Source organism: Pan paniscus, chromosome 3 (genome assembly GCF_029289425.2).
Source record: "Pan paniscus chromosome 3, NHGRI_mPanPan1-v2.0_pri, whole genome shotgun sequence".
Lineage (NCBI taxonomy): Eukaryota > Metazoa > Chordata > Mammalia > Primates > Hominidae > Pan > Pan paniscus.
In genome coordinates this window covers 171659257-171803435 of record NC_073252.2, presented here as the reverse complement: position 1 = coordinate 171803435, position 144179 = coordinate 171659257, and the positions used below count along the sequence as shown (strand labels likewise).

General features: G+C 36.0%; 1 long non-coding RNA gene across 2 annotated transcripts; it reads left to right on the top strand.

Moving 5' to 3' along the window:
- The first annotated feature begins 58903 nt into the window (after positions 1 to 58903).
- On the top strand, positions 58904 to 117979 carry LOC134730215 (uncharacterized). Of its 2 annotated transcripts, none has more exons than XR_010111880.1 (4): positions 58904 to 59163; positions 104790 to 104911; positions 112845 to 112917; positions 116330 to 117979. It is a non-coding gene; the product is annotated as an uncharacterized LOC134730215 (long non-coding RNA). The 2 variants fall into 2 exon arrangements; XR_010111881.1 differs by lacking the exon at positions 112845 to 112917 and adding an exon at positions 66836 to 66939.
- Positions 117980 to 144179: the final 26200 nt, after the last annotated feature.

Here is a 144179-nt window from a genome sequence, read left to right as displayed (position 1 = left end):
GGGCTAATATCTAGAATCTACAAAGAACTTAAACAAATTTACAAGAAAAAAAACAAAAACCCCATCCAAAAATGGGCAAAGGATATGAAGAGACACTTCTCAAAAGAAGACATTTATGCAGCCAACAAACATATGAAAAAAAACTCATCATCTCTGGTCATTAGAGAAATGCAAATCAAAACCACAATGAGATACCATCTCACACCAGTTGGAATGGTGATCATTAAAAAGTCAGGAAACAACAGATGCTGGAGAGGATGTGGAGAAATAAGAATGCTTTTAGACTGTTGGTGGGAGTGTAAACTAGTTCAACCATTATGGAAGACTGTGTGGCGATTCCTCAAGGATCTACAACCAGGAATACCATTTGACCAGGCAATCCCATTACTGGATATATACCCCCAAAATTATAAATCATTCTACTATAAAGACACACCCACTCATATGTTTATTGCAGCAGTATTCACAATAGCGAAGAAATAAATGAAATTGAAAATAGGAAATCAATAGAGAAAAATCAATGAAACCAAAAGTTGTTTTTTTAAAAGATCAATAAAATTGATAGGCCTCTAGCCAGCCTAACCGAGAAAAAAGAATACAAATCATTCATAGCTGAAATGAAGGATAGGGTATCATTACAGGTTCTATAGTGATTAACAAAATAATACAGTAATATTATGGATAACTCTATGCCTACAAATTTTATAACATAAATAATATAGACTAATTTGTTGAAACACACAACCTGCCAAAACTCACCCTAGGAGAAATAGACAATCTGAGTGGGCCTATATCTGTTAAATAAATTGAACTTAATTAATAATTAATACTGAATAATTTTCCAAAACAGAAAGCACCAGGCCAGATGGGCTCACTGGTGAATTCTACCAATGATTTTAGGAGGAATTGCACTAATTCTATATAATTTCTTTCAAGAGATAGAAGTAGAGGAAATATTTCCTAACTTAACCTATAGGCCAGCATTATACTAATACACAAAGTAGGCAAAAATATTATTAGAAAACTACAGACCAATTTCTCTCATGAACATAATGCAAAAATCCTTAATAAAATATTAGCAAATTGAATCCAACAATGTATAAAAAGGATTATATACCACAACTGAGTGGGATTTATCCCAAGTATGCAAGGCTGGTTTAATATTCAAAAATCAATTAATATAATCTACCACATCAATAGGATAAAGAAGAAAATCACATGACCATATTAGTAGATGCAGCAAAATCATTTGGCAAAATCCAGCACCTATTAATGATAAAAACTCTCAGTAAACAAAGAACGGGGGGATCTTTCTCAACTTAATACAAAATATCTACAAAATACCTACAACTAACATCATATTTAATAGTGAGAAACTTGAAGATTTTTCACTAAGATCAGAAACAAGGCAAGAACATCTCACCACTGCTTTTCAACATCATATTAGAAGTCCTAGTTAATAATCCTAGTCAATAAAACAAGAAAAAGAAAATGTAATCAAATGCGGTCCAAAAATATATATTGAGGGAGAGAGAGAGCACACATTCATATAATTTTTATTACACTATATTGTTATAATTGTTCTTTTATTACTAGTTATTGTTAACCTCTTACTGTGCCTAATTCATAAGTTAAACTTTATCATAGGTATGTACATACAGATAAAACATATTACCTGTAGGGTTAGGTATATCCAGGCTTTCAGGCATCCACTACCGTACATGGGACACCTCTGTACTTTTCACCCAATTTTGCTTTGAACCTAGAACTGCTCTGAAAAACTAAAATCTATTTTTAAAAAAGTCATGTTACCCACTTTTGAAAAGTTTCAAATTGCTGAAATAAATATACCTTTTCCACTTATTGGCTTCAAGGTGCTTTTTGTTATTTTTGTTGTTTAAATCATTTATGTCTTATTTTGTCAATTTGTGGGTATAATAAAAACTCTCACTGTAACTATGAACTTGTCAGTTTCTCCTTGCAATTCTGACAATTTTTCTTTAAGTAGAAATCTATTTTGCATGATAACATTGTGATTTATTTTTCTTTTTAAAATAATGGAATGCCACTATTGTAGTAATAATTTTTTCATTTTAAGCTTATTTTGTCTGATATTAACATCACTGTATCAAACTCATCTAATATCTGCATAATATATTTTTCATCACTATATTTGCAAATTTTCTGCGCAGTTTTGTTTTAGTTGCAATTGTGTGTGTATGTACATGTATTCAAGTGTGTGTGTTTCGTAAACATCATGCAGTGGATTTAAAAAATCCATCTGCTAATCTCTTATAGTATGCCAGATTAATTTACTTGAATTGCTTATATATTTGGACTTCATTGCATCAACTTACATAAACTTCATTATATCAACATCATTATGAATTTATTATATTGACTTCATTATATCATTTAATATATCAACTTGTATCTGTTTATCAATCATTTGCTGCTTCTCTCCCCTCCTTTCCTGCTGTATTAGTTTGCTAGTGTTACCATAATAAAATAACACAGGCTGTGTAGCTTAAACAACCCAAATTTATTTTCTCACAGTTATGGAGGGTAGAAGCCCAAAAGTAAGATGTTAGCAGGTTTGATTTCCTCTGAGGCGTATCTCTGTGGTTTGCAGATGGCCACCTTCTCCCTGTGTCCTCACATGATCTTTCTTCTGTGTGTGTGCATTTCTGATATCTCTCTTGCTTGTCCAAGTTTTCTCTTTTTATAAGGGCACCAGTCACATTGCATTAGGACCCCGCTCCCATGATCTCATTTTAACTTAATTAGGGCCCCACCCACACGACCTTATTTTAACTTAATCAGCTCTTCAAAGGCTTTATCTGCAAATACAGTCACATTCTGAGGTACTGTGGCTTAGGTCTTCCGCATATGAATTTTGGGAATCAAAATTTATCTGATAATACCTGACTTATGTTTGCTTGACAGTGTTATACTCAGTTATTTTTTCTGTGTTTGGAAGTTATTGATTGTATTTAATGGGCACACACAAGATTATAAACTTTTCTAACAAGTTAAACAATGCAAAATGTCTCTTATTTGTTCCTTCCTTCAAGATTTACTTTTCATTTTGCTGTTTTGTTCTTTTAAGAAAAAGCGTGTGGTAGATACTTTCCTTTATCCTATTTCAGAAAATATATTGATGTACCTTTAATCTCCAAAGACAGATAACCAAGATAACAGTTTTTAATTCAAGAACTCTATTTTCTTACATCCTTAAACATATTATTGTGTTGTCTTCTGGCATCTATTGATACTGGTGCAATTTGTTTTCCTCCTAACATAGTATTTTTTTTTCTATGTGATGGCTTTTAGGATTTTTCTTTTTACCTTTTTGCTTCTACATTTTTACTATAATATGTTTTAATGTACTTATTTTTATTTATCTTGCTTATAGTTCGAGTACATTTGCAGTCATAGAATTTATTATTTTATCTATTTCCTTCACTTGGAAAATTTTCAGAGACTGTAAATTATAATGTTGTTTCATACAATTCACTCCATTATACTTTCAAAAACATATAATAGGCACCTATTGCAGCTCTCCATATCACTTAACTTTTCTATTAAATGTATGTTTATGTATTTTCACCTTTTCTATCTCTCTGAACTAAGTTCTGTGCTTTCACTGAAGTACCATCTAATTCTTTTACTGTGTCCAGTCTAATATTTATCTATACTATTGAGTCATTTCAATTATAATCTTTTATTTCTGTTATTTTGAATTTTATATGTGACTTTTTATTTTTTCCTCATTTCTTTTCTTCTTTTTCTGATTTTTTCTTTCACAAATTTTCCTGTGGTTTCTTTTTTTTTTTGAAAATTGCATTTTATTTTATTTTTTATTTTTATTTATTTTTTATTATACTTTAAGTTTTAGGGTACATGTGCACAACGTGCATGTTTGTTACATATGTATACATGTGCCATGTTGGTTTGCTGCACCCATTAAGTCATCATTTACATTAGGTATTTCTCCTAATGCTATCCCTCCCCCATCCCCACACCTCACGACAGGCCCCATTGTGTGATGTTCCCCGCCCTGTCTCCAAGTGTTCTCATTGTTCAATTCCCACCTATGAGTGGGAACATGTGATGTTTGGTTTTCTGTCCTTGTGATAGTTTGCTCAGAATGATGGCTTCCAGCTTCATCCATGTCACTAAGAAGGACATAAACTCATCCTTTACATGTACCCTAAAACTTAAAGTATAATAAAAAAAAATTTTTTTAAAACCCCACTCATCCTTTTTTATGGCTGCATAGTATTCCACGGTGTATATGTGCCACATTTTCTTAATCCAGTCTATCATTGATGGTCATCTTGTGGTTTATTTTCTTGTATGTATTTGGAAAGCTTAAATGTACTTAAATCATCTTTTTATGTGATACTATTTTAATTTTTTGTAAAATGAATTTATATTGTTTGTCAACTGTCTTCCCAATCAAAGGATTTCTTTGTGTGTTTTGGAGTTGAAAAACGAAGGAAAATTTGCAGTGTACTCTTTTTCTTTTTCTCCCTGTCTTTTCCTCCCTTTCTAGAGTTAGGTGGCTGCCTCCATATGGTATAGCATCCTGCTTTATATCATTAGGTTAGCATCCCTAGTCATTAGTGATACCAGGGATATATATGTCAAATCGCCAAGGTCAAAGGTGAATGGTCTTGGTTCTTGTCCTGTCCTGACAACATCTGTATTCTCAAGGTCCTCCTACATCTTCTAGTCTCGTATCTTCCAATCAGTCTTGATTCCTAAGTGGCTTACTGGGGCTTTTATTCACTTATAGCAAAGCTACACCAAAACCTAATTTTCAGTACATTTTAGACTCTGTTCCCTTCCAGCTGCTACTAGCTGCTGCTAGCCCAGGCCTCAGCCTGACCCACAGCTTTGTGCTTTGGCTATGATTTTAATCAATTTCTGCAATAGTCTGAATGTTGGTGTTCCCTTCAAATTCATACATTGAAACTTAATGCTCAATATGATGGTATTAAGGAATGTGACCTTTTGGGAAGTTATTGTTATAAGGGCTCTGCCCTCATGAATGAGATTAGTTCTGTAAAAGGGGCTTGAGAAAGCCTGTTTGCTCCTTTCACCATGTGAAGACACATAGAAGCCATCATCTATGGGGAATGAGTCCTCACCAGACACTGAATCTGCTGGCACCTTGGTCTTGGATTTTTCAGCCTCCAGACTGTGTGATCAAAAAAATTATATTTGTAATGGACGCAGTCTAACGTATTTTTTTATGGCAACCAAAATTATGGATGATTGTCTTGCTTTTGATTCCTTCTTTAACCTTCTAGGAGAGGGTCTTAGTTTTTATATTTTCTATTATTTCTATGTGTCTAGTGAGCCGGATATGATTCACAACTTACCCTGTGGTCTTGACTGGAAGCCTTTCTTGATCTTCTTAAGGAAACTGCTTGTATTTGACCTTCAGCTCCTTAACTAGGAAAATAACTCCTTATTTTTAAAGATATTTGCAAGGCTTATTTTACTTACCCATGTAAATGTATATATATTTGCTATAAATATATTCAAAAATTGGAATTAGGACATGTTGGTTTTTATTTTATATGCATAGCAAAACATTATTAAATTAAATTGATAATATGCTATCTGCAAGCATGGTACCAGGAAGTTTTATTACTGGGTGGGATCATTCCATTTAATATAGGTCTTGGGAAAATTTAGATGTAAATATAGTTGCTGGGAGAGAGATATAGAAACTTCTCTGAATCAATTTTTATGGATAATGTTCTAGTAGAATGAGAATGCTGTATTATATGACTTTCCATTTGGATTGGTAAAGAGGACCAAATCAAGGAAGAACATTTAAGTTTACATATATTCATTACTGAGAACACACAGGGAAATTCCTATATCTGTGTGCATAAATTTTCTTTAGACCAATGCATACTAAATTTAATCTAAATGATTAAAAATATGAAATTTATCAGTAGTATTCACTATAATTAAAGTAAGAACTTGAACTAATACCTAACCACACCAAATATTTTATAGTACAAATTATTTTGAAGATAGTAGTAGATTATTTTCCACTCTGCTGTCTGTACCCCTTCTTCCAAAGGTCAGCATGTTGAAATATACATAAATGAAATCCACTTTTGAATAAATTGGTAATAGTTGTATTTTATTGAGCAGTTACTATGTGCAAGCCTCCATTTAATTCCTTAAGTGTATTTTCTTATTAAAACCTCACATCCATGTTAAGGAACAGGTGTTATGATTATTCCTTTGTAACTGATGAAGATACTGGGTAACAGGAAAGTGAAGTTGTTTGAGTATGCAAAACTAATAATTAAAGTTGGGCTAGGGATGCAGTGCGAGCACATCTGACTCTAGCACCTACCTTCTGAAACACTGACCTCCAATATCAACACTGAGGTTTTCCTAGGAGAAAAAGGTACATGAATTTTTCAAGACGTGTTTTTCAACAGTTTTTTGAATAAACAAAAGATAATTAAGGGCATAGCATAGAATTGTCATTATATATATTAAAGACTTTGTCCTTTGAGACAAAGGCAAGACAGATGTGAGAATAAGAAGAATTTACCAAATGGAAATTTAGAAAGCCAAAGTATGAAAACTGCAGTAATAAACAATTGGTAAACAGAGAGATTTGGGGCATGTCATGTTAATAAGGAAAGACTTCTTGATGGAAGTAGGAGTTCGAGATGAAAGGGCAAGAATTACAATGTGTAGAATGGAATGGAAGAGGCTATGACATGTGTAAGTTGAAATCTAGGGAATGCTCAGAAGGAGTTCTGCCAAGCCCTTAGAGACCAACAAATTGGGCCATGATCGGAGAAAAAGTCACACCCTAAATTGTTTCAGGGAAGACTTAAATGTTATATTAGAATGAGGACTGAATGAAGTGGCTTATACAGCCCATTTTGGGGAGATATGAGCCTGAAAGCCATTGAAAAGAGTTTCAGAATGGAGATGATGTGGTATGAGTGATGAACACGGGGTAATTATGTTGGTGGCACTTTGGGGAACATTACTGAGAGATGAAGCTGTTTAGTGGACCTCTAAGGGAGTGGGAAATGTGAGAAACATTTTATACATAGAAATGTATTGCCTTTCTGTAAATGATATATATTTTTAAAAAAAAAAAAAGAAGGAGGTCCAGAGACTCAAGAGAATGTTTGTCACTGGCACTGTTGGAGAAGTAAGGCAGCGTAAAATAAAGCACTGAACCGAGTTGTCAAAGTAGACTTCCGGAGTCATGGGATACATCTAGATGGAAATTTTACATATACAATAGCAGATTCTAGAGTACCCTAATGGTCTTAAGTACAGGTTAAGAAAGACCTAGATGCAACCTGCATGACAATCGAAACAGGTCAGTTACAGTGATCCAGGGAGGACAGAGGAAGAAGAAAACTAACTACTAGATATCCACAAGAGAACTGTCAGTGAGAGAAGGGATTGGGGAAAATTAGAAGAGGGTAATTCCTCCGAATTTTACCTCCTTCTGTTATTAGGTTATATGTCAAATTTTTAAGTTTGTATTAAAATAAATATTTTAATTTCAGCAGATATCCACTAGAAACTGATAAAATATACATTTTTTTCTGATTTTATACTACCTGAAAAAATGAATCATAAACTTTTCAATGTAGCAATTTATCTAAGAGATAACAGATAAAGTACCTCAACAAAAGTTGAAATTAAAAGTTTTTATCTAATATTTTATTTCTTAAGGTGTAATTGAGTTAGGTTTTAAACGACTGTGTTAAAATATATTAAAATAATGAGGAAATGATTTTACAAAGATTGAATAAGAGCTAATACCTTCATTATGTTTCAATGAATTTGATACATTAGGGAAACGAGGATACTTGTTTCTTTTCAGTTCCTCCTCCATCCTCTTCCCCCAGAAGTGTTTATAGGTTAGGAAGAAGCACCACAGCTAGGGATACTTAGTTTGGTCTTTGGGATCAGTTCCCAGATAATAACACTGTGCCCCAGAGACCTGAGAAAAGAACAGTACATATGAAACTCTGAGTTCTAATTGAAGCCCCATCATTCACTCCCATTCTGATTCCTTGAGCAAATTACTTAACCCATCTCTGGGTCTCTGCATAGCACATGAGGAATGATGCCTGCTTTAAACAATGTGGTAAGTATTAGCAATTTAACGATGGCATAATGCCTCGAAAATACAAAGCTAGACTATATAAATTAAGGTTAAGTAAGAACGTAGAAAACAAAGAAAGAAACAAGCTTAGGAGTACGTGAAGAATAATTCCCAGAAAATCCCCTCGAGAGGCCAGGACTCCCTGCAGGGCCTTGTTTTGCACAGCAGCTAAGTCAATAGACCACCCTTCATAGGTAAAAGAGGCGGAGGGACCCTGTGAACTTCTCACTGGATAAGCACAAATTAATTTGGTACAGGTGTTTCTTTTATATGCTGAGGGAGAACATTCACAATGTCCTGTAGCCTTCCTACTCCTGAGGTGGTCTGCGCTGAGGAAACACTAGGATGTCATCTAAAACCTGTCAACACACCAGATGGATGTAAGTGCTTAGAGCCCTGTGTGCTGACTTATTTTTGGTATCCTGAATACACAGAGAAGACGTAAAATACTCAAGAAAAATTTCAGAAGGATGGGAAACTATACAGGTCGATGGCTCTCTACTCAAAAATATCCAGGACCCATGGTTTTCAGAATTTTGGTTTCTTTCGAAAGTAGAAGGTGTGCATATGTATATATACACCTACATATGTATCTACACACACACACACACACACACGTACATTATGTAACCTCACAAGGTGATACTGAAGCATCACCTTGTAATCCAACACATCGTTATTTCTGCTATAAAACATAAGCAGCACAAATAAACATTGTAAATAATCTCACATTAGTGCAGGTCAAATTTTGTTGGTAAATGAGTATTAAAATATATTTTTAGCATTAAGAATTTGGCTCTTGAATGTCAAAATTGTAGAAAGGAGATTGTCAAACTGTTGAAAAAAAGTACAACTCTGTGGTTGAAACTAGAAATTTAACCTTATAGGGCAGATTGCCTTATGGCCTGGACTATATAATTTTGGGGGTAGAAATTGTTTATTTAGGTGAGTATTATAATTATGATTTAAGGACCACAGTTCATTTAGCTCACTGTAAAATAGCTTCTGTGATTTTTTTTTCACCTGAAATCCATGGGCCCATGGGTAGGCTCCAGGGGGAACGTGATCCCAATTAACTCCTGAAATAGTGTGCACATTTCTGTATAAATGTGAATTTTTCCAAGGAAGATGGGTTCATGGCCTCCCCCCACAAATGTCCAAGCATTCTGAGAATCAGAAAAGTTCACAAACTTGTGTTTTATGTCATTAAAACAGAGGTTAATGGCAATAGTCTGAAAGGTCGTTTGACATTAATATTTTAGTAACACATTGCATGCTCTTTCCCATAGCTAAGAAGCCACACAGAGCCCAAACCCCTCCCGTCTACACTCCTTTTGCCTCTCATTCCCGTTCCCCTTCATTGGCTTTATCCCCACTGGCCTTCTTTATGTTTCTTATGCTCAGCCAACTCATCTCTGCCTCAAAGTTTTGCTGCTAGTTATTTGCTCTATCTGGTGTACCTGCCCAAGGCCTTCCCATAGCTAGATGATTTTTGTCATTTAAATCTCAACTCAAATGCACCTCCTCCTAGGAGCCTTCTCTGACTATTAATCTAAAATCACTTTGCATTTCCTCTCTATTGCATCATTCTGCTATATTGCCTTCATAACACTCACAGTCACGGGTTGCAAAGCTAGACATGGCAACCCTCATAGCACTTACCTTCTAACTGAAATAATCTTATGTATTTATATATTTACTTATTTTCTTACCCCCCAACCTAGAATGTAACTTCATTGTTTCCTCTATGTCCAGAATAGTCATTGGCATATAGCAGGCCTTCAGTGAATATTTGTTGAATGAATAAATAAAGGAACTCATTAAATTCATTGCAGTAATAATGCAGAGTATTGTGGAAAATTGGAATTGGTAAATAATGGTCAGTTTAAAGCCACTGTGTAAACCAGTGAAGTTACTTCTCTTTTGGCCCATTTTTCTCATTAGTACAGCTTACCCTCCGTGTAAATTTATTGTGAAATTTAAATCAGTGCATTTAAGACACATGGCATACAGGTGGCATAAATGTAGTCTAATACATTTGTTAAATATTATTGTTGTTATTATTGTCCTTTTGGAAAATATTTAAAAATTACTTAAATGATGCAAAAGACATAATCAAGAAATGAAAATAGATATCCTCTCAAATTTGTGATCTAAGATTTCAGATAAAATTATTTAAAGATATATATATATACGCATATCATATATATGACCACCATGTTAATATAAATTTCATTTCTTGACTAGGTATTGAAATGGATACACTCTAACTTCTGAATAGGTATGTGGATTTGAAAACAGAACATGAAAGTGTTTTAGTACCTTAAGCACGATTTTGGATTCCAATGTTTGAGAGTTAATACAAGTTTGAAACTAACTACATGCTTTAATTTTTTTATTTTATACTAACACAATACATAAACAGAATACCAAGTAGTCATCATCATATCTAAAACTCTCCAGAATTCAACACCCCCTTATTAGTCATTCTCTAAAAAATGGGGTACTTGAATATTCATTTGTCTTTACAAAAGGAACACTCAGAATATATTGGTTAACTAGATAAATGGAGAATGTGATTTGGGGGATGCGTTCCCAGAAACTAATTTTATTTTGGAGAATTTTGCTAATACCCTGTACCAGTAGCGTTAACAGGGTATTTTTCTATTTAATTCTAACTAAAAAATTATTTCCAATTCATTGAAGTACTTTACTGTTAACATTTTTGTTGATTAGTTTTCTATATCATTTTGCTGAAAACTGTAATAATTCAACTTCCTAAAACCATTGGATGTGTCCTAATTCCATTTATTAAATATCACACCCTAAACACTTCTTTTCTTCTGTTTTCTTTCAAGCAATGCATGCACCAGCCTTGTTTTCATCAACTGAAGGAACTATTGCATAGCTTTATAATATTTTAGAACTGAAAGAGTCCTTAGAGATCATTTAGTACCATTCTCATCATTTAAAAATGAGGAAACTGCAGTCCGGAAAGGAAAATGTGTCCAAGATCATCCAGTGAATTAACAGATCAGGGGCTAGAACTAATTTCTGATTTCCTTCCTTCAGATATCTAAACGCTAATTCCCAAGCAGCAGTCACCCGCTAACAGGCTCAGCACAGGCTGTGGGCCAAGTCACTTCTTAGTTTAAAAAGTCATAATCGCAAAAAAGGTTGTCAGCTTTTTTAATGGAGAGGGATTGCCCTAGAAAAGGGAGAGAACCATGAAGGGAGAAATGTTTTCATTTGGAGATAAATTTTCCAAGGTCACTCCCTTCCACCTTTGTTCTCGTGATAATTCTTTGCTGTATTTTTTGTAATTTTTGAGTTCTGGGTTAGATCAATACTAGTGATTCCGTTTCCTTTCCTTAATGTTATTTCTTCTTCTTCGCTCTATGAGATATTTTGTCATCTTTGGATAGAATCTATCAAAGCAGTTAAAAGGCTTAGCAAATACATCCAGTTAAGCAGACTTCCTTTATATAAAATTAAAATTTAAAAATATAGGCAATTATTAGGATAAGAAATGCAAAGAAAATAGCAAAATTTTTTCTCCTAAAGTAGCCAGAAAATTAAACTAAGAAGCATTGTGCAGAAAACCAGTCAGTGGTTTAATTCATTTTACCCACCCAGACATACTCTGTTGTTTGCCTCTTTCTTTCTCTCTCTCTCTCTTTCTTTCTTTCTTTCTTTCTTTCTTTCTTTCTTTCTTTCTTTCTTTCTTTCTTTTTTAATGGACCTTTCAACATGTATCTTTAGAGGTCCTAAAAAAATGCTGCGAGAGAAGAGTAGTGAAATACACTCTTGCCATTGTGTAAATTTTCCGTGTTTGTTCTCAGAATTTATGCCATATTTTAAGCCAGGAATTGTAATCTTAGTTTGCTCACTCTGAAGGCAAGATAAGATTCCAAGCATTTCTTAAATAGTTGGTATAATTTATTGTCATTGCAGTGCAGTCAGATTTAAACCCTTGTGGACCCTGATGCCACAAAACAGTTATTCAGAGTTCAAAGGGGTAGGCCTACACATGCGATTAAGTTATCACTAATGGAGCTACACTAACCCTTGCTGTGCCCTGGCTGATCCTGGTGTTCCAAAGATTATGTGATTCTCAAAAGCCTTCACATACCTATTGTGCATATTTTGTTGCATAAATCATAGCTGTCAGAGTCAAATACATATTCAATGAATTACTTCCCACCAATAACCCCCAAATAATTTCAAAATCAAAAATCATGTTTCCTCATGAATACAAACTTTTCTTGACAAACCTCCAGTGCCAAATGTGGTTTCCATTTGCTGTTTTTGGATTTATTTGACTGTGCCAAAGTTCAGGTGTGCCAGCTCTTTGTAATAAGCCATTTGGATGAAAGCTTGGCCAGCTCAAAGGATCCTGATGTATTTTATTGCTGCCTTTTAAGATTATTGTTCAGAAATACCAAGTCTAATTTTGAAATCAATTAGCCATTCGGTCTGATGAGGTGTTGGCCCAGCTCGGGTTCACACCCGCTGTCCACAGATTATTGTTCACTTGAGTCAAGTCCTTAGTATGGCGCTGTTGCCCAGCATCTGGTAGACACATGTTTGATGTTCTTGCAGAATGAGCTGATGGTTTAAATAGCAAACCCTAACGAAGAAAGCTTTGTACCTTCGCTGCTGTTAGCCAGCAAAACAAACTTTTTTATGATGCTCTTTAAAAAAAAAAAAAAGAGAGAGAGAGAGAGAAAGTAAAAGAGGAGGAACTTCATTGCTTTCATATTTTATTTTATTTTTTTAGGATCTGTGTCTAGGAAACTTAACTCTTCAAAATAAATGTTAGATTGAATGGATGTAATGAGAAAGGAATTAAATTATCCACTACCTACTAGTACCAGACACATAGTCCTATTTTCTTGGGCCCTCCCCACAACCAGGCTGGAGGTGTAATATCTTTCCCAGAAAGCTGCTTCCAGAAGGGGTCTATATCTTTCCCTCACAGTCAATCAGCACTTGTGAAGGTGCAAATTCTGCTTGGCAGGGGCAGTGCTTCTGGGAACAGTGCCAGAGGCCCCAAGCACCACCCATGCTGTTCAAAAGAAGTGGCAGATAGTAAAATATAAAGCTAAACTACCCCTTTCTCAGGTTTCCAACTCGCTGGCCACCTAACTTCTTCGTATAGAAGGGAGATCTAACTTGTCCTTCCACACGACGCCACTGATACCCCAACAGAACTCATTGTGGAGGTCTCATGAGAAGCCAAATGATAACAGGGTAGATACTGGCTGGGCATTTTCCATGATTTTTCTTATCTTTTATAGATAAGAACATTTTCTTATTATTTTCTCAACTCTGTAACAAAGCCATTTATAAATGAAAAATGAATGGATTTAATACATTATTTATATGAATAATGATAATAAGGATTCAGTGGGCTAATGGGAGACCAAATGACATGGAAGACTGCATAGCCCTCATAGCTCCCATTCCCTCCCACTGAGCTGTTAGTGAGTCATTAAGACCAGTGGCATTGGTTGTATACATTCATCACGTGCATCACTCACTTTCCCTCAAAGCCGGGTCATTTGTTTTTATTCATTGAATCAACAAATATTTATTGAATGCCTGCTTGTGTTTTAGGCACTGGGAAAGCTACAGGGAGCAAAACAGAACTGGTCTCTAATCTCATGAAGCTTATAGTCTGTGCATAAAGAGAGATGTTAAAGAAGTAAAAAAAAAATCACTGAATTTCAGCCTACAAATAAGAAAAATGAGGAAACAAAGTACTAGTTACATATTTAAATTGTTACTTCCATCTTGAACATTCAGACAAGTTTTATTAAAAATTGTCTCATGTTCTGGATGTTTTCGATAAGAAGGGTACAAATTTTCAATGTATAAGAAGTATATCCTGTTAAATAATTTCTATTGTATTTTAACTGTGTATTTAAAAACCTATTTCCTGCCAGGTGCAGTGGCTTATGCTGTAATCCCAGCACTTTGGAAGGCTAACATGGGAGGATTGCTCGAGACCAGCCTGGGCAACACAGTGAGAGCCTGTTTCTACAAAACATACAAAAATTAGCTAGGCGTGGGGGTGCATGACTGTAGTCCCAGCTACTAGGGAGGCAGAGATGTGAGGATTGCTTGAGTCCAGAAGGTGGAGGCTGCAATGAGGTGGGATCATGCCACTGCACTCCAGCCTGGGAGACAGAGTTTTGTTTGAGACCTTGTCTCAAAACAAAATAAAACAAACCACTCCTACTTACTGAACATACATTATATATGTGTCACTCAATCATACTTTATCACATTTAATATCTGCCCCCATTTTTTAAAAGTAGCTATTTACTGATAAAGACACTGAGGATCACAGTGGCTGTAAATTAGAGCTGAGATGAAATTAAGGTGATATTTAGTTCCAAGCTCCTTGCTATTTCCAACATTACTGATCACCTCTCAACTGCCAAACTCTTAATAAGTGAAAAAAGCTACTTTCATTATCATTGAAGTTGCCAGTTAAGCGCTCAACAAATAAGTAGCTCTGAACCTGCAATACCAAGTCTCTTCAGGTGTTTCCAGATATAAATGATGGACACACAAGTCTCTACCACCTTTACAGATAACAAAAGGCATAGATATGCAGAACAAGTAGGTTTAGCAGCCTATGGGTAAACCCTGAGAGGAAAATTTGTTTTCCTTTACTAAAAGAGAGGGAGAAGGCAGTTGAGAGAAGACCTTCTGAATAGGAGGAGCTGTATGATTATCCTTCTGTTGTTTCGTTGTGAAAATATGTTGGTACTCCGATCACTTCGGTCACTTCCTAGGGGAGCTTTTTCTTAGTTTTCAAAGAAACATGAAAAAACATATTGATTTAAAGGGGAGAAGGTTATTATATGGAACCACAGAGTGTGACATTTATTCCTGTTCCTGCAAATTTCTTTATCAAAGAAATACAGTTTGAGATAAATGTTATAATAATAAGTCCTAGCTTTCTTAATATTTCTAAAAACAAAGATGACCAACTTACACCAAAGTACCAAAGTAGAATTAAGGTTATAACTACCACAGTAAGTTACTGCCATTAAAAAGTACTGCTGTTCTAAGTTTCTGGCTGGATAACAGGCTATCATAAAGGATCATAAAGATGAAATGGCTTATATTTTCTTCTAACATGGAAAATATTTCAGCTGATTTTTATTATAAATAGAATATGACAAGAAGTTCAACAAAGAGGTAGGTTTTAAGCATTCCTAAACCCTCTGTAACATCTAAGCTTGGTGAATCCTTAACAGTCCAGAAGCTTAGTTTCTATATTGCCATGCCTAAAAATGTAAATATCAGTAATTTCTTTGTCTTTGATTTTTTTATATCCATTAGTAGACCCTTTGACCTCAAGTGTAAGAGGATTCTTGGTAGATTAAAAACATAACTACTGATATTAATAGTTTTCTTCAGATATTAAAAAACACATTGAAACAGATTAACAAAGGGATATCTTTTATAATTTTCAGCATGACTCCATATTGTCAAGGTGACTGAAATTCAGTAGTGTACAATAACGTTGCTTATTGTTATTGTTATTGATATTATTGTTCCGGTGAAGTGCAGTCGTGGATCTTCTGATGCACAGTGATTGTACCTTGCTCTATTTCCATATATCACATTTATCCAATTCACCCAGTCATCTGTCTTACTCTTTTCTTATCACCAACATAACAATTTTAGCCTTCATAATGGCTGGAAATTGGCAAACAGCAATGAGGGACTACCACATATCAAAACCTATCACAACCACCTTTGGTGTTGTGACTGAGAAACAGAAACAATCACGATCCAATGTTTCAGAAATAATGCACTAATATGAGCAGTGGGCAGAAATCTATTTTCACTTTTTTCTGATACATTTTTCCTCATATTTCATAGTTAGAAAGAAATCAAGAACATTACAAAAAGATGTTTTTGCTTTCACAGTGACACCTTAAATTTTTTTTCAGTTTGGTTTTAGTCTATTAATTGATGGTGGATGTAAACATTTTGCCATCAGCAACTGTAGTATGAAAATGCAATTAAATATACCTTCCAAGAAAATTCTATTGAATATAAAATTTGAACCATTTTTAATATATTTTTTCTAATTTTCAAGAAGACATTGGAGATTAATAATATATGCCCTCTTATTTTTATAAAGCAATTAAAACAAATTTAAATATGGGTAAACCTTTATTTATTTATTTTCTGAAACAGTTAAACACATTACATATCTAGCTCTGAAAAGTATAGCTGGGTTATTGGGTGTTTTTGTAAATGAAGACAAAAAGAGGAAGGAAGATTTGAATCAAGTGTATATAGCATTTTATATCCTGATTTTCTTATAAATATTTTGCATGGTCACTAAATATTCTTTGAAGATGTAATTTATAATGGTTACAGGGCATTGCATTTACTGTATGTGTTGTAATTTATTCAGTTCATCTTTTATTATTGAGTTTTGTTATTTTTTCTATTATAAATAAAGCTGTGATGACTATTCTTATACATAAACCTTAGTGTGTATCTCCAAATTCATTCCATATGATTACTCTCCAGACATGGAATTACTAGACCAAGGTACGTAGACATTTTTAAGGATCTTGATTCATATTGGCAATGTATCCTTTCAAAATGCTCTAATTTACATTCTTGTCTGCAGCATTTGAGAGCATCTGCTTTACCCAAACAACACTAGATATTACTATCATTTGTTTCTAATATTTTTAAAAGGGGAAATAATATTTCATTTTAATTTCTTAGATTGAAAGTGAAATTCAACCTTATTGGATATATTGAATGACTATTTATATATTTTTTGTGCGTTGTCCCTTCCTGTCTTTATATGTAATCTTAGTGATGTGTTTGTATATTTTTGTAGGAGTTTTTTGTTAGTTAGGATTTTGTCCACTAATCTGCAATGAGTGTTATAATGCTTTTCTAATTTGTAATTTTCTTTTAATGTTCTTTTTGTTTCAAATGTTTCATTTTTATGTTGTTAAAATATTCTGCTTTTGCCTTAATGGTCTGCCTTCACTTTGATGCCTAAGTTCTTCATCTCGAGATCAAGTCATATTCATCTATACTTTCTTCTTGGTCTGTTATGGTTTCTTTTTTCTTTCTTAAATATTAAGATTGTTCAACTATTTAATTGTTTAGATGGCTAAACCATGCTGTTGCTTGTTAGAAGTAAGGGTATAACTTCATTTTCCCTCCAAAAGTTAAATATATTATTTAATGGCTACATTCTTTTCCAAATGCCTTTATGTGCCATCCTTATTATATGCTATATTCTTATTTTTTTGTAGTGTTTTCTGTTTCTTGGAACTCCAGGTGGTTTTATTTTTGTGTCAATATCACCATTCTTTATTAACTGTAGTGGCTTTAAACACATTTTCAGATCTTGTTGAAAGTCTCCTCCTACAACTCTTTTTTTCCTACTTGTCTTGAACTTTGACATTATACACAAGAAAAATTTAGTTAAAAACATACTTTTGAGATTTTGATTCAAATCCTAGACTTTGGTTTCTTTATCCATCATTCTATCTTAGACTGTACTTGCCTGAAGTTTTTAAAATTTGTATCCTTATACAGTATTTTCAAATTCTCACACTTCCTTTGCTCCATCAGGTCAGTAAGTCAGAGTAAAAGGAAGACTAAAATCAGAATCAATGTGAGATAGAGACCTGAGAGAATATGCATAACATCTTTCTTCCCTTGCCCCCACCCATAGCATTTATGACATTCAACATAGAGTTCCCAGACCCACCCTCCACTCCCAACTCAAATTAGAACAAAATTCATTTGGTCCAAGTTGTGTAGATACAGAAAAGATGCATGTAAACAGATATATCAAAATTTCAAGTGGACAAGGGGATTTATTTTCAGTTTTTTATATCTATAGATCTCTTTGCAAGTTTCAGAGGCTGTATAAAGCTGTAATACAGCCACCTTTCTGAGCAAACTTGTGTGTAAATACAGTTTATTTCACTTGAAGCCTGTCCCAGTGACTGATGGAAATTGTAGTAAAACTTCCACCTGGGTTGTCAACTACGGGAAACTTTCTTATTTATTTTTATTTGTCACAGCAGGTTAAGCTCACAAAGTCCAGGTGTTACATGGCTTTAAATCTCGACACAGGCACGGGAATAGTCTGTTGAAGGTAGTTTATTTAGGATTCTTAAACATGAAGGGACTTAAAAAAAATGGATTTTATCCAACTTTGCGGGTCGGGGTGTAAATTCAATGTACAATGACCAGAAATAGAACACAAAAGTAGTATCAATAGAACAAAATTCTGTGGCGTGTTATATAATAATTCAATATATTTTTTTCTGAACATGATAGGAAAGAAGGGAGACAGAGAAGCAGCAGGTTTTCTGGTAATTTACCTAATTTTTTACAACATAGCTAGAAGCGGTTATTCCTCTCAGCAATGTTTCTGGTTTTGTGTGAAGTAACATGTTACCAACAGATAAGGTTTTATTTTCTAAATGTTTAAATAGAACCTTTTACATTTCTTAATCTTTTAGTATTTTATCTTTCTTTCACTTTATTTTTTAAACCTCATTCCCAAGGTTCTAATATATGTATTTACTTAGAAAACACACTGCTTTCACAATTATTTTATTTCATTTTTAAAACTGTTGTTTTCTTTTCAAATGACTTTGCCCAAACTAACCTGGTGATTCTTTGATTAACATGATAATTCACTGTACAGCAGTTGAAATTATATAATTTATGTAATTAGCCTGTCATACTGGCTATATTTTCTTTGTTTCCTTCCTAAAGCAGCTGAAAATAAAATTATCTTCCTGCCTTTGCTTACACATCTAGCAGATGTCCATATCATCCATCCAAATGCTTCTACTAGTGAGTATACAACTAATTTGGATCCAATTAATGCACAAGTAATTAAAGTTGATTTTTGTATGTTATTATAATTTTCCTCACACTGTGCTTGTGTTTCCATACTTTGGTATTTCATAAGCTGTCAGCTCATGAAACATTCCAGTTATAAGAGACTTTAGTTGACTCTCATAGGATGTATATAAGTGCATGTATCAAATTGACCCATCTGGATAGCACAAAATTCCCAGACAAGCCCGTTTGAACTGAGCCACTTGCGTGGTCTGCTGTAATAGTTTACTCTGTCCTGTTTTACATTTGTATTTGACATTTGCTTTCTACTTCCTGTACATCAATACAAGAATTCAGGAATCTTTTTCCGAGTTACCCCTTAGGCTAGGTCTACACTTACCAATCCATACTCTCTCTATCCAAAATTGCAAGGGTTAAAAAAGCAGAGTTAAAATTCCTACTTGATTCCACAGCAAAGATAATTAATTGTAATGCAGTTATTACTTTTCTCAAAAGTATTTTGGCCCAATAGCATATTATTTTATTTCAAATAAGCCATTTGATATTGAGATTAGAATTGGCAGAAAAATCCTATATAAGGGAGCTTTGAAATTCAAGATGTAATTCTGTTTTGTAGTTCTCATCCCAAAAATCTTCAGAAAATTTTAAATAGGGAAAAGCAAGGAGGAATTCAACAACTCTCTAAAAGGCAGAGAGGCAAAAGTCATGAGATAATATCAATTTTATCTCACTAGTTACCACTATAAAAATTCTATAATTGACTACCTGTTTTTTAAAACTATATTTTATTTTTCATCTTAACCTAGTTACCAGTCCATAACAAAATATGAGACAAATAAATATATGAAATTATGTTTCAAATGAATGAATAAATGAATGAATATTACATCGTATTCTGCAAAATATTTTTTCTCATCTATACTTTCCTCACCTCTATCTTATAATTAGCAAATTATATTGGAAAATTGGAATAATTAAGGATATCTGATTTCTTCTGTCACTGCTATTTATTACCTGTATAGCCTTGAATATATCACTTACTCTTTCTGGTTTTCAGTTTTCTTTTTCTCATAATAGTAATACTTACCTCTCATATCTCACAAGATTGTGTCATAATATAGATACGATGAAAGCAATTTATACCTGGAAACCACAATATGGCTATAAGATAAATGTCACTTACCCTTGAGTTAATTTTGTTGTTGTTTTGTTCTTGATATATTTTTAATTTTCAATGTATACTTTGTAGAATTCCTGAATTCTTGTATTGATGACCAATGTAACTTAATCACATAAGGGAGTTTCGGTTAGTTTCTGATTGGCAGATATCTAATTTTGTATTTCATGGCCTTTTGGGCTTTGTACCTTTCTTAAAGTGCTTTGTATTATACATAATTTAAAATAATTGAATTGAAAGCCTTTAAGTTTGAAAATGTTTTGGATGTTTTACAATACCTTCTTAGTTGGGAAATGTGACTAATCTGAGTATTTCATAAAAGCCATGGTTTGGAATTCATGCTCCAGACTTTTTCTATCCTTCCCCAAGCCCTACCTCACCCCTACCCCCAACACGTCTCTGGATGGAACAGAAAGTCGCATTGGTCACTCACTTTGTTAAATCATCTGTCATTTCCTTGGCAAGTTAATTTGGCCAATGCGTACAACGAATTGAAGCGAAGGCAGTTTCTTGTCTTTGAAGCCGCAGGCATTTTGTTTCCAAATAAACTAACTGAATTAGTGAGTCCCCATGTAATTTATGATTTTTCATTTACTTGACTTATTTCCATGATGATTGGAGATTAGTCCATTTTAAAGAAGACAAGAGAAATTGGGTTTAAGAAACATTAAAACTGACCAAAAAAGCATACCAAGATCAAGTGGTTCAAAGTTATGGTGACAGATGGTCCTTAATTCATTTCTCACTCCAGAAAGAGAAAAATACATTTTGTTTTGTTTGTTTTTGTTAAAGCCTGTGCCTGAAGAGTTTTTATTTTTATTTTATGCTTATAGGGATTAAAATCTGAGTTTTATATAAATTCTAAACTCACTACAAAACCCTTGGTTATATGGAGTTTATAGTTTAAATGTGAAAATCTCTGTTTATAGTTGGAGTTGTGCCTGCTGGGGGATTAAGGTCTGAAGGCCATAGTGATGTCACTGGATTAGAGTTAGGAAGATACATTTTGGTAGGACTAAAACCAATGCCAAATTCATGACTCCAAAATTTATGATTGAACTCTAGACTGCCTACAACTTCATGACTCCCAAATTTACGATTGAACTCACGACTTTCCAGCTTACAGATTTAAGTGCATGCACGAATAAATAAAGATTCTTGAACCTCAAAGTAAGTTCAGGGAAAATCAATGTGCAGTTAGTACTTAAAATAGTGATCTAGGAATAGCCAATGCGATAATTGTGTCTTGACTGTGTGTGGGTGAGGAGACTATACCAATTTAGATACCATTTAATATGTTAATGTTTATAAAATTATACAAGAGTAGGCACATTTTATGCTATTGGTCTTCCGATCTTTTTGACATTTTGTTAGAATTTATTTTCTTAACTTTGGTCTCTTTTTGTCTGTCTCAAGGGATAGTGGTAAGACTACTCCCCTTGGAACAAAAATTCCAAAATCAAATTAAGATATTCCTTGACCTTTACACAAGAATTATGTTTTTTTGATTTTTTTTTAAAAATTAAAATTCCAAGTCAAATCCTGGGATAACACCAAATACCTGGGTGAAGAGATCAGCCATCCAAATAGCTGTAGACTGGCCTTCAAGGCTCTTTGCCACCTTCACCCAGCTTACACGTTTCTTCGTACTCCCAATAATAATCGTATAGCTCAGCAGATCTGAAAGGTTTATTCTCTGTCTCCTGATTCCTTAGTTCTATTTCCTTTGCACCAGACTACCTTCATTTATTGCTGACACCAACACAGATGACTTCTTCCCTCATTCTCTGACCTGATGTATAACATTCCTGAGGTATATGTTACACGCCTCCTTCCATAATGACAGCGTGTTTATCATAGACCTTTCCCAGAGAGCACGAGCCACTGTGCCTTCTGAAATCTTATATTACTCCTTATATTTAGCATGTAGAATATATTCCATAAATATTTATAAAAATATTACATGTAACAAATGATCCACAAAATGCTGGATGATTGGCCTGTTGTTTTATCTGTTTATTTCTTCTGGGAATAAACAATTTCAGGTCTTATACATTCCGTTTTTAGTGTATCCTTAAAATATTAACAAGCAAATTCATATCTATATTTAAAGTATGCAATATAAACAAATACTATACTTGGCAAATTTAAAAATTGAGGTGTCAATAGAAAAAGAGTTCAAAGTTTTTAATTTAATAAAGTTGAAGAGAATTATTATTGTGTTATCACTACAATTTTATAAATGTCTTAGTCTGTTGTGGCTGCTATAACAAAATGCCATAAACTGGCTGGTTTACAAACAACAAAAATTCATTTTTCAAATAAATAACAAAGATATTTAGTTCTGGAGGCTGGGAAGTCCAAAATGAAGAGGGTTGCAGATTCAGTGTCTGTTGAGGGCCCACTTTATGGTTCATAGAGAGTGTCTTCTTGCTGTGTTCTCACATAGTGGAAAGGGTGAGGGCTCTCTCTAGGGTCCCTTTTATAAGGGCACTAATATCATTCCAGGTGATCTAATTACCTCCCAAAGGCTCTACTTTCTAATACCATCACGTTGGGGGTTGGGATTTCAATATATGAATTTTGAGGGAACCCAAACACTCAAGACTATCACAATAAGCCAGGGAACAAGTTACAAATTTGTAAAATGAGAAAGAAAATGGTTGCTACATCCTTTAGTCACTTCCAAAGTCATCATCACTAAAAAATGTAGAGATGATCAAAGAAACTGTGTGTGCCACTACTGCATAAAAGTGCAGTATGAATGTATATATTTTAGGATGGGCTTTGTGTGTTTAAAAATTTTATTTCTAATTCACGTTAGAATATTTTTTACATTTTCTCAGCTGAACCTAATTTGTTTTAATCCATAAATATTATGTCCCAAAATGGATCATCTATCTTCTAAAAACCTATTTTCCACTTTCAATACTCCTTCTCCCTCTGTTGCAGCACCTGGCCAAAAGCAGGATGTGTTGTACCTTACCCAACTGATTAGAGGTGACACTACAACAAACTCCACACAACAAGGAGCCTTCCACTTATTCTGTACATGACATCTCTCATCTCTAGGCAAGCCTATTTCCCCTCTGAGGGTCTTTGTCCCCTGAGGACTTTCTCAAGCTGAACATTTCAGTTTAATTTTATTTAATAGAGAGATCACGACTGTCTCATTTTCTGAGTCATGTGTGTGCATCACCAGTTAGTCGTTTTGCCTGGGAGTGGAGAGGGACTATAGACTTAAAAATATTTATTTCTTTTAGCTGCATGTCCTTGGGCAAGTTATTTAATCTCTTGGTAGCTCAGCTTTCTTGCTCTCATTTGTCATAAGTGGTGAATAGTACAATTGTCATGAGAATTAAATAAATGAATATGTGTAAGGTGATTCGAATTCTGCTGAGTGTTTGACAAGGGCTTAATTAGCTTTAGCAATTCTTAAAAATGATTAGCTTGATCAAAGATATCTTGGTGAGATGTAGCCCTTTGTTGTAATCATCTTCACAGGCCAAATAAGAATCCAAGGTCCACACTTAAGAAGTAAATGGGGAACAAGAAAAAAACATTAACGATCAGCCAAGATTTACATCTTTTCTTTATTTTTGAGTCAACAAATCTGCTAAATCTCATACTCTGTTTTGGAATGAAAATTGATGCTCATTTCATAATTTAAAATTTTAATATAAAACCATGGTTTGATAGTTATTTTTCCAGAGTGAGGCTATTTTTCCAGAGTTGGGAGCGCAGTAAGCTAAATATAGTGAGGGATGTTTCATTATGTTCTTCTACAGGTAATAAAGCATGGAAACTTCTAAGGCATATTTTATTAAATTTTCTTTTATCTAAATTATTTGTGTAATAGTAGTTTAAATATTGTGTCTATCTCTCTGCATTGTAAGATGAATCCTCATACTTTCAACCATAGTGTGTTTATTATAGACAAAGCTCCAGTTTGCAGGACTATGCCCCTTGGAGCATTTACCTCACAGTTTCCATTGCATCCATTCATAGATTCCAGTGACTGTCACACACCAGCCATTTTGATGGAACATTGGAAGCCAATGTGTCCTTTGTAATGTCTACCTTTGGTGATTTATCTTTGAGTGATTTGGTTCAAGAGCCTCTTGCAAAGGATACTTTGCCTACAGTTTTATTTTTTTCAGGTGCATCCACTTAAATTTTTAATAAAGCCACTGCTGATCTTACCACTTTATTTTCAGATTCACATTCCATGATAACTAATGGCAGGTCATCACTTAAGTCCCTTGGAGAGAGACAAATCTAATTCTTTAATGTATAATTACTGGCACTCCATCTCCTCCTTCCCACCTTTAATTTAACTTAATCTTTCCCTTTCTCTTCCTTTTTCACCATCTTCCTCCTCCTCTGCCCCTTATTTTTTTTGTAACTGTATCTTTGTTTTTATTTGTGGTTTGTTTAAACATCTATGTTCCTAACACAATGCAGCATATTTTAGTTTTACTTTCTTATTTAATTCTTATATTTTAATCCTACTTTTTGGCCATGCTATCTTTCCAGGTGCCACTTGCAAAAGATCTGATTATATATTATTAATGTCATAGAGAGCTATGTTTTAGACACCATCTCTTTTTTATAGATTTAAAAGCAATAATATTTTCAGCAAATATGTTCTCTGGTAAATCATTACTTGCTAATTACTTCAGTTTGTAACTGTCTTGGAGTTCATTCTCACCATATTATTGCAGATGACACTTTGGGATCATAAAGTTGTATAGCATATTATGTTTGGGTAGGACTTGAGAGAGAGCCATTATTTTTCCAACAGAACATTTATTCTAGGTTCTTAGTTGAATTTTAGGTTTAGCCATTTTAAGGGCTACTATATATATCCCAAGGAAATTGATTAGGTTCAATTGATTATTCTTGTATTCCTACATTTAAAGTTACTAAATGTATAGGACATCAATTGGAGAGCGAATCTAGAGTCTTCCATTCCAAGTTCACCTTTTGCAATATGTTACTGGGGATTATCATGTTATTTGAAGATACTCAGGTTGCCAGCATCAACTCATTTACCATGAGTTAGTGTTTCTCAATTTGTGGAGGTACCGCCCTTAGGAAACATTCCTTAAAATTACTAGGAGCTTGACTGACATTTAAAGGATAAGAATGTAGGATACTAAAAGTCCTGTAATACATGGGCCAATCACACAAATGATGAATTATTTGGAACGAAATGCCAATAGAATCTTCATTAAATACTGAGGGGGCTTGATCCAATGTTGCCGGGATATAGATGTACAAACGTCCTGAAAAAGGACTGTGTGTATTTGTTACTGGTTCATTGAATATATAGGTTTTGTGAGAAACAACCAGAAACCAATTTTATTTTTTTTCTTCCACTGCTCATTCAAATCAGTTCCACAACTTATTTTCCCCATACCTGAGATGACACTCAGGCTTGATTCCTTAACTTCTAGATACTTTCTGAAAATAAAAACACTGGCCCAGTTAAGGGAAATATCAAAATCCCAAATTCTTACCCAATTTAAATTTCTCCTTTCCAGCACCTAGGTTTGACTCAGCTGGGAAGACTTCAGTGAAAGGAGACGTGATTGAGTTCTCTTCTTTTTCATCCACTTGCTAGCTGCTTTGTGCAGATGTGAACAGGCATGGGTGCCCTGTGCTGGTAGAGAATATCCAGAACTGGTATTCCCTCTGGGAATCTGACTGTGGCTCTCCTTATGCTTAACATCTCTTCTCTGGCCAGCTATTTAAGAGACTCCATTCTGCCTCTTGGTTTCCTGTGACTCATCCACTTATTAGATCATATTGGTCTTCCAAAGTGATTTTATTGGGTAGCATAACTCTTAATGCATGTCACATTAGTTTATTGCTACAGGATCCACACCTAGTCCATAAATATCCATGGTCCACTGCAGTTTGAAAGCCATTACCCCCCAGTGCGATCCTTTTCTGGTGCTGCCAACTTCAGCCAGGCTCTCACCTATGCAATTCTCTTCTCCTACTCTAGCGAAGACCAGAGTGATTGTCTCAAAGCCCTCTCTCTCACCTGACTTCCCTTCTGGGAAGCTTACAACATTGACACTCTTCTTCAAGCACCCTGTGGTCAATGCCAACTTTAGAGATGGTTATGTGGCGAAACAGTAGTGGCATTTAATTATAGGATAGAGTATGTATGATCCGGCTTTAGGGCTCCTAGCCCAGAGTTGAAGGGCAAGTTTCATTCCCAGGGAAAATATATAAAAAAGGAAAAAGTGCTGTCTTTGACACACGGTTCTCTCTCTCTCTCTCTCTCCCTTTTTTTGAGATGGAGTCTTGATCTCTCGCCCAGGCTGGAGTGCAATGGTGCAATCTCTGCTCACTGAAACCTCCACCTCCCGGGTTCAAGTGGTTCTCGTGCCTCAGCCTCTCGAGTAGCTGAGATTATACGTGCCCACCACCACCCCCCAGGCTAATTTTTTGAATTTTTAGACAGGGTTTCATCGTGTTGGCTGGGCTGGTCTCGAACTCCTGACCTCAGGTGATCCACCCATCTCGGCCTCCCAAAGTGTTGGGATTACAGGTATGAGCCATCACACCCGGCCTGGTGCTCTCTTTTTATAGATCAGATAGATGGCTAAGGGTCGGAGGCTCTAGGTTGAGTCAAAAGAGCCACTTCCCAATGTTTGTGCTATTTTCTGTCTTGTTCGGCCAGCAGAATTGCACTCAAGACTCTCATTTGAGTTTAACTCTAGGATCTAGGTGCAAGAGACCAGATACAAATGTCAGCACAAGCCATGAGATACAGGATTTCTTTGTCAATAATAAACAGAATGGAACACCAGGCGCGCATGCTGTTTCTTCATGAAACAAATAGGCAAATAGGCAGTTGCTAGTAGGGATTCCCAATATTCATAAACCTCAAAAGGTAAAACTGTGGTACTTCTGCATGAAAATATAAAACATAATAGAAAGTCCATAAAGAAAAATATATACAGGAATCTAGCATACAATAAAGATGTCATCACAAGTAAGTGAGAAAAATGAAGCTTTTAATTTTTATATGGTTAAAATGATCAGTGTTAATTTTTTCATGACTACTGGATTTTGTATGATAGTTAGAAAAGTCTTTCCCAATCTGAAGTTATAAAAAAACTAACCCAGGGTTTCTGTCTCATGTTCATTAAAAAAAATAAACTTATTACTGGTGTTAGAACAATTAGCTAGCATCTGGAGTAAGTTAGCATTGCACATCTTACACCAGAATAAATCCCAAATTGATTAAAGGTTGAATTTAAAAAATAAGACCATGTAAGTACAAGAAAATATCATTGAATTCTTTTATGTCCTTGGAATGAGGAAGACCTTTCTTAATAAAATACAAAATCTAGAAGTCACTAAAGATGAAAAGGATAATTTTAACTACATAAAAATCAAGAAATTCTGCATGGAAAAAATACTACAAGCAAACTCAAAAGATAAACACAAAATTGGTGGTGGCGGTAGAGGGTTGATTGTAATTCATGTCACCAACAAAGGCTAATTCCCAAATACATAAATAACTTTTAGTAATTGAGATAAACTAACAACCTCCCCCAAAACAGTTAAGATCATCCACAGATAAACAACCCACAAACATAGCAAAAGAAGCAACACCTTAACAGTAATGTGAGAAATGCAAATGTTACCTAAACAGAGGTATGATATTTTACATATTTTATTAGCAAAAATCCAGAGGTTGACATATTCTTCTGGCAAAACTGTGGGGAAACCAGTATCCTCATGCATTGTTTTTAGGATTTCAAAATGGAACAACTCCAAAGGAAGGAAATTTGATACTATTTACCTAAATGCATTTAACTTTTCTTAGTAATCCCACCACTGGAACATCATCCTACAGATGCACGTGGGTATTTAAGAAGTAACGTATATTAAATATTATTAATTGCACGATTGTTTACAGCACTAAGAAGTTGGAAACTGCTTAAGTATCCAACAATAGGCACTGGTCCCAGGGATTCTGGTGTATCCACACTACACAGGCTTAGGCAGCAATAAAAAAAAAGATCTTTTGGTACTAAAATAGTCAGGTCTCTAACATTTTTTATTAAGTAATTAAAGAAAGCAATAGTACAATATTTATAGTAAGCTATCTTTTGTATAAGAAGGGAGAAGATTATATATATACATTTGCTTATATATTTATAAAGTATTAAAAGAATACACAAAAAAACTAGTAAATCTGCTTATATACAAGGGAGTGGATGGGGACAGATGTAGAGGTCTTCTCTCTGTATGTATTTATGTTGTTCTGATTTTTGAGCCATGTGAGCACACCTCTTCAAAAATAAAATAACATACATGTGTATATGTATATACAAAGTATACATAATTTTAAAATTCTAGATTCAGAATGTCTTTCTGGAACTCTGAATACATTTATGAATAAATTCCTCTATTTTCTTCTAAAATCCGGTTGGTAAAAGTCTAATGCAGTCTGATTCTTGATTCTTATTTCTTAGTAGGCAATTCTTTTTCTCATTCTCCATCTCTCCCTCTCTCTTTTCCCTTTCCATTCTCTCTCTTTTTGGAGGCTTGTCTAATTTTTTCCTTTTTTTAATTACTAAATTTCATCAGGATGAATGTACTCAGCATTTTGAGTTTTCTCTCAATCTAAATATGAGTGAATGTTTTTTAAGTTTGGAGTGTTTTTTTTTACTCCTAATTATTTGATTTTTTTTTCTCTTTACATTCTGGAAGATTCCCATGCCTTTATCACCTACTTCACCAAAACATAATTCTTATATGTAAATACAGCTTAAGTATGTGAATGATTCCCAAACAGACTGTACATTGCTGGGAGAAAAAATTAAGAGATCTAAACAAAAGAGGTTGTATTCACATTATGGAATTTATAGCCAAGATATATGTTCTTTTAAACTTCACACTCCCTACTATTTATCATCTCCTCCCCAAAAACCCAAAGATCTCTTTCATTAAAAGGCAATAAAAATGTAGGGAAAGCACCTAAAAATAGCTCTCATGTTTCTTTTGACTGGCTTTCCCAAAGATGTATAAACTAAGAACATATAAGACAAATGTTTTCTACTAAAACTTCACATACAAAAATCCTGCACATTTATCACAAATACGGGAAAAATCTCTAAGTAGGAATGGATATAAGCAAAGTCAGTTAAGAATTATCTACCATACAACTCCTTTTCTAGCATTTTGGAGGAAATATAGGAAATGTTTTATCTAATATTCCATATAATTATAATAAAATTTTGGAATGTTCCAACGTATTCAAAAAATTAACATAATTGATTTCATATTTGAAGCCAGAAGAAAAGTGGGCAAATGGCAGTGATTTGGCAGTTCCTACTCTTAACACTGAACTGCCTTTGTGCTAGTTTCGGTTAAGTCTATTAAGCTTATTAAACTTAATGCTTATTGTTTTCTTTTAACAGTTTTTACTACAATAGTATCTTCCTTTTAACTTTGGGGTTATATTAGTTTCTTTCAGGTTGACCTGATGCTCCGTAAGTGAACATGTCATGGAATAGCCGATCCGTTCATTTCATATATGTTATTATTTAATAGACTACACAATGCAGTACAGTGCACTGCCTTGACTAATGTATGTACTTTCTCCCTTCCTAGATTATGAAGAAGTTCACAGTCATGCATTTTCACTGAAGGGGAACTAACTTCAGATTTGTTTACTCTGGTTGGATGGAAGCTTTCTCAGTACGCAGTAGCACACATCTGTATTTATTAACTGCTTTCTTTATCAGAGTCTGTGAGGGAAAATGTATTTATTATATTCATTTATATATTATTTATTAGATTTGATTATATCTCTGAGGCTACTTTTTCATACTCATAATTGTTGAAACTTATTTTGTGCCTCGGAAAGTGAAGAAAGTTGTTGAATCAAAGATGTTCTTTCTCTTTTTTTAACCCTAGAGTTTACATTGTAACACTGTAGCATAATTTTTTCTCTCTGAATCACAAAGCTATTTTCTACCTGCTCTACCCCACCTGTCCTATCCAGATCCCTTCAACTTACTATGAGCAGACTGATGCCATACATTTTCTCACCATGTCCTCTGTCTAGAACTCTGTCTCTCTTCTCCATTCATCTGTCCTACCCGCCTACAAAGTGTAGTTCAATCTCCTTCTGAAGCTTCAAAGCCTCTCAATCTGCTCTTTGTCTTTCCTTATAATAATAATAATAATACTATGGCCATTTATTAAGTACTGGTATCATCAGAACTTGTAAAACTTTTCTACTAAGGTGTCCCTTTTATCAGAGAAGAATGGGTACTATTTCAAGGGTGAGTAGGAGTGAGGAGGTGTCTTACATGTTTCTTAAAAATTGCATATATGTTTTAAAGTAATGTTTCACATGTATTCCCATCAGAGTTAAATCCAGGGGTGGGTCGTTCAGGCACCTGTCTGGGAAACACAGCTATAAGGCATTTTAAGCATCCATAGAGGGAATCAGAAATATACTACTAGATACCTCAGGTTTTCACAGGTAACTCCTTCTATGAGTGAGATGTGAATTAGTACCACTTCTCCTGAAGAATGGGCCCTTGATTCAAAAAAGAAAAGAAAAAAAAAAGAAATGACAGAGGAACAAAGGAGAGAAGGAAGGAAGAAAGAAAGATGGGCTATTTTCACTGGCCCCAATCTCTAGCAAGGAGCATTTTCTGATACACAATTTCCCCAACGCAACTGCAGGGCTCTCATCAACCCTGAGATCTGACAACTGCCTGAAGTGGGCAGTCACAGGACGTTGAAATTAGGAAAATACGTAACACATAGAATAGCGCTTTTTTACCTGAAAAAAAAAGGTAATTTAAAAAATCTATATTTAATATCTCCCAACTATATACCACTCAAAAAAGTTAGTGTAGGAGATCACAAATGAAAGTGAAAAAAAAGAATCATAAAAAGGTAGAAAACGTTTTGCTAATACAAAGTGAGAAAAACATCTTATTTAAAACAATGCTTTGCAGCGGGGCATGGTGGCTCATGCCTATAATCCCAGTACTTTGGAAGGCCAAGGCAGGTGGATCACTTGAGGTCAAGAGTTCGAGAGCAGCCTGGCCAACATGATGAAACCTCATCTCTACTAAAAATACAAAAAGTTATCCGGGCATCATGGTGCATCCTTGTAATCTCAGCTACTCAGGAGGCTGAGGCAGAAGGCGCTTGAACTCAGAAGGCGAAGTTTCCAGTGAGCCACGATTGCGCCACTGCACTCAAGCCTGGGTAACAGAGTGAGACTGTCTCCAAAACAAACAAAAAACAATGTTTTGTGTCATAGTTGCATGATTTACCTCTAGGTATAGTTTTAACTCTGACAATATCCAATTATGAATAAAGAAAATAATGAACAGACTATTCCAAGTAAATTAGAATGTTATGATCAATGTAAGGGATACAGCCCTTCTTTGCAATTTAAAGAAGTATATGATTTTAGTAATATAAAATTAGTTTCTTTACTTTCTCCCTAAATTAATATTGAACAAAGATGTTAAACAAAAATGTTAAGAAAGGAATTTGTGGTGTCCAAATAACCCGGGTTTAGCTATATTCCCTGTAGAGTAACTCACGCAGTAGTTAGAGGTGCAAAGGCTTTATCAGGAAGGCACTAAAAATGTTACATACCAATTTCTCGTGTAACACTCGCAAGACTTCTGTAAAGGAAGTGTATTTAAACCCCTTCAATCAATTCTTCTCCTGCCTAGGTTAAAGTTTAAAATCTTTATTGTCGTTTATCAGGTCCTCTATAATCCAGTGTCTGTCAAAATCACCGGTCTCAGAAAGGTTTTACTTTTTGGTTTACTTTTCGTTTTCATTCCCATATCTCCCTTTCAGAATACTTATCCCAATTTGGATTCTTTGCTGTTTGTTGAATAAGGCCTGAGACCATAACTGTCATGATCACCGTTGTATCCCTAGAGCCTAGCCTGAAGAAATTCAATAATGTGCTGAAATGTATCTATTTTAAGGATGAGATACTTGGAGCTCATGGTATAAGTGACTTATTCAAGGTTGCACAGTTAATAAGTAGAGTCAGGACCCAGCTCTTTCTGACTCCATGGACTCAGGACTGAATCACCACACCATGTAGATTTAGGATTGCCATACCCTTATCGTCTGCTCAGCTTAGGGTCTATCTCACTTGCTGCCTTGTAGTAATTTCCACACAATTTCTGTCACACTATGCTATTAGGTATTTTTCTACGATCCTTTTTCCGTACAAGAATATTGACTCCTTTCCTTGAAGAGATAAGTCATGTTTGTAGTTATTGTTTTGTTTCTAGTCCATATATTGCTGAAATAGGTGTCTTGGACATTTTAGTTACTCAGCAAATATTTTACTGAATGCTGTATAGGAAGGAACAACTTACTGGGCAGGGAGGCAAGCCTATTAATTTAGAGGATGGAAATAATTCTTTTCATTAGTCACAAACCATAAGTATATATTAGGATTATGAAAAACTCTTTGCTATGCTTCATGAAAAAGGTCAAATAGCAATAGCAATAAGAGAGATTTAATCTATTTACTTGAAGAAAAAGGCCAAGGAAGTTTCTCCCCTTCGGGTGAGAAACGGAGAGCACTCACTACAAGCACTTTGAAAAACAGCGAAGTAGGAATTGTATCGGTTTCATCCTTTCGTTTTCCTTTTCAACACCTCTTTTCACTCGTCTCATTTATCCTGTAGAAATACCTATGTCTCATTTCCACAGAAATTCTGCAGTAAGAAGTGTTAGCTAGTAATAGTTTAAGAACACATCAAACTAGGCACAACACATGTTAGGATTGTGTGAATTTTCAAGGGAACTTCCAATTCCCAAAGGACTATAACCTTGTAATTAGGAAGATATATTTGTAAGGCCTCTAGGGCCAAAATTGTTTCTCATTCTTGATTTCCTGCACAGAACATAGCAGAAGACCTTGCATACAGGAAATGACCATTTCATGCTAAGCTGCAGAAGGCCTTCCACATTCATCCATCCTCTTCCTCTCACCTCCATCTCCTCTTCCCCTAGGATAATGAGGCCTGATTGGAGTCAAACACAAAGTGGACTTTTAGAAATATCAGTTGGGCAGCCATGACTTGCTTTAAATAGAAAAATAGAAGTAGAGATTAGAAATAATGCTAAATGAGAGTATTTTCTCTCACTTTCATTACTTTCTTCTCTTTTTTCTGCTCATGCTGTGACTGAAAAACAGAGCTGGGAGAGTGCTGTGCTAGGTGCCTACTAAGAAGGCCAAGAGGGAGACAAAAATGAAGCTGATGAAAAGGCTGGGCTAGTGGGAAAGGGAGGTTCTAGGGTCCAAGCATGCTCTAGGCCAATCAATGCCAAGGCGAGTGATCAGTAGCCAGTGTGGGTAAAGCCTTGGCTAGTGACTAAGGGTAGCTGCATACACACAGACAGGCATTCACAAAGCAACAACAATAACAACTGCAAACCAACCCTGGGCCCCCGCAGGAGTGGCTGTAGTTAGTATCAATCCTCGCTTGATGGGGATGGGTAGATCCTGGTCCCAGCCCTATTTTTTGAAATATGATTAACAATAAGATAAATCTATGTTCAAGTCTCCTCCTATTTTATTTCATATTTATCAAAGTCATGCAAGCACATAGTTTAAAAAATAAACTTTACATTGAAAAACTGATATCTCCTCTACTTTCTTCCTTACCTGTAGTCCTATCCTCCAAAGGTAACTACTTAAACATTGCTTTAAGCTGATTTTTCTGGCACTTATCTTTCCATTTCTAAATAATATGTTTCTGTTTTTTTAAAAAAACATATTTTCAATATCATCATTTGACATTCTGCTATGGTAGATGAAGATTTAACTATTTTCCACTTCCCACTTCCTTGTCCCATCCTTTCTCCTAATATAAGAGATCACATTTTTGTTGTTGTTGAATCAGTAATCAGCATTTCCACTAGTGTGATCATTAAATATTGTTCCTCGGAGTGGAAGTGTATTATATTTCCTTTTTTAAGTATAACTTTTTGTTTTTTCTTGAATCAATAAAACCCAATTTTCCATTTGTATTGTTTCTTATGTTCTTTTCCTTAGTTTTTGCTCCCAAATGCTCCATTAATTCTCCACATAGCTACAAGTTTTATTTTCCCCAAAGCCCTATCGCATCAGTGAATCTACCATTTCCCTACTTTTCCTGGAAAGGTTCTTCTGGAGTCACTTGCAGCTTTCTAGGCTGCTGAACAGCTGCCCTCCCAAACTGAACTCTCTTCTGTTTGAACATCAAGTCTTCCTTTTTCTTCATTACTCTTTCATTTAGTTGGAGAAGAATCTTAGAAAAAATGCATAGGAGGTGAGATTTTTGATCTTCCAAACTGATTGACAATTTGGTTGTTATTACTTTGAAAATAGATTTTCCTCAGAATTATTAAAGGAATTTCTCAACTGACTAACGGCAGATAGTATTTCTGGTTAAAAATAAAAAAGTCTAATGTTAATTTGCTTTTCATTTCTTTATAAATACCTGATTTTTTTCTGTGAAAGCTGTTATTTTTCTCTTTTTCCTCAATATTGCTAAATTTCACAATGATGTGTCTTACTGTGAGTCTTTACTCATTGAACAAAACACTAGGTAGGTCTTTCAACGTGGAGACTGGGTTTTTTCCAGTTTTGGGAGATGTTCTTATGATTGTCTTTGAACCTCCATTTTCTCTTTCTGGAACTCTCTTGTTTGTTATATGTTGGACTACTAGTTTTGACACTCTAAATCTCTCATCTTTTATCTTCTATTTTCTTCTCTTTATATTTTGTTCTTCTTTTGAGGAGATTTTCTTAAGATTATTGTTTAAACTTCCATTGAATTTTAACTTTGACTTTTTAATAGCAAAATTTTTAATTTTTGTTCTTTTAAAATAATAGCATTCAGGTCTAATTTATGAGCCATCTATCTTTTTTCTTAATCTCTCTGAGGGTTTTGGTATACATTTACAATGCTTTCTTCTCCCCCTCCCATTACAGCTCCATTTCCTTTGGATTTTTTTCATGTTTGATGTCTATTTCTTTCAGTCTTTCTCTTTCATGTTAGAGACTTTCCTCAAATACCTGCTAATCCTGACCTATGTCTAAAAATGAAGTATTAAAACTCATTTAAGCAATATTCGAAACATACTGAATGCCTACCACTCAGGCATTATTCTGGGTTCTTAAAATTCATCAGTGAAGAACTGATGGGGAATTCTGTTTGGCTGAAGAACAACTAAAAACCCCTGCATCCTTAAATGTCAATACATTTTCCTTCTGGAGCCAAGCAGCATCTTTAAATAACCCAACTATCTCCTTCCTTTTCAATAAGTAGACTTTCATCTAATCCCAGGCTTTACCTCCAACCCATACTACCTGTTGTTTCCAAATCCTAAAATCTTCCACTTCATTTTTCCAGACAAAAGATCTCCTATTTCCTGCCTCAGAGCAGGTAGTTCTTATCTGCATGGGTGGAGGAGGTAAGCTGAGGTCTGATTGCTCTCTGCATGTGTATCAAACCAATCTCCCAGTTCTCAGGACTTCCTTTTACCCCTCTACCTTCTCAGTACTTGAAACCTCCAAATCTAGGGCTTCTCAGGGAGGTCGAGTGGCTTACTTTACATTACTTCTCATTGATAAAGTATTTTGATGAATAACTTCCTCTGATTTGTCAAATCAATTAACAAAAACATTGTTGAAATATTTCTTCAGATATTTTCTTTCCCCCATCTCTTTATCCCTGTAGGGTTACTTATTTATTTTTTATTGACATTTTAGTGGGATTTCAGGAGGAAGAAGCAGGTTTACACATTTAGTTAAATCACCACCTTTAACTGGAAGGTTTGCTTCTTGAATTTAATATACTACTATATGTAATTATAGAGTGCTGCAGTAAAGACCTCAAATTTGTTCTCTCCTTCTTATATTCAAGTCTTTGTGTCATTCACCTCTACACTGACTCTCGGCATGACCGTGTGACTTGTTTGTCCAGTGGAGCAATTGTAAACAGGAGACAGAGATTTGAGACTTCTTGGAACACTCTACTTTGTGAATAAGTCCGGGCTAGTTGGTTCCAGTCATCACAGCTCTCTCCATTGGAGACCATTTCATAAAGCATCAATCCCTACTCACCCAACCCACCACTTGACTGTAGACCATGAGTGAGCTCAAACGAATTCAGCTTTGCTGGCCCAGATGAGAACTGAGCCAAGCACATACTTCCAGTTTGTAGAATCATGAATAGGGGGTGGTTTATTATGCAGCAAAAGCTAAGAAATACAACTCATAATTGCCATCTTCTTTTTCTTAACATTTACTGCATGTTAACAATATGTTAGGCACTGTTTTAAGCAACTGACATGTCTTAACTCATTTAATCCTAACAAAAAATTAATGAGGTTTATAGTATCCTCAATTTAAAGATGAGAAAATTGGAAACATAGGAAAACAGTATGATATCATAGAAAGAGTAATGTCCTAGGAGGCAGGAACCTAGTGTTCTACACAGGCTTTGCCATTTATTTAAAGTGCAAATATGGAATACAAGATACTAATCTGCCTTATATTCCCATTACATGCACATATTCTTGACCCAGTTAGGCCACATCCATATTGACTCCCAAATACCTTTTCTAGTTAACAGTTGAGTAAGTACTTATATAGCACTTACTTGTCCCAGACACAATTTTGAGTGTTTTACATGTAACAACTTTACATATATTAGCATATATGCTTTACACACATTAATTTATTAAAACCTCACAGCAGCACTAGGTACTACTATTTCTCCCATTATGCACTTGAGAAAATTTAGATAAAGCCAGTTTCTGTGATGCGGGGGCAGGGTTTGAACCCAGGAAAGCTGACGCCAGAGTCCTCATTTTTATTACTCTGCAGGAGTGACTCAGATATGTGTGCTCCAATATTTATGCATGTGTATGAGCCATATCCCTCTCAAGTCTCTGCCGTCCTTCCTACCAACCATGTCCTGCTCATTTTCTAAGACCTACTCTCTTCATAAACCCAAATATGAACATGTCTACTCACACTAATTTCCTTATTCCTCAAACATTTATAATCTGCAGCATACATTTTATTACTGGGTCATATAATTGTTTTGTTTTCTAGTTGTTGTGTTTTAAAAAATACATAAATCTGTCCTCCCTAATGAGAGTAAATCCCCAGAGATAAAAACTCCTCAGGAATCCTTATCAAAATGCTAAGTACATAGGAGTCACTTTATAAAAATCTGCTGACTTGAGTCTAACTCGAGCATTTACCGGATTAATATCATGGCTCAGTATTTGGAACATTCCAAACTCATAAGCTCTACTTGACAAAAGTGCCTTGTTACTTCAAACCCTGCTGTAACTGATTTGTCATTATCACACACTGTGCACAGACTGGAAGTAGCAGAGAAGAGTAAATGACTCTGAACACTGGTTTGAAATAAACAAGGGTGACCTAGATAAGCAAACATCACTTTATAAGCTAAGTCTTTCTGGGAAAAGAGAAGGTGATTCTCCATTGTTCCAATATGATCAGGTTATAGATAGTTGGATGGTTATTGGGGGGTTTTACAGCTTGACTTAACATTTTGTTAAACTCCTTCTGGACCAGTGTTATGTATGCTGTAAATATATATTCTTTATTATCATTAGCGGTAACAGAACACCTCCAAGTCATGCATAGAACTCTCTTTTTGAAATGTATTTAAAATATTTTTCAGCCAACCATTCAATGGAAACATTTATTAAATATTCACTTTGAATGTAGCAGTGTCGAAAAATCTGTGGTAAAATGATGCAAGGAATAATAGCATACTCTCCCTCTGAAAGACCATAAAGTTGAATTTATTTATATTTTATGTTTTTTAAAGTATGGTTTTGAGTCAAAACACTTTTTGAAAAGTTAATGCAAAACATCTTTGTTTCTTAAACAAAATACAAAAAGCTGGCCACTGTTCCTGTGCCTGATTTTATCTTTTACGTATGTATATATATGCGTATATGTGTGTGTGTGTCTGTCGGTCTTTCGGTCTATATGTGTAATGATATAGAATTATCTAACATCTGAAAATAAGTCACATGAATTTTCATAAAGCAGTTATACATATTTATGTCTTTTGAAATATTGCCTAACACATGTACCTGAAAACCAGAGAAGATTTGAGGCAGTCATTTTGGTTCCTTTGGTAAATATTTTTTCTGATTTACAGTTTTCCATGTATGGAAGGATTTGGGCTGGGAAATTATACGATGAGCAAACGATTGCTTTGAAACATCGGTGAAGAATCAGATAACATACTTTCAATTGGATAATTCAATGTGATAGTGCTGAAGGAACATCTTGCTTCTTAGGCTTACCTAAATCTATATGTAATAAATCTTATATTTTTAAATTTATTGCAAAGCATAAACTACTTTCCCATATATGATCTCATTTTGATTTTGGCCCCAATGCACAGAAATATATTTCTATTATGAATGTATTTCTCTTATAAATATACTAGAAATGTATGTCAACTCAAGATAAAGCAATATATTCATCTATCAACAATCTCATCTGGTAAGATATAACAAACAGAAGCATAGTATTTTAAAATTGTTTTTCACTTGGCATTAGAGGTTTGAGGTATCATAAGGCTTAATCATTCCCTGAGGTTTAGTGAATCTCCTTTACTTTTCAACTGAAGAGAATTATAATTTTTAAAGAAATATTTGGTTTTCTCTGTGGTCTAAAAAAGGCAGCCCTCCTCTCTTATCTAGAATGACACTGCCTGTACTAAATGCCACATCAACATCTGGGTTTGCTAATCACAATGGGACCCAGCAAAAACAGGTGGATCCCCGGTTACCCACAATCACATCTGGAAAACCCTTCTAGAGGACGTCTTCCCATGGGGGATAATCATCTGCGTATCTATCGCCATAGTCGTCAATAATCACGATCAGCTTAGTTTTCAGAAACCTTATGAGAAAAGCTGCAGCAGACCTCTAAGCTAAGTTCATAAAATTACACCGTAATTTGAAACATTCAAGCTCTAATATCAAACATGAAAGACATAAGCAATCAGTAATAAAAAATTAAAGAAAAGATTTCCTGACCTGGATCGGGGTATATACAAACTAAGATTTTAAAGTCAGGCACGATATATAGTAAAACTGCTTAGAAAGAAACAGGAAGTGCAAACAATTCCTAATTCTGAATCTGTCACATTGGTGAAGGAGACCTGGAATTTCATGCATTATAAAAACGTTTTTCAGCTTAGTTGTTGATACAGGTCTATAAGGCCAGACTTTTACCAACACTGTTTCTTTATAGCTTCCTGATATGCCATAATACAAATGTTCAAGCAAATTATAAATGGAAACAGACACAGTTACTCCAGTTACAAACTTATTTTTGGAAATTACAGATCATATTATGCTGCAGTCTCTGCATTCATTGATTTGGCACACAAATCTTTACAGATGAGTTCTTTTCCTTTGGGATTATGTACTTTATGAACTATAGTGAACATTTATAGTGAAGTGAACAAAATATTAGGGAGTTGAAAGTTGAGGTTTGTTTTCGTCTTGTCTGATGAGCCCTTTTTGTCATTATTTAAGGGATGCAAAGACCATTAGAGAAAGCTAATAGCCTTCACAGCCCTCAGATTATACTGATAACCACTGATGGGAGAGTTAAGCCAAATTGCATTCTCAAAATGGTTCTGGGAACATATCACTTCCAGTAATGGTCCTATCAACCAGACCTAAAAGCAGAAGGGCAAGATGCACTTAAAGGCAATTATCCATCAACATTGGAAAATATGGTTAGTAGATTAAGAGAGTTGAGTATATGCAATATATCTTGATTGCAGAAAAGCAGTTGATATAGCATTATTCAATTTACCAGCTAAATTAATTTAAATTGGTTTAGGCAGAAGTATAGTCAAATGAACTATCAGCTATCCAGAGGGCCATAAATAATAGATAACAATAAACACATTTGTTTTACATGTTGCTAATTTAGTTATTTCTACCCAGAACTCTCCTTCAGATCAGAATATGACAGTTATATATTATATGCCACCCTCTGGCTATCATTTCTTAAGATCTTTTTTGGAATTACATCTGTTCTATAAAGTTACAAAGACCAATTATGGACCATTAACAACTCCTATTTTTTCAGGGCTTACTTTATTTATCCATATTCAGTTTTCAGCTCCCTATTATATTCTGTTTGATTCTGGATTTTATCCTAATGTAAAATGTCATGAGCAGAAGCACAGGGCAGTGAAAGTAGCCTTTGCCTCCATACTCAAAAAGTTACTGACTTTGAATTCTCCTGGGTGCTGTGGTTAAGATGGCAGTGACCAGGAAGTCTGGTACAGGCAGAGTTTTCCTTCTCTCTTTGCAATGTCCATCTTAACCAGAGAGTGGCTTTTCTTGAACCTGGGATGACCTAACCGAAGGTAAGATGACCAGGTGGAGTTTCCACGTGGTAATTTAATCCTTGAAAATTCAGAATATGTTGTCCAACAATTATATGAAAAAGGACTTAACATCACTGATTATTAGAGAAATGCAAATCAAAACCACAATGAGATACTGTCTCACACTGGTCAGAATGACTATTACAAAAAGGTCAAAAAATAGCAGATGCTGGTGAGGTTGTAAGGAAAAAGGAATGCTTATACACTATTGGTGGGAGTGTAAATTAGTTCAACTATTCTAGAAGACAGTGTGGCTTTTTCTCAGAGACCTAAAGAAAAAAATACAATTCGACCCAGCAGTCCTGTTGCAGAGTGTATACCCAAAGAAATAGAAATCATTCTATTATAAAGACACATACATGTGTATGTTCACTGCAACACTATTCACAATACCAAAGACATGGAATCAATCTAAATTCCCAATAGTGAGAGACTGGATAAAGAAAATGTGGGACATATACACATGGAATATTATGCAGTCATTAAAAAAGAATGAGATCATGTCTTTTGCAGGGATATGGAAGGAGCTTGAGGCCATTATGCTTAGAAAACTAATGCATTAACAAAACCCCCAATACCACGTTTTCACTTATGAGCGGGAGCTAAAGGATGAGAACACATCGACATATACAAGGTAACAACACACACTGGGGCCTACTGGAGGGTGGCAGGTGGGACGAGAGAGAGGATTAGAAAAAATAACAACTCAGTACTAGGCTTAAAACCTGGATGATGAAATAGTCTCTACAACAAACCCCCATGACACAAGTTTACCTATGTAACAAACCTTCACATGTACCCCTGAATTAAAAGTTAAAAAAAAGAATTGAGTTTCTTTCCCTTAAAAAAAGAAAATTTGGAACATGCGATTAAGACATACATTTGGAGGTTACATAACCTTATTAAACAAAGGAGAAAATGTAAGAGTCAAGAAGCAATCTCTTCCCCCTCTCTTAAAGAGAAAACCCACTTTGTGGTCTACATGGTCTTTATGATATTTTCTAGGACCATGATTGTCAGCTTGGTGATGGTGGCTGTGATGATCCAGGGAAGAGCTGGGAAGAGAAAATACATGCATCTGAGAGAACTTTTCTGTACCTTAGGAGCACCCTTTGGGGTTGGTGCATTTTCTAAAAATATTGAATCAATGCTGATTATATCAGAAGGAAGAAAAATCTTTTTTCCCATAATGTAAACTATAGAAAGTAAAACTTGAAAAAATTGTTTTGGGTGTAAATATACAAAATGCAGTGGTTCTCAATATAGACATGTCTCCCATGGCAGAGTGGGAGAGTAGAGATGGAGGGGTTGTGAGAGAAACATAAGAATCCCTGGGCAGTGGGAGGCAGGGCAAGTGTGAGGCTGGGAAACACTGTTGCAGGTACTGCTGCCTCAATTTCCTCACCCGTGCTGAAGCGAGGGCATGCTCGATCTCTATCATATCCCTCCTTTTCTTTTTTATGCTTGTGTCACACAGTTGGTTGCCTTCGGAATGTAATACAATAACGCTCTTATATATGTTTTGGAATGTTGGAATATCCCCATTAGAGGTTTGAATATCAAATGTACTGTTCCCTTCACCATATGATTTGAAATGGATATGATACAAGATAGGAAAGACAACAAGAACAACAACAACAACAAGCAAGAGGCTACTTGATTCTTCTCTACTTGAGAGGAGAAGATATTTTTTAAAAATATGGCAGAAAGCTTGCGAAACAGAAACTATTGTGATTGAGTTTTCAATGTAGCCAAGAAAGAGTAAGCACAGCACAGAAGAAAAATTTGATTTTCTCATTAACTATTGATGTGGTTTTAGGCAAATTACTTAATACAACGCCAAGACCCTACTTTACGGAATTGTCATGAATATAAAGTAAAATAATTTATAGAAAATGCTTTATTTAATAACTGCATATAACAAGCATTCCAGCTTTATGATTATTATTTTTATTAGATCTAATTTCTTTGGAGCCAAGGCAAAAAATGAAACTAGGCTGTTACCTCATTTTTTTTCCAATTATAGTATGGCAGACAAATAAAAATATGTACTTTTAATTAGTACTGAACTTTAAGAAGAATTTATTGTACAGATCTTTTGAAAAAATATAATAATCTACATAATAAATAGTATTGAAAATAACAGCTTTTCAAAACATATATAAAAATTAACTTTATAAGAACATTTTGAAAATCAGCCTAGCAAGGAGTTGAATTAAAAGCGTTTGAATACATTGTTTTCTATTAATAATATATAATAGCAGGAAAGCCTAGAAAATCTTGAGGAAAGAATAATTTACATTTTAGTTAGTGTGTGTCTCTGATTATTCACTGGCTAACTGGGCTGTGTTTATGTGTGTTCCTTTAAAATTTTCCTTTTAGGTCATGAAAATAAGGCATATTTATTTTAAAAATCTGAAAATACATAAAGCATAAAAATGATAAAATTAATTCTAATATTCATAATTTTGTTACTTTTTCTGCGTATTATTGCCTTGACTTACAATGCTTTTATTTTTATTGTTGCATTTTAAATTTATCATGTATTTTTAACGTTTGGACTTCCTTGCTTTCACTTTCTAAAATAAGTTATTTTGTTCAGGATCTTACCTGATGAATGTTTTTCATGTTTAGTTAGAAGTTTGGTCCCCTAATTCTTGTTTTTAATCTATAATCTATTATACTACACTTTTTAAGTGTCTATTGAATATTTTAAATGTATTAACATTTTCTGTCACCTCCCTCAATACCTTAATGTTTTTATTTTTGTTTTCATTTTCTCGACTTAAACTCCCTTTTCTTCCGGTTGATTTTTCTCTGTTTGCCTCTCCAAATTTATTCTCTGATGTTTTCTGCCCCATTTTGTGCCCCAAGAGGCATTGGAAGGAAATTGAAGTGGGCAGTGAAAGAGGTCAAGGAGATGTCCCTCTCTGTCTGACCATGTGGTTTCTTTACCTTAGGTTGGAGTTCCATTTGGTAGCCCCTCTTCCATGGCTGTGGCCCTTGCCCGTTCTGGCAACACAGTTTGATAAGAGAGGATGACAGAAGTAGAGAAAGCCTACATCACGAACAGGAGGTTGAAGGACCTTTTCCTTGGTTCTCTCTATAACCTTCTATCCAATCTCCTCGATCAATCTACAGCCACTTTAAAAATTATTTCTCTAAAAAAACTAACTTTGGAATACTCAGGGACCCAGAGGTTAATGCTCTAGAGGCAACTTATTTTCTTTATGTAAGTTCTATACTTTCCTAACACTATGTATCTTCTGTACTGTCCAAATATCTTTATATTTGCCACTGCTTGTTTTAATAGCTGTGGTCTCTGATACAAGGAACCCGTGCTTTTTATAAGCTGTAGCAATGTGTTACAAACAAGCACACCCTGACATGAACTTTATCCTTAGAACTATAATCTCCAGTGATGCAGGAGGTAGACTGGACAGGGAGTGGCACTTGACATTCCAAGATAGGAACTCAGTTGCAGGAACAGCTGAGCCTGGGAGAGCTGAGAGCGGCTCATGTGGGGATTATGGATTGTGTGATTTGCTGATTCTGGCAAGAGAAGATGTGACGCTGTTTCAGAGTAACCAGAGTGAGCTCTACCACTCACAGTAAGATGACCAGGAGATTCCTACACAAGCCAGCTGAGTCACATGGTGAGAGGGCTATAAGCCTTCAGATAATTGATTACGGGATGCATACATCAAACAGCACTGAAGTAAAAGGAATCAAAGAGAATCCACCCACAACTGGAGAGATTTATTTTTCTTCAAGAATGCATTACAGCAAAATAGAAAAAGAAAGCTCCCTGGAGATTATTAAACATTTCTCTAATAGAACAGTGGAAAATACAGTACTCAAGGCAGAGAGGAATAGGACACACTTATAGGAAAGATTGACTAAAGGAAGCAGAACTAAATATTTAAAGAATCTGTGTTGTGTTCTCAACAGCCAGCGAAAAATAATTATTGGAAATATAAGACAACGTGTTGAGTAACAATTCTTTTTGTTCCAAGTAGCCAAAAACAGGGTTGACAGGCAGAAAGAATGTTGGATAGCTCGTTGACATAAGGTCTGTGATGGCTCTGAGCAGCCAGGATGACCTGGCTGAAAACAATGGAGGCTCTCCCTTCCCTCTGCTATCTGCTCCTCTGGGTGCACCTGTTCCACTCCACATTCTCATTACAGACTGGTCCATATGGCATTAAAGGGGCTACCAGAAGATTCAGGCTTAACATTTTACAAGTCCACATACCCAGGGAGAGCCTGACTGCTGACTCTTTCTCTTACTTTCAAGGTTAAAGGGGACTGTTTTTCTTCCACCTTGGATCTGGCACAACCCAACCAACAACTCATAACGCAATCCCACGAAGGAGTAGGCAATTCATGGAAAAGAGTGCTGGTCCCATGGTACAGTAGTGTCCACTGTAAGTCCTAGGAAAGGGCACTGAAGTGGGAGGCAGACTTGGTTGAAAAGATGGAAGGGTATCGGGAAAGAACATTAAAGAAATTGCAGCACTGAAATCAATTTTAGAAACAGTTCAGGACAGAATCAATACTTAGAAAAAAATAGTTATGATATAGATGTGAATTTACTCCGAGTGAATTAGAATAGAGAAAAAGAAATAAAATGTAAGAGCAAAACGCTTTAACAATTCGCAACCACTTTAAGATGGTTAAGTTACACATACTTTTGTTTTCCTAAGTTCTTCCTTGCTAGTTTCCCTTAGCTGTATGTATTAGAACTCCTTGAGTTAAATAATTAGCTGATTTATTTCATTCTTTCCTGTTTAATATTCAAAATATCTCAGGCTGTTAATTTGTTTATAATTATAGATTTAACCTCATACCATAAATTTTGATAAGCAATATTCTCATTTGTTTTTTTTCCTGATAATATGTAATTTCAGATGAGGACACATTTCAAATTTCGAAACTTCTATTTGAAAATACTTATTAGCTTCTTGGTATATTAAATTCTAGACAAAGACAGTGACTTGTACAAGATCCTACTTTTGAAATTTAATATTCATTACAGTCTTAATATATGAACTATACATATTAATTCCAAGCATATGCCATGTCTGTATGAGAAAAACATAGACATATTTTACCTTGTCTTATTATTTAAATTCTCTGAGCTTTATTTTTAATTTGCTTAGGTTTACAGAAAGTGTTGGCCTTTATTTGCTAAACTCATCAAAGGCTGAAAAGTTCTTTAAAACATATCTGTAATAATTCTAATTCTATTTTTCTCTATAGAACCTAATGCAGTTATTTGGCTCATAGAGGTTCATGACAGTTATTTTTCATGGTGAATATTATCTCAGAGTTATTATGAAGATTAAATAAGACAATACTTGCAAAGCACTTACTCAGTAATTGGCATACGGTAAATGTACTATAAATGTTAACTATTACTATTGTTTCCTAAATCAGTAATTTCTGCTTTTATCTTTATTGATTTCCAGCTCCTGCATTTTTCTTGTTTATTAAATAGAATGGATATTCCATTTGTTTTAAATCTTTCTTATTTAATAGTGAAATATTTTAAAGCTGTGAATTTTCATTAAGCCGTATCCTATAGGCTTTGATATAGAATATTCTTATTCGTATTGATCTTTAAATAGCTTAGAAATTTTCAGTTTTATTTTATTTTAGTCCTAGGATGTGGCCACAAAATATGCATTCTTGGAACCTAGTTACATTTTCTCTGTGATCAAATGTGTATAATTTTAAAAACGTATGCCTGGACATAAGGAAAAATGACTATTCTCAGTTTTTACTCTGTTCACAATTCCTATATCAATTTATGTTATTTATAGTCTATGTTTTCGTATTTTTTTCTACTTAATTACTCAATTTCTGTGAGGTAAGTTTTAAGTTCTCTCCCTCATCCCTGAATTATATCTTGGCTGCCTGTAAGATCCTTGGATCTTTTCCTCTTAGAAAACTATAAATGTTGTTTTACTCTGTTCCAGCTTCATGAGTTGCAGAGAGAAAATTTCTCCCTATTCTGGTCTGTTATTGGTAAGCTTTCCTCTCTATTTGGAAGCTTTCAAGGTTTGCTCTTTTATTTTGGAGGGCAGCAAATTTTCCAGGTTATATAGCATGTCTTTTGGAGGCCTGGCAATTAAGAGCGTTTAATCTGAAAACTCAGCTCAGAAATAGTCTCTTATTCTTTGATTGTTTCTCTTCTTCATATGTTTATCTGTTTCTGAAACTCTTATTACTGGAATATTTGATCTCCTGGCTCTATCTTCTATTATCCTTATCTTTGTTTTTCTCCTAACTACTGCTCTGTTATTTTTACAATTTTAGGATAATTTCCAGTTCATTTCCCACATGACTGATGAGGTTTTTATCAGCATCTAGTCTATTTTTACTACCTTTATTGAATGTTAAAATTAAACACATCATGGTACATACACACCATGGAATACTACACAGCTATAAAAAAGAATGAAACCATGTTCTTTGCAGCAACACAGGTGGAGCTGGAGGCCATTATCCGGCGTGAACTGATGCAGGAACAGAAAACCAAATGCTGCATGTTTTCAGTTATAAGTGAGAACTAAACATTGTGTAGTTGTGGACACAAAGATGACAACAATAGACACTGGTGACCACTGAGCAGGGAGGGAAGAGGGTAAGGGTTGAAAAACTATTGGGTACTATGCTCACTACCTGGGTGATGGGATCATTTGTATCCTAAACCTCAGCATCATGCAATATACCCATATAACAAACCTGCACGTGTATCCTCTGAATCTAAAATGAGTTGAAATTATTAAAAAGAATTAAGCACATTATAATTCTTACTAGCAAGAATGCTTTATTATCCCAAGATGGCTTCTCTGTTTTTGTAGGATTTTCCCCTTAGATCTCACTGAATTATTTTAGTTCTCTCACTGAATTATTTTAGTTCTTTTCTGTTGCTATCATTACATTTCACAATTGTTTTCCATTTCAATGGGATCTTTTCTGATGACTTCAACTTCATCTCCATCCTTAAAACTATGGATTTTTTTTTTTTTTTTTTTTTTTTAGATAGAGTTTCACTCTGTCCTCCAGGCTGGAGTGTAGTGGCACAATCTCAGCTCACTGCAACCTCCGCCACCTGGGTTCGAGCGATTCTCCAGTCTCAGCCTTCCATGCATCTGGGTTTACAGGCACGCACTACCATGCTCGGCTGATTTTTGTAGTTTTTATAGAGGTGGGGTTTGGCCATGTTGTCCAGGCTGATCTCAAACTCCTGGGCTCAAGTGATCCGCCCAACTCTGCCTCCCAAAGTGCTGGGATTACAGGCGTGAGCCACCGCACCTGGCCGAAACTACAGATCCATCTTGGTGGGGTGCTGTGTATCCTGCCTACAAGCCGAGCTCTTTGAGAGGCTGAGGCAGCAGATCACTTGCGGTTAGGAGTTCAAGACCAGCCTGGCCAACATGGTGGAAACCTGTTTCTACTAAAAATACAAAAATTAGCTGGGTGTGGTGGCATGAGCCTGTAATCCCAGCTACTCAGGAGGCTGAGGTGGGAGAATGGTTTGAACCAGGGAGGCAGAGGTTGCAGTGAGCCAAGGTAGTGTCACTGCACTCCAGCCTGGAAGACAGAGTGAGACTCTGTCTCACAAACAAAACAAAACAAAACAAAAACAAAACAAAACAAAACAAAAACAAACATATAGATCAATCATAAATGTTAGTAATTTTCACTTTCCATTTATCATTGGTACATAATAAATCTCTGAGGAACATCACAGTTACTTATTTCCCCTGAGCCCATTTAGCTTTGTCTGGTAGTGGAGGGTGAGTAGAGGGGGGAATGTAAGTAACAAATCTATTTCCTAATAGGAGGGCAGCATATAGAGAGCCAATGGGTTGAGGCAAGTCTCTGGAAATTTCAATTTTAGAGGGTGATTGTCTTCTTCCTGGTTTTTCAAGAGCGCAGCAGTCCAGTTCAGTATGAAAGAGTTATCCAAAAGCAATCAGCATCAGCAGCATGAGAAAGTTTCTCCCTTTGTATGGCAAGTGAGCAGGACACCAGGAGAAATAATTATTGATTATAATAAATATTATTATTTATTGACCATAATATATATTGGATTGCTCAACATAGCTTCAAGAGTCCATTGGTTTAGTTGTTTTCCCCAACAGGCTTTACCAAAAAGGCAGACTGAACCTCGCTTTGGACCTCTCTACAAACTGTGGTGTGCAGCAGGTGAGTCTGATGAACCCTTCCCTGCCTGTTCCACATCACAGAAACCACAACCTGCAGACTGCAGTATTAGGTCAAGCTTTGTCCTTTACATTAACCATCAGCCAGATGGGTGCATTACCTCAGTAGAAATCAAGAGCACTGTGTATTCCTGTTCCTCCCATCGCACATCATAAGACAATGAAGAACTGTAAGGATGATAGGGTTGCTTTATAATAAACTAAGACTAGCCTCAAAAGATAACTGGCCCCGCTAGCATATTTCTTTATGAAAGAAAACCTCTGGATCAACTCTTTCAAAACCAGAGTCATAATTTTTCTTCAATGGCCCCTAACATTTAACTGGCCTATTGCTAGCATCTCTAAGAAACTGTTTAGCACACAGTCTTGATGATGTTGGCAAGGCAAATGGCAAGGTGACCGAGACGCTGTTTTCAGGAAAAGGAAGATGTTCTCCTGGACTGTAGAATGGGGATCTGGAATTTGGAGGTTCTGTTATCTAGCAATACATTTTACAACCAATTTATTTTGAAGGATTTAATGGAAAGTTATATTTCAATAGGTGGTCTATGGGTCTTACGGAAAAAAAATCTTTACAGTCACAGTGAGCCCAAATGTTCATTAATACCTCATCTATGGCTTGCCACTGGAGTTTGGTTGCTTTCCTCAGGAGGCCAAAGCTCCCTTATAACAGCTAAGACTCACTGCAAAAACAAACAAAGAACAACTCTGAGATCTTTCACTTTACTTTCTGAAAAGATGTGAGGCTGGCCTGATAGACTCCAAAAGGAGTTGAGCCATAAGATGACCCAGCTGTTGCCAGTCTTCCTTGAATGTTATATATCGCCTCCCTCATACTCCACATGCACCACCAAAGTTCTAAGACCTGCCTGGCTTCTGCCCTTAGTGGTTATGAACTTTCCTCATTTTACAATGATTGTAAGTGCTTATCTATGTAACTGTTGTCTGTTGGCAGGTGGACACTTCTGCCCACCTAAGATGACTAGTACTAGTCTTTGCAATAGGGCAAATCCGTGGCACACAGATAGCTTGGTGGTGAGTTTCAGCCTTCCCCATGAAGGGGAGTTAACAACAACTATGGCACCACACGGATACCATCTTTAAACCTACTTCCCAGTACTCAATCCTTAGCCACCTCCCCAATTCCTCCTCATTAACAAGCAATGATGAGGAAGATACCATTTATTGCCAAGTTAACCATACAATTTGGTCAATATGTTCACTATGGATTCCCACGGACATCCTTCAATTCCTACTAATAAGCCTGAGAAACCTTCGTCTTCATTTTTTCTAGAAAGTCATGTCTGTCAGGTCATTCCTGTTGCCAAAGCTATCAAGAACTGTGAAGGATATGAGACTTGACTTGTAAGCTAACAAGTTTGCCTACCACAGTTTCATGGAAGCAGGAAAAATACAAAATTTTCTGGTGTTGGAAACCAAAGACTTCATTAGAGCTATAGCAGTAGTCAGAAAATGCTCTGGTTTCCTGAGCTCTGAGTCCCACAGTGTTACTTGAAGAGTGTCAGGTAATGACTATAACATGCAGGGTGTTTTGTTACAGGAGAGGAACACTTGCTCTAGAAAAGGACAGTATCTCTTCCTCTGTCTGTCACCCAAGTTGTTCACTATACAAACATCCTTAGAACAGATAACTGCAACACAAGCAGCATGTCCTTCTGCTTGTAAGGTGTACAGAAATGCAAAAGAATCACAGTAAATTTTCTCCCACAAAGGAATTGATCAAGAAGGATTGTAGGATTCAAAAGGACACTTTGTGGTCTTTTTAAACGTAAGTCGCTTATCTGCTCCAACAACTAGCTGTCACACTTAGAATAAAATCCAAATTCCTTACTGTGGCCCACGAGAACCACCATGACCTGGCCCTGGCTATCTCTTGGGCCTCATCTTTCTGAATTCCAGCACACTGGCTTCCTTGCAATTCTTGAACACCAAAGCACTTCTCCATCTTGACATCTGCTGTTATGGGGTACAGGACTTCCCCTTTCGTTCACTCAAGTCACAGCTCAAATGTGACTTCCTTGGAGTGGAATTACTTGAATACTCTCACATATGTACCAGTTGCTTAATCTCTCCTGCGTTATTTTTTTTTTTAGCACACTTACCACTTCCTGCCAAAGCTATGTCTATTTCTTTATTGTCATTTCTCCCTTTAGACTAAGTCCTCTCTGAAGCTAGAGAGACAGTCTAATATGTCCCCAGCCTTAGGTCAAAGCCTGCCTGTTACTTGTCAGTCTCTCAATTAGTATTTGTTGAATGAAATATGATGATGTCAGTTGCTTCTTTAGTTATTAAAGGGACTATTCATTTGCTTGCTATTCATAAACAAGCATGTAGTGAATCGGGCTCTGACATACCCCGAAATGAAGTTATTTACCAAGATTGATTCCTTATAAAAAATGATACTTTCAGTACTATACTATACTATAGTTTTTGTCTTGAAATCTGTTTATCTGATATAAGTATAGCTATTCTGGCTCTTTTTTGTTTTCCATTTGCATGGAATATCTTTATTCATCCCTTTATGTGTGTCTATGTGTGTTTTTAGTCTATGTCTTTATAGGTGAAGTGTGCCTCTTGTAGGCAACAGACAGTTGGTAGAAAGCCCTCTTGACCCTCTTATGTTTTAAAACTTTTAAAATAAAATTCAGCCCAGGAAATGTGTTATCCTTCACTTCCAAGGCTAAGGAAAGTGTCCTCTGTTGCTTTAATTTTTTGTTATAACAACAACAACAAAAATAACAGCAGAAGAAATATGTTTTCTTTAGTAGTGTTTTAGGGTGGATGGGCAAGCCTCATTTCATTGGGGCCATGAGTCTTGATGATATTATTTTTACATGTCCTCACCACTCTATTCCATTTATGCTTTGCTACATGTCTCATTGTTTAACTTTTATGCTTGTATTTAAAAATTTTGAGGTCATAAATGATCACACATTGTAATCCTACCTTATGTGTACTTCCCTTTTTATTCTGCGTCACCTAGAATTGCACTGATGAGATCTTCATGGCTTCTAAAATGTTTTAGACTCTCTTCCAGAAATTCATGTTTTGATATCAAGTCTATTTTCTTCTCTGAATTCTTTCGGAACTCTGCTTTCCTAAAACTTTGGATACCGTATGAGTCTGTTCTGGCTGTCGCAACAAAATATCACGACTAAGTGGCTTAAGGGTTAGAAATTTATTTCTTACAGTTCTGGAGGCTGGGACTTACAACATTAATGGATCTTGGCATCTGAAGAAGGCCTGTTTCTTTTTCCTAGATATGCCTTCTAGCTGCGTTCGCAAATGATGGAATGGGAGAGCTAGCTCTCTGGGGTCTCTTGTATATGGGCACTAATCTCAGCCATGAGGCTCTGCTCTCATGACCTAATCATCTCTCAAAGGCCCTACCTCTCAATACCATCATCTTGAGTGTCAGGATTTTAACGTATGAATTTTAGGGGAACTCAAACATTCAGACCATTGCAGACACCAAGTTTAACTACCTTCACATTTTCACTTACTGGCTATCGAAGACTCTAAGATAACCTTATTGTTTTTATTTTTCAGAGATTTTAACATTTCCTTTTTGATAACCAGGCAAGTTTTGTTGTTGGTAAGAATAAGTCCAAAATTTTATTTCTGTTGGTTTTGTGTTCTAATTTCCCAGATATATAATTGATATCAAGAGAAACTTAGCCTAGTTCACACATTTGCCTATATCCAAGGCTACACTGGATGTGGACTCCAGGTAGGCCAATATTTGGGTATCCCTCAGACTAACATTTGCTGAATATTTGTCCAATATTTGTTTAGTGGAAGGGGAAATAAACCAAGTTTTGTTAATTAAAATTTTCAGATGTTTATATTCAAAATAATGTATTTATATTTATTACACATACGGTCTATAGATGCTTTGTTTTCTAAAAACTTTTAATTTGGAAATAATTCAAACTTCAAGAAAAGTCGCAAGAGAAAGAATCATATACAGAATGCTTATTTAGTCTTTACCCAGATTTACTCATTCTTAACACTTAGCCTTATTTGCTTTTACTTTATCATTTGCTTACTACCTACCTACCTAAATATCTACCCACCTATCTAATCTATCTAATCTACCTATCTAATCCATCCATCTTTCTATTTACATATTTTTTCTGAACTATTTGAGAGTAAATTTCATACATTATGAGCCTTTACCCCTAATACTTCAGAGCATATTTTTTAAGAATAAAAATATCCTTTTAAGAATAGGGATATTTATTTACATAACCATGTATATTTATCAACTTCAATACATTTAACTTTAATCTCTCATCTATATTCCAATTCCATCAATTGATCTAATTATGTTCTATATAACATTATCTTTGTTCTAGTTTGGGATCCACTCTAGGATCTGGATGGCATGTAGTTGTCATATTCCTTTAACATCTTTAAACTGGAACATTTCCACATTTTTTTTTTGTCCTTTATGACATCGACAGTTTTGAAAACTAGTCCCTCAGTTTTATTTGTTTGTTTGTTTGTTTTTAATGGAGCTCTCTGGCCAGGTGTGGTGGCTCACACCTGTAATCCCAGCAATTTGGGAGGCTGAAGTGGGCAGATAGCTGGAGCTCAGCAGTTTGAGACCAGCCAGGGCAGCGTGGCAAGACCCTGTCTTTATAAAAAGAAAAACATACAAAAATTAGGTAGGCATGCTGGCGGCCATCTGTGGTCCCTACCACTAGGGAGGCTAAATGGGAGAATTGCTCAAACCTGTGAGGTCGAAGCTATAGTGAACCGAGATTGCGGCACTGCACTCCAGCCTGGGTGAGAGTGAGACTGTTTCAAAAGAAAGAAAGAAAGAAAAAGAAAGAAAGAAAGAAAGAAAGAAAGAAAGAAAGAAAGAAAGAAAGAAAGAGAGAGAGAGAGGGAGGGAGAGAGAGAAGGAAGGAAGGAAGGAAGGAAGGAAGGAAGGAAGAGAGAGAGAAAGAAAGAAAGAAAAGAAAAGAAAAAAGAAAGATTGAGAGTGAGACTGTCTCAAAAGAAAGAAAGGAAGGAAGAAAGAAAGAAAGAAAAGAAAGATTGAGAACTCCTCATTTTGTACCTGTCTAATGTTTCTTCACTATTTAACTGAAGTTAGAGAAGCCTCAGTCAGAATACTGCGTAGAAGCCATATTCCTCTCAGGGCATAATGTCCGTCTGCCTCCCATTGATACTGTTAACTTTTATCATCCGATCAGGGTGTTGCCTGCCCTCTCCATTGTATAGCTATTACTTTTTCTCCTTTCAAGAAGTAGAAATTTATAAGTCACACTTTCAAGTCCATGCAAATATCCTGCTCTTTATCAAATTTGCCCCTTTGATTTAGCTCCCATTGGTGATTTTTGCCCGACCTAGTCTTTACAATAATAATTTTCTCACCCTGCCTCAGTTCTGGAATCAAACATTTCTCAAGAGGCATTAGAGACAAAGTTTGCTCATTCCTTCTAGGAAAATTAGAGATTTGCATTTATTTACACATATACATACACAGGCATACCTATTCATATGTATTTACACACATATGTTTACACACGTAGGCATAGATATGTGTGCATTATGTGTGTATATGTGTATGTGTATATGTGTGTACATATATATATGCACATACACATAATAGCTATATGCATATGTAAATGTTTTAGAAATCATGAATCCTCACAAGGTTCTTGCCATCCCCTGTTTCTTGTTTGTATGTCCCTTCTTCCATTTGAGATCTCTGGCTCCCAACATAAACACATTTGCTTATTTGCTTAATTCTTTAACATATCTAATAGTTTCAGAGTTGCTTCTCTTATATCACTACAAATAACCAAAAATTTCTACTAAAAGGAACTCAGAATCTGTTCGTAGTTGTCTCTCCTACCTCGACTCTGCCCAAGACTGAGGGTATATAGTCAAATACCATTAATTACTTAGATTAGTTTTTCACACCCCCCTTAAAGTGAGTATGTCATTCATTTGAAATACATTCCAGTCCATTTGTTTCTATTTGCTTTGATACTAGGAATTTTCTTCTCACCCTTGCTGACTTAATTTTACTTTTTGATTTCCAAAAACATTAGCATGCTCCAAAAAATTCAAAATTATTTTTAAAATGTATACCCAAAGAATTATCACACCTTTCCTTTCTGTAGCCCCTTAATCTCATTTCTTCCCTGACCCTATAGATAATAAAACCTTTTGTTTGTTGGTTTACACTTTGTGTGTGTGTGTGTGTTGTTTTTAAAGATAAATGATATATGTATGTTACTTTCTCTTGTTTCTTCTACAAAAGGTAGCATACTACATACACTTGTTTGCACTTTTCACTTTGCACTTCACAATGTCTTCTAGTAATCACTACATATAAGTTCATGAAGATCTTTTTTGCTTTTCACAACTGCATAGTACTCCTTTGAGTGTTTGTAATATGGTTAATTAAACCAACTCCTAAGCTTGGAGGACATCTAGGTAATTTCCAGTGTTTCACAGTTACAATTGCTACAATAGATAACCATATATATATGCATATACATATGCATATACATATTTCATATAATTAGAGGTTTGTCTTTATGGTAAATTCCTAGAATGTTAAATGAATGAGTAATTTTGCAAATTCCACTTTATAAAGATTGAGCCATTTTGAGTCCCCACTGGCAATGTATGAGAACTTCAATTTCCCAATGTCATCATCAAAAAAGTATACAGTCAGGTTTTGACTTTTTGCCAAACTAACAGGTGAGAAATAGTGTTCCACTGAAGTTTAATATGAATTTTTCTAACATGAGTAAAGTTGAACATCTTTTCATATATTTAAGGGCTATTTTTATATCTCTTTCTGTGACTTCTATGTTCATGACAATTTGACCTTTTTTTCCACTATAGGATTTTTGTTGTTCTTTTCTTCAAATTTTGTAAGTTCTTTGAACATTATAGAAATTGGCCTTCTCTGTCATATATACTGTAGATACGTTTTCGTAGTTTGTTATTTGTCTTTTGAATTTGCTTATGATATTTGGCTTTCTTATTTTTTGCCACGAAATTTATAAATTTATATAGTACAACTTATCATAGTTTCCTTTGTTGAATCTGGATTTTCAATTATACTTAGAAAGTTTTTCTTCACCCAGAGAAGAATTTACTGATGCTCTCTCGTAGTGCCTGTTTACTTCCACATCTCTGATTTATTTGATGCAAAAGCTGAATCTAATTTTATTTTTTCCCAAGTGGCCATCTAGTTGTCCCAATAAATTTATTAAAAATGAGACAAAAAATTTTTTACCTCAGTCACTTGAAAAGCACCGTTACCATACACTAGATCTCCATATATAGCGGGACTATCTCTGGATTATTATTCTGTTGTGTTGGTCTTTTAGCTGTTCATGCAAAAGTATCAAACTGTTTTGATTAAAATGCTTTGTAGTATGTTCTCTTATTTTGTAGGCCTAGCCCCTGCTAATTAATTGCCTTTCTTCTCAGTGTTTTTCTAGCTAGTCATCTGTGTTTATTGTTTCACATGAATTTAAGTACCAAATTGCCTAGCTGTGTTAAAAAGAAAGTCACTGGTATTTTTATTGGGATTACAGTAAATGTATAAATTAATTAATGGAGAGCTGGCATCATCCTATTGAGACATCCAATGCTAGAATAGGGAATGTCTTTCCTGTTGTCATGAATACTTTTACTTCCAATAGTATAGTTTTCTTCTGTGAATATTTATTGTTAAATATATTCCTATGATTGCTTCTTGCCGTTGCTGCTGTAATCGGTTTTTGTTACTCCATTAAAAAGATATTTTAAGAGTTGGGAAGTTGTCTTTTATTTACACTTTTCCATCATTTGCTACAGCTTGCATAGGTGTAATTAGAGAGTTTAGTTCAAAATCATGTAAATGCTTGTTTTCTCCCGGCTTTCATGCCCGTTAAATAATTTCATTTATCTGCATTTATTTATTTTTCAATTTGCATTTGCAATGCTTTGGGATAAACACTTTTTTAAGGAGTATATCAAACAATTGAAATTTTAAATAATTATTTCAATAATTTAATAAATCACTTTTCCAGTAAAGCCTTGTATTGTTTCTGAATTTTAGTGAACTCTCCCTGGAACTCTATGCTCTCTTGTGAATCACAGCCAAAATTAAATACTCATCAAGAAATAGACTGCTGTGGACAAAGGCAAGAAATGTTTTTTATTTTCATTATGAGAGGGACCAAGTTACAGTTTATCAGTTATGTACAAAGTGTTCTGCAGAAAACCTAGTTTCCTGGCATCATATTTATTATTTATTCTAGTGATTTATGTAGCTCAGTGACCTGGACAGATTGCTTCATTTGCCTATTTTTTAATCTAGCTCTTCCCACAACTCTATTTGGCTATGTTTTAACCGTGAGATGATGTTCGTACGTGCCCACAAAGTGAGCCTACTTCCTTTGATCAACAGAACAACATCAAATGAACCTATTTTGGCTGACACGCAGGAAATATATTTTTCTCAGATGAACTATGAATTACAGTGCTATATAATATGCTATTCAAAGTAGGAATTCCAATCTTTATTATTAAACAAGTCTGTCATTATTGTTTAAAAGATATGTAAAACAGCTCTTCATTGCTGTATTCACTTCCTGTTAAGTATGAAATACGCATCTTTTTCCAGAAGGAGATTTTAAACATTATTTTTATTATTCTTAATTAATAACCATTGTGAACCTCAAAGTGTGAGACGTCTTGGCTGTAGCAACCCAGCAACTTTTCACACATAAGGAACCTCATGTTCTGCACAGACAAAACTAAGAGAATAATCAGCTTTTGCCAAAACACAGTGCCCTGTCACAGGAAAGAATCATCTCTGATCACTGTGTGATCTTATTTCAGAGCACCAGGCACTGCAGATTACCGGAGAGATAGTTTATGTTTTTCCCATTAGTCCCATTGCTAGAATTTGAAAACCCAAATTAAATTATTAGAACATCACAGCAAAATCCTGTTGTTGTATATTTTGAAAGGAAAAACAACAGAAATAGAAAAAGCAACCAGGAAGAGTGCTGTTAATTTCCTGAATATATATTAAATATTAATTTACTTAGATTCCCACTTTGAAAAACAAAGTAATGTTAGCCTACAGTTATAGCACTAAAATTATCTGTAAACATTTCAGAAAGTTTTTACTTTTGCCCCTTCAGCTTTGAGAAAACACATTATCGGCTATCTAAATGCAGACGATGTTGTATCACCAACATAAAAAGCAACACTGTGCCATTGGCATTTAGAGTTCTGACCTAGGTTATGTGCTTATAATACCATCTCCTTCCAGGAAGATTGGCTACATGCCACCAAGTATTTAGATACATATTACAAAAACAGGCTATCTGTACATCTCTCCCTGGAACTCTGCTCACTTGTGAACAACAGCCGTATCTGGAGATATGGCATAATGTCAACAAAATATGCAAATACATGAATAAATGATTCCTTCTTTATCTGGCTATTTGGTGTTATTTATCACAGGCCATTGTAGCATGAGAAACTCCAAGAAATTCTGTTTGGAATTTTAAAGTTTTCCTAGGTTCAGCTAAGGATGGTGTGGGATTCCCGCTTTGGTTCCATTTTAATGACATTTTTGTGTCTCAAAAGTACTGAAACAGGAAGGTTTTCTGGGAAGGAAAGTATTTGACTGAGAGAATTTGTCTTTTGCTGTCACAATCTTCAGCTACCATTCAGCTAAATGTTGTTTGGAATAATACGGCCTTAATGCCCCTATCTCCTGCTGAATTGCTCAGACGGGTAGGAGATTAGAGTGAAAAGAGGTGCCGGTATTATCTGTGCGAATGCGCCAGGGGTCACGCTACACTAACAGGGCCGCCCCAGTCAGGGTGACAGAACCCAGCTGCTGGCTCCAGGCTCCATCGTCAGAAGGTTCCACTTACTGCAGAACTCTGTCTCCAGAGAGCGTGGATTCTAACTAGTCTTTTTCCACCTCTAAACAAGTGGCTAGCTCATCATTATTGTCCTCATTTTTTAGGAAGGACCCACATGTGAAACCACTTACCTGTTTAACCCTATGAACTTGAAGAGAACATGTAATGCCACTTAAAATACCTAAGCTCGGGTTCTGCCTTCAGCGACTCCTGGTAGTAGCGCCCTTATGAGCCATTTATCAAGAAGGTAAGGTATTTGATTTTTTAAAAAATGTACACACATTCTCCACCATCAGATTTGATGTGACTGCATTCTACAAATTGTTTAGTCCTTTTTTATTTATCCTGGAAAAAAGTCACATTTTATGCACACGGATCATTGTGCACTTGCATTTTAACCTCCAAGAATCTTCTTGGTACTTTTTTTAATGTTTAAGGAAAATAGTTCCCATTTTTCCTCTGAGCACTGCTTATTCATGGTAATCCTTTTTCTTTGTAAGATGGGAAGAAAATTCCCAGTCTTGTCTGGCTTAGGGCTAATTGTGGAAGCAGCTCTCGTTTGTTTTCTTGTTTGTTTCTGGGGGTGACATTCTTTGGGTCAAGGGAACTCAGAATCTGGGATGCTGACTTTGCCAGTAGAGGGAGATAGAGCTATCTAACAGCTTTACAGGGCACAACCTAGGGCCAGACTAATTTTTTTGCATGAAGTTGTTTCTTAATGCTCTATCGATAATAAAAATTTTTTACATTGTTTTTCCTATAAAAGTGAAGAAGTAAATGAAACCATCCAGACCCTTTGAGGAGAACAAGTCAGGAGAAGCTTACTGGTTTACAAAGTAGTCTTGAAAAGTGAGTCCTTTTTGAAGGACAATTTTGGAAATTATGTTTATTAGACAACCATAATTTAAAAACATTATTAAAACAAAATTATGTTTACACAGGGCCAAAAAGAGTGGGGAAAAATTCATCCTGGAGCTAAAATCCCAAGGGAGCCCTCGGATTTGATTATTTATTACATGATTGGTATTTAAATGGTCTTGCTGTGTTACCGCATGGCATAGATTCTTCTCATCAGTGAATGCACTTGCACTGGGGAAGAAAAAGGCTATGAAAGCATTTTGGGTGACCTATTTTTTCATTTATCAGCATTTGTAATTATAGTTAAGTGCTTCCAAAACAGGGTTTCCATCTAAGAAAGGTCCTGCTTTTATGTGATGCTTTTAACTTTTCAAAGTATTTTTATATGTACTATCTCATTTTAAAGTAGATCTGACACAACCCCAATCTATTAAGGAAGTGACCCTTTAAACCTAAAACACTCTGGCATTTTCTGAGCTAGACTTATCTTAGCTACCATTATAAAACTTAATGAAAGTAACGGTGATACTAAAACTTCCATATTCAGAACAAAATTTATCTAGGTAGAAGATTTGCAAGGAGCCATTCAGTTATTCTTTTAACATCCAGGGGGCTTTTACATTTTTATTTCAATCAGTTGAAGTTATCTGTTGTTTGCGTTAAAAGTAATACTGTCAAGAATTTTATTATGGCCACCACTGTGGCCGATAAACTGAAAATTTTGTAGAAAAACGTTTTGTGAGTGTGTCCAGACTCATCCATAAAATAACAGGAAGTTTGAGTTGTCCATTTTTAAAGGTATTTTTTAGAATATGATACATTTTATCCTCTTGAAGAATTGCACCATGCCCTTTTTGAAGCACGTGCTCCCTCCATGGTATCTTAAGAAACACTGGATATTCCAACACTGTTTTTGATTGTCTAAATTTCTGTAGCTAGGAAACTGGGATGTCTAATCTGGTTCTTGTCCATCTTCTGGAATAACAAGGCCATTTTGTTACAGGCCAGCAGAGATATTGACTCTGTCAAAGTTGTTGATTCAATTCTGAATAACCATCCGAATGTGTATGGCTGAGTGGTTGTGCATTGAGTAGCGCTGAGAAATGAGGATGCTGGGTACAAGCAGTAAAAATCAATTGCTTCAGCTGGGCTAAAATTTCCTGGGGAAATGTTTTTCCCCAAGCTTGAGCCAAGTCTGAGATAAAAAAGCACTATTGTCATCTCCTGAAACTAAATTAGCAGAGAATCTGGGCTGGTTCCTTGATATTTCCAAACTCTGTCATTTTCTCTATGATTTGCTTCCTTTTTCTAAGTTCGTTGCGCTTATAAATTCTATACAAAAAATTATTAATGGGGCTATGTGTAGTTAACATGTACAGAAATACATGTTCTTTTTTTTTTCTAATTTAGGCAGGACACTGGAGCAGTTAATTTTGATTTAGTAATGTTTCCCATGCACTTTTATCATAGTGTAAGAGAGGGAATTATTTTGAAAGATATTGCTTTTTACTTTTAAAATTTATGACATTCTTTGTTGGTTGAACTTGAGGAAATAATAGATTAATGGAGAAAAGTTACCATGTAAGTAACCACTCATTTCAGGAAAAAATACTGATTTTATGTTTAAACAATTTTTTTAATTGTACCTTAGTGCCAACATTGAGGTATTTTTAAATTTCATTTTATTATAATTGTAATTAATAAAGCCTGCAACAATCATATGTTTCTGTAGGTCCTTATAGGGCTTTTATGAAGATTTAATGCAATAACTTATATGAAAACACTTAACTACATACAGAAAGTTTCTAGTTACTATTACTGTAATTATTTTACTAAACATATTCAAGGCATCTTTGAGGTTCAACACAACCTTAGGGTTAGAATCTGAAATATAAAACAGAAAAAGACTGTTTTATCCAAAGGACCCAGATGAACTTCTTGAAATTAGTAAATCCTATGATATTCCTATTTTAATAAATGTTGTAAACTTAAGAATAAATATATGCAACCACTTTCAGATATGGCGTTGTCTTTTTCACATCTTTCAGCTTCCAAATACCTCTGAAGTAAATATTTATGCTTTACTTAGCTGAGAAAACTGAGGCCGAAAGAGAGGAAGCTAATCGTTAAATTTCATAAATAGGTTAGTCTCAAAATGGCAATTAAATTTAAATCTTCCAATTTTAAGTCTGAGATTTCTTCCATAGCTCATTCATAGTTCCTGGTCTTATAGCTTCACATTAATTATTATTATCAGATTGTTTCCTTAATTTCCAGATATCTATACCAAGGTTATGCTTTAAGTGGAAAATCAGATGGCTGAGGTTTACTGACACATTTATTCTCTCTATAATTTCCTTAAATGTATTTATTGAGCAACTACTATGGGGTCAGACGCTATATAAGATGCTAAGAACAAAACAGGCAAAAACATCTACTATCTTGGAGTGAAACTTCTGGGGTTGGGGAGTAAAGTGGCGGTGGCAGGGGAGACGAAACAAGACAAATAAGTAAAATATACAGTATGACAGAAGGAGCTGAGGAGAAAAATAAAACAGGCAAAGGAGCTAAAGAGTCTCAAGTGATGGAAGAGCTGCAGTTTTAAATAGGGTGTCCAGGCAAGGCCTTGCCAGGAAGGAGCCATTTGAATCAGGACCTGAAGCTGAGGAGTGAGCCTGGGGGAGAGCTGGAAGAAGAGGATGTTAGATTGCATGGCTGCGAGTTCCAGGAGGAAGAAGCATACAGGACATGTTGGAACCAACAAGCAGCCCCTGGTATGAGTAGAAGTTCCGGTCAAGAAGTAGCAGAGGCTAGACCATGAGCTCTTACTCATAATGAGATGAGAAGTTATTGCAGGACTAAGGGCAGAAAAAATGTCTTGGTCAGATGTGTTTTAACATCATCACAGGCAGTTGTGAATACATTTAGGGAAGCAAGAACAGAAGCAGAAACGCCAGTTAAGAGGATATTACAATGGTGAACAATTGGGGCTTCTAGTAGTGTGATGATGGGGGTGATGAGGTGATAAGTAATTAGAGACTAGATATATTTTGGAAATACAAACCTGTGACAGAGATCATAGGCTGTCCTCCATAATCTGTTCACCCCTTCCTCTTGGTCATATGGGTACCCAGCTAGAGACTACATTTCCAAGCGTCCTTTGTAGCAAAGATTGTCCATATGACTAGGGTCTCACCAGTGAGATGTAAGTAGAAGAGATGTGTGCAGACTCCAAGCTATCTTCCTAATGATACTTGCCCTGCATTTGCTTCTCCTTTTTCCTTCTTTCTTTCTAGAAACCAGGGCACTTGGAATGTATTGAGGGAGGCAGATCTGTCCCCCTGTCATGGAGCACTGACTACCATCTTCCCTGAACTCTTACATGAGGAAGAACAAACCTCTAAGGTTGTTAGCCTCTATTTTGTGATCTCCTTATTAGAGCAACTGAGCCTATACCCTAACAAATAGACATTCATAAGATTTGCTGATGGATAAGATGCGGATGGGAGACAAAAAGAAGAGTTAAGGATGGTTCTAAGGCTTTTGGCCTGAGCAAAATGTGTCATTTACTAAGATGTAGAAGACTATGGGAAGAACATATTTGGCAAGAAGATCAAGAATACAATCTTGGGCATGGCACATTGGAGATGTCTAGTTGACATATCTTTTAAAAATAATTTTTCATTAGCCAAACTAGTACTTGCTTTAAAAAAAAAAAACCCACTAAGATCTCTAGGTGCACTAAGCATTGCACAAAACTAAAAGGAGATACTCTCCTATTTTCTAGGGGTTCACAATTTAATGTAAATCCTACAATGGGCTGAATGTCAGATCAAAATTATACCCCACATTTAGAAGTTTCTGTAGAGGAACCCATTCAAGTTTTAATTGAAATGCCATTATTACTTAAGCTACTTTATACAAATTATTCTGCTAGAATACCTTTATAATTGTAATGATCTCAAAATATAGGTATTTACTATATACAAATATTATAACCCATCTCTTCTTTATGCACAAGCCAATTTTATGTGAACGTACGATTGTACCTTTTAAAACTGAGCAGAGAGGGTTTTATTGAAAATCATTTTGCATAGCTTCAATCTAGTCCAAAGGAGTGATGTTGCTCTTAGCTACTTTTCCCATTGTTGTCTTCTCTATAATCCACTCTGCCCAATTAATAACAAGGTCAAGGCCAGAAATTAAGAGGCAATATAGGGAGAGTGAAGGAAAATGTTTCTGATCACTAGAGGATCACTTACTTTATGCATTTATCTATCTTCTTCATGTACATTCTTTGCATTCCATCTCTGCACAGAGTTCTCTTAAAGTCCAAGACTGACACCCAAGGCCTATACGTTCGTCCAGCAGATCTTGTTTGGGGCCTGTCTCGGGGACTTGTGAACGCCAACTTCTTTTTCTATCACTTTCTCAGACCACTTAGGTCACATGCTCCATCACCTCAATACCATCTTTTCTGTTACTTCCAACATTATACAATTTGAGAAACTATTCTCCAAACAGAAGAAGGCTAGAATACCAACCCTAGTCTCCTCCTGCACTTAGTCTGGACATTTTAATAGTGACATTGTACAGACTTCACAATATGGATCATTAGCAGTGAGTGCAGGAATTTCAGAGAAGAAGTTAATAACACATACTTTAGAAATCAATTGCTACTTTTGCACAAAAAAGATGACAATATAGCATACTGGTTAAGAGGGTTCTCTGGACTCAGAAAAACCTAGGTTTTGAACACTTCCCCTTACTACAGTGGGATATTGGCATGTTTCACTTAACTTCCTTAAGCTTCGGTTTCCTCATCTTTTAGACAGGAAAAATACTGAGATTTATGCACAATATGTAAGATTCAAAAGATTTTCTTGAGTATGGATGGCACAACATCTGCTAATCACTTAGCACACAGCCTTGTACGTAGCAAACAAAACTAGGCTCCAAATTAAGTTATATGATTAAAAATAAAAATCATTTTTACATGTGTTATTTCACCTTTTAATCTCACCATAAATTTTATGTATGAGAGAAGATATCATTTCCATTTTGCTGCTGAGGAAATAGACATCAGAGAATGTTGAGTGATTTGCATGAAGAAACCAGTGTTAAATGGAGATTTAAGCTAAATGGAGTTCAAGTTCATCCCATTTCATCAACACTAGCTGGTAGAGGGATGTTATTCTATGGTGTCCCCCAAAACACAGTTAGCAGATAGAAGCCAATTCATCTTATCCTTCAAGCAATCTTTTATCACATGAATTTTTTTCAGGTTATGTATTTTCTTGGTGGGATTGAAAACTTTTTAGGGACAAGGACCACATAATCTAGCTTTGCATTATTTTGTAATCTTTAAAGCGGGATTAGATATAGCCAATTCTTGGTAAATATATGTTGGCTGAATATTTGTCAAATGACTATTAAATCTGTAAATACTTTTCCTGAGCTGATGCCTAACTTCCGTTTTTTTAAAAAAATTTCTCCTAATGAGCTGAATGGGAAAAAAAGAAATACTTTATGAAATCAGTCAATACACAAAGTAACATATTTTTTTCCTATGTACACAGCATTTAGAGGAAAACCTAAAATAACTGCTAAAATAAAATTAAATGAGCTTGAGACTATGCTCAACCCAGTTAATGTTATTTACCCAGGGTGACTATTGGAAACTGAGAGCCCTACAGTGTATTCCAGCAACACCCAATTCACCTTTTGAACTATTTTAATGTTCAACTTTCCATTGGCATTATTCTTCCTTGGCTGGTGAATTTTTACAGAATGTAATCTCCATTGCATCGTGGGTACTTTTTTCCTGTGCCTTGATGCAGAGGGATGTTTAATTGTGTTATGGGCTGGGAACAAAATTGTTTTGGATTAGAAATCTGCATGGTCTGGAAGCATGGTACGATTAAACTCAAGTTTAGCCAGGCAGAAGGTTCTCCTTAGGAAGAATTTAATGGGCTCTGCATAATGGTTTTCAATGAAAAGAACACAGTGCCAGCATTCCACTCTGTTCTTTCCATAGCCCATTCAGCTGCCTCATAGGATTTGTTGTTGTTGTTGTTAACACAAGGAGATAAATTTATTTCCCACGGGGAGCTCTTGGTATGTTTCTCTTTCTCCAATCTAGCTTGTTGAACTCAGTGACACTGTCAGAAACATTTTATATCCATTTGTCTAACGACCTTAAAGATATAAAATGTTGCTATTTTCTGTGAACTGGCATTGCCATTTGGCCATACATATGCATTAACGAAAAAGTATATTATACTTAACAATTCTCTGGAAGCTCTTCCTTCCTTCCTTCCTTCTCTTTCTCTTTCCTTCTCTTTCTTTCTCTCTGTCTTTCTTTCTTTCTTTCTTTCTTTCTTTCTTCTTTCTTTCTTTCTTTCCTTCTTTCTTTCTTTCCTTTCTTTCTTCCTTTGATGGAGTTTGTCTCTTGAGCCACCACACCCAGCCTCTTTCTTTATTATTACTATACAGTTTACACAGGTTAGCAGAAATAGTGTATTCTGAGAGAGCAGGAAATACCAAATCTGAGCAAATTTTAAAAAATAAGCTTCACATTTTAGCAGATATTATACCAGAAGGAAAAATCTTGGTGTAAAATAACAGATTGTAAAACTATTATAATAAAATGAGAAACCAGAATTCAAAAGTGAGGTCTATAGACTGTTGAGTGGGGGAGAAAGATGTGGAATCCATAAAAGCAGCCATGATCCTTTTCTGCTGAATCCTCACATCCCCTGCTTCTCTCCCCTTCTGTTTGCTATCTTCTCTCCAATCCCTGGGTTCCACACCCGTCTTATGCCCAAAAATGATTTGCTAAATGTTGGGAATTGGTCTCACTCCTCTTCACCATTAACATTTCAGGGAATCTGGTTTAAATAGCCCAAACGTTTGACAAGTATAATATAAGTAAAGTAAATCATTCACATTCAGAATTGCTTTGGGTGGTGGGGAGGTATAGTTAACCCTTGAACAATGTGAATCTGAGCTGTCTATGTCCATTTATATGTGGATTTTCTTTTGCTTCTGCCACACTGAAGAAAGCAAGACCAGTCCCTTCTCTTCCTCCTCCACCTCAGCCTTCTCAATGTGAAGATGACAAGGATGAAGACCTTTCTGATGATTCACTTTCACTTAATGAATAGTAAATATATTTTCTCTTCCTTATGATTTTCTTAATAACATTTTCTTTTCTAGCTTATTTTACGGTAAGAATACAGTATATAATGCATGTAACATACAAAATATGTGTTAATCAACTGTTTATATTATCATTGAGGCTTCCAGTAAACAGTAGAGTCCATTTGTGTTGGTATGAATATGTGAGACTGGGTGATTTATACAGAAAAGAAATTTATCTGGCTCATGGTTTTGCAGGTTGTACAAGAAGCATGGTACTAGCACCTGCTTCTGGTGAGGCCTCAGGCTGCTATGAAGCAGAGTCAGCATGTGCAGAGATCGCTTGGCAAGAGAGGAAACAAGTAGGTGAGGAGAAGTGCCAGGCTCTTTGTAACAACCAGCTCCTGCGGGAACTGAAGAGTGAGAACACTCACCTCCACCCCACTGCGTTAATCTATTAATGAGGCATCCACCCCCATGACCCAAATTAGGCCCCACCTCTAACATTGGAAGTCAAATTTTAGCATGAGGTTTAGATGGGTCAAATGTCCAAACTATAGCAGAGAGTCAAAAGTTATATTCAAGTTTTCCTTGCATTGTGTGGGGCCTTGGCTCCCCTAACCCCCTTGTGTTCAAGGGTCAACAGTATTATTACTAAAATATTTGGGAACACGCTCGTGAAGAGCAGTTTCTTAATGTTTTTTTTGTCAATAAGATACTCAACACTACAATAGACCAAGCACAAGACTAGGCTGATGTGGGAAGACGTGCAAAATGTATATACAGCATACATGGATGTGTTTGCCTGCATGGATGCATATATATACATTTTCTAACTACAAGAAAAAATTTATACAATCCACTACCTGAAATCATGGTGTAGTCAAGATAAATCATGTGAATAGATCACTAAGAATGTATGCAAAAAAGGAAATATATGTCAACAAATATTTGATGTTTGTATTAAATTCTGAATGTGGTCTGAGGAAACAAAGTATTGAAGCTGGATGGAACTACTTAGAGGATGTTTTGAATTTTGCAAGTGGAAGTTAAGTTTGGAAGGGTCAGTTCCATATGAGGGAGCCCCAATTAGAAAATAATTAAGAGAGCTACGGATATATTTACATAAGATTTTGTAACTAGCTTATGCTTAGATAGTGTGGACTAGTGTTTTCAAATCTGATTGTACTTCAAAATTATCAGGAGAGGTTTTAAAAAATATATATGCTTAGTTTTTACCCCCCAAAAGTACTTAACTGGTGGGTCCAGGAAAGTACTAATTTCAATTTTTATAAAGATTTTCCTAGCTGTTTCCCATGTGTGGCCTGGCCTGGGAATCACTGGTCTGAGGATACTTTCAGAACTTATCTTTTTTATTGTTCTCCCAGCACTTTTTAAAAAAGTATTTTCACACTGTGCCTTGTGTAGATTATTTCTATAGTTTATCTCCTCACTTCTTGTATGTTCCCTAAGGATTGAGTGACTATTTGCAATTATTATATCCTTTAGAGTGCCTAGCAATTTTTACAATAGGTATTTTTAAAATAAGTGGAATTGAATTCCTACCACTATTAATTTTGGTGCATGTTGGTATTCCCTGCTCACTTATCACTCGATCTCGATCCCTGAATTCAGAAGAATATTCAGTTGTTGAAAAGAGACATCAAATCAAGATGAAGTTAAGAGTAAAGTGAGTTCTCCACACCACTACTTAGAGAACTGATACAGAAGAAACAACAAAGCCTCACTTGAAGATGTTTTAATATCATGATAATTGATTTATTTCCTTTTCTGAATAAAAACAACAAGGTTCAGTAAATTTGAATCTACCTATGCGAATGGAGTACTTGACAATGTGGGTCTTGGGAAGTGTTAGATATGCGGTTACCAAGCTCAAAGCACGTGAAGGCAAGTTCTTCTTTCTCTCATGTACACACGCATGCAGAGAGAAAGTCTAAGTCTCAACGATTTTCTGAAATATAATTAGTACAACCTTCCTTGAATAACAGTTAAAAATCTGTTACTATTTTATGACACAAACATTCTGTAGCCAAAAGCATTTTGATAATTTTTTATTATCTTCACAAGTCATCTAAATGTAGGAAAGTAATATTATAATTTCAAAATTATTGACAAAATGTTTTCATTTCAGAGCCTACTGAAGTGTAATTCTATCAATTTTTATGAGTTTTTAAAAATCTCTTAGTTATGAAATTAAGAAAAATTATCTATAAATGCACCCTACTTTTGACATGTAAACTATATCATCCATTACATGTGTAAATATAACCAAATTTGATTAACGTCTTTGAGGAAAGGTAACACATAGTGGAATTACAGCTCCAAATTTATTTCAGTAATTTGTGCAATTTTTGTAAAACAGAAAAATATTAAAAAATAAGCATGTCAAATCAGCTAGTGTTTTCAAAGTTTAAATACTTGAATTATGTTGCAATGGTACCACGATCTACTTTGGTATTACAAAACACAGGCTAGAGAGATTTGGATTTTCTAATCACTAATCGTGATTCAAACAAACATTGCTATTTTTTTTTTCAACTTTAAAGCACGATATAAAACTTGTAGGGGAGGAAGGAAAAGTAATAATTTTAAACATGCTTACCTCAACTAAGTCTGCTTTACAAAATGTAGCATTTCTTTGATTTTTAATTGTTTCTGCATTACTTGTGAATGTGACCACATGACTATAGTTTATGCTATTATGTTGTCAGGCTTCTGATAATGGGAAGGAATGTTTGTTTAGACTGTGTAGCTCTTCAGTTTAATTCACTCTGGCTCCAGTGTGACATGTTAAAACTGCTATCAATGGAAAATCCAATTTTCCCAGAAACACTTAAAACAACAGCAACCCCTGTGAACCGAAATTATCTCCTGTTGAGGCTAATTACCTTAGTACTCTTAGGAAAAGACTGCTATAGGAAATCTGTTGCCTTGGAGTCTCTTCTCTTGTGTAAAGTACCTTTAGTTGATATGAAGTTGTATATTTGCTGATGACTCTGTTGCATCCTTTCAGTACCAGTATAGGTGTGAGGAGAAACACAAAAACTGAAATGACATATTGAGCCCTAAACAAACATATTACATTATGTATGTACCTTTTCTGTGATTATTAAGTCTATGCCTAGAGAATTTACACCAGTACACTGTGATTTTGAGGCAAAAAAAGAGGAAGGCTTAAGATACAAGGAAAAAATTAGAATGACTAAGTTAAAAAATTTATTAATCTGAAAGTTTACATATGGCAAATAACTTACATGACTTAACAAATAAAAAAGTATATTTCATAACATTTTCTACTGTGTTTGGCATACCACTACTCAATCCTCTAAAAAACCTAGTTCTATAGGCACATTATTTCCTGTATAAAATGATGGTTATTCTATTAGTCATTTATAAATGAAAAGAACAGTCATAAAGGGAAATGTAAAGACTCAATATTATTCTACATGTCATTTTAACAAGGTAGTTCTTGATAGCTCTGTTCAACTATATTGTTTACTTGAGGTTGGGGTGAAATTGAGTGTTACTGAAATCAACGTTAAATGGATATCTAAATCAATTATTTCTGTAACCTAAATGGAAACGTTTTTCACACTTCATTTACCACTATCCTTACTGCAAACGAATGTTTGCAAATTCAGCAAACAGGGTCTTCCCCATATGCCAGTTTAGAGCTCAAATATGGCACCTAAAGCCACAATATAGGGTTATTGTTTATTTTTTAAAATTTGACTTGTCAATTTTTCTCTCTACAATTATAATTATTTAATAATAATAATGCTATAAGTAATAATAATTATCCTACAATTATCTAATCCTCTCATCACTTTTCTACGTTCAAAATATTGTTATTTTTAAAAATTTATATGGCAAACTGCAACATTATTTGGCCTTCAGTTAGTGTCAATGGGACTGTAGACACGTACAAACATGGGAATTGAACTTCAGTGGCCACACTCAGGTTAACATGGTCAGCTATATGATTCAATGTATGCATGTCTTAATTTTCTAGATTATCATTGTAACAGAAACCCAAAATTAAATTTTCTTTCAGAGAATTAAATGATGCTAGTTTAAAGGAAAAAAAATCTAACACAGGGGCTCCAGGAATGGTTGCTATTGAAGTCCTTGGTTTATAATAACTTCACTTGAAATGTCTATGATGTGATTTTTAAATTCTTTTATTATTTTTATTACTAGAATTTATATTCTATTCCAATGACATATCAACTGCTATGTGCTTTTGGCACTAAGTTTGTACAATCAAAGTAAAAACTAATTAAAGCAAATATCTGTTATAGTAAGAGGAAGCAAAATTGTGACAATATTTCTCAAGCATTTCTAACATTAAATTAAATGTTTTGAGTAAATTAATGAAAATAATATGTCTGTAACTGATACTCTGGTTAGAAATATAAAATATGATTAAAGCAAATACGTGAGCAGAAGTCAAAATAATAATAAGCTTATAATCCAAAGTTCCTGAAATGACCACTACACTTCTTCCACATTCTTTGCTTGAATATGAAAAAGGAAACTCAACAGAAGCTCCATTGCAAAGCCCATCTCTGTCTCAGTGTAGGCTTTATCCAAAGTCATCTTAGACTCATTGCTCTGTCTTATGTTCTATAACCAGTCACTGATGCTTAGGAAGTTGTTCTCATGCTTCTATAAGAGATTTCTCTTAGAATATACTAGCAAACTTCATACCTAAGGTCTTCATGAGAGGGCTGACTTATTGCAGCAATGTGAATAGTGAGATTTTAAAGTTCACTGGTCCACATATCTTGACTGTATGGAATGAATACGGTCAAAAGTCACGTAGATGTCTGTCTTGTTTCCTTACATCCTTGGATGAAGGATCAGCTGTCTAAGAAACAACTCCCTACATCTATTGGTGCAAAAAATTTACCCCACAACTTAGCAGTTTAAAACAATAAACATTTATAATATTACACGGTTTCTATGGGGTCAGAATTATAGGGATAGCTTAACTAGGTATCTTGGCTCATATTCTGTTTCAGTGTTTATCATAAGATTACAGTCAAGATGTCAGCCAGGGCTGCAGTCATCTGAAGGCTTGGCTGGGGCTGGGGAATCTGTTTCCAACTCCTTGGAGTTTACACATGCTGGTTAAGTTCATAGTTGTTGCTGGTGGGGGCCTTCTTGCCATGTCAGTTTCTCCTTAGGGCTGAGTGGCCTTGCTCTATGGCTGGCTTCCACGAGAGTGATTGATCCAAGCAGGAGAAAAATGGAAGCTTTAACGTCCATTCTGACTTCGCCAGATTAGAATTTACACAATTATTTCCATGACATTTTACTGGTTACACAGGTCAGCTCTATTCAAAGAGGAAGAGGGCTAAGCAAGTGTGGATACCATGAAGGAAGAATCACTGGGGACCACCATGGAGGTTACCTACCACACTCCCCTAGATTTGCAATTTTTTTTCTTGCAGCTTCCAAAATATAGAATTAGAATACAGGTATTAAAAATATGATTGTGACACCAGATTAAAGCCACATTTCCCAATTCCCCTATTTTAGTAATTTAGAAAATATTTTGTTCTGAATCTTATATCTGTTTCTTAAATAAGTACTCTTAAAGAGGATAGGCATATGAATTAAATTTCACTATTAGCCCCCAATCCCCTTTAAGTTATAAATTGATTTTGCCTCTGTCTACTCAGTTTCTATTCCCATTACCACTCCTCCTATAGCAGGGCTTCATTATCTTTTGGGGTGACTGTGAAAATATTCACCCCTTAATTAGTTTTATTCCCTCTAATGCCTGATGTCACTGGTCCATTCTCTACATATGCACTGTTTAATAGAACTTTCTACAATGACAAAAATGCTCTATATCTGCCCTGAGCACTTAAATTGTGGCTACTACAACTTAGGAACTGAATTTTTGATTTTATTTAAATTTGATTAACTTAAATTTAGGTTTAAATAGCCACAAGCAGCTCATCACTACCATATTGGAGAGTGCAGTTGATTTTTCCCCAAACACAGATCTGATTATGCCATGACTTTGCCTAAAATACTTCTATTACTTTCCATTGCCCACCAGATAAAAGTCCAAACTCCAAACTCACATGGTGTTTAGGATATTTATCAATTGCTTTCAAAGGTTATGACCATCGTTTGTGTAGCCATATCAAAATGTGAGACTGCTCATAATTCCTTGAATCTATCATGTATTTTCACACCTTTATTTTATTTTATTTTTTGCTTATGTTGCTCCCACATTATCTTTCTTCCCAAATTACTATGTGCTTTTTAAAACCACTCAAATGCCACCTTCTCATTTCCGCTTTCTCTGAAACTCCAAACGCCCATGCCTCCAAGTAGAATGACTTTTCAATGTTCTTGTGCCATGTTTATGCTTTTATGTTATATATTTATGTTTTAATATTATACTCTCATAGGCTGACTTGTATTGGAGTTGTACAAAGTCTACCTGTAAGCATCTTGAGGGCAGAAACAGACTTTTTCAAATTTTTGTTTTCCTCACTGTCTACCACTTAGTAGGTTCTGACTAACTATAGAATCAGAAATAAATTTGGGCCAAATTTTGTTACTCCATTCATTATTATATAAAATAATTTCAGGCTGAAGAATCAATTTGCACATTCGATGTTACTGGCTTCTGGATCTTGAACATTTCCGTTTAAACCTGCAGTTGTGTAATGCCTTCAGGTTGGCTTCCTTCTTCCAAGACTGAGCTCCTGTAGATGGGGAGGGAGTAGTGGGGAGGTGTCTTTATGGTCATCTTGGATTTGGGAACAAAGTAATAACATCCAGGTTTTAAAAGACTCCACGTTTTTGCCTTCATTCCTAAGTCATAGCAAGGATTTTCCCTAGCTGTTGTAGTATGCATAAGCTGGCTGCTTAACCATTTCTTGCTCAGTGCATGTGGGCTATCTTTTCCTTCTTGTTTGATTTAGCAATCAAACATGTCATCAGAATGCAAAATAGTGTTAACAAATGTTTATGGTAAATTTAATATAATATTGATTACCTGAAGTAGTCCTGTCATGATTAGTGATATACCTGGAGTTTAAATGTTTTACCTCTAAAGATTCCAAATATTGAAAAAAAGGCATATTACGATTATTACATATATACCTTTTTTTACCTTATTGTTTAAAGTAGTTGTAGCCTATGATATATAAAGAACCGAGAACTGTCTCAACTTGCACGTTATCAGTCAGAGCTCCTAATGCCACACCAGTCAGCCATTCTGTTTTATCTACATCTTGCCTGGGCTCAGCGGCTCCTCTGATTATTTTCCAACTTTCAGACCTTCATTACAAACATACACCATCATTCATTATAATGGTGTACTGAGAAAAATGGGTTAATATTTTACAATCTTTTAGAACAATTCTCCTGTTGGATGCTTGTGGTATTTAAGTTCCTGGATAAATACGTTCAAAATAATGTTTACAAGGGTATAGCTCAATTCAAAACCATTTCAAATGGAGTATTACTTCCATTCTGAGCCATTGTTTCCTACTCTGATATTTTAGCGGCAGTCTTTTGTGTTACTTACCATTCTCCTCTCACATTTTATCATAGAGAGGCCAGAAGGTACCTTCACCACACTACCTGGAAATCTCCCTAGATAGATCTAAAAATTCGTTGAGTACATTTTCTATTGTCCAAGTTACTGCGGGTGATAGTGCTGCCAAACATTCTGGCACTACGTACATAACTAAGGTCTCCTTTCCTCCAGCATCCAGTGACATTTTTCTTACTTTCCTGAACACTCTCCCCAACAGTCTGCTCAAAGCCCAAATTCTCTCCTCGAAGACTCTGAGCTTCAATAACAGTCCCTGTGATGTCCTTTGGCTTCCATCTGCTACTTTGCCCCAAGGGCAATCCTGCTCTAGGATTTTGTGAGAGTAGCATCCCTCTCTTCTGCCGTATTTTCTGAATCATCTAACCAGCTACATATATAAATTGTGAGATGTTAATGAATAGATTACTAGAGAATAATTTTAATAGAAAGTGTAATTTGTTTAAATGTGATTTCTTATTAATTATGAAAGCTCATATTTGTTTTCTTCTTTGCTGATGACTTAAAGAGATAAATGAAGAAGTAAACGAGTTTACTTCTCTCTTCCCTACTTTCATGCTGAAAAACGTGTTTGCATTTATGTTTTGAAGCATTTCTTGGCACCAAACCCATAAATTCTTACTTCTTTGACTCTACTGTCTTCCAATTAGTATTTAAACCATGTAAAAAAGAAAGTGTTAATTTGCCTTTCTAACATCTGCCTGCAGAAATATTTTTCTTATTTTTATTTTTTATAAAACAGAGCAAAATAATCAATAAATAGTTAGAAAATACATAAGAAAAAACAATGCTGTTAAATGTTTACAAATTCCTCAGGAAAACAATCACTAAAATTATAGTTTATTTCTCTCAAGAGTATTACCTCTTCTCTCATTATTCATGGTAAGAGAAGTTAAATCATCTTCCCTATTCTCAGGCATATGATAAGAATAGGAAATAAACTATTTTCACTTGCTATAAACTGATGATCCACAAAAAACGTAGTGATTAACTATGTTTCTAACAAGGCAGGAACTCATAAATAGGCTATTAAATGAGCATATCAAATTTATTTGATATCAAGTAAATTGAACAAATTCAAATTTTAAATAATCTCATACTGAGTGATATCAGCAAAATGGTAGACTAGAAGGCCATGATGCCTGTCTCCCTCCCACAAAAATAAATAAATAAATATACAAACAACTGGCCGGGGGCGGTGGCTCACACTTGTAATCCTAGCACTTTGCGAGACAGGCGGATCACGAGGTCAGGATATCGAGACCATCCTGGCTAACACGGTGAAACCCCGCCTCTACTAAAAAAAATACAAAAAAATTAGCCGGGCGTAGTGGCGGGCGCCTGTATTCCCAGCTACTCGGGAGGCTGAAGCAGGAGAATGGCGTGAACTCGGGAGGCAGAGCTTGCAGTGAGCCGAGATAGCGCCACTGCACTCCAGCCTGGGCGACTGAGCGAGACTCCGTCTCAAAAATAAATAAATAAATAAAAATAAACAACTGCGCACCAACGAAAATTTCTCTAAGAAATAATTCTAGATGAGGGAGCCTCTCTTGGTGTTGGATCTGTCATGCTGATATGCTGATATGCATACAGCTGTGGTGTTGCTAGAATCCAGGGCATAGACATACTGTGGCAACAATAGTGCCTGTGTGTGTAGGGTGCAGACATCATAACCAAGGTCCTAGGCTCAGGGGCACTCATGGTGGTAATGGCACCTGGGTTTAGGGTATAGATGCTCAGAGTGGCAACAGAGCTGGACATGAGGAACTATTGTGTCACCTAGGGCCTGGGGTGCAGATGCACTTGCTGCAGTGGTGATGCTGGTGTCTGAGGCAGAGTTTTATGCAGATTATTCATGAAGCTGGGGTTTGGGGTCTTGAGCTACAGGGTGACTTGGCTCCAGGGGTCAGGACTCAGCAGCAGCACAAACCCAGTTATGATAGGACACAGCCTGGGCCTCAGGGGCATGATACAGTGGCAACACAGCTAAGGAGATGGTAGGTTGCCACAACAAGACAGGCCCAAGGGTTTGGGACACAGAGCAGTGGCAGTGCAGCCCTAGTGATGGTGAGCCAAAGCCACAAATTAGAACTCAGGTTGGCAGGGCAACCTCAGTAATGATTTGTCACAGCCAAGACTCAGACCCCATAGAATGAGGCACAGAACAGCAGAAACACAGTCCCTGTTTCATCAAGTCAAAGTAGTGACTTAGAACCCAAGGGGCAGAGAGCAGAATGGTGGCAGCTCCGACTCTGTAGATGTCAAGGAGTTATGGTATCTTGATCCCAAAGGGCAAAGCATATCAGCTAGTGACTCAGGCCCCCTGAGTTAATGCTCAGTGCAGCAGCAGGGGATGCAGCAGTGGCTCCTTCTCTGGGACAGCAATGCAGTATGAACTCTGGGAAGCTCTGTGAGCTGGGCTCAGCCTCAGTGAAGACTGGGGGAATCCTCAGTAGCAAAGGTTGCAGGTTTCTATTGTATTGATGTGGATTGCTGAGGTCCTTCTGCTCCACTTTTTTTTCACAAGGTGCAAATCCTCTGAGGGGTGGGTCCCTCTTGGTGTTGATCATACTGAATGGGCAAATACTGGAAGCATTCCCTTTGAAAACTGGCACAAGACAGGGATGCCCTCACTCACCACTCCTATTCAACATAGTATTGGAAGTTCTGGCCAGGACATCAGGCAGGAGACGGAAATAAAGGGTATTCAATTAGGAAAAGAGGAAGTCAAATTGTCCCTGTCTGCAGATGAAATGATTGTAATGATTTAGAAAACCCCATCGTCTCAGCCCCAAATCTCCTTAAGCTGATAAGCAACTTCACCAAAGTCTCAGGATACAAAATCAATGTGCAAAAATCACAAGCTTTCTTATACACCAATAACAGACAAACAGAGAGCTAAATCATGAGTGAACTCCCATTCACAATTGCTTCAAAGAGAATAAAATATCTAGGAATCCAACTTACAAGGGATGTGAAGGACCTCTTCAAGGAGAACTACAAACCACTGCCCAATGAAACAAAAGAGGATACAAACAAATGGAAGAACATTCCATGCTCATGGGTAGGAAGAATCAATATCATGAAAATGGCCATACTGCCCAAGGTAATTTATAGATTCAATGCCATCCCCATCAAGCTACCAATGACTTTCTTCACAGAATTGGAAAGAACTACTTTAAAGTTCATATGGAACCAAAAAAGAGCCCACATTGCCAAGTCAATCCTAAGTCAAAAGAACAAAGCTGGAGGCATCACACTACCTGACTTCAAACTATACTACAAGGCTACAGTAACCAAAACAGCATGGTACTGGTACCAAAACAGAGATATAGACCAATGGAATAGAACAGAGCCCTCAGAAATAATACCACATATCTACAACCATCTTATCTTTGACAAACCCGACAAAAACAAGAAATGGGGAAAGGATTCTCTATTTAATAAATGATGCTGGGAAAACTGACTAGCCATATGTAGAAAGCTGAAACTGGATCTCTTCCTTACACCTTATACAAATATTAATTCAAGATGGATTAAAGACTTAAATGTTAGACCTAAAACCATAAAAACCCTAGAAGAAAACCTAGGCAATACCATTCAGGACATAGGCATGGGCAAGGACTTCACGTCTAAAACACCAAAAGCAATGGCAACAAAAGCCAAAACTGACAAATGGGATCTAATTAAACTAAAGAGCTTCTGCACAGCAAAAGAAACTGCCATCAGAGTGAACAGGCAACCTACAGAATGGGAGAAAAGTTTTGCAGTCTACTCATCTGACAGAGGGCTAATATCCAGAATCTACAATGAACTCAAACAAATTTACAAGAAAAAAACAACCCCATCAACAAGTGGGCAAAGGATATGAACAGACACTTCTCAAATGAAGACGTTTATGCAGCCAACAGACACATGAAAGAATGCTCATCATCACTGGCCATCAGAGAAATGCAAATCAAAACCACAATGAGATACCATCTCACACCAGTTAGAATGGCGATCATTCAAAAGTCAGGAAACAACAGGTGCTGGAGAGGATGTGGAGAAATAGGAACACTTTTACACTGTTGGTGGGACTGTAAACTAGTTCAACCATTGTGGAAGACAGTGTGGTGATTCCTCAAGGATCTAGAACTAGAAATACCATTTGACCCAGCCATCCCATTACTGGGTATATACCCAAAGGATTATAAATCATGCTGCTATAAAGGCACATGCACACGTATGTTTATTGCGGCACTATTCACAACAGCAAAGACTTGGAACCAACCCAAACGTCCATCAATGGTAGACTGGATTAAGAAAATGTGGCACATATACACCATGGAATACTATGCAGCCATAAAAAAGGATGAGTTCATGTCCTTTGTAGGGACATGGATAAAGCTGGAAACCGTCATTCTCAGCAAACTATCACAAGAACAAAAACCAAACACCGCATGTTCTCACTCTTAGGTAGGAATTGAACAATGAGAATACTTGGACACAGGAAGGGGAACATCACACACCAGGGCCTGTCGTGGGGTGGGGAGAGGGGGGAGGGAAAACATTAGGAGATATACCTAATGTAAATGACGAGTTAATGGGTGCAGCACACCAACATGGCACATGTATACATATGTAACAAACCTGCACGTTGTGCACATGTACTCTAGAACTTCAAGTATAATAATAATAATAACAAAAAAATTTAACTACTAATAGCCCACTGTTGACCAGAAGCCTTACTCATAAAAAGAGTTGCTTAATGCATGTTTTATATATGTATTTATATACTGTATTCTTATAATAAGTAAACAAGAGAAAAGAAAGTTATCTTTAAAAAATCATAAGGAAGAGAAAATATATTTTCTATTCATTAAGTAAAAGTGGATCATCAGAAAGACCCTCATCTTTGTTGTCTTCATGTTCAGTAGGCTAAGGAGGAGGAAAGGTTGTTCTTGATGTCTTGGGTGGCAAGAGGCAGAAGAGGTGGAGGAGGTGGAAGGGGAGACAGGAGAGGCATTCATGCTTGGTGTAAATTTTATTGAAAAAAACTCACGTATAAGTGGACTTGCGCAACTCAAACGTGTTCTTCAAGAGTCAACAGCACATTACAGAGTTATAGTAATCAAAAACAGTATGATGCTGGCGTAAAAACAGACATATAGACCAATGGAACAGAGCAGAGAGCCCAGAAATAAACTCACCTATATCCAGTCAGCTAGTCTTCAACAAGGATGCCAAAAATATACAATGGAAAAAGGATAGTCTCTTCAATAAACGATATTGGGAAAATTGGCTATTCATATACAAAAGAATTAAATTAGAATCTTTTCTTAAGCCATACAGAGAAAACAACTCAAAATGGACAAAAGGCTTAAATGTAGGACCTGAAACTGTAAATGCAAGACAAAAATATAGCAATTAAGCTTCCTGCACAGCAAATAATACAGTCAACAAGATAAAAGATCAATGGATTGGGAAAAATATTTGGAAACTATATATCTGATAAGGAGTTATAGACAAAATATATAAGGAACTCATACAACTTAATAGCAAAAAATAAACAATAACTTGATTTAAAAATCAGCAAAAGGCCTGAATAGACATTTTCCAAAGAAGACATATAAAATGGCCAACAGTAGGTTTCCACAGTGTAGTTGTTACCACGTTCGCCTGACCAAATGGCCATGAGGTGTATTAAAAGGTGCTGGACATCGCTAATCATACAAGAAATACAAATCAAAACTACAAAGATATATTTTCTTACACCTGTTAGTTTGGTCTTTGTCAAAAAGAGAAGAGAGAACGTGTCGGTGAGGGGTGGATATAAGAGAACTTTTGCACACTATTGATGCAAATGTAAATTGGTATAGCCATTATGAAAAATGGCATTTTGAAGTTCCTCAAAAATTAGAACTAGAACTACTATATGATCTAGCAGTCTCACTTATGTATATGTTCAAAGAAAATAAAATCCATATGTTAAAGAGGTATGTGCATTCCTATGTTCATTGCTGCATTATTCATAGTCGCCAAGATATGGAAACAACCAAAATGTCTATTGACAGATGAATGGATAAAGAATATGTCATGTATATCTATACAATAGAGTACAATTTAGCCTTTAAAAATAAGAAAATCCTGCCATTTGCTACAAGGCGGATGAACTCGGAGGAGGTTATGCTAAGGGAAATAAGCCAGACATGGAGAGACAAATATTGTATGATATAAATTAAGTGGGATCTAAAAATAGTTGAACTTAGAGAAACAGAATAGAATAGTGGTAGCCGGAGGCTGGGGGTGGTGGAAATGGGGAGGTGTTGGTCAAAGTGTAAAAGCTTTCAGTTGCAAGACGAATAAGTTCTAGAGATCTAATTTACATAATAGTAACTACAGTTTAATAATAATACATTGTATACTTGAAATTTAGTAAAAGAGTAGATCTTAAAAATAAATAAATAAATAAATAAATTCATACTACATATCAAAGGAGGAGAAAATAGCTCTGGAAAACCATCAATAGGTAATGCACAGATTATTATCTTCTAATAAATTTCAGTGAGAAAGGAAAGAAAGGACACTCATGGATTTCAATGCCATAACATTTTGAATATATTTTATTTTGTGCTTCTGGAATCATGTGTTAAAGGGATTTTATTTTCTCTAAGGCTTCATAACACAGTCAAGACTTTTCCAATTACTTTCATTTCATCGGGATCACTTACACTCAGGAAGGATTTAATGTTTCAATAATAATAATTGGAAACAAAACATGTCACCTAAAATTTGATCTTCTTTTTTGGTTCTATGTTGACTTTATATACTATTCTCTACTCCTTCTCTGATTATCTATTACTGCATAACAAACTGCATTCAAAATTTGAGAATTTAAAATAGTCTTGTTTACAATCTTGTGTGCCAGAATTTGGGAAGGACTCAGCTGGGCAGCTCATTTCTGCTTCTCATGGAATGAGCTGGTGTAGCTCTACAGGTCTGGAGAATTCACTTCCAAGGTGGCTCACTTCCACGGTGCAGGCTGCTGGGTAGGAGCCCTGCTGGGGCTATCGTCTGGGGCGTTGGTTCCTTTTCACGTTGGCCTCTCCTATGGCAGCCAGGTGTCTAGAGCAAGTGTTCCAAGCAGACAGGCCAGAAACCGTGTGTCCTTTTTGACCTATGATCTATAATATCAGAAGTCTCAAAATATCACTTGTACTGCATTCTGTTGTTCAAGCAAGGCTTACAAAACTCAGCCAACACTCAGGGAGAGGGGAACTAAACTGTACTTCTCAATGGCAGATGCAGCAAAGACTTTGCAGACATCTTTAATCTATCACAACTGCAGAACATAAAAGAAAAAATTTTAGATGAGGACTTGAAGGAAATTGTCTTGCTGAGTGGAGGATAAATATTCCTTGAATATATCTTTAACACTCGCCCCTTTTCAACATTTCTACTGCTTTCCATATATGTCCTAATTGTAACTACATGTTTTCACTATTTTAGTTTTCTTGCCTCTATTGTCTTTCCCACCAATACACCCCAGATATTAACCTTTCCAAAACACTGCATTCCTCAGGTCTTTTAGAATCTTCAGGGTTTACAGGATAGAAACCAATTTTACTAGCTAAGTCTCGAATATAAAAATTATTCTATTATGAAAGTATTTAAAGTCCTCCAAATCTGATACTAGGTTTTTCTTTCCATGCTTATTTCCCACTAATTCCTTCTTATTCAAGCAAATTAGCTCTTCATTTTAACTTTTTAAGCAACTTCTTCTCAGTCTGGTCTTGGCATCTTTTCTCATTCCACAAACTAAAATGTCCATACTTTTCCAGATTAAAGCCTGCATTGTCCATGACAACCTAAACACTGGAGGCTACATTATAGTTTTCTCTTCCAAAGTTTCGATATACCAATCTCTCAACAACTGCACTCAACCTTGTACTATTATAAATAAACATTATTCACAAGAGCATAACTTCTATTTTACTAAATTATAAGGTCCTCGATAACATGAGCCACTTATACTTATTTTTGTATTCTACATTTAGAATAGTTATTGCTACATGTTAGAGACTTACTAAATATTTGCTGAATTGAATGTATACTTCCTTTTTGTTATTTTTCTATATTCATGAAAATATGCCTAACATATTTTAATATGGAAATAATATTCATAAAAACATTTATAGTGTTTCTAATTTCTAAATTAAAAATTCCAAATTATAACTCTTAAAATCAGTCTGTGTTTTTGTTGGAAATTAATGTTATTGATACAATAACAAAACTTAGGCATAGATGCCATCTGAACAGATCCTTTATGGTAAAATATTTTTATGACTATATAGACATGTTTTCAAAGTTTCTCTCCTACTTTAAATGCATCAAAGGCAATATGGATTCATAGTTTCCATTTTCCTTTTGTTAATTTATTAAATTAACAAATTGACTTTCACAATCTACCGTTACACAGGAGCCCATTGGTCTCATTAATTTGGTAGTGTTATAGAAATATTTCCAGAATTCAGTGATTAAGTTGGAAAAACTACAAAGTGTAAAAAAGAAAAGGAGGCAATTTTAAGATAAACTGAAAAGTTAGACAGGAATCTGTTCGTTGTAAAATGTCTTTAAAAATAATATTTTAAAATCTGTTTCTTTACTGATTGTTCTTTCTCAGTTGCTTTGTTTTTCAGTTACAATATAAACTTATTTAATTTTACAAACCTTTTGCCAGATAATCCTATATCAACATATCTTATATAAGCCATGAAACCATTTCATAAATACTATTGTAAAGTTATGTTTATGTCCAAATATCTTAGAATAGATTTTTTTTCCTCCTTGGAATTAGCAGTGTGCCTTGTTAGCAAAACCTCAAAGTAGGAGCATGATTTTGCATTTGGCACATCATAAATAACTGTGCCGACTGTCAGGTTTCCCACTGATTGAGTTTATGCTAACTTAGTAATCTATTTTAGTTAAGTAAACCACAACTCTGAATCATCATTCCTCTGAGAAACAGAAAGTGTAATGAGGAAATAAATGATGTGCCACAATTTTTATAAAATGATGTAATTCATTTTTTAACATATCAGGATTGTAGCTTTGCTTCCTATGCTGTGAGTACACAAATTGTAATTGAGATGAGATTTTATTTTTGCTGAGATAGGTAGTTTGAAATTGTACTCAATGTGAAATCTGAAGAGTAAGAAGCAGAAATAGGTATCAAGACATAATCATGGTGGTTACGTCTATAAACATCAGCATCATTTGAGACAATGTTTTACGTATGTTTAATTCTAGGTTTACATATATGTGTGAAAAAGCTAGTAAAGCTAATAATTCTCTTTGATAAGCTCCATAAACCCTAAAATGAAATATTCATTCATTAAAGATACCTCCCTGATTATGTGGCTTCATTAACTAATGTTATCAGATGCTGCCTTGCATTCATGTTATTGTGCTTGAAAATGTTTTATTTCTAGTATTTTTATCAAAACTATACAAAAAGACAGTAATGCTGTCAAAAATTATTCACTCAGAGTATATTTCTCTAAATAATAATGCTTTTGCTTGTATTATGCTGGTCTTTTTTGAAGAAAAGTTAAATATTTTTGTGCATTTTGTAGAAAGATAAGTATTATTTAGAAATGCAGCTATCTAAATTTCATTTCAAAAAAGCAAAACTACGTTTCTCAGACAGATATATATACATACGTATAAATGTATATACATATATGTATGTATATATATGTATGTGTGTGTATATATATGTATGTATGTGTGTGTGTTTCTCTGTAATGGGGTTTCTGTAAAAGCAACCAAATTGCGAGAAACGTAGTTTTGCTTTTTTGAAATGAAATTTAAATAGTTGCATTTCTAAATAATATTCGTCTTTGTATAAAATGTACAAAAATGTTTAACTTCTTCAAAAAAGAGCATGCATAATATAAGCAAAAGCATTATTAGAGAAATATATTCTGAGCAAATAACTTTTGACAGCATTACCATGTTTTTGACAGTTTTGATAAAAAATACTAGAAATAAAAATTTCAAACACAGTAACATGAATGCAAAGTAGCATCTGATAACATTAATTAACGAAGCCACATAATCAGAGAGGTATCTTTAATGAATGAATATTTCATTTTAGGATTTATGGAGCTTATCGAAGATAATTAGTAGCTTTATTAGCTTTTTCGCATATGTATATAAACCTAGAATTAAACATATATAAAACATATCAAATGATGCTGATGTTTATAGAAGTAACCGCCATGATTATGTCTTGATACCTATTTCCGATTATCACTCTTCAGATTTCACCTTGATTAAAATTTCACCTAGACTACAAATTATATATATATATATATAGAGAGAGAGAGGTATACATATGTGTGTTTCTGTATATGTATGTGTGTTTGTGTGTGTGTGTATGTGTATAGAGAGAGAGTCTTGCCCTCTTGCCCAGGCTGGAGTGCAGTAGCACAATCACGGCTCACAGCTTAAAAGATTAACAACTCCAGCGGGGCGCCGTGGCTCACTCCTGTAATCTCAGCACTTTGGGAGGCCAAGGCGGGCGGATCACGAGTTCAAGAGATCGAGACCATCCTGGCCAACGTGGTGAAACCCCGTCTCTACTAAAAATACAAAAATTAGCTGGGCGTGGTGGCACATGCCTGTAATCCCAGCTACTCGGGAGGCTGAGGCAGGAGAATCGCCTGAACCCGGGAAGCAGAGGTTGCAGTGAGCCGAGATTGTGCCACTGCACTCCAGCCTGGCAACAGAGTGAGACTCCGTCCCCTGCTCCGCCAAAAACAAAAACAAAAAAAAAAAATTAACAACTCCTTGTATAACATGCATAACCAATAGCAGAGAAAGACTCTGAAGGGGAGGGTAGGAATAGGATTCAAATTCGTTTGGACAGTATGTGTGATAATTTAAACTTAAGATATAACATCCTATTTCTGGAGAGAGAACATTATTATTTATTAAAAGTTATGAATCTGAAAATAAGAAAAATTATTCAGTCATGGCTAGGAAGGATTCACATATGAATGCCTTCTAACCTCTGACCCAAATTTGTCATGTCTGATCATAAAAACATAATTCCAACAATGCAGAATATTGATCGGACTGCAAGGCACCCAACATGCAGACCTAGCACGTCCCACAGCTATATTCTTACCACCAGCAGGAGCCAGCTGTAGCATGAATTCAACAGGGCAATCATAAAAAGTATCTACCTAAAACATTGATTACTACATGCAACAACACTTGTGTGTAATTTTTCCATCCCTTTTATTTTTCTCCTCAATGAATTGAAAGTAGAGCTAATGACAGGGTCGATGAAGTGAAAAAGGAAGTCAGAGACAGAAAGAGTGAACCACTGGAATGCTACAGGAATTTACCTTTTTTATGAATTTCTTTTCGCCCCAACATTGACCCAGATGTGATTCATGGAGGATTTGAATCATAGTTATTGAACACATGGTAGGCAGATTATTTGACTGGTAGGTGATAGAGTCGGACTCAATCAACTTGAAAATGAAAAAGAGCTGTTCCATTCAACTTATGTGTAGAGAAACAACATACCTGATTACTGTACAAGAATAATGCAATACATTGTCATGGCTCTCCTCTTACATGAAGCCCACAGTGGAGAGCTGGGCATGCTCCTGATCTCATCGAATACCTGTGATACAGATTCCACATATAAAACTAGCCAAAATGCAATAAAGAATTATATAAAAACAAAGTTCACACATCTGTGTGTTGTCTTCACTAATATCCCAAATCCCAGACTTCTGCTTGGGCACGTAGTATAGGCACGCAATAAATGTTGAATGATGGAAAGAAAGAATATCCTTGTAAATAATCATCAAAATTAAGTTGGATAAAACAGATGAAAAAATTTTAAAGCCACTTTAAAACCAGACAAGTGGGGGACTTAGGCAGTCTTTGTAACTGCCACAAAAAACTGAATTAGAAACTCTGTAAACTGGTTCTGACGTTCATCGCAGTGCAGAGCCTCATTCTGCGACACTTGGGGGTTTAAGTTGACCTCATGATTCAGATCATTGGAAGGATGTATCATTTTTAAGACGCTCAATTCATATGTTATTTATTTATTTATTTTAACTTTTACTTTAGGTTCAGGGGTACATGTGCAGGTTTGTTATATAAGAGAACTGTGTCTCATGGGGGTTCAGTGTACAGATTATTTTGTCACTCTGATAGTAAGCAGAGTACCCAATAGGTATTTTTTTCTGATCCTCTCCCTCCTACCACCCTCCACCCTCAAGTAGACTGTAGTTTATTTTTAAAAAGATGAAAAAGGATGAGCTGCATTGGAGGTCTAGAATAATTAGACTTTTGAAAGCAAAGGAGATGCCTCTCTTTGCCACCTATTTACATGGAAGTTAGAAAGAAATACCTTGAGATTTGCTTGTGAAAATGTTCAAAGCCCTAGGCTGTGAATTGATGGGGTGTGGTATTCAGAAGAAAAGACATGTGTGGATAAATTATGAGGCTTTCCCAGCCCAAGTACCACTGATTAAGAGTTTATGATCTGCCCACCAAGCGGCCAGATATAGTCTCTACGACCTTCACCACACACTTGGTTATTGGCATTTTGACACCTTTTTTGCACAGCTGGGGTCGTTCCTGGCACTGTCAATGTAATATCCCTGTTTCAGATCACAAACATTACTCGTTAACCTTAGGGCAGAAATCTAACGTAATCAAATATCCTTTTGCCACCTAATTCAAATCAATAGGGGCCTGGAGAGATAGGAAAAGATAATGTAAACAATATACAGGGAAATGATCAAGAATTGATCATAGGGCTTTTCTGTTTTCAGAGTCCACAATTTGTCAGTTTCTAGGTATTAATTATTTTGTGAACAATGTGTTAAAAAGTGCAAAATATAGGTGCTGTGATTTAGGGGAATTATAGTCTTTAGCAAAATGGTTTTCCTTGTTTTCTTGTTTGATGGAAAAAATATTCATGATCTCAAGTATGGCAGAGAAAAGTTTTCAAGAATTACACATTCTTTTTTATTTATTCTCTCTGACTTCCTATAAGTTACCTCTTACAGTCACTTTGAAACATAATGTTCTTTATTTTGATCACATCATTCTTCTCTCTAAAACCTATATCTTTGTCTTTGTATATTTCAGCTGGCTAGATTTTGCAATAATTGCCTTAAAAGTTTAGGAGAGATCACTTCTCGGCCTTTTGGCTAAGATCAAGTGTAAAAGTTTAGGAGAGAGAAGGCTGCTCCTAACCTGTCTAATTTCTTGATAACCAGGGCCAGGACCAGGATGTCTCACTCCACCTTATTCCCCGCCTTGCTCATAACCAGATGCTAATTATGTCCCCAGGCAGTAAAAACCGCACAGATTTTAAAAAACAAAGTGTGATGAGAATTACTGATAGTAGATTTTTAAATTTGAAAACACAATTTTATCATTATGTTGTCCCAAATGATGCCTTCTCCCTTTTAATAAGGTGAAAAAAGTCTAATTTAACATTTTAGTAAGCTCGTTATCCACAACTTTAATGGAACTTAGCCTAGATGAGAGCTCACGCTGGATTCTTAACATAGTTCTTACTCTTTGAATCATGTTTAAAGAACAATTTCTGGACGAGCGTGGTGGCTGATGCCTGTAATCCCAGCACTTTGGGAGGCCGAAGCGGGTGGTTTACCTGAGGTCGCGAGTTTGAGGCCAGCCTCACCAACAGGGAGAAACCCCGTCTCTACTACAAAATACAAAATAAGCCGGGCGTGGTGGCACATGCCTGTAATCCCAGCTACTTGGGAGGCTGAGGCAGGAGAATTGCTTGAACCCGGGAGACGGAGGTTGCCGGGAGCCGAGATCGCGCCATTGCACTCCAGTCTGGACAACAAGAGTGAAACTCCATCTCAAACAAAAACAAACAAACAAACAAAAACTTCCATAATGCAAATGCTGCTCTTACAGGTAGACTGAAATTACTTTTATATGCAGAGACGACAAAGAGAAAACATTATGTTATGGTCCCAATGCAAGCATCATTTTCTTATCTCGAAATTTTAATTATTAAAGAGATATCTTGCTTTGGGGGCTACTCAGAAATAACGTTTATTATGTTCATTATATGTTATCATAATATTATTGTTTAAATGTTATTAAGTCACTCTGAAGGATGATTCAATCACCTTTCTAATGAGATATAAGACACAGCAGCTAGTCTCTTTTGTGAGCAAGGAGCAAAAGAGAAAGGAGATGGGAGAGGCCAAGAAAATCTAGGGCAGCACATAAAAAAGCCTCATCCATTCCTCATTCTCCATCTAGCTCCCTGCTAGGCGTTTCACTCCTGACTCCTTCTGTGGAATCACCTCACCTTTACCTGAGGCAGGTCCAATGACAGGTCCATTCGTTGGCAACTCATCCACCTTCCCAGCCCCACCCAGGGGCCTGTGGGAACTTCTTGGTGTCATCCAGATTATTTCTTAGGTGCAATCTAAAGCAGCCCAAGAAAGCGTTGCATCAACGTTTCCTTCTGCCTGATTGCATGGAGCCACCAAATTTGAGGTGGTCATGTTTCAGAGTGGCACAGGGCAGTCTAAAAGGCAATCTTTCTCCAAGAGTTTGAATGGGAAACAGGAAAAAGTACCTTTTCTCTGTGTCTTAATACCCGTAAGTGCTCTTGAGAGACCAGTTGGGAGACAAAATAAGTTAACTACATTTTTTTCTTTATATCTAAGTTGTAGTGTCAATAAATTTGTGTAATCGTAGTGTGAGTAAATTTACTGCAATAATAATATAGTTGGTCTTTGGGTCTGAGTGCAGAAACACATTGGAGTTTTCCCGTAAAGGCCATCCTCATTCCCAGATAGATTCCATGTGGCTCACACATCCTCCTTGGTGGCAGTTTACCTCTTTATGCTGCTGCCCATGGCACTTATCTTCACTCAACCACTTGTCAGCCCTGATGGGGAGCTAATGTTACTCATCATCCCGTCTAGATCCCCTTGGTGAGTGACACTATCTTCATCTCAATCCCAGGTATAGGGACTGTGATTAGGAATGTCATGCCCAACCCTCAGGGCCAGTCCTATCGCAAAGGTGTGTAGCTAGGGTGGATCTCCAGGCTCTCCTCTGCCCTTACAACTTGTTGTCAAAGTCCCAAAGTGCTTTCCAGTTGACTTTTCCCCCCCAGATTTTCAAGTCTGTTGGAAAAGCTATCTCTTTCTTTCGGTTTTCTAATGCCCCTCACTCAAGGAACTTGTCACAACCTTTCCCAAGGCTGAGTCAGAGGACATTTGAGTGGTACCAAAAAAGCATTCACCTAACAGGGTAGTGCACTCTGCCTTCAACTCAATCAGCAGCCTAGGATAAAACTCAGACATCTCATTATTTCTTATTTCTAAATGAGCTTCCTGTCTATCTGAGATACTCCTGGAAAGCTCCTTCTGTCATCTTTTCAATCTTAATTCCTGCATTCCAGGGCCTGATCATTCCTTCCAAAACCCTCTTTGATCCTGTTCCTAGTGGGATCATTTAGCCCTCATGCAAGTTAGACTCCTGTTTCTGCCCACATGTTTTGAGCACGTGCTCTGTGCTAAGCATCATACTAGACATTTAGGATTTCATCTCTAACCTGAAGGACTTCATAGGTCCTAATGGGGGGCAAACACAGAACACTAAAACTCCCAAAGTAATTTATATTCCCACAAAGTTAATGTAAGAAACATACATGAATTCTTAATCCAGTGACCATAGAACATCCTTATGTTAATCTTGTTAAATCTGACAATATTTTCCCTTATAGAAATTGGTATTATTACCCCAAACGTCTCACTGGTTTTACTCAAATTGTCAACAATTTATCCAGCTTTTAAAGATTCTGAGCTAAAGTTTAAGTTAGTCATCTTGAAGCACACCTGCGATGTCTATATTCAGCCCATGTTCAGAACCACTGTGATGCGAAGGAATGATGAAATATGCATGGCATCTCTTGCCTCCTGGATTATCAACTAATGGTAGCATAGTCGACATAACAAAATTAATTTTACTTAAGGAATCAGAGGCAACCAAAACTGAGATCTGAGAGGAGGTGAAAAATGAGTGCTTTATCAGCTAAAGTACTCAGCAACAAACTCCCTTGCTTCTTAAGTACAGTGTCATCAAAGTAATGAATTGCTATTTTTTGGTGTTACATTGCATGCCTATCCATCCTGTCATAATTTAAAATTTCTGAGCAACCAAAGAGTTGTTTAATGGCCATCCCAATGCTTGTAAAATGAAACATACCCAATAAAGTGGATTTTTGAGAATCTCTCAAAAGACTAAATGTGACATGGATATCACATATAGGGGCTTAAAAGATAAAATCGTAGAGAATAATCTTTAATGATTAATGCACTTGAGTTTTCTTCTGTTGTTTTTGATATTTAGATAATTTGATCTTTGTTAAATGTGATTATATTTTAAAATCAGGAGCTAAGATATTCACACTTATATCCTTTACCCTTAAAAAATGATTCATTTTGATATGTGATAGCATGAGCTGATTACTGGCTGTTGTGAACAATTATTATAAACTATAATTTTAAGACCCTATGCTTGGGAGCTTTTAAATATTTGAGGTCTGAAATGCCCATGTAGAGCAAGAAATTAGCTTAACCAGCCTGTCATTGTAGCTAGAGAGCCAGCACATGACCAAGGCTCAGTCATTCGGATATATCCATGGAAGACTTAGATTTAAAAGAGAGTGAGATGACATAGTAGATATAGAAGCATCAAGTCAAAGACGAAACTTTGGGATATTATGCTTTATGATAGCCTTTGCTTTTGTGGACCTTTAGGGTGACTTCGAGGAAATACAGTGCATGGTAACTTTTTGGCTCCACTTCACTTCTTTAGGAAACTAGAATACCCAGTACATTTGTGTTTTCGATAGTTGTAAAAAATTCCTAAAGTAGGTTTCGCAAATTAATATTTTATAATTTTATAAGCACTGAGAAAACATACTTTTAAAAAAACAAGTAGATGTTCCTTTGGGGTAATCTGTAAAGAATATGGGAAATGAGGCCGGGCGTGGTGGCTCACGCCTGTATTCCCAGCACTTTGGGAGGCCGAGGCGGGCGGATCACGAGGTCAGGAGATCGAGACCATCCTGGATAACACGGTAAAACCCTGTCTCTACTAAAAATACAAAAAATTAGCCGGGCGTGGTGGCGGGTGCCTGTAGTCCCAGCTACTCTGGGGCTGAGGCAGGAGAATGGCGTGAACCTGGGAGGCGGAGCTTGCAGTGAGCCGAGATCGCGCCACTGCATTCCAACCTGGGCGATGGAGCGAGACTCCGTCTCAAAAAAAAAAACAAAAACAAAAACAAAATAAGAATATGGGAAATGAGTGCAACTATGACTTAAACATACTTTTTAAACTTATTACCTTATAATAGCACATTCTAATTATTTCTTATGTGCTTACAGCCCTGGTTTTGCTGTAAGTTTAAGAATTGTTAGGCTTGTTCTTTGTTCTGTTTTAAACTAACAATTCCCCCAGAGAAAATATGAAGCGTTTATATTTTTAAAGTCAAGCTATTCTCTTATAATGAAATGAGAAACACTTCATGTCAAGTTCCATTGTAATGCACACAATAACTACCATAAATATCAATTACCTTTAACTTTTAGGAATGTGTTTTCTATGGAGCAATATAAGCTCTTCACCAGTCTCTGTTTTGCTGGATTGCTGCATGAACTAGTGCTTCCATTCTATGAATACAACACAGTGACTGCTGCTTGGAGGCCATTGAGGGTTCCCACCCCACCTACAAGCTTTTGCTCTAGGATCCCATGCACTCCCGTGGTCACTGCTTGAATCATCTTCAAATTGAGAGTCAGTTGCATTTTTATAAACTTATTTATGCCAGTTGTACTTGTTATTATACATATATAATTAGAAATTACATAAATCAATGAAATAGCGCAAAAAGATATTTTTTCTATGAAAAATAAAAGGAGTGCTTTGGAAAGAGTTAGTAAAGCAAGTCACTGAATTGACTGCTGTAGAATGTGATACAGGTGATATAACTTGAGAGGTTGGAAAAAACAAAATGTAGATAAATTTTTAAAATCATATTGTTTTGGAATTGTTTTTAAGTTTTGAATTCACTTAAAGAAGCACTTGGAATTGTAAATCGTGCTGTAAGTGTGTGATTTACACACACAAAAAAGGGTGATTTAGACCCCCGATAAACATATTCATGAAAGGAAATCTTGGAATTGGATTAAATATTGGTAAAGGCATGAGCATTTATTATTTTCAAAATAACTAAAAATGCTTAATCTACATTTATATATTATTTTTTCTAGTAATTTCCTTTTTTAACTGACTCACTTATACAACCAAATACCAGTATCAATTTTATCAGATAAGATAGCTTCTCCTGTGTAATCAAATACATTGTAAAATTATTTCTTCAAATCAAACAATTATCACTGAACTTTTCCCCTAGATCTCATACATCTAATGAGTCCTCAGGTTCTGTTTTCCCCCTTTATATGTGTACTATCACCTTGGACCAGACTTCATCACCTCAAGCCTAAATTGTCCTAATTATCCTCCAAACTTTATAGTCAATTACAGTCCTTTTTGGTCCCATAAATATTTTTAAATACTGCCATCATTATGACTCTTTAGTGTTCATAAAATTCTGATATTATCTTCTTTGCTTATGTCATTAAGTCCAGACTCTCCAACTGGAATTTCAAGCCTAGTCAATCTGGTCATCCCTCTACTTGTCACTACTCTTCTATCAGAGCACATTGTTAGTGCTGGGGAGCTTCCCTGTCGTCACCTGAATGCACAGTACAGAGCTCCAACCCCAAGTTGGTGATAGCTTCTGCCTTCTTCTCATACATTGCTGCCCATCCTTGGGACCTGGTTTGATTGCCTTTCCTCCAAGAGGTTTTCCACAGAGGCATACTGACCTAGTTTTCTTTACTCCCATTTGCCCCACTTATCTGGACAAATAACCACATTCTGGTTTACAGAGTGACATGATTATTGAGAGTATGAGTTGTGTGCCTTCTCTCTCCAACCAAATTATAAAATCCTTAAAAATGAGAATCCTATTTTTCATTATGCACTGTACATACTAAGCCCTTAATAAATCTAGATTTAAAAAATAATGATACTAAAAATAAGTAGCATGCTTAAAATATTCATAAAGTATTTCTATATTAGAAAAGCAGAATATTTAGTTGCTTCAATCTAGAAAAAAATCTCATCTCTTACACATATAATGAATGACCTTAGATAATTCCTTTGTTTCCTTATCCTTAACAACTTGTAACTCACTTACAGGCTTGTAGGGATTAAGTAAAATAATCTAAATAAAGAATAATACCTGATAAGTAGTAGATTATTTAAAAAATTATTTCCATTCTTATCATTTATTCCTATGTATATACTTTGTTAAGTTTTGTTTAAATATAACTGTTTAATTGTAATTTATTCAAAACTCTAAACCTTTTCCAAAAATAATTTATATCAAATATTTTTGGAGGCAGGGTATCTCAAAGAAAGAAATGGTTAATTGGGTAAATATAGGCATTATTATATTTATCTGAAAACTTCAAGCAGTTCACACTCCTTTAAAAAAATGGGAAGCAGGTGATGAGTTGCTAAAGTGACTAGAGACTTCTAGCTGCGGGAAAGCCAGTGCCTCAGCTGCAGGCTCTCCATGGCTCCCTAGGAAGAGTGAAGGGGTATGAACTCTTATGAAACTGCTTCAATAGCAGGTTTTAGAAGAGCGAAGACACAGATATAGTTTTCTATCTAAGATGTAAAGCTGCAAGGATGTACTTATTCAACTATCATGTAGACCTGAAGTAACCTAGGTCAAAGGGTATTTTTTACAAAAGAAAGTTTCACTCTGAGTTGATGAAAGATCTCTTTTCAAGCCTGCTGGAAATCAAGGTTACAGTAGGCTGTAATGCTGAATAATTCAGAATTAATAACCAAAAATGTTAATTTGGGAGTTAGTATTTCTTTAAATCTTGCTTACTTATGTTACTCGACTCATGCCTTTCTCTTCTTTTCACATCCCATAAGGCTGATTGTTCAGTCCCAGAATTCCAAATTCAGGCACTATTTATCTCTCTAAAGTGCATCATAATTGTATAAAAAGAACGTGCAAGAAAATAAACATTTTAGTATCGTTTTTATTAACTCAAAGCAACTCTAATTATAAAACAAAATGATATAGCTATGTAAGAGTTTTTGGTAGGAGGGAAATAGAGTACTAACAAGTATGATGAGTATGTATATCACTCAAGAGAATAGATATTAAACATGGACTCTATATCCTTTCAGGTTTAGTGCCCCACCCAGTCTCTAAGATTTCTGAGAGGGCAGATACTTGCCTATCATTGTACTTTTAGAATTAGAGCTTAAAATGAACCTTGAGGCAATTAGAGGCTGTTAATAGGGCTGCAGGCTCTCATCTCCTGAAGAGTTTGAGCCTAAGATGCTCATGTCTTCTGAAAGACACTTGAGCACAGACCTGACCCTCTCTGTGGATAAACCAGCAAAGCCCAAAATTTATTAAACTATACCATCTTTGTCATGTGTAGTATTAAGATGACCTGATCTGAATGTTTGTTATTTCACATGAAATACATTTCATTTACACATAGAAATTGCATTCAAGGCTGTGTTGGAACAGAAATCTTCCTTCTAGCTGTGCTGAGTTTCATTCCTTAATATTAATAGCAAATAAATACATGCACTTACTATGTGCCAAGCACTTTTCTGAATGGCTTATTCCTGATTTGTAAGTCGGGAATAATAATAGTATCTATCTCAATCTTGTGAGATAAATTCCCGATTTACAAATGAGGAGAGAGAGATACACATGCTTAGTAATTTATCCAAGGTCACACAGCTACTATGTAGTGGAGGTGGGATTTAAACTCAATCTTCTAGCTGCAAATTGATGTTGTTGGCCTTTAAACTAAGAGAAAAAGCTTCCTGTGCTATATAAAAGATTTAAAATAAAGTGTCCTTCTGGAGAGCACAGAATCATGCTCAAGTATAGCTGCAGAACTGCTGGTCATACGTAACTGCAAAGAATAAGTGAATCGTGTGTTTAAGCTTCAGGTATATAATGAGTGTCCATGAATATACATGTGTGTGAGCATGTATGAGTGAGCATCTATTTGAACATATGCATGAGGAGTGTGTGACTGTACTCATGCATGCATGTGTCAATGTCTGTGTATGTGAATGCATACACGCATGCTTGAGCTGTACATATGTGTGAGTAAATGACAGAGCCAGGATTTGAGACCAGATCTGTCTGATCCAAAGCATGTATTCTTATGCTATATTTTCTCAAACAAAAAAAGATAATAGCAACTGATATTTCTGGCTGACTTTAAGATTTGTAGATTTCTTTTGTGTACATTGCTTCAGTTGAAGAAAGAAAATATGCACCACAGAATCTTCCATCCACAGTTCCCATAATTTTCCCAGAAAGTGGAAGTGAAGAGGGCTGGGAATTGGGATAAGTTTTATGTGTATACCTAGGCCAAGAGCGTGAGAAGGGATGGAAAGGAACACATTACAGAGTTAATACTTTTAAGTATACCTCATCTTTTCATCAAAAAGTTTCAAAGCACATTATGGGTATTTCTATCCAATATTCTCATGCATCAGTGAAGTACGCAGCATTTCACTTATATTTTAAGGGAAATACATTGACATCAAGAGGGCATATACGATTCTCCAGAACAAAGCAGCGGGTGCAGGGTGCATCATGAAAATTCAGCCTTGAGGAAAATGGCTACTTCACTTGCCAGGAGACCCCAAGGCATCCTCTAAACAAGTCAGTAATTTGACCACTTTTGTCTAGAAATATCGTTGCACATCTGCATGCTTGACTTTTGATGCTAGCTGAGTTTCCTGTTGGTAGCTCATCTTCACCTATTACCAAGCTCCATAAATAGCTTCAAAAGATTCTCTTGGAAAGAATCAAAGGCAATTCCAGCTGAAGCTTTCCAAAGGAAACTTGAAGCAAACACTCTCGCCTCCTGGTAACTCTGACACATTAATTTCCCTCAGCCACCTCACTTAAAGTAGTAAGTCTGGCACCACTGTGGCGGGGAGTCCTAATCAGATACCAAACCAGCACTGGCTGTGTCAGAAATGATGTCAGATGAACGGCAGTCCCCGGACCACTGCCTCATTTGGAGCAAACACTGAAACACTTGTGTTTTAGGCTACTTTATGACTTGCTTGAAAAATGACTTTGTTCACCATGGAAGGCCACTAATGTATGAGGTGTTACCCCAGGATTTTAGCACTTCTACTATGTGCACAGCATTCTTTTTATACGCAGAGCTACACAAACAGTGGAAGTATCATTGAACTACTTATATTATCAATGCCATATATCAGGGAGAAACTACATGGCAAAAGGTGGGTTAATACTTTCCTGTATATAAAATCCAGTAAGAAACCATTTTGCCAAAGGTAGAGGGAGAAAATGTATTCATTTTATACCATATGGTTTGGCTTATATCGGATTTACACATTTGGAGTTTCTTACTTATTTTTAATGGTGGTCTTTCACCTCAGGTACACGAATGTGGTTTTCACCTCTCTTCTTTGGGGACTGTGCCTGTCAGTGGCTTTATTGAATGGGGTCCTGGGAATTTGCTGGTCCGTCAGTTGGTGGATCCTCGTTGCCTCCTATCTCCTGCCAATAAGCCTCTTTCCTCTGAGGAGCAGCCAGGAGCACTGCAATTTATCCTGTGACTAGGGCCAGGGGAGAGTGGCCTTTTTTCCTGACACTACTCTTGTTCTCACAATCACTCACTGAGAACAGCACTCCTCCTTTCCAAACTCTTTTTCTCCCCTGCACAGCTACTGGAAAATCAGGCTCAAGACTGATCTCCTTCTGGAAATTATTTGGTAATAAGAAACAGGCCCAAGGCAGTGTTGTGAGGCTGTGACCTTTCACCTTTAGAGACGTGGGTTCCAAGCCCATCCAGAGGTTGGTGGTCCCTGCCTAGTGCATAGCAGGTACCTTTTGATGCCACAGAACTGAATGACATTAGGGAGCAATATTACCTTGACCTCAAGAAGGCACAGGATTATGGGGAACGACTCATCATTTTCCTGCATCACCATGGTTTCAGATCTGTTGACTTTCTATTTTGACTTCAGTGACATCCACTTTTGTAGATAATAATTTGTAGAGGACCAAGTGCTGGTGGGAATAGTAGATCAGCTTTTCCGTATGGGCCATGGTACTCTTGGATGCATGGTTTTCATTTAGAATATTTTTACATATTAAAATTAATTCATCCAGATTCTAAGTCATACTTCATTGTAATTAGTCCAGATTCTAATTCATACTTTCTAATACGAATGTCATTCCTTTGATTCAGGCTTCCAAATCCTTATTTTGTCATTCTTTCAAATTAAAGCTCAGAAACTTGAACTGATACAAAATACAGTTGCTATAGTGATACTATGATATATATTTTTCCACTTTATTTACCTTCAAGGAAACCTACAATATCAATTTTATTTATCACAGACCTGGATATATGTTGCTTGGTTTACTTTAGAAAGGAGTTCTTTCCATTATAGTAACTGAGAATGGCTTTATAGTATTACCACAGTTCCAAAATTAAACTCCAGACAATTGGAATACAAAGCCCCAGGTCTTTCTGACCCCTCAGGGTACCAGATCACAGAAGCTAATTATATATCTAACTCACTTTGAGTGGCTCTGAGACTAGTGGGAGCCACATTGCTTGGGTTGAAATCACATCCCTGCCCCTAATTGTTTGTGTGATGCCGAGCCTGTTACTTCACCTCTAGGCATCGCAATTTTCTTATCTATAAAATGAGACTGATAACAGTATCCTTGTCACAGGGCTATTGTGGAGCGATCTATGCAAAGTGCTTAGGACTGTGTCTGTCACACAGAATAAGTGTTGTGTGTGATAAGGGTTTGTTATTATTTCATAAGAGAAAAGTAACAACAAACTTCCTCTAATTTGAAAAGTATTTTCAGAAGGCCACAAGACACTCTATTTGATAATGAAAAGTTCTGCACATAAAATGTAAAAAGGAAAGACTTATATGAATCTTTTTCAAAGGACAATGAGGTGGGAGCATGCACAGTTAGGCCAATTTCAGGACTACTGGCTTTCATGGACCTGACAGTACCCTAAAGCCAAAATTAAATGTAGAGAAGACCATAGACCACTGCCTCTTCTCCTTTCTAAATGAGGTCTCACCCTTTGATATCTTCTAATGCTGAGTGTGCTCATTTTTATTCTAAAATAATAGTTCACAAATTCCCAAGGGTTCAAATAGCACAAATTCTAGAAATGTACCTATTGAGGCTCAAGTCATCAAAATAAGTAAGGCAGCAACAACAACAACAAAAAGACAGAGTTATGTGGAGACGTATGCACCTTGGACAGTGAATAGAACTTAGGAATTTCAGAAGATTCTAATTGTAGAGAAGTTTCCAGAGCTTTTGATTAGGTGATTGCACTGTTTTGAAAGACATCTAGAAAGAACAGAAATCTTTGCATGCTAGGCCCAGGGATTTTCTGAAGACAACTGAGCTGAGAAATTCCTTCTTTGGTACAAAAGCCTTATCTCTCTGATCCTAACCATAGCATAGAACCACAAAGAAGTTCAGGCAGTAGATGAAATGGAGTCTTTCCTCTGTGTCCCTCTGCTTTCTGCACCCTATGGGGCCTTTTCCAAGAGAATGAAGAACACACACGTAGCAACAAAGGAATGGGAGCTGTGCCCCATATGTTGCATTTCAGATTGTAGGCAATAAATCTGGATTTCAAATTGTTTTTATACAAATGGATTTGATTTATCCAAATTTTAGCTAAAAACATACTTCAAACTTACACCTGGGAGCTGAGCACTGAATATGCCGTTATAGAAACACTAGTGTAAGAAGAGCATATTCACAAATGATTTTTATAATTAAAAGTGAGAAAAAATAATTATATAATTAAAAACATCATTCCTTAAACTATATTGCACTTACATTTTGAGATTGATGGATGAACACTGGTGTACATGGTTCCTGTTTCAGAAAACTGAAGTATTATTTTTTAAATAAAATTTGTAAAGACATAAGATGAAAACACTTGTGCATGCTATCCACACATTATGTAAAAATTTCAAGTTATTACAGAGGTAACAGATTGGCTTGCTAAACTTTGAAAGCTCTATTTGAAGGTTCTACAATGTCCAGCATTTTCAAACACTTTGGGAAATTTGAAAAAAAAAAAGAGAGAGAGAATGATACTATGTGCCATGTTTATGCCCATGACTCAAGGGCAATATTTCTTAGAAAAATCAAATTTTGGTGGTCAGATTTCCCACTAATAAGAACTGGGGTTTCTTAGAGAAATGGCTGATAGTAGGTCAAGGAAATATATAAGATGAGGTTGGAAGAAACTAGAAATCTATTAAAAAGAAATTCAATCATGTCAAAGGGACATGGGAGACAACTTGAAGAGGATTCCACCGGCCTAAGATGGGAGAGTTTTAGTATAAAAACAAAACTGCAATCGATTAAAACACATCACATATATAAAACTCTATGCATTCATTATGATAATTTTAAAACTCAAAACAAAAGACACTTTCAGCATCTTTGGGATTGGGGTTACTAGTACCATAACACATTATCTTGAGCATCAATAAATAAAGACAAACAGTTGTGACTGTCTCAGATGATCTGTATTTCAGAGTAACTAAATAATTCATAAGGTAAAATTCTTATTATAGAAAATTTTGGAAATGACAGAATTAGGGAATCATTATTTTGTGAGCTCCAGTAAAATAATGGCTATGTGTAGCCATAGTCAATATATGCTTAAAAAAAATTAAGTGAAAGTGTGATGGAGATCATTATAATAGAGAATTGGGCTGACCTCATCTGACCCCACTGATCAATCTTAGCAATACTAAGAACACCAAGTACTCAACACCATGTTTGAATAAGTGAAGCTGAATGTAATCAAGCTTCTTGATCTAAGTACCAGTTTATAAGAAAAACCCCAAAACCAAAACCAATAGGAAGCAACTGGCCATACCCAGAACACAGGGAATTCTAATCTCTTTATCAAAACAATGATGCAAAGCCAGTAGGGTGAAGAAGGACTATTACAAAATAAAATAAACTTAATTGACTAACAACAAAGCACGGTGTATTGATCTTATATGAGTCCTTATTGGAACAAACTAGCTGTAGAAAGACATTTTTAAGACAATCAGGGTAGTTTGAATATAGATTGGAAATATGAATATAGATTATACTTAGCAACTGTTGGTTTTGTTGGCATGGGAGCATGGTGGTTAATAGAAAAAAGTTCGCAGCATTTAGAGTGTATGCTGAAAATATGTACAGGTGAAATGACACGTCTGGAATTTTTTTAATACTCCTGAAAAAATGTTGTTGGGAGGTGTCTAAGGATAAAATGGGATCACCACTGAAACTCAGTAAGGGGTAGAGAAGTACATTGTAGGATTGTCTGTATCATTGTTTACACTTGAATTTTTAAAAAATTGGTAGACAGGGTCACAGTGATGACCTCGAATGTCTTCATTCTGCGTCTGAGAATACATTTCACACATCGGATACCCATAATATTAAAAAGCATGCAAAATGGACCCATGAGTTTTCTAGAAAGATTTTCAGGTTATTTTTTTACAGCCACAGTGTAACACAATATTGGGTCATTATTAACTATTCTTGAGGTTTTATGCTTTTTTGGTACTAATTTATTAGGCAATCGTATGACTTAAGCTGTACATATTTTAGGTATTTTATCACTAATATCTTTGGCAACAAATGAACACATATTCTGAACAGTTTCCTTTAAAAATAAAGTTGATGGAAAGAGCATTAAGCTCTTGGTGAGGCATTCTGGAGCAGCATATAAATCCATAATAACAAATTTCAAAATCTCTCTCCAAACTTTGGGGTCAGAAGCAGCGACATCCTTAGACAAAACTCAGGAGTGAGGCAGTAAGAACACAACCTCTCACTTCAGATTCACAGCTATGGGAGGAAGAATTGTTTGTTACATTTTCTACTAAAACAGCAGCTTCTAGAAGCTCTGAGGTTCTCCTGGATGACAGCTGCACAAGCTTTTATCCAGGGAAGGGCTATCTCCAAGTACTAAACCCATTCTCGGAAAGACACAGTCTGTTAGTGAAACAGTCACAAGCTTGTCAACAGCAGTGACGTCTGGTGTCGGCACGTGGTACAATACTGATATCATTCATCATTTTGACACTTGTATTAGGATATATCTTTACTTGGCTGATTTATAACTGAAATCCTAAAAGTGAACAAATGTTTCACTGCAATTTCCTGGAGCTTAGTAGTATACACCTGAGACAAACTAAATATATCTCTATCTCACACAAACACAAAGAGAGAGGTAATATCATATAGTCCATTTAACATTATTTTCTATAAAGTCATAGACTCCATTTAGAATCTTGATTATTTGAATTCAGGAATTATACTATCATTATCCAGCTTCAGTTTATCCAAACAGCTAAAACACAAATCCTGCTTTGTTGTGAAGTACCAAATCTATTCAAGAATAAGTGGAAACAAATGCATCTTTCACTTTATGCTGGGCTAGCTAACTCTCTTAAAAATATATAGGGTAATTTTTAACCTCCAGTTCACCCTGTGCCTTTGATAGCCTTTACTATGGGCATACACTGTCAGACAGTGTGTGTTTTTTAAGAGTAGAGAAAGTCTCTGTGTCTGTGATGGGTCACTTTTTCTTTGTAATGTATTAGCTGAACCACCTGTTCAAAGTTCAAAGAGGGGTAACAAATAGAGGGAAGGACAGCTATCACCCCTATGAACCCCAAGAGAGTCAGGGGATGTCCACTGGGTACATGAACAGAGCTTGGATAATCTCTGGACTCCCATGGGGCTTTTGGCTGCTGGTGACAAACAGTTCCTGATTTCCTGGTCAGGCTGATCTCTGAGGTTCAATCCAGCTCCCATTTACCTGACACTCCCCCGACTCCCTTCCCAAGCCCAGGAGTCTGATAGTATGAAAAACCCTAACCCTCAAACCCTTGTTCTCTTTCATGCGGACCAAGGCTCAGTCTCCTGGTATTCTATATTGAAGTACTGAGTGACAGTCAAGCCAAGCCAAGTGGAGATGAGAACCTCACTATCTATGTACATTGAAGGCAAAGCTTGGGGGACAGTGAAACAATTGTTGTAATTATTACCTTAACATTTTATCCTACCATAAATTTTATAAAAATAGAATACTTCCCACTCTAAAGTTTTGGTTGTCATAACTGCACCTTGTGAAGTAAATATCTGGTCCTCAGGTCCTCCAGCCATCCCAACTCAACCCCTGTCTTCAATCTTGGCAATCTATTGGGCTTGGCCATCCTGGATATATCCTAACCCATGAGGTTTTCAATAACCTTTCCCCCAGTTCTCTAAGAATGTACCAATCTTGCCTCCAGGAAAGTCTTATGAACAGCTGGTGAAATGCAGTACATTATTAATTTCATGAATGTGAACGTAGTAATGTAGAGCCACTAAACAAAATCAGTGACTTTGAATAAAGTTACTTTTACAGGTTTGTTTTTTTTTTAAGACACCTAACCTCAGAGGGCTATGGAGGTTAAATTTAATGCATGGAACATCATAAGTGTTGCTCAAATATAAAGTCAGCACCAAGTCTTTGCCCAATATGGGCAGAAGATACTCAGTAAATGTTTAAAAAAAAATGATACCATTTGGTTGAGCCTGTGTTTGGCCATGTTCCACACAAATGAACTATTGTCTTATTGTACATAAGGCCCATATATCTTGTTTCTCAGCACAATATTTTTAAGACATGGAAAACAATTTCAAAATAATTAAGCCCCTTTCTGATAAAGCCTGTTAACAGAGTACATGCAAAAATTATAAATCATACAGTGATTTAAGATATTGATTCATTATATGTACTGTTTGTACTGTTATTCATGTTATAACTAACATAAAGTTAGTCCATGCCAAATGACTTATGTGTTATTAAGTAGACGTGAATCCAGAAGACAACATTTATACCTAAGATAATGCCATGGGTAAGACATATCCTTGAATGAGGAAAAAGGAACTGTGTAACACGATTATCTAATTATACTAATACAAATGTAAGTAGATATAAAATAAATTTAAAATGAGGATGCTAATCTGAGATAACCTACTTACATAACTGCGAAAAAACACAAAAAAGTAAAAAGGAAGAAATACATTAGAAAAGGCACAGCAAGATTTAAAGAAAAGGGAAAACAAAAAACAACAACAAAAGCAAAATGATGATCTTATTTCTTAAAACCACTGTTCAACCACCCATATATAAGCTCAAGAAACCTATCTGATTGCTACATTTCAGTAAAGGTTGGATGTCCCTATCCTATAATGACAGCACTATGCAGAGAATAATATTTTGTACACAGGACTTCCAGTGATGTCTCTTTTCCATGCTTAGTGCCAGGGATCACATGCCAGTGTGGTGATGAGAAAACAAGTATAAATATTTTTATGTTGTGCTTTTAGTCGTTTTTTTAAATTGTGGTTAAAAAAGTGGGAACATAAATAAAGTGAAAATATTTTTATAGGGAAAATGAACTCTTTTATAGTCAATTGTACAGCAACAGGAAGCTTCAGAAGCTGAGGTTCCAGGAGCCCCAGTCCAGCTCCTGGCCTATTTTTCTCAGCTGCCCAATGTGTAGAGTGAATACACTAAGGAATTTAAGAGCTTACAAACTGATTTTTATGGAAGTCATCAAAAGTGGAGAAGGCTGATTTAAAAATCAACCATGATTTTAAACAGGGGCTGAAAACTGTGGCTTACGAGGCAAGATTGCAAGTTTGTGAAAAGTTTGAGCCAAAGAAAGTATTCTTTATGAAGGCAAGTAATTCGATTTAAAAGGAAAATTTAAATGAGGCATTAGGAACTGAACTGTGAATTCAATTAGGCTGTATATTGGACTTTCAAAAGAAGCAGTGAAAAACTCTATAGCTTTTATTGAGGCAAAGAAAGGACATGTGTTAAGGTAGATAATGACCCTATTCAACTATGTAATTGATTATATATATATATATATTTTTTTTTGAAACAGTAAATATGTATTCAGTATTTTATTCAGCAAATATTTATTGATTGCTGACTGTATTCCAGGCATTAAGATACAAGATACTTCAATGAATAAAACAAAGACCTTTGCTTTCCTGAAACTTGAGATCAAATGGAGGACACACAAAAACAACGCACCTACAAATCACCATATTGTGTGTCAGGAGGTAAGAAGGGAAAAGGGGGTAGGAATGAGGGTGGGTATGATTGCAGTTCAGGGAGGGTGTGCAAGGCAGACCTCATTAAGCAGGTGACAATTTGCACAAAAATGATGGAAGAGTTATGGGCAGAACGCTTTCAGGAGGAGGAGTGATGCAGACAGAAGGACCACAGTGGGAGGGGATGAAGATTTGCATTGCATATGGAGGAAAGGCAAGGAAATCTGTGTGACTAGATTAGGGGGAGGGAGAGTGGGAAGAAGTAGGAGAAGTGATCTGAAAGGTTAATTAGGGAACAGATTGTCTGGGCCTTTGGGCCTGGAGGGAACTTGGGCATTAGTTGAATTCATTATATGCTCACCTAGACACAGGGCACACAGAACTGGAAAACAATCCCCACCTGTAAGAAGTTCTCTGCCAGTGGATACAAACAACTAAAATGCAATGTAGAAAATGTTGAAGGAGTGCAGTGGGTGCTATAAGACCCTGTGAAGATGATGTTTTTTCCAGTTCTGCATATGGGAGGTAGAAGATATCCACAAAGTGACACAATTTTGAAATCGAAGTAAAAATTCGGGCAGGGGAAGAAAGGAGAAGGGTTTTACAAATCCAGGAAGGAGCATGTGTACATTATTTGGTTAACAAACATTATTTGATGCTTAGCAAGTTCTAGGAACAGTTTTAGGCTTTGGAAATATAGTAGTGATCAAAACTGATATTTTAAATCTCGTTGCTTTTCTGGACAAGGGTAAAATCAATAAAGTATAAAGGCACCAAATAATCAAGGAATTTCAGGTGCTTTAGCGTGCCTTCTGTAAAAAGTGCCTGTGGGAAAGTGACAATGGAGGAGGCCAGATGGGTAAACAGTGGCCAATCCTAAAGGTCTAGTTTAGGAAGGTCCCAGCTTGCTAGGAAGTTTAGATTTTGTCCTGAAGGAAGGTGGGTGGAGAGGAGGTCACAGAAGGATATTACTGAGGGGAAATACATAGTCAGTTTCTATGAGTTCACGTCAGATAACAAAAAGATTACACAGTTGAGAATAGAGGAGATAGACTCCCATTGTTTTCAAAAGATAGCTCCAAAGGCCTCTCCCTGGCCCCTACTTCTCTTCTTACGGTGTTTGGAAAGAAAACACTACTGGGAGAGAAGATATTAGCACATAACCTTACATATATAAGAAGCTTGGGAGTGTTTACACTGTTTATGATTCATTGCTATTCCCTTCTCCATGGGAACATTTCACTTGTGAAACACTCACATTCTTCCATTGTAAAATAAAGGCTTAAAAATAATACCCATCCATCCTTGTAAAACGACAAGCCAATTTAAACTTAGGGGGAAACAACTTGAAATAGGTTGGGGACCGAGGGCTTTCATTTACTGACTTGTGTTAGTTTACTAGATAAGGATACACTCCCTTGCTTTTATGTCAGCTAATCTCCCACTGACCCCCAGAGCTGCCCTGCAGCATCCATCACAGAAAACAGGGGCTTTTTTTTTTTTTTTGCTTTCTAATTGTATCCACTGACACTCTTTTTCTCCCTCAAGACAGATTTTTCTTCTTCATTTCTTTTTACTATCTGAAGTCAACCTATGTTGACAGAAAATTAATTTGTAGAAAGTTTTCTTTTTAGATAAGTTTGGGTAGGATGATGTATGCAGTTTTCATATTAACACATTTTTAGGTATGTAATTTTTTAAAAAGATTCAAGCATCCCTGTCATTATATCACACCCAGCTTTGTGTTTCCAAAAGGGTAGCATAGTTACATGCAGGTGATGTCAAGAATTAACCATGGAATAGAGCCCACAAGCTGGTTTATAGCCTCACAGTTTACGAAGCCAGATGGGAGTGTTTTAAAGCAGCATCCATCGCTAAGCTAACCTTCTGCAAGAGGTGAAATAAAGTTCTTTTTAAAAGTCGCCAAAGAATCTGCCTCACTTAAGAAACCTGTGGCATCTGAGGTGATAACAGAACCAAGTCATTTCAGGCTGGCTGAAAACTTAGCGACAGATAAAACATAAATCAGAGCCCTTATCATTCCCTTCCCTGCTTGCCAAATGGGGAGTTAGTTTATCAGCGACCTATGGGCTCACTGCCTGCTTTCCCCCTTAGTGCTGGGCAGCAGGGTAGAGCTGGCTGGAAGCTATATGGCTGTTCTAAAACGTGTTCATGTAAACAAGCTAGTCTAAGACTTCCTTGAACTGCCAGTGAGTGAAGTGTCATCCATCTCACTAAACTGTACATTGGATAGGGGCATATCATCTATATCTTGAAAAGAAAACAAATAAAAAGAAAAAAAAGTTCCCTGGTTTAGGCTGAGACCTGTCATGTTGATAAAAGTCCTAAGAATTAAATTGCCTGGCTCAAACAATGGCTGTTCCTTCAAAAGAGGATAGGGATTGAGATGGGGAAGAAGAATTGTTTTTCAGGACACTTGGAAATATCACTCGGATCTTCCGAAAAAAGCGTGTAGTAGTTATTTTAATTTTTACCAGGTAGTATACTAGGTATACTAGTTGGAGTGCTTTCCTAATATTTAAAGGAACAGTTCCAATAACTTGTTGGAAAGTCCTTTAAAAATATATTATTTTTCATCTTTTTATAATAGCTTGCTTGCAGCATCAATGTGGTTTTCTAGACATGGATGTAAACCTCACAACACCATCCAACATTGATACTCTGACTAGCAAAGTAATTTATTGATACCTGGAAAGAATTAGGCATTTTCTATACAGACACCAGTATTTTTGTTGTTGTTGTTTTCAAAAAACAATATCAAGATCCTGAGTGACTCACTCTGGGCTCCTCATCAGTGAGGCTATAAGGCCCTCCCCTCATTTGGAAGAGTACATATGCATGTTTTCTGACATAGTGAGGGCAACTCTACTCAGAAGAAAAATACACAACCTTTATAAAAGGCCAAATAGTTATGCGTTGGCACTGAAATTAAAGGAATACATCCAGCCAAAGGTAGAGTCAATAGCTGAAAATTAACTATTTGTCTCACTTTTAGAAGTATTTTCAGGTGAAGTTGATAGTTTAGGAAGAAGAAACAATAGATTCCTTACAGGAAAGCCTCGTTAAAATTGCTTTTCCTTGGTAATGGAGTCAGTGTAAGCCCAAATACATTCTGATAAGTGATAAACTCTACTATAAATTCCTTATGCGGCAGAAACTCAACATGCATATGGATGTGCCTTATTTTGGCTACACCTGGTTATTATACCAAGTTTTGTGTGAGTATGGCTTCCTCACTCAAGATTGGCTCATAGCCACTGAAAGCTCAGATGTTTCCATTTAAAAATTGATGTGTGGTTATAAATATAGAGAAAATACACCTGTGATCCACCAACGACCTCAGCATATAAATTAACTAGGCTTTATAAAAATGGAGGCCAGAAACCTTTGTCTAAAAAAGCCCAAAGTCTTCCACTCAAGAAGTTACCTTGGATGTAGATCAGACAAAGCATCATGTGCTATAAACTAGGCTTTTAACTTGATCAGGAACTTTTATTTAGGTAGAATTTTTAGAAAGAGATTTGTGGTTCCATTTGGTTTTCTCATATTGACCTATGTAGTGACTATTCCTTTACTTACTAATACAAAGCCATGCTCTCTGAGGAAGTTATCTTGCAAGAGATTTTAAAACATCGATATTTTTAGAGAAGTTATTGAAATTTACCAAGGCATAAAATTGTTCTAACACTAAATCTCATTGGTAAAATTTCGAAACTTTATTATACCCATGTGCAGCATTTGCTTATCAAAGTTTTGCAATATAAATGCACTGGACCAGAACTGGAGAGGCTGGGCTTTCTGCCACACTTCAGCTGCCTTCTCTACCTCAGCTGTGGAAATGCGGACATTTGGTTTTTTTTTCAATTATGAGTGAACATATATTCACTCATCAAATGTTTTTGAATGGCTACTATATCCTATAGTGCACATACACATTTAGTTATATAACATGTATGATATAGTTACATGCACACAAGGGTGTGTTATAATAAAAAGGTAATTTTTACTGTTATAAATAAAGACACTGTTTCAGCTTGTAAGGTGCTTCCATTCAATTTCCAGGTATAAGATTTTGATAAGCTTTTAAGTGCAAATTTTGTAAGAGAATGTTGAGATATCATAAAGTAATAAATTTTAAGATGAATTTTATTAACACCTAAGGAGAGAAATTAAAGATGGCTCCGACTGAGGCTCAGTGTGTTTGAAAGTGCTGGTAATCTAGTCCCGTCTCATCACCAACTTTCAGAGGCACTCAAAGTATCTGAATAAGTGCTGATACGGCATAGCTATCTTAAATTGTCTTCTCCAATCTTATGCTTATCTAGGACTTCAGAGGAGGCCTTGCCTTATTATCATTGCCCTCCAGGAAAAGAAGAGTCACAACCTGTATCAAGTGTTAAACAACCCTGACTCTTAAGAAATCATTTAAGTTAACCTCCAGCCTTCATGCTGCAATCTTAACCTGTCTCATATGTCCCCAGGAGATATTTATTAAATTTTGCCTTGTTGTTTTTTCCTTCAATCTGAATAATGCCAGTTCCTGACTTTCTAAAAGTAATCCTTCATTTTCTCAAGTGTACTATTGAGGTTATTATATTTATTTTCCATTTGATATTGTAACAACACTAGCTCTTTGATTAAGAGTCTGTTTGGCTTAGAGGATTAGAATAGGTCAGAAGTGTTTCTCCTCTGGGTTACTGGATCACATCTGGTCCAGGTCAATGGTGATACCGATGTAAGTGACTCTTCTCATTGGTCTATACAAACACTGTCCAATAGAAATATGATATGAGCTATACACATAATTTTAAACGTCCTAGTAGCCACATTGAAAAGAGTGAAAAGAAACAGATGAAATTAATTTTAATAACATATTTCATTTAACTCAGTATACTCCAAAATTGGTATTTCACCATGTAATCAACAAAAAATTATTAATGAGTTTACATTCTTTTTTTAAAGTCAGTCTTTGAAATTTAGTGTGTATTTCATCTTTGCAGTGCATGTCAATTTATACTAGTCACATTTCAAGTGCTCAGTAGCCTCGTGTGGCTAGTGGACTGCACCGTTCCACACGGGTCTGCAGGAAACTGTTTGAGCGAGCCTTGCTCAAACACAGACATCTTGTTCACCGAGCTTCATAGGGTCATTGGGTATGAAAACTGAAATTCATTTTTCCTGTTGGAGGTGGTCATTGTTTCCAGTGTCTGTGCTATTTATTGCAAGTTTGAAGAGTGGTCATTAGAGTCAGTTTTTTAAAAAACTATTTATTACTGAGGAGATCCATGTATACAATTTACCATCTTTACCATTTTAAGTGTACAGTTCATGGTAGTAAATACATTTATATTCTTTTTTCTTCTTCGTCTTCTTTCCCCCTACACTTCCTGGCCTCTGGTAACTACCATTCTAGTTTTTGTCTTCTAAGATCCACTTTTTTTGCTCCCACATATGAGTGGGAACATGCAATATTTGTCCCTCTGGGCTTGGCTTATTTCACTTAACATAATGGCCTCCAGTTCCATCCACGTTGCTGAAAAAGTCAATGGGTGCAGCACACCAACATGGCACATGTATACATATGTAACAGACCTGCACGTTGTGCACATGTACCCTAGAACTTAAAGTATAATAAATAAATAAAATAAAATAAAATTACCTACTACTCCTTAACAAAGAGAGACCTTGAGTGTGACTTTTGTCTATACACACTTTACCATGGCTCTGTTTTCAGAGTTAATCAGTTAGTGGAACAATATTTCTTAGGGCTAGGCAGGGTTAAAGCATAAGGAACGAGCCATGAGTGGCAGAGTCCCGGTCCTCCGGGTGAAATTACTTCTCACAAGTTTTGTCCTGTGAGGGGCTAACAGAGATCTTTCAGACTGGCATAGTACTCCTTGAGTATTAAAATTTAAAAAACAAAGCCTTCAGTCATTTTCTTTCTGCACTATAACATTCGATTTGACAAGTTTTCTGGGAAATAAAATCTTCCTGGCAAACAAGTGAATCCAATTGTTCCTTTTTATAAATACCTTGTAAGTGACTGTGCAAAATGATGCTATTTATTTCATCTTGTCTTCAGTACCATATCATATCTGATTTCTTTCCTTCTTAAAAGTAATAGGAAAGGGGAAAATGCCAGAAAGCCAAAGAATAATAGAAATAAAAATTATGAATCTGTAAAATTTCAGGTATTCTGTGGGCAGGAGTATCCTATTTACACACAGAAGCCCGCTAAGAATGGGCAGAATAGTCTCCTGCTTAACCAAGTGAGGCACGTTGTTCTGATCTCAGCTGAAAGTTAAGACTGAATTCTCATTAAATGTTCTACCAGCTTCTAATGAAAAAGAGTGCTCAGAACTTCCCTTGGCACACCATGCTCTTTTCCTCCATCAGCTGACTTTAATGTTCTCTTTTCTTTTAGCCCTTCAAGTTTCTGTGACCTTAATATGACATTTTAATTGAGTGATTAATTGCGATTACATGGCACTGCGCTGATTAAACGAAGGCCTTGTTGGCATAATAGTCAGTTACAATGCTGCAATTCAGTGTGATAAGCTTAAACATACACAATTAGAGGTAGTAATATCTAATTTGTCAAAGCTCTTGTGGCTTAATTTTCTGCCACAAAGCTTGAAAGCAATAGTGACTGGACAAAAAGCTCCAGATTTACTGCTTAAGTACCTTCCAGTAAATTGATCTTGTCCCTCACGTAATCTCATTTTGTACATTTTGGGAGACAGTGAAGCTCAGCTAGCCTGAAATCTCCTTAAAAATGGGCCTGAGGGTTCCTGATCACAAAACTTGAAAGCTAAGCGACGCGATATGAATGTCTCTTCAGAGGCAGACAACAACCAATTTGCCTGGCCAGAGCTTTCCTTTTAGGATAATTAGATAAAATGAATAAATGTCAGTAAAAGGATGAAAGATTCATGTAGGAAAATAAAAATATATACCAGATCCTGAAAACATCATACTGAGACAGGCCGCAGCTCTATCCTGTGAAAAATAAAACAGGAGCAACTGACACTTGTTTTAAACTAGCTGTTACAATTGTAATTATCTTATCCTAACAATAGTCACTTTTCCTGTCATATGTTTTAAAGACAATCTATTTGAAAAAGAGAGAGAAGACACTTTTCTAGTGCAATATGTGAAAAAACAATTACCCTTTCATTTGGTAAATAGGAAAGGAGTAAATGTGAGCATTTTCTGCTGACTAAATATGAAAGACGTCTGTTTTAGCTAAATAAATACAGAGTATGGCTTATAGTCAGTGAATATCTCACAAACATTTATGGGATTACTAAGGGCCTATTATATATAGCACATTGCCCTAGATATCAGGGAGAAAAAAATTAATAAGATGATAGTTTCTGTTCTGAAGCCCCTAGTGGAATCTATACACTTATGCCTATAGTTATTATGTTAGACAAAAAAGTATGTTCTGTGAAAGAAGCACAAAGGAAGAGATTAATATTACCTGGAACAGCATAGAAAGCATAGGGTCAGCTCAGGAGGAGAGGCAAAATTGGTAAGAGCTACTTAAGTAGATAATATTTGAGCAAACCTTGGATGGAAAATATAATTTCTACCCGTGGATAAGGGACATTACAGGGAGAGAAAAGGGCATGAATAATACCCGATGTTGTCAGGGAAAAGGTAGAATTATTTCATACCTGAGGTAATGTTTTATTAAATCATTTACACAGATTTCCTTACTTTGATATCCATTTATGATGGCCTATTCATTAGGGTATAGACCAAGAGATTCTCAAAAGTACAGTTGCTTAAACAAGAGGGAAGTTTCCTTCTCTCACGGACAGGCCCATTGTGAGCTGGCAGTCCAGGCCACGTAGGTGTCTATGCTCCACAAGGTTGTTCAGGGACCCAGGCTTCTTCTGTCCTATTGTTCTTCTAGCCTCTAGGTTACCCTCATCCATAGGAATCATATCTGCATTCCTGTAACTGCATAAGGAGAAAGAAGGTGGAAGGTAAGAAGTTTTCCTTCTAAGGAAATGTTGCACACATAACCCAGCAGCAAGCATCTAGCTGGGGGGCTAGTGTCCCATAGAAAGTTCAAAGAGTTCTATTACTAATAAGAAGGAGAAATTGCATATGTGGGATAATTAAGCAGCTTCTGATATAGTAGGTGCTTAATCAATGTTCATTGCTGAAATAATGAATGAATAATTAAGTGAATAATTAACAATGTTTCTACATTCCATCCAAATACAATCTAATATGGTCATCAGTAACCTCTCAGTTCCTTTTGTGAATCAAAGAAATTGAAGATGATTAGTAGTGCCAGATGCCTCAGTGGAGGGAGCTCTGTGTGTGTGTGTGTGTGTGTGTGTGTGTGTGTGTGTGTTTGGAGGTGGAGGGTGAAGAGAAAGGTGAAAGACTGAACTGCCAGAGAAAGACTTGGATGTCATGGTAATAGCAGCTTCTCTTAGGAAGTATGATGTCTTCTTAATCAGGGAAACAATTTCTCAACTAGAATACAGGAAATAGTTTCTACTCTTTGGGACCCTGGAGTGACACTAACTGTACAATTTCTCCCTGGAAGCCATGCCTTCTCTTCGTCTTCAGGGACTCCATGTTGATTTCATGCCTTTGATCCAGCTGTTAGGAAATGGGCTCTCCCTTCGGAGGAAGCACGAGGTGCCACCTGTCTCCAAGTCTCCACATCTTCATTCTTTACTTGTATCGATATCATATTTTCATTAGAAAAAACTGTCTATGGTTTTGGAAGGATATTTCTAGACTTTCAAACTGGATTCTAATTATATTATTTTATATCTATTTCCAAAAAGAAACCTCATGTCAAAAATAAAATACATATATACGTATATAACTTAAAGCTTACAAAATTATAGTAAGTACAAATTCCTTAAATACAAGGACTTGTTTGCACCTCTCATAAGTATTCTGATATAGAACTCAAAGTAGGTGGAATTGAATAAATGTCGATTGAATTTAATGGAGCACATAATTTCAATGTCATGGATTTGTGGTCATAAATTACCACATGTGAACTGTTCATATAGTGTGATTAATCAATGAAGAACTATGAGTCAAAGAAAATAGGTAAAGTATACAAGTCTAGAAGTAACCATAGATGTAGAGATAATTTTAAAAACAAACTAAGAACGTTGTCTTTTTATAAGTTAAGTCATTTCTTTTTCTTTCTTTTTTTTAGTGATAGGATCGCATTCTGTCACCCAGTCTGGAATGCAATGGCATGACCTTGGCTCACTGCAGCCTCGATCTCCCAGCCTCAATCAATCCTTTCACCTCAGCCTCCTGAGTAGCTTGAACTACAGGTACACACCCCCCCTTTTTTTTTTTTCAGAGATAGAGGTCTCACTATTGTTGCCCAGGCTGGTCTTGAACTTCTGGGCTCAAGCGATCCTTCTGCCTCTGTCTCACAAAGTACTAGGATTATAGGCATGTGCCACCATGCCTGGCTAATTTTTTTTATTTTGATATTTTAGAGACGGGGTCTTGTATATTGCCCAGGCTGGCCTCAAACTCCTGGCCTCAAACAATCCTTCTGCCTCAGCCTCACAAAGTTCTGAGATTACAGGTGTGAGCCACTGCAACTGGCTTTCCTTTTTTAGATTAAAAAATAAGTACAGAAAGAAGTTCAAATATTATTGTCCCCCAATGGATTGTTTTGTGCATTGCACTTTGGAGACCACAGTAGTAGAGAACTGGGATTAAAACAACTATTCAAAGAAACTTGAGTCATGTTTATTTCAAGGAACCAAGGAATCATGGTGGTAAAGTTTTTTTTTTTAATTTTTAATTGCTATGGATACATAAGAGTTGTGCATGTGATATTTTGAAGCAAGCATACAATGTGTAAGGGTAATTGGGATATCCATCACCTCAAGCATTTATCATTTATTTGTGTTAGGAAGAATCCAATTCTACACTTTTAGTTATTTTGAAAAATTCAGGCAGGTCGCGGTGGCTCACGCCTGTAATCCTAGCACTTTGGGAGGTAGAGGCGGGCAGATCACTTAAGGTCAGGAGTTCAAGACCACCCTGGCCAACATGGTGAAACCCTGTCTCTATTAAAAATACAAAAATTAGTCGGGCATGTTGGTGCATGCCTGCAATCCTAGCTACTCGGGAGGCTGAGGCAGGAGAATTGCTTGAACCCGGGAGGCAGAGGTAGGAGAATTGCTTGAACCCGGGAGGCAGAGGTCACAGTGAGCCGAGATTGTGCCACCACACTCCAGCCTGGGCAACAGAGTGAGACTCTGTAATAAATAAATAAATACATAAATAAATAAATAAAAATAATTTTAAAATCTATAAGTTTTTCCTAATTATAGTCACCCTGTGGTGCTATTGAACACTACCTCTTATTCCTTCTATCTAACTGTATTTTTGTACTCATTAACTATGCCTTTTTATCCCTCCTCCCCACTGCCCTTCCCAATTTTCACTGTAATAAGCACTCTATCTTAGGCCGAGAAACAATGACCACAGCAGCAAAACATTGGTTTCAGAAAGAGTTTTCATCGGAACCCTTGGTTCAAGTCCTAGAACTCACAGGTCAGATTAAAAACCTAAAGTGACTAGAGAAAAATATAAAAGATTAAATAATCCAGTAGTGCAAATAATCACAAACTGTGGGTTGTGAATGAAGAGTTAATTTGGAGTTACTGAATGAAAGGTATCGTTTTGGCTTGGAGAGATACTTCCTTTTGGGAAACAAAAACAGCATGCGTGTTAATAGAGGGCAAGAAGGCAGGATAATAAAGAGATTATTTTTCTTTATGTGATTAATATCTGTCACCTATAAATACAGAATTGAAATGTGAATTGCAAGTGCATCTTGGGAAATGTCCAAAGCTGAGAAAGTCTGTTTTAATTGGTGTAGACCGATGAGAAGACTCAGATTCAAAGTATCTCTTTCATCTAATCTTAAAATTGTTATATTGGTGACAAATATGGCTTGTGGTAAACAATTCTGTAGATTTTTTAAAAATTGCTTCTCCCAGTTCCTAACTTCTTTACAAGAACAAGATTGTTTTAAAAAATTAATAATTAATATCTATTAGGCATTACATAATTCATTCATTACATAACCACACAGTAAGAAAATCCATATCTTGCAAATGAGAAAATGGAAGCCTGGAAAGATTAAATGACTTGCTGAGGGCCATAGAAACTGGCGACACCAACGTGGCCTACCTTCAAAGCCCATGATTGTTCCTGTTTTGGGAAGCTATGAGGTCAGGGGAAGGTAATACAGGATGCGATACATTGCCTTCCTTAAAAACAAGAACAGAAACATAAAATAAAGGAAAGCAACAGAAAAATGTTTAAAAGACATGAATTTGGACTTTTATAGGTTTTAAAGAGAAATTCTAATTATTCTTACCACAGGTGAGGATGCTATGAAAACCCCTTGAGGAAACAAAGGCACCTTGGGGGCCATTGAGATCTCCTGACGAAGAGGGCTCAGCTGCCAGACCTGTTCAAGAAAGACCTCAGAAATCTCTATGGGGCTGTCAGAAGAAAAGGTCTGAAAAGGGTCTGGAGAGACTGAAATTTGTCTGCCTTGGACTTTTCTTTTGACAATTCACATCCATCTTAAGCAGAATCATTGTTTATTCTTATTATGCCAGGTTTCCTTTTCTGGTCTGCAGGTTCTCTAGGGTTTCATAGGCTAGTAGTTGGAATTTTCATATTTCAAAAGCATTGGGGATTTTGCAAAAACAAAATCTAAAGGATATTCAGCAGCACAGTTTACTTAGGAGATTTTAATCATAATAATCTGCATAATGTATGAGAATTTCTACCTCAGCTGCCTCCTTTCTTTCTCTTTCGTGTCTGGGAAAAAGCCAGGGATTTTTCCCTTCCTCTGATTTAAATACCTTATAAAATTTTGGTGGAAGCATTTTGTCCTATTCTGTCTTCCTGATTCATTTTCTGCTGTAATGAGCAAAATTAATTTGCAAGAGCTGCTACTGACATAGTGTAATAAACTGGGTCATAGGTAGAATCAGTGCCGCCTTATGACCCTTAGCTGTCATTGCTTTAAGGAATTTGGCATGGTCCTCGAAGGCCAGAAGGCAATGTGGGTTGCATCCTACAGCTTTTGAGATCTCAGAGACTTACTGCACCCATGGCTGGGAATGAACTGTAAATGCTGACACTGGTAACTAGGTGCCAAACTGAAGTGATCACAACCTAATCTGAGCCAAAAGGCATTTCTTTGCATCAGGCATAAAGCAATATCAAACTCCCATAACCCACACACAACACAGAAATCATTACTGAAGAGATTCAACATCATCATGCCAGACACTAAGTGAGTTATTTCTCTCCTTCCCTGTCTCACCACAGTTTCCTCCCACTTGGTCACACATGGTAAGCATTCATGTGTGCGAAGGCATTTTATGCCTTCGACCTAACCCCGACCACAGTCCCCTAGTCTTATCAGAGATCTGCACTCCCCACCATTTGAGCACGATGGAGTGCATATTTCCAGTGCAAAAAGACTGATATCATTATGATTTTCGTTAACTAGTTGCCAGCTTGCATTCTTTTTTCTCCCTTTTTCTCTCTCTCAACAGCACTTCTGTCCTCAGCCCAACCCCAGCCAGAAAAGGTGTTGCTACATTCAGTGAAAAATTATTATTAGTATAGACATGAAATTTGATGATAATGTAGATTGTTTTGTGTCATCTGCAGGCTGTCACAATACACTCTGCATCACTGAAATGTGTTGACCAGAAGGATGATGGTGTTGTCATGATACTGAGGTCTTTTAATTAATTACTTTGTGACTTTCATAGCATTTAGAAAATGGAGAACAGGGTATTTTCTTGAACAGCCTAGCCAAATGAAAAACTGGTTACTAATGTATGTTATCTTCATGAATGAAGGCATAAAATAATAAAAACAAACAAATTAAAAATTGTTAATAAATTAATAACTAATAAAAATAAATAAAATAAAGATTGTTAGCATGTTTCATCCATGACAATCATGTATACAATTTGTGATGTGCAAAATAATTTTGTAGTTAGGTATCAGTGCATATTTTTGCACATACTACCTTCTTTAAAGGACTGTATAAATTGACTAAAATATTTTCAGAGACTTAATGAAGATACAATATAGGGACTTGTGATTTACACAAAGGACCTTTTAAATTTTTCAATGCATTTGTTTTAAAGAGGGCTTTGACCACACATGTACATTTTCTAACTTGGAAAAGTAGCTTCCTGTTATAATCAATACAGATTACTTTTGGACTTTAAAAAAATCAGGCAAATATTCTAAATTGTTGAACTCTCTGGATACATGTATCTTCTGCTTTGTTAAGTTTATTTACTTTGTACAGTTCCCCTTCTTTCCTTGCTGTAGAGCCTGTTCAATATCACTGACTAAATCACAGAAAGAACTCCAAGATCATCTAGCTAACCCACAATCACTGAAGCAAGCAAATGCTTGTTTAAAGAATCAGGGTAGGTGGTGATCTCTTCTATTTTTAAATCATTATATGGGTAAAAAATTATAAACATTGTTTTTCTTTATAAAATGGCTTAGCACATTTTATAGATTTACAATTCATCAACAAGTCATTTGAAAACCTCTGCACACTCCAGTAGTCATAATTTTAAAAATCAGATTTTATATTTTTCTTTTCTTCTCCTTTCCCTGATACAGTCTTAAGTCCCACATTTTACAGGATGCTTTATCCTCCTAAGTTCTATTTTGTTTTGCACATACATGCAGAATGCCTACTTATAAAGTCATGAGCATATAGATCCAATAGAGTGTATGTGCCCAATTAAGTATTGTCCTTCTGGGTAGACATCTTACAGGAAATGAACTTATTATAGATTTGTCCTAACTTCAGTAACACCCATCCATAAAAGGCCGCCAAGTTGCTGCCTTCTGCAGTAGTACTCGAGTTGAAGAGAGGAGATTTTTCAAGGATAAGATATTTCGTGATCAATAGCGTGTCCCAGAAGAAGGCAGAAAGTAGAAGATGAGGGGAGGATGGCTCCAACTCTTGTAGGACCTAGGGGATATGATGAGATTAGCCCGTGGGCAGTACAGGAGGACAGCAGGCTTGGGCAAAAGTGTACAGTATAAAGAAGATAATGGGAGACAAGAAACCTGGGACTAAAGTCCCACTGAGCAAACAAATCACTCTTTTTTCCTTTTGGTTCTTCATAAAATGAGAATAGTTACATTCAGTTGAAAACCTTGGTGCCCCAGATATGAATCGCTATAAGCATCTGTCATTTTTGTAAAGAAAAAATATTTATGTTTTATTATGGAATTTCCCACATGTTGCTTTCTTGCTCCTAAATTGTTTGTGAGACTTTAGAAAGCAAATAATAGAATATTTTCTTTCTTTTTTTTTTTTTTTTTTTTTTTTTGAGATGGAGTCTCGCTCTGTCACCCAGGCTGGAGTGCAGTGGCGCGATCTCGGCTCACTGCAAGCTCCGCCTCCTGGGTTCATGCCATTCTCCTGCCTCAGCCTCCCGAGTAGCTGGGACTACAGGCGCCCGCCACCACGCCTGGCTAATTTTTTGCATTTTTAGTAGAGACGGGGTTTCACTGTGGTCTCTATCTCCTGACCTCGACCCGCCTTAGCCTCCCAAAGTGCTGGGATTACAGGTGTGAGCCACTGTGCCCGGCCTAACAAAATATTTTCTTGGCTATTTTAGCAAAAGGAAAATCTGATTATCAACTTATGTTACCTTCATCAATGAGATCCAAAATAAAGAATACCTGGCCATATTGTTAGCTCATTTTATCAATATACAGTTGCACAGAATTAGGTCTCCAAAGAACAAATCATCAAAGAGCATAGTTCCCTGGTAAGGGAATTCAAACCTGCTTAGTCATCTGCCTCAAATGACCAACATATTAAAATAAATACTTTAAAATGTGCCAACAGTTCCGGGGTGCTAAAAAGCAAATCCCTAAATCATTTTTGTTGACTATAGATTTTATCTCTGGATTAGAATTGCTGTCTGATTCTTTCCCTTATTAGATTGCTAAGTGGAATAACTATGTATTCATTCTATATTCACTGGGCCTCCACCATGAAACAGGCTAATTTTTAGGCATTGAGGATATAGCAGTAAAGGAGACTCAGTTTCTACTCTCGGGAACTGTGTGGTGTAATTGGGATGTGGGGACAACAGTGGGTGTATGTAAGAAGACAACGGCCTGAATACGCACTTCCAAAACAAGGAGATAGATGCTATCATTCAGGGAGACACAGACAGCTCTGCGATTTATAATACTGTTCAGCACTTTAAGAGTGTTTGCTGCCAGGCACTGTGGTGTGCGCTTGTAGTCCCAGCTACTTGGGAAGCTGAAGAGGGAGGATCTCTTGAGCCTAAGAGTTGGAGGTTGTAGTGAGCCATGGTCACTGCTGTGAATACCCCCACCACTCTAGCCTGGGCAACAGAGCGAGACCCTATCTCTTTAAAAAAAAAAAAAAGTGTTTGCTATATGGCAGGCACAGAGCCAGCATTGTACATGTAACATCTCATTTAAACCTCTTAGCAGTCTCTAAGGAGTAGGTCCTCGTTCCCACTTTACCAATGAAAAAACAGACTTAATAGCTTGCCCCAAGCTACCTGTTATTTAAAGTGATTGATAGAATTTGAACCTAGGTGCTCTGACTCTAGATGTTTTATGTACCTTCGCAAGATTAAACTGAGAACTGAAGAATAAAAAATTACGCCAAGAATGGGGACAGTAGTTAGAGCAGGAATATAGAGATTAGTGGGGAAAGAAAAAAACAACCCAGAGAAGGAAAAGAGCGTGGTATTTTCATGGCACAGTCACCAGCAGAGAATGGCTGAAGCAGAGTTCAGAGAGAGGAAGAAGAAAGGGAAAGTCGATGAGCTGGGTGGGCTCATACTATGCACGGGGCCTGCTTACCAGCTGCTGCTTCACACTCCTCCACTGTAGAAGGGAGCCCTGATGCTGGGTAGCATAAAAGGCAACTTTATCTAAGTCCTAAAGTTCTTTGTTTTTGACGAAATAGTGATTTTGTTCCCCAAATTGTTTTAGAGCATAAAAAGACAAAGCTGGCATAATTTTTATTTTATAGATCATAAAGCTAAATTTCAGCATGGGATAGTGACAGCAACATTCTAATTAGAGAGTAAATTCAAGCTAGAACTCTGATGTCTTTCCTTATCTCCTATTGTCTTTTCACTCTACCATATAACTATCTTCTTATAATACATTTAAGGCTGAATATCTAATTTTTAGAAACACAATGTTTATCACTAAAAATAAAATGCCTTTTTCCACTCCCAGTCCCTCTGCTTTCTTAGCACAGGTGATGCCAGATTAGCACTCCTAAAGTACAATCCTCTGCAGGCTGCTTCTTTATTTCTATGTAATCATAAAATAGTCAGTTTTGAGCAATAAAAATGAAAAGCTTTTATATTGAAAGAATATGTTATTTTCATCTCACTTTATTACACATACTGACTAAATCACTTAGGAGATAATAAAATACATAAGTAAAATATATTTCCTTCCCCACCAAGTTGATATTATTATTTTTTTTAGATTTTGGCACTTTGTCACAAATTTGGTTTTATCAGAGAGTTCAAAGAGTGCTTCAGAAAATAAGAAAACAAAGTGATTCCTTCCATCATTCTATATTTTCCTTCTGATAACCTTCACCTATCAACTTAGTCACCATTTAACTCTTAGTGATAGTTACCCTTCATCTTATCTCTACAAATTTCCTTCACAAAAAAGGAGTCCATTTGTCTTGTAGATATAACTAGTTTTGAATGGAAATACAAAAGAAACGTATTGTGTTCTTACATAACAACTACAGATATTGACTATATCAAAAAAGAGACAGTTTGAAAAAAAAAGTGAGCCAGTGTATACTTACAAATTTCAAGAATGATTTTATAAAGTCATTTCCATTTAAAACCTGCATTTACAAATTTTACATCCTCCCCTAGTTCATGTTTTTCACAAATGAAATTTGAGAAGTCTTCCTCCCAGGCACTGTGGCCCAAGGAGTCGTGTGTACCTTAGTGACTTGTGCTGCTCTCAGTGACAGCCTCTATAGTTTGGGAAGCCTTGTGTCCTGGGAGCCACAGCACAGCCCCTGGGAAACCCCTGTGAGATCTGACACCCAAAACGGAGAGCACACATGGATCTGTCTGCCTCATATTCCTCTCAGGATCTGAATGAAGACCCCAGGTGTCAACTGCCCCAACACTAAGTTCAGAAACTCTGGATCTCAGTCAACCTCCAGTGTTTCCCACAGCCTGTACGTGATTTTTTGGTAATCTACTACACTTAAAGTTCCTGGACACTCCTCTGCTCCCCCAAGGGTATCACGGTAATGGATCTCTTCTCAGTTTCCATGGAGAGCAAGTAGAAAATGACATCCTTCCCATTCCTCTGGTCATTGCAGGCTATTCTTAAGGGTTGTCATTCACTAATGCAAACTTGAAAGAAGCCATTAACAAAATGGAACACTACATTTTAAACATTTAAAAACATTATGCAATTCATCTGTATCAACATTTTATGTGTATCTGAAGTTTATATAACTTGAGATTTGAGAGATAGCTGAGAAAAAAAAACTTACGTTTATTTATACATGAAACATTTTTTTAATACCAAAGAATGCTGAAAGTCAGAGAGTTGATACTTGAAATAGTTAAACTTGCAAAGAGACTCATTCATTACTTTTCAGAGAAGAAAATCTTCTTAAAGCTAAAACATTCAATTCTTGGTTTAAGTCCAAAGGTTCTGTTCAGTTGTTTTGAAGTTACAGGGAAAAAAATGTACTTTTCCTATCGTACCCATTGACATTTTTAAACAAAAATAATTCAAAGATATTTAAACAGTATGACTTCAAATGTCTGTGGTTAATCCATTGTGGAGAAGAATCTGTAGGAGAAAAAAAATCTATGAAAAAATAAACTTGGAGTTTGATCATGCTTTCAAACACTGGAATCAAACTAAAATTCTTCTAGGTTTATAACTGTACTATCAAAGTTTGGTTTATTTTTAACTAAAAGAGAATATAGGTTCCTGTATTGTATTTTTTAAAAGTATTTTAAGGGTAAATTAAAAAAAACTATTAGACTCACAGAATAAAATAGTTACATAACAGGGAGTTCTGTTTCATTAATTCTGTAGAATTAATATGTGATCTTCCCCAACCTATTTTTGAGTTGTAATTTAAACCCAAATTCTATTCTGAAGTGGTCAAAAATGCATAATTTAGTTTAAAGGGATGACTATTTGGTACAACAGCCCAGAGGTAAAAGCTAACAGACATGTCAGTGTTATCGATGTTTATGGTTATTTAGCCTCCTGTACTCAGGGACAATAAAAAATAGATGGGATTGAATTCTTGGGTAAGATACTTTATGTCTTTCAACTTTCATTTCTTTATCTGTAAAATCGGGTAACAGTAGGATTATTGTGACTGTTAAAAGAGGAGATATGTGTAGAACAGCATAGGTAATATCTGACACACAGTGTATACTTACGAATTGTTAGTTTCTTTCACCTTTCCCTGAGGCATTCATTAATGGAATTAAAAATTATGAAATATCAAAGTAAAATAAGACTTAATAGCTGATGTGAAACAAATTTGTGTAATAAATTCATTTACTCTCATTTGAGTCAATATCTTTTTCAAGTTGTTCTTTATACACTATTAGTGGGTGTAAAATCAACGTAGCTGATTCTGACCAGAACGGAAGGGAAGAGAAGATAAAGTATCAGAGTATATCACACATAGAAGAAAGGTTTCTTTCAATTTTCATTTCAGTTATACATATGGCCTATATATATATTGCAGACTAGGTCACAATGTAAAATGCATTTCCTTCTAGGGGTTACCGTTTTGTTTTGTTTTTTAAAGGGAAATATTGCATTATCTGTTCTTTCTATTCTCACTGACGTCTTTTTCTATTTTTGAGTTCACAAAACATATATGGAGATGGCCTTAAACATACGCCAATGTTCAAAAATTCACTGAAGCATTTTAATCAACTGAGCATATTTTCCAAATGAAAGAAAATATTCTGACTCTCTGATCTCATATTATAATTTTTTGAGCCATTACCAATTATGAGACATTATGCTATCCACACACTCTATTTTTCACAACTGCCTCAAGAGGTATTGCTTATTCTCTTTATGTTACAATGAAGAAACTGAGTCTCAGGGAAGTGAACTCAAAGCCAGGGCTAGATTCCAGTTTTGTCTCACTCCATGCCCAAGCTTTTCACCACTAACCCATAAACACGTTCGCAGGTGGAACAAAAATTGTGTTGCCTGGTCAGTGGACAAATGGCTCCCACGGCTCTTGCTGAGTGACAGACTCGGGAAGGAATGCACCACACAAAGGAAACGGCTCTGAGATGGTAAAGAACGCTTCTCTCACAGAGCAAGTTGGGTCTATCAGTGACTAGTTTAGTCATAACACAATTTAGCCTTTTAAAGAGACAGAATTGTATAAATACAGTACAGGAAGTTCAAAAAGTAATATTTTAGAAACCACATTCTTTTCTCCAGAACAGACAGCACAAAAGGTTCCATTCCCCACATTAAAACACTCTGTCTTCTCCTTGGGACACAGTGAAACGTTTACTAAGAAGTCTGAACAGCCTTAGGAGCATGAACCCTGATTTTTTTTCCCACTGTGTTCACAAAAGCAATGGATTCATTGGCAGTCCAGGACTCTGAAACAGCCTGTTCAGATTTCTTTGCTCATGCTCAGCTAATATGAATCACTTTAACTAAGTATTGCCCTGCTTTGCAGAACGGTTCTGACATTGCTAATAGTTGGCTCAGCTGAGTTGACCACAATAAGAGCTTTCTCCAGACTGAGAGAGAGCCAATCAGGCCCTTGTGAATGTCAGCATTTAGTTTGGAGATGGATTCAGATCCAAATTTTAAAATATAATAAACACTCTCCAAAGATACATTACAGTAGGGCAGCTACTAAAAGCCGTCATAACAGGGCAATTGTGGAACGCCAGATGAAACCTAAACTTTGTATCATACAAGAGCATGCTATAATGGAACTTCTTAAGGGGCTTTTCACAGTCCCTGCTAAAGAATGTATTCGTCTGCTTCTATTCCTTTTTCAGTTTTTGGTTCCTTGAAGCTAATAAATTCAAATCTGAATCAACTTATTCTTATATGATATTAGATGGTCTCAAAAATATCTTCTATTTCAAAATTCCTCCCTTATAAATGGAGGTACTCAGCAATAAAATATTATAAAGAGCTTTTAGAAAGTACTGTGAGAGTCACCAAGAGGCATGCTGCACTTGGGCCCCGTGTAGCACTGCCATTGACAGAAGGAGAGACACTCAGAGTGGCTTGGGAGATTGAACTTAAACAACCTCCACATATCCTGAACTAACATCCTTTCTTACAAATAAAAGTACTGCATAGAATTCCAATTAAATTGGTCAAAGCCCCTATATTTAGACCAGAAGCAACCCCTTAAATCACTTAATTCATGTTCTGCTGAAAAGGGTAATCCTCTACCAAGGAACCTATGATTTGTCTGCTTTTTAGGAATCCAAGAAGAAATAATGTTTTATTTTTTAATAACAAAAGTTAGACTATTGACATCCTTTCTTGCAACCACCTCCCACTTCCCTTAGCCCAAATTTCATTTATAATTGCATACTTAGGACAATAATGCCATTCAGCTCATTCTTTCTCAGACTGAGTATAGAAAAAGAATCATAACAGTTTTAAAATTATTATATTTTATATAATATTTTGGCAGATAATCTCAAAATCATTTCTATCAAAGTTCATTTTCTGTTGATTTCTTTAAAAATTGATTCATTATTTATGTATTTTTATAGTTCTTTTCTTGGGTATAGTTTCTATTTGTGTAATATAGGCTCAGCATAGGAAAATTAGAAAATAAAGAAAAAGATTGAAATGAAAACAAAAAGTTCCCACAACACTGCCATGCATAAGAAATCACTGTCAACATTTAGGATTCTATCCTTCCAAAACTGGTTTCAATGCATATGTGCATGCATTAAGTTTTACAAAATGTATCATCATATAACATATACATCCCCTCAAAAACTATCAATTACAATTAATTGCCCTTGTTATTAAAAGTTGTTCAAAAATATGTTTGACAGTTACAAATTTTGTATTCCTGGAATGTGCAATAATTTATTTAATTATCTTACATACTAGGCGTTTAGGTTTCCCCTAAATTTTCACTATTACAGTTTATGCTGCTGGTAATATCTTTTACACATGCCTTGTATTCATTATTTCTTTCTTTTTTTTTTTTTTTTTTTTTTTGAGACGGAGTCTCGCTCTGTCGCCCAGGCTGGAGTGCGGTAGTGTGATCTCGACTCACTGCAAGCTCCGCCTCCTGGGTTCACGCCTTTCTCCTGCCTCAGCCTACCGAGTAGCTGGGACTACGGGTGCCCACCACCATGCCCGGCTAATATTTTGTATTTTTTAGTAGAGACGGGGTTTCACCGTGTTAGCCAGGATAGTCCCAATATCCTGACCTCGTGATCCGCCCGCCTCGGCCTCCCGAAGTGCTGGGATTACAGGCGTGAGCCACCGCGCCCGGCCTTCATTATTTCTTAGAGGTAACATTGCTATGCCGCAAGGACCAAGGAGATGTTAAACGTTTTGTATATGTTGCCAAATTGCCCTCCAGAGAACTAGAAACAATACCTTCTCCCACCTGTTTCATTGCTGTCTGCCATGTTGGAGGTTCTTATTGTTAGGCAGCCTTTTAAGATGGTCCGCAATGATTCTCTCCTCTCCAGTGTGGGCTGCACATAGTGATTTACTTCTAGTGAACAGAATATGGCAGAAATGATGGGCTATGGCATCAGATTTCAGTAATAAAAAGACTGCTTCTGTCTTATGTGCTGTCTGTCTCTTTCTCAAATCACTTGAGCTGGGGGAAGCACAGTGCTGCGTTGTTGGCAGCCCACTGAAAAGGTGGACAACTCATCACCAGGAGCTGAAGTCCCCAGCCTAACAACCCAGAGGAACTCAGACTTGCCAACAACCGTGTACATGAGCTTGAAGACAAACTTGCAACTCCAGTCCAACCTTGAGATGACCGCAACTTCACGAGAAGCCTTGAGCCAGAACCACCCAACTAAGCCGTTCCCAGATTCCTGATACACATCACTGTCAGAAAGAGTTTGTTGTAAGCTGCTAAGAATTGGGGTGAGCTGTTAAACAGAAATAGATAAGAAACAACCATTTTTCCCATCCCCACTAATTTTCATTTGAATGCCTTTTACCTAATACAAAGGTTGAATGTGGTTTTCATTTGTTCAATGGTCACCTGTAGTTCTTTTGTTGAGAATTATCTGTCATCATATTTTCATTTCCTCTTATTAATTCACAAGAGCTCCTTATGTATGAAAGATACAATTATTTATCTTTTTTGTATGTTGCAGTTAGTGTTTTCTCAGTTTTCCATTTTGTTTCTATTTCTCTAGACAGTGAAGTTGTTTGATATTTTTTAAAAGTTCCAATTTGTTGTAGAAAAATCTATCCATATTTCCTTCTATGGATTTTTCTTTTGAGCTAATGCAGAGAAAAATCTTACTCATCCCTAAATTAAATATATATCTACCTATATTTGCTAAGAGTATTACATAATAAAACCATAAACATGTACTATTTAATCTATTAAAATGTATTTGCATAAAATTCGGTACAAATAAAATTTTTTTCTTCCAAATAGCTTTCCAGTAATCCTAGAAATATTTATTCAGAAAATGTTTTCAGACTGATTTAGATTCCACCTTTATTGCATAGTAAATTCTTAGAGTAGCAGTTCTCCAAGTGTATTCCATGGACCCTGGGGGTTCCTTAGAAATTTTCATGGGTTCCGCAAGGTCAAAATTATTTTTATAATAATACTGTTGTTTGACCTTTTCACTGTCTTGACATTTGCACTGATGGGTGTCAAACTGTGGATGCCTTAGCACAAATCAAGGAGGTCTGACCATCTGAGCTAATGGTCATTATGTTGTTCATTTCCACACACTTGCACTTTTAAATATAAAGGTAGTTTCACCTATGAATGACTTAAGTAAGGCAGTAGAAATTATTAATTGTATTAAACCTCGAACCTTGAGTACACATCTTTTTGATATGCTGTGTGACACAATAGGAAGCACACATAAAACACTTCTACTGCATGGTGGAGAATTATAGTCTTCTTGAGAAAAAATGTGATTGTTTGAATTGAGAGCTTTTTTATGAAATATTATTTTACTTGAAAGATTCACTTATTCAGGCTTAGGTATCTGGCAGACATTTTATTGAAAATGAATGGAGTGAAATTATCACTTCAAGGAAAACAACTGAAACTATTTTTGCCAATGATATAGAGGCTTTCAAGTGAATACTGGAATTTTGGGCAAGTTGCTTCTTGCCCAAACTTGACATAAACTTGACAGCTTCCCAGTACTTAAGGATGTTTCTCACTTTGGGAGTCTGACGTAGGTGGATCACAGGGTTAGGAGTTGGAGACCAGTCTGGCCAACATAGTAAAACGCCGTTTCTACTAAAAATACAAAAATTAGCCAGACGTGGTGGCGTGCGCCTGTAGTCCCAGCTGCTTGGGAGTGTGAGGCAGGAGAATCACTTGAACCTGGGAGGCGGAGGTTGCAGTGAACTGAGATCATGCCACTGCACTCCAGCCTGAGCAACAGAGTGAGACTCTATCTCAAAAAAAAAAAAAGTTTCTGATGAGATCAGTGATATTATTAAGTGTAATTTTTTGACATTGTATGATAAAACGTTAGCATTTAGAAGAGCTACATAACTTGATTCAAAGCACAAGACAGCCAAATTGATTTTAGAATATAAAATATTCATTGATATCATTACAGATTCCACATTGCGGCTAATCTTCATTAAACTACCACGTGGTGAATTTTAATGTAGTATCCAAGAAGCATACTGACACCTGCTCCATTGTCCTACTATGTATCTGTGTAAGGCCAGATTTTCTTCATATACATTAACCAATGCAACATATGGCAACAGACTGAATGAAGAGGCAGGTATGAGAATCCAGCTCTCTTTTATTAAGCATAACATTAAGGAGATTTGAAAATATGTACAACAGTGCCATTCTTATCACTCATTTATTTTTACTTTGGAAAATACAGTTTTTAAAATAAAAATATGTTATTTATGTGTAACAAATTTATTATGGCTAATTTTAAAATAATAAATACTTATTTTAATAATTGCTGAATTATGAATTCCCATATGGTAAGTATTGATATATATGTATCTAACCCAAATAAAGCAGACGGCTTTGGGATTCCACTTTCCTTCTTTCCTTTTCCATGTCATGTCTACCACATCCTTCCCATCAGCATTTAAATATGTTCAAGTTCTAAAATACTCCTCATCCCACTTCTCCTCAACGCAGCTTGTCATCTCCTCTTCAAAACCAAACATTCTCCTTTCTTGGCTTCAGTTAACATTGATAACTCATCATCCTCTATTCTGTTTTTGAGTTGTGAATTCACACAGGGTCCTGAATTCGGGCCATTCAGGCCCCTTCTTGTCTCATTATGTCTTTCCTCTGTCAATCATTTCACCTGCTTTTATGCCTGTATAAAATCTCATCAATATTTATGTCTCTAATGTATTTCATTTTATGCAGGAACATGATCTTTTTCTCCTCTATTTTTCATGTTGCTATAAACATTTAGTTGAAAGCAACTGCTGAAAAATTAAAACGCTTCATCCATTTTCTTGGAGGCCCTTTGAGCACATTAGATAACATTAGATGGGGACAGTGGTTTAGATCCAAAGTTCTGCCAGTTGTGTTTCATCCTGGCATGTTTGCAATGGCTGATCAAGGGTACATGAAAGAGTTTGGAAAGGGCAGGCTCTTCCAATTTATATAAAAGGCTTAAGTTGCTGCTAGTGGAAGTGAACTCTGTAAGTGAACTAAAACAGTCTACTACAAAGATCTATATACTTCCCTTAGAGAAATTTATAAGCTTTCATTATCACTAGCATAAATCACTCAAACAACCACATCAACTAAACCAAATTTTGTGTAAATCATAAAAGGGGCCCAATGGCTGGAATAATTCTAGAGCAATTTAACTCATTAGAGCTGTTTATCTTATACCAAAATTTTCCTCAATCTTGCTTTTTATAAATGATCATTTCTTTGTTGTCAGGTTTCCTGGGACTCTGTTGCATCAAATTCTACTGCTAGGCATCAATTTTAAAGTATTTCATCAGTTGGACCTACCAAATCTCAAGTCAGGATTTGGCCATCTCTGCTCTTGCCATTCCACCTCTCACGACTCTATCCTCAAAGTAAGGAAAACCTCATTTTCAAATTCCAACTGCTACAGTTATTCACCTCTTATGTATGTGAGCTTTCATTAAAATGGTTTAGACTCTTAATGCTTGTTCTTTAAAGGGTGTTTAGTTTTCTGTAAGTACTATCTTTTAAAAAAAATCTAGTTGACACAAATCATCCCAGTAAGGTAAGTCTTGATTGCTGAATCTCTGAATATACCAAGCAAGCTCAGAAAAACAATGCCAGTAAATTATTTATTCTCTGTGAGAGTTGCTAAAATATAGGAGTTATAAGGAGCATGATTTTATTTTAAAGATAGGAGACATGTCTGGGGAACATTTGGCACATACACACACACATATATATACATAGATAGAGATATCAATGCAAGACCCCAAGACACCATATATATATATATATATATATATATATATATATGCGTATATGTGTGTATGTGTGTACATACATATGTGGATCTCTGTCTCTCTCAATATATATACACACATACATACATATATATGGTTATATATATACATATATATATAGTGGTGTTTTTTATATATACATATATAATTATAAGGGGATGGTCTCGCATTGAGACAGGAACTCACTCTGTTGCCCAGGCTGGAATGCAGCGGTGCAATTGTGACTCACTGCAACCTCAAACTTCTGGGCTCAAGCGATCCTTCTGCCTCGGCCTCCCAAAGTGCTGGGATTACTGGTATGAGCCACTGTGACCAGTCACTTGGCGTATTTCATAAGCTATTTGAAAACCACAGTGTGAGAAGGAAAAGAGGAACATAATTTTTAAAGAGACTTCTAAGTGAAAAAATATTGCCTCTGTGCTTTAAAATGCACCATTTTATTTTACCTTCTCAGAATCACTGTGAGGTAGGTATCTTTTTGCTCTTTTAGCAAATAAGACAATGAAACTGAAAGGTTAAGTAACATACCGAATATTACATATTACATTTGAAGTCAATAAGAATGATAATTTTGAAATATTTTCCAATGCACTTTCTCTGTCTTTAATGTACCTGTTCTACCAATAAGGATAAACCCAAAACTTATTGTCCTAAGAAGGAAAAGGGTTGGTATAGTTCAGATTCTAGAAAAAAAGAGGCCCTAGTTCAGCTTTGATTTCCAAGGTGACTTTTTTTAAGTCCATGATAAAAGTTTGCTCATTTTATTTCCCCAAAACATTTCTATCCTCCTATATTCTCCATAATTTTCAATGGCTTCTGCCTTACACCATCTAACCTGGACATTTGGTGGTCACCCTCAACACTCTACCCTTTCCATCACCTTCCAGGTTCAGTGGTTACCGAATCTGTTGATTTCACTTTCAAAAAATAGTATATATGTACTTCAGTTCTTCCTCTGTGTTCCAATTCTAGCATCCTAAATCAGAGTCTCATGATCTCTAAACTGGCTGCTAACACATTCTCCTACGCTGTCCTTGTCTTCATTGTGTAATGCTCCATCTCCCCGATCATCCTCTTTACCATACTGAGAATAATCTGAAAAACAAAACTGATGTTGTCCTGCACCCTCTAGTTAAACTTAGTTAATTGTCCAGTTGTCCAAAGTATAAGGTCCAGATTATTTTGGATGGAAATAAAACACCTTTACGATCTGGTGGCTGCCTCTTTCTCATTGCACTTTCCTTCTTCCTGTGCACTGCAAAGTCACACCAAATTATCAAGAGGTACAAGAATTTACCCCAATCTTTCTCAACTACACGCACACATTACTTCTTTTGTTCAGAATGGCTCTAATCATCTGGGAAACTCCTAGCTTAAATGTCCTTTACCCTTAGATGTTTCCTGGACTCTACTACTTGCCCTCTCTCCATTTCCCCTTCTAGAATTCAGTCCTTCCTCTTCTATCTCCTATAGAATTATAAACGCCTCTTTTTGTAATTAAGTTCATCTCTTCAAATGTAAGCTAAAAGGCAGATTCCATGCTCTACTTTTCTTTTTAGCTCCACTTAATAGAAACTTGTCATTTGAATGAAGACAGAAAGGGCAAGAGTGCAGTGGTATAATTTTGAGCCTTTTGCAAGCCCACATCTGAGTTTGAGATGCCTATATGATATGAAGGTGAGATACGCAGCACATCACCGAGGTTTGTTTTCAAGAGATTGATTAATGCTGGAGATAGAGATTTAGGAATCATTAGCGGTGATAGCCGAGGCCATGAGTGTGGGGAAAAAATTTAAGAAAAGGGAGCTAAGAATTGGACGCTAAAGAACATTGGTATAAAAGGATTAGAGAAGTCAGAGAAACTTAGAGAGATGACTTAGGAGTGCTCTGAAAAGTTGGAGAGAATGATATTGAGGAAGTCAAGACAGAATAGAGTTTCCAGAAAGAGGAAGTGTCTAATAAAGATAACTGAAAAGTATTCATTAGTGTAGACATTCAGTTTAGTTATAATCTTAGCAGGAATATTATTTTTAAAGGTGGAGACAAAATTTAAGTAGTTGAGAAATAAAGATAAAAATGTTGAAATAGTGAATTGTGATTTTTTTTTTCATCTAGGATTTGTCGGTCTTAGAATTATAGTCTTGGGTATATGGAGACACAGTGGTGAGAAAAATGTTAACAGTATCTCTTGTTGGGGGAATGCTACTGGCCTTGGGGACAGGACAGGGTTCAGAGTGAGGGACTGGTGCCGAGCATCTCTGACCTTGTCCATTAGTGGCCCTTGTCATTGTGAAAGCCAAAAATTATCCTCATTTTCTAAAGTCTGCACATGGGAGAGTCCAGCTCCTAGTTGAGAAAAGCTAATACCTGGGTTTGCTGTGACAACAGTAGCAGGATGCCGCAGAGAGTTTTGGAATTTTCTTGACTGAAAAGTTTTTTAGAGGTGGAGGTTATCAGAAGCCTTTCTTTCCTAATCAAGACGTATTATTAGTTTACTGTTAGATTACTGAGAGCCTTTATCTTTCAGCCACTGCTCATATCTCACAAAAAAGTTTTGATACTTCTTGCCTGTTTCCAGCAGCACTTTCACATCTGCTTCCTCATAAATATTTACATGTTTTGCTCTTAATACATCCTTAATGCTACTGTTCCTGTTGAAAGAACACCAATACCAATTCATTATTTTTAACGTAACCTTAATCTGTGTGAACATACAGGTGTTCATAAATGTAACTGTGTGTATAAGGTAAAATCTTTTTAAGATTTTTCTTGTGTATTCTTGTGTGAAGACATACTGCAAAATGTATGTAATATATTTTATTATGAACACACACTGCTCATTTCTACCTTTGTACTTTCCTCATGCTGATGTCCTTCATGGAATATCATTTACTTTTCTGCTCTATCCAAGTTCTTCTGGTATTTAGAAGCCCTGCTCAAATCACTCTTCCAAAAGGCTTGCCATAGTGCCCTAGCACTGCTGTAGGAACTTACTACTTCCATAATCTTAGGCAAGCCCTGACCTCGTTGATCTTTGATTTCTGAAACTTTAAATATTATTATCAGCATGGCCTACATCACACTCATTAACTCTGAGGTTCAAACAAATTATTGTATGTAAAAGTAACTATGCAAATATAAAGCCTACTATACACAGTAAAAGCAAATTCATGAATCTTCTATTATTTCATGTCAACGATTTCAATGTATTTTTGCTATTTAGAAATACATTTCTTTTGGAGGTACACTTTGTCTGAGACAGAGTTGTTTTGCCATTACCTTCAAACAGCATGTTTTTTACTGAGTTGTCCAACAGGGTGGCAAAAAGCCGCCATAGATTTCACGATCCATACAATTGCACATGAGAAACTGATAGCAGACCACCAACTTACTTCATATTGAGACCAAACAGCTCTCAGATGGAAACAATGACTTTTGGTCATTAACAGCCCGATTAAACAGAAACCATTGACCTGGAGGTGAAAGGCTCCAATCCCCCGTTCCCTATTCTTAGATCTGAGTAACCTACCCATGTGCTTTGCTTAATTACTTCACTCATTAATGGAATGCCACACTAAACTGCAGCATGTGTGTGTGAAACACACACACACGCACATGCACACACAGATGCCTGTATCCCACCAGAGCAGAGTTTTATATTTCAATTGTCCACTTTCTCAGCAATTTTTGGAGATAACCTAGGGAATTTGTGGCTTTGCTTAAGCCACACATATCACACAGGGAAATACCTGGAACACTGAAAGGATGTTTAAAAAGATCAGAGGAGATTATATTATAAAATAATATTTATACTACTCACATATACCAACATAGTCCTAAAATGATTAGGGCCATGTTTTGGGTTTCAGAGTGAGGCATTTCTGGCAGGAGTGAGTTATTGCAGCACTAAGAGCTCTGTGGCTGCTGAAAGACTACCAGCCTGTGATAGGTTTGTGAACTGATAGGGTCTTTTTTTACCTTTCTCCAGATGAGTGCTATCAAAAACACAGTAAGAACCTTATTATATTGCTGTATAGCACTAAGGGAAATATATTCACATGAAGTGATTATCTCTGATAGTTCTGGACAATCTAAAGATACATTACATTTTCCTAATAATACTTACCTTCTTTTTGATATGATGTTTTAGAAGAACAGCTTGAGCCTATAATCAGTACAATTTATCACCTATCCCCAAAGTACCCTGCCGTTGAAATGCCTGACATATATATTGGGTGTCGTGGATTTAGCAAAAATTGAATTATAAATTGCCCTGCCAGTTTTTGCCTCTGGAAATAATGAAAAAGTAAGCTAAAGAAATGTTCTCCTAAAGGATTTACTTTTAAAGCAACTACAAAGAAAGAAACAAGCAATATGAATTCCCAAAATATTATGTCTCTGAGCATAGATTATTTAGGCAACTGAGAAAATATAACAATAGCATTAAGAAAAAGTGTAAATTCCACTTCCAGGAAGCAAAAGCAGTTGTAATATAATATTCATTTTAAACAATGGAAGAATTTGACGTTTAACAATCTCAGGGTCCATTTAAAACCAAATCAAATGTCATGCAAAATTCCTTTTACAGATTATAATTTATTCTTATAAATGAAATGATGTCCTATTGAGTTAATTACTTACTTTAGCAATTAGCAGTCAAAATAGGTTTATTGTTCAGCATCACTCGATTCGTTCGAACTTTATTTAATATTCCTATGAACAATTTTATGTGAGCTTTTTACTACATGCTCATTGTATAAAACTGTGACATGCAAAAGCTTATAAAGAAAAACTACATTTTATGTCTCCACTCAAATTTGGGGTAAATTTTTCTAGTATTTTTTCCTCTGCTGTATGATTTCAAACGAAATTATGTGTATACTTTGTATGTACATTTAGATTTGTTTTTCCTACCCAAATATAAGCCATTATATGATATTAAAAATATGTTATTTAATGCCATGTGAAAGTATACTCCTAAAATATTTCTCTATTTTTGAACTGTGTTTTTCTAACTTTTGACAATGAAAATAACAATAAAATGTATTTATACTTAATCTACGCTTCAACTCTGACTATTTGCTTAGAAATAGAATTACTGGCTGAAAAATCTGAAAGTTTTGAAGTTACTTGATAATATTTTCAAATATCTTTTCATAAAGATTACATCGCCTGTCCTCCGAACAGCAGCCCGTATGACTGCCAGTAACAGAAAGAAAGCCTTATCAAATTTAAATTTTTTAAGCTTTTGTCATTGTGGCAGGTAAAATATTTCATCTTTTTAATTTGAATGTTTAGATAGCAGATTGTAAGTTTTTTTTTAATTTGTTTATGGGCTGTTTGAAGTTTTTCTATGAATTGCCTTCATAGTGATCTTTATTTTTATTGAAATGAGTAATTTCTTTAAATTTACTCTGTTGAATTGATGCTTTAATAATTTTTTTCTCTTAGTAATATCTTACAATAGATATCGTAATTGATTATACACGGTATTTTTCCATTACATATATTTATAGTTTTTTAAGAACATGGTTTTAATGTTCTGAAAGAGGCTGCATCCTTATTTAAGTATGCTTATTACTTTTTTTATATTTGTAATAACAAGCTTGATCTTTCAAAGTTTTAGTCATTTTATGATTTATTTCAGTTCCATTCACTGGGAGAGAAGGAAGATCTTACAAATTCACTGATGTTTTCCAGTTGGTAACATTTTATAAAGTCATCTTATTATTTTCCTCTGACATTGGCCTCACTAATGCATTTAACATAGGTAGAAGCATTTTCAATAAGGCTATTTTGGAAACTTACAGAAGCACACAACATATATAATAGGCTTATTACTAGTATTCTGTATACTTTATAGGCTCAGCTGTTCGTAAAGATCTTGGCAGTTTCAAAGAGTCTTTCCCAGTCATGCTAATGTCAAAAAAATTAGAGAGAAGTGAGGGTCCAGTCTGTGTGTGTATTCTCTTGGATCCTAATGCAAAAGGTGGAAGTATGAAATTAGGAATGTAATAATAACAACCCCAAGTAGGAAGAAAAACAAAGTACTGAAAAGTGGTTAAAAACCGCATCCCTTTTTTCTTCTCAGATAAATGTAAAATGCATCTACTGGGATTTGACACTATTCTGTACTTACCTGCTGAGGGGCCATGGGCATATTATTTCACTTTTCTCTGAAACCTAGTTTTTTCATTTATAATATTGGGTTTTTTTTGTTTTTTTTTATTATACTTTAAGTTTTAGGGTACATGTGCACATTGTGCAGGTTAGTTACATATGTATACATGTGCCATGCTGGTGCGCTGCACCCACTAACTCGTCATCTAGCATTAGGTATATCTCCCAATGCTATCCCTCCCCCCTCCCCCCTCCCCACCACAGTCCCCAGAGTATGGTATTCCCCTTCCTGTGTCCATGTGATCTCATTGTTCAATTCCCACCTATGAGTGAAAATATGCAGTGTTTGGTTTTTTGTTCTTGCGATAGTTTACTGAGAATGATGGTTTCCAATTTCATCCATGTCCCTACAAAAGATATGAACTCATCATTTTTTATGGCTGCATAGTATTCCATGGTGTATATGTGCCACATTTTCTTAATCCAGTCTATCATTGTTGGACATTTGGGTTGGTTCCAAGTCTTTGCTATTGTGAATAATGCCGCAATAAACATACGTGTGCATGTGTCTTTATAGCAGCATGATTTATAGTCATTTGGGTATATACCCAGTAATGGGATGGCTGGGTCAAATGGTATTTCTAGTTCTAGATCCCTGAGGAATCGCCACACTGACTTCCACAATGGTTGAACTAGTTTACAGTCCCACCAACAGTGTAAAAGTGTTCCTATTTCTCCACATCCTCTCCAGCACCTGTTGTTTCCTGACTTTTGAATGATTGCCATTCTAACTGGTGTGAGATGATATCTCATAGTGGTTTTGATTTGCATTTCTCTGATGGCCAGTGATGATACACCAAAAGCAATGGCAACAAAAGCCAAAATTGACAAATGGGATCTAATTAAACTAAAGAGCTTCTGCACAGCAAAAGAAACTACCATCAGAGTGAATAGGCAACCTACAACATGGGAGAAAATTTTCGCAACCTACTCATCTGACAAAGGGCTAATATCCAGAATCTACAGTGAACTCAAACAAATTTACAAGAAAAAAACAAACAACCCCATCAAAAAGTGGGCGAAGGACATGAACAGGCACTTCTCAAAAGAAGACATTTATGCAGCCAAAAAACACATGAAAAAATATTGGGTTTTTTAAAAAATCTACTTTACAAAGTTATTATAACTATTAAAGAAACGTATATAAGGATTCTGACACTTAGAATAGGTTTTACTGTATATTAGATGTTCAAGAAATGATGGCAACTACTGCCGTAATTCTTCTACTACAATTTCTACTACAACGCTACTACTGCTACTATTTATATTTGAATTTCTTAATTTATTTGAAGTGTTGTTCACTTGGCTATCTCAGTAAAAATACTTTAAAATTTGTATAAAATCTTCGAGTTTTTATAGTTCTTTTCTAAAATATCTCACTTGATCTTTACACAATCCCTGTAGAATAAGTAGGAGAGGGGTTACTATTTCAGTTTTATAGACATGGAAACTAAGTTTCAGAGGTGATCAGTGGCAGGACTAGACCCCAAATTTTTGTAATTTAATTTAGCCCTGTTTCCATCACTGCTTCATCATCCATCCATTCCATCACTTCCTGAGGAATTCAAAGGAAGCCAAACAAGGTCAATATTAGAATGCAAGACTTTTCCTTCTGTTCTCCAGTATTTTCCTTTACCTCTTTTGCTACCCCACTCATCAAACAAATGCATTTGAGTTCTAGGAATAACATGTATTCTTCTCGAGGTGAACAATGTAAATGAAATGCATGGAGGTACAACAGCCCTTATGAGAAGTGTTAGTCATTAATGCTGAAGGTTAAATAGGGTCAGCTGCTGCCATGAAATCCAGATGCCTTTGGATAACTAGCTCCTCCCTAAAGCTTATGGTGATATAACCCTATATGTCGTTATATTCAGATTTTGTCAATGCAAACCTCATTGGCCTGTCTCTGAATCAAGTAGTCCATGTCTATATCACGAATGGCCCAAAGGTAGATTTTTCGATACAATGTTAAGTTCAAATTTCAATTTTTTTTTACTCATTGCCTTTATTGGTGATTTTAAGTAGGCAAAATGACAAAGGCAGGATACTTGGCTATGTTTTTGAGAGTTCAAACTCCTTCCATGGTTGGAGAAATGAGCTTCACAAGGCACAGAAGCTCAACTCCACTTCTAATGCCATCACAGCCTCTTGATCTTCCAGGAGGTAAGATTTCCCTCCAGAGAATTATGAATCAGATATTCAAAGTAACATCTCAGAGACAGTGCAAACCATAAATCTGCTAACTATTTTCTTCTGGGTTTACGTGTGGTATGACAGACAAGGAATTCAGACCTACATAATAAAAGTAGCCAATATATTCTTGCTAATGGTGGACTTGCTGCCACTGGAATTACTGTCCTAAATAAATGCTATAAAAAAAAAGTCTCCTGGACTTCATTTTATTCTGGCTGACTTCCTGGCTTTCCAAAATAGTGATAGAAGTCAAGACCCAAAAGGGAGACTAGAGCCAAAAAAGAAGGAGGATACATGTCACACAGACATAACACAGATCAGCTAAACCCACCTTCACTTAACAAACACTAGATAGTGAAGGCAGAAAATAGAACCATCAAACGTTATAGAATAAACTCAGGCAATTTCAAACAAACATGTGGACATGGGAAGTGCAGTGTATATGTTCATACTATTTAATTCTTTCCTTTAAACTGTAAATCTGCAAACAAATAACTACAGAAATTGCTTTTGATCTCAACAAATCTAGTCTAACTTGCACTTGGGGTCTAAGGCTGTGACACTGAATGTAAATGTGTTTTCTCTTCCCTTTCAGACCTGGGCTTGGCTGGGAACAAGAGCTTTAAATCAGACTCTTTTAGGTTTTCCTAATAAGACTGCTGCAAATAAGGTAAACCACAACAAAAATTGAAAAACAATACTAAACTTCGCAGAAAATAATGTCTCAACCTACGTGCAATCTTCATAGCTTTGTCTTACTTGCTGCTTATGATTTGAAATTATCCCTTTCTAACGGTCAAATGCCATGTCAGTGCAAGAGTTCTGGGGCTGCTTCCATTTATGAGGCTAGAATTTTTTTATCTCTAGCCTCTCAAATTGGTCAAAATGTATTTATTTGGCTCACAGGGCACTGTTTTACTTAAGGGAGACAATATTTTAAATACAGAAATAGCAAAAGTAATTCTAACTGTTGAATGCCTTTTAGTTTGGTAAAATGTATGGCAAAGTCTCGTGTGTATAAATTTATATGGAATAAAGATACTAATGTCTCCAAAAGTAATATGAAATGTGGGAATATAAAGCTGTTTAGTGAGGCTGTCTGTTAAGTCTGTATCAGAGGGTTTCGGAGCGTCAGTTTTTTTGTTTGTTTGTTTCATGCAAACAGACATCTTGCAGAGTGCATCAGTTTTGATTCAGACCCTACAATTTCTGTTATTCCCTTTCTGCTGTTATCCTCCTTCTTGGTCTCCACACCCCCACCATTCCTCTCCCCACACCTTTAAATGCTGGCATTCTTTCAAATTCGGTCCATATTCTAATCTTTCTCAAATGTATCTGATCATACAAAGCAACTAGAGTGCTTATTAAAAACAGATTGAGATGGGCATGGTAATGGGCACCTGTAGTCCCAGATATTTGGGAAGTTGAGGCAGAAAGGTCACTTGAGCCCAGGAGTTTGAGACTGTAGCACATTATGATCGTGCCTGTGAATAACCACTGTACTCCAGCCTAAGCAACGTAACGAGATACCGGTCACTAAACAAAACGAAACAATACAGATTGCCACTTCTCAACCCTGGAAACTTTTACTCAGTAGGTCTCAGGTAGAGCTTAGGAATGTATATTTTAAATAATTGCCCGGGGATCCCTACGATCCAACAAGTTTGAAAGCACTGCACGAGGCCATCTTACTCATCCCTCTGGTTTTAGAAATCATCTACATTCTGGGGATGTCTAAATTTACAGATCCTATCCAGACAGCTCTTGTATGTCTATTTGACAACATTGCTTGGATGTCTTATATGCATCCTAAATTTAACATGTCTAAAACTTATCTGAGGATTATCTGCCCCATATTTACTCCATTTCAGTCTTTCTTTTCTCTACAAATGACACTAGAATCCACCTGGTTACCTAAAAACCTTATAGCAATCATTGACACCTCTTTCATGCTTAACTCCTCCGTTTAAACCATCACCAAGATCTGTGAACCAGACGTCCGAAACATATGGCACCCATCCACTCTCATCTTTCACATTTTCACTGCCGCTGCCCTTGGAAATAAGTCAACAGTTTTCTTGCCTAAAGTACTGTGATAGCCCCTTGATTTTTCTCCCCCATTTTACTCTTGCTGCTTTCCTACTCATTCTCCATGCAGCAGCCAGATGATCTTCTTAAAATGCAACTTGGATCATTCCTTGCTTAAGAATCTTTAATGAAGTTTCTCAGTACTTAGGATACATTCCAGTTCTTATCCCATGTTGGATGAATTACCCCATTTACCTCTCCAGCCACAGCCTGTGCTACACTTCTACTCACCACACTCTGGGCTGTTTCTCTCCAACCAATCGTTAATAATCGTCTAGTCTTAGTCTCACTTAAATGTCAATGCCATAGAGAAGCCTTCCCTGACCACCATTCCCTCAAACTAAATTACCATGTCTCTCAGAATCTCTTGTACCTTTCTTTCCTTCTTAATGCTTGTATGTTTGTTGTTTGTTCTTTTGGTAATGTGTTTAATGACTGTTTATCCCACTAAACTATATACCCTTGAAATCAGGAGTCATTCATATTGTACTAAAGACTTACCTACCAGTGTTTGGTAGGTTTGGTGCATACTAAGTTCTCAATAAATGCTTTTTGAATAAATAAGTGATTGTTAGGTATTAAAGACACTTAAGGGAACAAAAAATAATAATAATCCCTTCTTATAGGGAGTTGACATTCAATGAGGGAGCTATTATTACCTGGGGTATTAATATGTTTGTGACAAAGAAAATGGAAGGGATTTTTTGTTTTGTTTTGTTTCGTTTTGTTTGAGACGGAATTTTGTTCTTGTTGCCCAAGCTGGAGTTCAATGGCACAATCTCTGCTCACTGCAGCCTCCGCCTCCTGGGTTCAAGCGATTCTCCTGCCTCAACCTCCCGAGTAGCTGGGATTACAGGCATGCGCCACCATGCTCAGCTCATTTTTTGTATTTTTGTATTTTTAGTAGAAATAGTTTAGTTTCACCATGTTAGCCAGGCTGGTCTTGAACTCCTGACCTCAGGTGATCCGCCTGCCTCATCCTCCCAAAGTGCTGGGATCACAGGCATGAGCCACTGCACCCAGCTGAAAATGGAAATTTTTATTACACACACACAAAAAAACTTGAACAACATGAAAACACATTTTATAACATTCATTTGTTCTTTATAATGTGGTAATTACTGATCATGTCAGCATCTGTACCATTTTGATTATTTTAAAACTTGTAAATGAATAGAAATTTCTAAATAATTTGTGTTTAGAAACTATTTAGAAGAGATTTTAATTTTATCCCCAACTACTCCAGTTGGATGATTGTTCGTAACCTCAAGAGATATTCTTCAAATGTGCAGGATTGAGCCCTAGCTGAAGGCCTCATCCTTCCATGCCCTTTGCTTGTCCACCCATCAACAAGCCAGGATGAGGAGAAGCAAAGACAGCAGCATTTACCCACAGAACCCTTTGTTGGCAGGAGCAAAAATTGATAGTGGAACACATGAGGGCAGTTCCACAAGATCCGTGCATGAAGAGTCAGATTTATCAAGAAAAATATTATTCTTTCGTGAACAAGAAAGAAAACAAGACAATTTAAAAACATCTAGATTAAAGATGAGCATGTCAATTTCAGGTGAGTCATGAGCTAATGGAACTAAGTTAACAGAATTCTCAAAAAACTTACCACTTATTCATATTTTACTAAAACAATGCCAGAAATGTTTTACAAAAATTATAGAAAAAGGAGAAAGCCTGTATTCTAAACCCTAGAGTGTGTTTAGTGTGAACTCCAGGTCTATAGCAATGTAAATCATACAACTGTAGCCAACTAATACCTCATGGGAGAAAGAAACCCAAAATGTCATTTTAAATCAGAAACCAGAGTTGGGTGTGGTGGCGTGCACCTGTAGTTCCAGCTACCGCGGAGGCTGAGGCAGGAAGATTGCTTGAGCCTGGGAGGTTGAGGCTGCAGTGAGCCATGAGTGTGCCAGTGCACTCCAGCCTGGGCAGCAGAGCAAGACCCCTGTCTCAAAAATAAATAAATTAATTAATTAAATAAATAAATAAAATTAAAATTATTGGAAACTAGTAAGTATGGTCCATTTTAATCTGAAATTTTCCTTACACTCTAAAGGAAAACATTGTTCAGTTTTTCATTGCCTTGGAAGCACAGGATCCTGCATAAAAATGTCAGCTACAGATTTCTAAGCAAATGTTCCTTTTACAATATGGCACCCATCATAATTCCTTTGCCCTGGTCCTCCCTGAAAAAGAGGGGGAGTATAACCCACTAACGAGCAGCCAAGCACTCTTTTCTTCAAATTGAGGAAAGAAGGAAGGAAAGAAGGAAGGAAGAAAGGAAGGAAGGAAGGAAGGAAAGAAAGAGAGAGAGAAGGAAGGAAAGAAGGAAGGAAGGAAGGAGAAAAGGAAAGAAAGGAAAGAAAGAAAGAGAGAGAGAAAGGGAGAAAGGAAGACAACCACAACAAAACAAGTTATCCAGAGCAAAGGTCATGCCCTGAATTAATCATTTCTATTTCCTCTAGTCTTTTAAAATATCTCTAGATACTTCCTTTTTGCAAATAATTAAAGGTCAGTTAGTAAAATCACTGTAAAAGTATTTTCCTCAAATAAACTAATGCAATTTGGCCCCTAACATCCAAACACTGGTTAACTTTTACTGTTCATATTATCTCATGATTAGTAAAAGCAAGTCTGAAATTCTAACGGTTAGTCCTATTTTGTTTTAATGGAGAAATTCTCCTTGCACGAAGAAAGTTCTTTAAAAAGAATTCACTCTTCTGAAAGCCCATATATATCTGGTTCTTTCCTTTTCCTCAGAACTTATCTATTCTCACACCAAGGTATAATTTGCCAATTTCCAGACAGGAGTTAATTTTTCTAAAAATGTTATAAGCCTTTGAAAAAAAAAAAAAGTTCAGATCCTTAACCAAGCAGCATGAACAACATCACTGCCATAAACAGTCATTTAAGGGCTTTTAGTTAACTCCAAAAGCCACAGGGAAACTTTCATCTCTGTTCTGTTCCTTTGTCCCCATATTGA